This window comes from Palaemon carinicauda, chromosome 8 (genome assembly GCF_036898095.1).
Source record: "Palaemon carinicauda isolate YSFRI2023 chromosome 8, ASM3689809v2, whole genome shotgun sequence".
Taxonomy (NCBI): domain Eukaryota; kingdom Metazoa; phylum Arthropoda; class Malacostraca; order Decapoda; family Palaemonidae; genus Palaemon; species Palaemon carinicauda.
In genome coordinates, this window is record NC_090732.1 from 159,705,744 (window position 1) to 159,849,922 (window position 144,179).

The 144,179-nt window shown below is 42.4% G+C and overlaps 2 protein-coding genes across 3 annotated transcripts in view; both read left to right on the forward strand.

The window, feature by feature from the left end:
• LOC137646059 (lysophospholipid acyltransferase 6-like) overlaps nt 1–32,639 on the forward strand; it is a 99,575-nt gene extending 66,936 nt beyond the window's left edge. The window contains exons 6-10 of one of the 2 annotated variants that reach the window (XM_068379214.1): nt 9,874–10,054; nt 18,271–18,473; nt 22,381–22,578; nt 31,248–31,402; nt 31,622–32,634. In XM_068379214.1, the coding sequence (XP_068235315.1) occupies nt 9,874–10,054; nt 18,271–18,473; nt 22,381–22,578; nt 31,248–31,402; nt 31,622–31,814 (930 nt within the window). In that variant the 3' untranslated portion in view covers nt 31,815–32,634. Of the gene's footprint in view, nt 1–9,873; nt 10,055–18,270; nt 18,474–22,380; nt 22,579–31,247; nt 31,403–31,621 lie in introns of both variants that reach the window. The other variant, XM_068379215.1, reaches the window with a different exon arrangement.
• Nucleotides 32,640–49,086: 16,447 nt separating this feature from the next.
• On the forward strand, nt 49,087–118,869 carry LOC137646060 (nischarin-like). Its single transcript, XM_068379216.1, has 5 exons — nt 49,087–49,218; nt 78,350–78,628; nt 91,005–91,172; nt 109,913–110,052; nt 116,462–118,869. Exons 2-5 carry the CDS (start codon nt 78,350–78,352, stop codon nt 117,330–117,332), a joined length of 1,458 nt encoding a protein of 485 aa, XP_068235317.1. The 5' UTR covers nt 49,087–49,218; the 3' UTR covers nt 117,333–118,869.
• Nucleotides 118,870–144,179: the final 25,310 nt, after the last annotated feature.

The window sequence follows — 144,179 nt, forward strand, 5'->3', positions numbered from 1 at the left end:
ATTGGACAAGAGACCAAGGCCTAGAGACGTGGATTCCGATTCCTCCGGTAATCAGGAATCAGTTGAGTTGGTGGGACGAACACAACAAACTCCTAGAAGGCCTCAAACTTCAATAGAAGAACCCTGACCTAGTGTTGTATTCAGACGCATCAGACAATGGGGTGGGGTGCAACATTGGGGAAGTGTGAGATCTCGGGTCTGTGGAAAGAGTTTCAGAAGGAATGGCATATAAACATCAAGGAGCTAGTGGCCATTCATCTACACTAATGCACTTCCAGGAGGAAGTCCAGGGCAAGTTAGTTCAGGTCAACGCAGACAACACCACAGCGTTGGCCTACATCAGGAAACAGGGAGGCACTCGTTAGATTCCCTTTGCGAGGCAGCGAAAGATCTCCTACTGTGGGCGAAAGCGAAGAATATAACCCTTATAACACGCTTCATAGAGGGGGAGAAGAACGTCTGGGCAGAAGTTCTCACAACAGAGTGGACCCTACATCACGAGGTGTGCTCCAGCTTTTGGATGCTGTGGGGAGAACTCTCAGTAGACCTCTTTGCTACCCAGAAGACAAAGAGGTTACCAGTTTATTGCTCTCCAGTCCCAGACCAGGAAGCAGTGGCAGTGGACGCCTTTCTCGTGGAGTGGGAAGGACTAGACGTGTACGCTTTTCCACCGTCCAAGATCCTGGACAGAGTCTTGAAAAAGTTCAGGGAGCTAAACAACACCCACATGAACCTGATAGCTCCATTTTGGCCCATAAGACCTTGGATTGCAGAAGTGATGGAGTGGCTGGTAGATACCCCCAGAGCGTTACCAAGTCGGAAGGATCTACTCAGACAGCCTCACATAAAGAGGTACCATCAAAATCTCACCGCTCTCAATCTAACTGCCTTTTGACTATCGAAAAGCTGGCAAGAGCGAAGGGCTTTTCGAAGGAAGCTGCAAGAGCTGTCGCGAGAGCTAGGAGGACGTCCACAATTAAGGTATACCAATCTAAGTAGGACGTGTTTAGGGAATGGTACAGGATTAGCAACTTTTCCTCTTCCAGTACCTCTAACCCAAATAGCAGATTTTCTGTTCCATTTGTGAACGAAAGAAAAGTGGGCAGTATTGACCATCAAGGGATACCGCAGCATGCTAGCCTCCGTTTTCCGTCACAGACATATTGACGTGTCGGGAAACAAGGATCTCTCGAACCTCTTTAGATCTTTAGAGACCGCTAAGAGAAAGGACAACCCAACCCCCTCTTGGAACCTGGATGTAGTCCTGGCATTTTTAACCTCGAGCAGGTTTGAACCTCTCGACAAGGCTTCTTGGAAGGATCTAACTAAAAAGACTCTATTTCTGGTTGCGTTGGCTACAGCCAAGAGAGTATGAGAGTTGCAAGCCATCAGCAAGAAGGTAGGCTTCAATGGAGACGATGCAATTTGCTCCCTTCAGCTAGGTTTTCTCGCCAAGAACGAGAATCCTTCGCAACCTTGGCCCAGATCCTTTACCATTCCAGGGTTATCTCACTTAGTAGGATGGGAAAAGGAGAGAGGTCTTTGTCCAGTGAGAGCTCTAAAATTTTATCTTCAGGTGACCTAAAACCTGAGATGACAAGCAGATAACCTCTGTTGCTTGGTTAAAAATCCCTCTTTACCTGTATCAAAGAATGCTCTGGCATTTTTTATTAAAGATTTGATAAGGGAAGCTCACCAGAACTGTGAGGAGAGAAGCTTTCCAATCCTCAAAGTCAAACCACATGAGGTAAGAGCTGTGGCGACTTCTATGGCGTATAGACACAAAAAGTCGATGAAGTCAATTTTGGATGCGACATTCTGGCGAAGTAAGTCAATCTTCGCAGATTGCTACCTTAAAGAAGTACAGACCCAATATGAAGATTGTTGCTCTCTGGGTCCGTATGTTGCCTCCGGCGTCGTAGTTGGAGAAGGTACTACTGTCTCTACCCTATAACCTTTTGTTATATACCCTTGCCTTTTTCTTGAACTTGGTATCACAGGTTGTTTGTGAAGGCTGTTGCAGCCTTCCACAGTCTGGGATGCAAGTCAAGTTAGTTTTTATGGTGTGTGTGTTTTTAGTTTATTTTTGAGTTGGGTGGTCAGAATCATTGTCCATGGCTATGCCAGGATGGCAAGGGTGGAGGTCTAGCCATGTTAAGGTCGAGGACCGAGTGGCAGGCCCACAGAGACTTTTACAGCCCCCTGGGTGGATCGCTGAGTCTCTTAAGGAATGCAGGCAAATGAGGCAAATAACTATGAAGAAGCTTCCTTATCAGGTAAGAACCAGATTATTGGTACAGCTAATTTGTAGCTATTAATAATTATACGAATTTCCGACGGGGTTGAGGTTTTCTAACCTGCCACCAATGGTGTCAATTAGCTATATATATATGTAACTACCAGGGAAGTTACATATTTAAAAATGGTATTTTTATTTTAAAATAGAGTTTTAAATATACTTACCTGGTAGTTACATAAAAGGTTCCTCCATCCTCCCTTCTGAAAACGGGCATGGAATTTCTGAGGAATGTTGGGAACGGTTCCAGTTACTTAGTCAGAGGGCGCACAGGTATGACCACCTGCTCACCTGGCGGTGATTGCCACGAAATTTGAATTTTTGCCGTACGCGCGGCGAATCGGCGGGATTAAGCTATATACTGTATATGTAACTACCAAGTAAGTATATTTAAAAATTCATTTTAAAATAAAAATACCCTAATCAACATAAACATTCACATAATTAACATAAATCCTAGCGAACGAACTATGGAAACAGCTGTGACTGTTTTTATATTAGCAGTCTTTAAGAGCTTAACAGCGACGTTTTCTATGATAGTTCATCTATCTACCATTTGAAGCATTAACAGCACATAATATCATAATATTACACAATAAATAAGAATAAAAGTTTATAAAGTCATATGAAAATATATTTTTGTATACTATTTTCTTAACAAACAACAATTACTTATTTTGTTTATGATTATGATCAGCTGATCTCAAGACTATCGTGAATAACAAAGAATATTTTCTTTAGCTCATTCAATATAAATTACTAATGCAAATTACATCATCACCAATTTGTAATAGAATATCATAGTTTTCATACATTTTGTTTATAGCTCTTAATCATTATTATTAGTTATCATATGAATATCTCTCTCTCTCTCTCTCTCTCTCTCTCTCTCTCTCTCTCTCTCTCTCTCTCTCTCTCTCTCTCTCTCTCTCTCTTTCTCTCTCTCGTATACACATCAAACAGATTTAACATAAATCTTTGTTTTCTTAGAAAGTGTCAGGTAAATACTACACACAAACTTTCACTTTGCTTAAATTTATGTTCAATCGTAGACTGGGATTAAAACGTCTTTTGATTTCGTCAGCTGATCTGTAGCTTTAGCCGACTGCCTAATGTATATGTACTGAAAGATGTCTACAATAATCCTGGTTTTCGATGTTAACTGAATTTTGTATAATTTTTGTACATTTCTATTATCAATTAAAGATGTATTTCAACAACAGCAATTGCCAATTTTTTTTTTTTTTTTTGTATCAGCTGTTTTCAAGGTTACGACATTATCACGATTATGCTTATATAAAGTTAACAGAGTATTGTTAATATGATTTAACTCCCTATCTCGTAATCCTTGAAGAAAAGAGGAGCACAGTTCAACGAACTCTCGACCAGTTTATTGAAATGCATGCTGAACAACAACAACAGACGAATCAGCTGTTGGGGCTGATGATCCGCAGCCATCTACATACGCGATGTAAACAAAGATATTGTTAATAAATGTAACAACTAAGTTTATTTCATGCCATTGCAAAATAAGCATAACAATTTAATTTGCTATTTCACCTTACAAAATCTTTCTATTTTATACTATCTTAGACCAAACCACATTCACAAATAAACACCCTGCGATATACTGTAAACTTTTACATTTACTAGTATGGATGTACATTTATTTGTAAAATTAGATTAATTTTTTTATACTAAATTAAAAACTAAAATTTCTCTGTTTGTAAGCTTAAATAGATTCTTATTAACCATATATTATTGAAATTGCATTTATAAATAATTTTCAGAAGTGGGAAAAGTTATTTGTGGTTTAGCCCAGTGACAAGTATAGTAAATTCAGAGACAAGTAAATTCGACTTACATTGTTTTTCAACTTGTCGCCTCTCCTGGAACCAATTACCAATGTAAGGTGAGACATGCCTATACCTGGATTCAAAACCAAGACCCAAAATACATCTGTTTGTGACAATCAATTCCCTCTTATTTCATCACTCAAGACAGTGACTGATGATTTACAATAAGAGGAAGTTGCCCTACTGCATTAATATATCCAACCTGTTCGTCAATACTGGACCGGAAAAAACAAAACAGGAGTTATCAAGAACACGATCTCCTTTTTATAAAAGCTTATAAATCTTCAGTTGAAACGCTTCTCGGAGCCCCTCCTAGAGCTCAAGATATCCATGGTCCTTCTGCAACCATAGCCCTCTGCAAAACACTTGGTAACACAGATACTCAGCAGGAGTTTTAAAGAAACAAACTACCTTTATGGCTCACTATTTGAACGACTGTGCCTGCAGGTCCCCAGACACATTCTCTCTAGGCCCTCTTGTGGTAGGCCAACAGGTGATGTAGAAGCCATGACTCTGGCTTTTCTTGGAAGAGGGAGCCAGACTGTAAGACTTCCGCTCCTTTCTTATCACTCTCATAGTGATGAAAGCGTCAGCATGGATGACCAATCCAGCAGGTAAGCGCCCCACTGAAAATCATGTCAAAAGAAATTTTGTTTTCAACTGCCATGTTATATTACATATATATTGACTTCCAACACGGATGTCATTTTTTCTGCTAGGCAACATTGCTGTCTGTCGTATTTGTCACTTGAGAGCTTAGGTTTGCCCTTGCCTCTTATCAGAGTCTGGCTTTACTTTCTTTGGTCTAGGGTTAGACTTTGCGGACTTCTTCTACCTAAGGAAGACTCCCCTTTAAAATGACGAGGGTTTGTATTCCCATAGGAACAAACTAGAAATTTTAAAAAGTACTTCTCTTTTTTTTTCCCCCTAGGTATACAAACTGCGTAATTTTATTTATATGTCCTTACCAAATACAAGTGACTCTGTGATGCTCGCCTCTCCCTGTAGAGCCATAGGTGTGTGACACGTGCAACGTTACACTGTGCTGCACCCACTAGTTTTAATCTATTGGTCACAACAATGCGAGCCAATGGCTTATCCATTTGAAGTTACTCAAGTTTGTTTAGCTAGGAAAAATGAAGATTATTCTTAAAAATTGTGTTTAAAGATTAATTTGTCACATACTATAATCCGTTGTAGATATTGAAATACAGTATGTTGGATATGAAATATGTAAATGTAGGCATTAAATTAATAGTTTTTGGATCAAGTATGTATGTTCTGGACAGTGATTCTCCACTATCTCTGAAGTCCATCATCTGTATTGTGTCCCAGACTCTGTGAAATTCTGAAAGAAAGACCACAGTCCAGTCTTTGAGTTTGCCACACTTGTCTAACCTATGGCTATTAGATAACATGACAACTCAATACCAAATTGGCAAAAAAATTGTTACACTTAAACATGAATGTGATGGTCTATTTTTCATGCAACAGTGAACACCAGGTTATAGAGCAAGTCCGTGATAGAAACTCTTGGTCCAGCCCTTTGAAAGTAAAAAATGTTATCTTAGTAGTTTATTTAAACAGATGAGTATAAAAATCTCATCTATTATTATATATGGGTAACCACTTACAGTGTGCCTTGATCAGTATACTGCTGATGGTACTAAAAGCTCATTCTAACTTTAATTCAGTTTCAATTGTAATGCTTTACTTTTCATCTTGCTCTGTTATCTTTTACTACTAATGACCAACTTCAAGTTTACTATAATCTAATTTTTAACTTGTACATGCATACATATACCAAGGCACTTCCCCCAATTTTGGGGGGTAGCCGACATCAAACAAATGAAACAAAAAAGATGTCTCCTCTCTATGTTCCTCTCAGCCTGACAAGGGACTCCGAGTTCGGCTGGTACGGCTAGGGTGGGACAGCCCACCCTCCCACATTATCCACTACAGATGAAGCTTCATAATGCTGAATCTCCTATAGCTGCTACCTCTGTGGTCACCCAAGGCACCGGAGGAAGCAGCAGGGCCTACCGGAACTGCGTCACAATCGCTCGCCATTCATTCCTGTTTCTAGCACGCTCCCTTGCCTCTCTCACATCTATCCTCCTATCACCCAGAGCTTCCTTCACTCCATCCATCCACCCAGGATGGAGGAAGGCCAAGGTTTGGGTCCCAAACCTTGGCCTTCCTCTTGTACTTCTCCCATCAACTCTTGCATTCATCACCTTCTTTAACAGCCAGCCATTTTCCATTCTCTAGACATGGCCAAACCACTTCAACACATTCATATCCACTCTAGCTGCTAACTCATTTCTTACACCCGTTCTCACCCTTACTACTTCGTTCCTAACCCTATCTTCTCGAGACACTTCATCTCAAACACATTCAATTTCTGTCTCTCCGTCACTTTCATTCCCCACAACTCCGATCCATACATCACAGTTGGTACAATCACTTTCTCATACAGAACTCTCTTTACATTCATGCCTAACCCTCTATTTTGTACTACTCCCTTAACTGCCATCAACACTTTGCATCCTTCATTCACTCTCTGACGTACATCTGCTTCCACTCCACCATTTGCTGCAACAACAGACCCCAAGTACTTAAACTGATCCACTTCCTCAAGTAACTCTCCATTCAACATGACATTCAACCTCGCACCACCTTCCCTTCTCGTACATTTCATTACCTTACTCTTACCCACATTAACTCTCAACTTCCTTCCCTCACACCCTTCCCAATTCTGTCACTAATTGGCCAAGCTTCTCTTCCACGTCTGCAACCAGTACAGTATCATCCACAAACAACAACTGATTTACCTGCCATTCATGGTCATTCTCATCTACCAGTTTCAATCCTCTTCCAAGCACTTGAGCATTCACCTCTCTCACCACTCCATCAACATACAAGTTGAACAACCACGGTGACATCACACATCCCTGTCTCAGTCTCACTCTCACCGGAAACCAATCGCTCACTTCATTTCCTATCCTAACACATGCTTTACTACCTTTGTAGAAACTTTTCACTGCTTGCAACAACCTTCCACCGACTCCGTATAACCTCATCACATTCCACATTGCTTCCCTATCAACTCTATCATATGCTTTCTCCAGATCCATAAACGCAACATACACCTCCTTACCTTTTGCTAAATATTTCTCGCATATCTGCCTAACTGTAAAAATCTTATTCATACAACCCCTACCTCTTCTAAAACCACCCTGTACTTTTAAGATTGCATTCTCTGTTTTATCCTCAATCCTATTAATCAGTACTCTACCATTATTATTATTATTATTACTTACTAAGCTACAACCCTAGTTGGAAAAGCAGTATGCTATAAGCCCAGGGGCTCCAACAGGGAAAGTAGCTCAGTGCGGAAAGGAAAAAAGGAAAATAAAATATTCTAAGAAGAGTAACAACAATAAATATCTCCTATATAAACTATAAAAACTTTAACAAAACAAGAGGAAGAGAAAAAAGATAGGAGAGTGTGCTCGAGTGTACCCTCAAGCAAGAGAACTCTAACCCAAGACAGTGAAAGGCCATGGTACAGAGGCTATGGCACTACCCAAGACTAGAGAACAGTGGTTTGATTTTGGAGTGTCCTTCTCCTAGAAGAGCTGCTTACCATAGCTAAAGAGTCTCTCCTACCCTTACCAAGAGGAAAGTGGCACTGAACAATTACAGTGCAGTAACCCCTTGGGTGATGAAGAATTGATTGGTAATCTGTGTTGTCAGGTGTATGAGGATAGAGGAGAATATGTAAAGAATATGCCAGACTATTCAGTGTGTATGTAGGCAAAGGGAAAATGAACCGTAACCAGAGAGGAGGATCCAATGTAGTACACTTTTCCAACTGCACTCAACAAACTAATACCTCTTGAATTACAACACTCATGCACATCTCCCTTACCCTTGTATAGGGGTACAATACACGCACAAACCCAATCTACTGGTACCATTGACCACATAAAACACATATTAAACAATCTTGCCAACTATTCAAGTACAGTCACCCCCTCTTCCTTCAACATCTCAGCTCTCACACCATCCATACCAGATGCTTTTCCTACTCTCGTTTCATATAGTGCTCTCCTCACTTCCTCTCTTGTAATCTCTCTCTCATTCTCATCTCCCATCACCGGCACCTCAACACCTGTAACAGCAATTATATCTGCCTCCCTATTATCCTCAACATTTAGTAAATTTTCAAAATACTCCGCTCACCTTTTCCTTGCCTCCTCTCCTTTTAACAACCTTCCATTTCCATCTTTCACTGTCTCTTCAATTCTTGAACCAGCCTTCCTTACTCTCTTCACTTCTTTCCAAAACTTCTTATTCTTTTCATATGAATGACCCAATCCATGACCCCACCTCAGGTAAGCTGCCCTCTTTGCCTCACGTACCTTGCGCTTTACTTCCACATTTTTCTCTCTATATCTTTCATACTTCTCTACACTATTACTCTGCAGCCATTCTTCAAAAGCCCTCTTTTTTTTCTTCCACTTTTACCTTCACTCCTTCATTCCACCATTCACTGCCCTTCCTCATGCTGTCTCCAAGAAACTTCTTGCCACACACATCACTTGCAATCTCAATACAATTTTCTCTTACTAACTTCCACTCCTCCTCTAAATTACCAGTTTCTCTTACTTTCACTTCGTCATATGCCATTTTCAACTTTTCTTGATATTTACTTTTTACCCCCGGTTTTATTAGCTCTTCAATCCTCACTAGCTCCCTTTTACATCCACTTACTCTATTCCCCCACTCTTTTGCTATAACTAATTTTCCTTCCACCAAAAAATGATCAGACATACCGTTACCCATACCCTTAAACACGTACATGTCTTTCAATCTTCCAAACATTCTTTTAGTTATCAACACATAATCCATTAATGCCATATCTACCACTCTTCCATTTGCCACTCTTACCCATGTATACTTGTTTTTATCTTTCTTTTTGAAAAAGCTAGAACTTATCACCATCTCTTGCTCAAGACACATATCTACCAGTCTCTCACCACTCTCATTTTCACCTGGTACGCCATACTTCCCATTGACACCTTCTACCTCTCCAGCGCCCACTCTAGCATTCAAGTCACCCATGACAACTACATAATTCCTTCTACCCAGTCCTTCTACACATCTAGTTAATTCATTCCAGAACTCATTCAGCTCATCTTCACTTTTCTCACAACCTGGCCCATACGCACTGACAAAAACCTAACATTCCCTACCCAACCTAACCCTTACCCACATTAACCTAGATGATATCTCCTTCCATTCCACTACTTTACCTGTCATCTATTCACTCAGTAATAAAGCCACACCTTCTCTTGCTCTTCCCCTTTCAATCCCAGACACTCTACCAGACATTTCACCAAACATCACTTCACCTTTCCCTTTTATCTTTGTCTCACACAAAGCCAATATATCCATCCTTCTATTCCTAAACATACTTCCAATCTCACATACAGGATTATAATACAGGAGAGGGGGTTCCCAGCCCCCTTGTATTGAACTAAAAGTCTTTGGTTAGCTCCGAGAGGGCCGGAAAATTCAACTTTGCACTTGTTCTACTAATTCATGATAATTATTTATGATAAAATATTAAACTATGACATGCTTTATTGTACAAGGAGGTAAGTTGAATTTAGATACAATTTACTTTAAAAACTTTATAATTTTTTTTTTCAGGATTCTTTAGATAGCAACAGAAATGAAAATCTTGAAGATGTGAAGGTATCAAAGAAAATATTGAAGCCAGAAGAGGAACCCGATCCTACAAGTGTTTCTCTTTCAAAGGCTGGGTTCTCTTTTGTGTGTGCCTTTGTGACAGTAGCTATCTTGCCAAATTTCCCTATATCTCATTTAACAGGTAAGTTAGTCTGATGTTATTTATAAAAATTGTATAGAACAATTGCAACTAGTGCATAATAAAACAGTTACCTACTTACAAAGGGCTTCACTGTTAGGCTAGTGGTGTCAAGCCAAGCTAGATTTATATTTTAAAGACTAGGAATGCTGTCGTTTATGTTCCAGCTTTAGGAAAAAACCTGATGGTAGTCAGAGAACTTGAATATATTTATTTTGTCAAATCTTACCTTCGGATTACAGTGCATTTTTATGAATAGAACTTACCTGGCAGTTATATATACATAGCTAATAATCTCTTTCGGCAGAATTTTTCTGAACGCGGCAACCGCCTTGTGGTGGTTGGGTGGTTACACCCGTTAAAGGGTGGTACTAGGAATCATTCCCATTTTCTGTTCTTCAGTTCATCTCTGCCGGCCAGATCGACAACACATTGGTCCGTCATTAAGAGTTTTTCTTCGCTTTCCCTGTATCGCTGTACCAGTCTGCTATTTTGTGAAGTACTCTGATATGGGGATTTGGCAATCGTGTTTTTGTTTTTTCTTTGCTTTTTTTTTTGCTGTTTTCATTATGAGTGAAAAAAGTCATTACCGTGTCTGTGCGAATGAGGAATGTAAGGTGAGACTACCGAAAATGGCGGTAGACCCTCACACCGTGTGTTTGAATTGTAGGGGTTTTGAATGTGCCCTTAATAATAAGTGCGGGGAATGTAAAGTTTTTGATGAAAAGGATTGGTTGATTATGAAGCGCTATGTGCGTAAACTAGAGCTCGATAGAGTTAGGAGAGCTTCTAGGTCTAAGTCTAAGTCTGTTAGTGGTAAGGAAGACGAACTTAGTGTAGATTTATCTTTTGAACCTATAATTGATTCCTCTTTGGAAGTTGATCCTTCCCTTGAGTTAGTAACTCCTGCACCTCCTACAGGATCCGTATCTGCGGATGACCCTCGGTACGCTTGTTTGGCGGCCGAGTTGAAGGCCATTAAAGAACAACTGGAGGCCTTTAAAGGTAAGAATAGTGAAAGTGCTTGTGTTAGTGCAGTGTAGGTGGCGACTGACCGAACCTGTCATTACCCTAGGCCTAGACCTCTACCAAGCTCCTAGGACCAAGGGAGAAGGTACGTCGACAACCGAAAGGTGGTGAGAGGTACGTACCCTCGGTCAGCCGTCGCCTCAAACAGCCCTGTTGCCGATTCCCAGGCTGTTCTTGACCGTCACGGAAAAGACGTGTCGTATGTGTTAATTTCTAATCCGAATTTGTCCAGACGTAAATGGAAGTTTGAAGCGTCAAGACCTACTAAGAGGAGATGGAACCGCGACGAACTATCTCGTTCTTTCTCTCCCGGTTCTAGCAGTTATGAACCTTGTCCGTCGGAGGATGATTTCGACTCCGTGCCTGTGAAAAGGGCGAAGCCTAAGCCTGCAAGTTAGGATTTTACAGCCGAAGATCCTCCCCCTTCTACGAGTGTTATTCTTCAACCCTCCCCTTCGGGACCGCAAGACCCAGCTGATGTTGCTAAATCCTTTATGTCCGTCATGCAGGAACAACTTTTTACATTAGTGCAAGCATTTAGCCGCCCTCACACCCAGTCTGATAGATGTAAAGACGATTCGTTACCTATTAAGAAATCTACTTCTAAGAGAGAACGGAGTTCTTCTCTTAAGAAAACTTCTCCCTCTCTGCGCCAGGATGAGGAATGTGCGCTTTCACAAGGCGATACTTCTTCTCGATACCAGGACAATACGGTTTCTCGTTCGGGATACTGGGACGATACTATCTCGAACGATACTGCTTCTCGTTCTCGATTCCAGGACGATATGGCCTCTCGTTCTCGATGCCAGGACGATACCGCCTCCCGTTCACGATACCAGCACGATACCTCCTCTCGTTCACTTCGCCAGGACGATACCGCCTCTCGTTCACTTCGCCAGGACGATACCGCCTCTCGTTCACTTCGCCAGGACGATACCGCCTCTCGTTCACGACGCCAGGATGATACCGCCCCTCGTTCTCGACACCTGGACGATACCGCCTCTCGTTCACGACGCCATGATGATACCGCCTCTCGTTCACGACGCCAGGACGATACCGCCCCTCGTTCTCGACACCTGGACGATACCGCCTCTCGTTCACGACGCCATGACGATACCGCCTCTCGTTCACGACGCCAGGATGATACCGCCTCTCGTTCACGACGCCAGGATGATACCGCCTCTCGCTCACGGCACCAGAACGATACTGCCTCTCGTTCTCGGCGCCAGGACAATACCAGCCTGCCTCTTCGGGACGATACTGCCACTCGTTCCAAGGACTATTCTAGCGCTGGGATCCAGGATGCAACCCATCTTTTGCAGGACGATTCCTTTGATTTGCCATTGTCGGATTCTAAGGAGCCTTCTTCTCGTTCGAAGGATGTTGCAGTTGTGGATCAGGACCTCGAGGAGGTCTCTGATGACGATGATAAGCCTGCCGACGCTGCTAGGGATTACAAAGTTCTCTCTCGCTCCCTTCTTGAACTTTTTGGAGAGGAATTCCAACCTGCTAGATCCTGACTCTCTTTCACGACATGTTGAGCGTATGCAGCAGGCTGGATCCATACTGGACTCATGCTGGGACCATGCTGGAAGCATGTCATTAGTCCTTTTCCCCGTGTCAGGATCACGAACGCTTCATTTTAAACCATCAAGGTTTAGGTCTAGCTGCCTCCAGTATTTCGGAAAACCCCTAAGATCTAGAAGGTTGTTCGAAGGAGACAGCTGAGGCTATCGCTTGTACAAAGGACCTTTGCCTCAAGGTTTTGCAACCCAAATAGGGTGTTTTATGGAGTGGTGTAGAGCTAAAGCCGGCTCTTCAATTGGTAACTCTAAACACAAGTGGCCTATTTCTTCCTAGACCTTAGAAGAAAACACATTTTTTCCTCCTCGACCATCAAAGGGTACAGGAGTATGCGGGCAGCTGTCTTCAGACGCAGAAGATTGGATCTATCAAATAGAGACCTTATAGATCTTCTCGGATCATTTGAGATGACTTGGAAGCGTCAGCAAGATGTGCCAGCCTGAAATTTAGGGGTCATTTCTGGAATTTTGCGGTAGTGACAGATCCGAGCCTTTACACTTGGTTTCTTTTTTAAGGCCTAACTTTGGAGACTCTCTGAGTAAGTCTACCATAGTTGAGAGTCAGTGAAGTTCACCCTTTTAGCAAGAACAGGGACTTCACAATGGTTAAGCCATAGGCGCCTTGCATCCTGGATTCTTAGTCTTTAACAAACGTCCTTCTCATCCATGGCCTAAATCTTTCGGGTTCACTATCCTCTCGAATTTGGTTTGTGAAGGGCTGAGAAGACTTTTTTGCCCGGTTAAAACGAAGTTTTATCGGGACAAGACCAAAGAAGTTAAGAGTCTATTCATGACTCTTTGGTGCATGGTCAAGAAGCCTGCGCTATCTATGTCTAAAACACTCTATCATCTCGTATAGACTTTAATTACAAAGGTTCTTTCACACTGTTGTGTGACAGATCATAAGATGTCGAAAGAGTAAAGACTCATGAAGTTAGAGCTGAAGGAGTTTCTGTAACTTTTAAACTAAACTGTTCTCTGCAAAGCATCGCATATACAGCCTTGTGAAGGGGTAATCCTGTATTCCCCTTGCATTACTTATGCCGTATCCAGTCTCTTTATGAGGACGTCTTCGGTTTGGGATCACTCGTAACAACGAGTGCAGTAATAGGTGAAACATCCACCACTACATTTCCCTAAATTCCTAGTACCCCTGTTCTTCTCTTGGAACTGTTATATTTGTTTTTTTATGATTGTACATTAAGATTGGTTGGCAATCTTCTGCAATCTTTGATCTAGTCAGGTGGTCATTTTGCTCCTAGAGAGCGCCCGGAACAAGGGTATTAGATGAGGTCCTGTAATGTTATAGGTTATTGAACAGTTTGACAGCTCCTAGAGATCATCAGCCCCCTGGGTGGACCGCTGGATCTCCTAAGGATAGCAGACAAAATGAGGCAGAGCATTGCTGTCAGCTTCCTTATCAGGTGAGAACCGCTTAAGTTGTTTATGGAACTCTCAAGTGAATTTCCAAATATGCAGCTGTCTCTGACCCGCCACCAATGGCTGTCAATCAGCCATTATATAACCAGTGGGTAAGTTTTATATCTAAAAATTATATTTTCATAATAAAATAAATTTTTGAATATACTTACCCGCTGGTTATATAAGTTAAAAACCCACCCTCCTCCCCTCTAGAGACCATGGGTTAAGGAAAATCTGAATTGGTTAAGTATAGTTGTACCTGTAGTACCGCGAGGGCGCTAGGGTACACCTGGCATATCTTTGCTAAGCCGCGCAAGATTTTGAATTTCCTGCCGGAGGGTCCAGGGACTTTAGCCTTTATATAACCAGCGGTTAAGTATATTAAAAAATTTATTTCATTATGAAAATATCATTTTTCCTTGTTTCCTTTCCTCACTGGGCTATTTTTCCTGTTGGTTCCCCTAGGCTTGTAGCTTGCTTTTCCAGCTAGGGTTGTAGCTTAGCAATGGTGGTGATGATGATAATTATAATAATAATGATAATGATGATGATAATAATGATTAATAATTAATAATAATAATTAATAATTGATAATAATAATTAGCAGGGATCCTACAGACCTAAGAGTCTGAGAAGATCAGAGCAAAGAGATGCCCGCATTAGGAGGTAGAGATTACCAACTTCATCAGGGGGTAACTTACCTGTCCCAACACATGGCCTCTGAGCTATCTTCCAATACCTGTTAGCAATGTCTCACAAGTTTTCCTGGATTTGAGTGCAGTGTTGCTGGCTCTTAATCTCTTTCAATAACTGCCTTCTTGTCATACCTTAGTGTTTTTTTTTTTTTTTTATGGAAGCACGATGGTGGTAGATTACCCAGATTGTAAGTAGGTCAAGGACGGGGGCTCCTCAACATCTGGATCTCAGTATTGATAATTTACTTTAAATTTGTATGACTTTTAAAATTTTAGGTGTGATTCTCGACAGCAAATTTACTTTTGAGAAACACATTAGGTCTGTCTTCTTCAATTGCACAAAAAATTGGCTTATTGAGAAAGTTTTAGGATTTTCGGTGATCAATCTATTTGGAAGAAGTTTTTTAATTCTTTCATTCTACCTTGTTTTGAGTATTGTTCTCCTGTCTGGTGTTCAGCTGCTGATTCTCATCTTAATTTGTTGGACAGAACTTACGGTCTGTTAAATTTCTTAAATTTCTTGGTACCGTCGTTCAATTAGTTCATTATGCATGTTGCATAAGATTTTTCATAACTCTGACCATCCTTTACATTCAGATCTCCCTGGACAATACTATCCTGTTCGTAGTAGTACTAGGCAGGCAGTTAATTCTAATAGCCAGGCCTTCTCCATCATGAGGCTCAATACTACACAGTATTCTAGAAGTTTTATTCCAGCTGTTACCAAGTTGTGGAATGATCTTCCTAATCAGGTAGTTGAACCAGTAGAACTTCAAAAGTTCAAAGTTGGAGCAAATGTTTTTATGTTGACCAGGCTGACATAAGTCTTTTTATAGTTTATATATGCCACATCTGTTTTTGACGTTGTTAATAGTTTACATATGACATATCTATTTTGACGTTGTTACTGTTTTTAGAATGATTTATTGTTAATTTGTTCCCATCATATATTTATTTCCATATTTCCTTTTCTCACTGGGCTATTTTTCCCTAATGGAGCCCTTGGGCTTATAGGATCTTGCTTTTCCAACTAGGGTTGTAGCTTAGCTAGTAATAGTAATAATAATAATAACATGGGTATTCTTGGCACGGCGTAAAACACCTAGACAAAGATACTATTTGCACGACTACTCACCGTCTGTCCGTTAGAAGATGGAGTTGGACGTGAGACAACTCGGTTGCCCTCTGTAACCCTATTCAGTGCGGGCAAGGATACTTCCTAGCAGTCATTCTTACCAGGTGGACTTACAGGGAACTTTCTCTCATCTAGTTAGCCATATAAGTCTTGACCCTGGTGATAGTTGTGAATGAGATGTCAGTTCAAAACTTCTCATATCTAGAAGTTTCTAGGGTATTGTTAACCAGTATGGGAGTAACCAGGCACATCTGGGTGAGAGTTTTGAACGAGATGTCAGTTCAAAACGTCTCATGTCCAGAAGTTTCTAGGGTATTGTTAACCAGTATGGGAGTAACTAGGCGCATCTTTTAGTGGCCCTTCGACATCCGGGGAACACCCACGCTCCCCTCCCCCCATCTTGTCTAATGAGGACTCATTCTAGAATGCCATTGACAGATTGGTCAATGATCCTGATAGCTCTGCAGTGACAGCAAGCACAGTAGCACCTAAAGCCTCTGTTCCTGCTTGGAGAGATATTGAGAGAACTGTTTTCTCCTTTCCCGAGCTGCAACCTCATTCAGGGATTCACCATGATCAGTTTTGTCCCTACAGCCTTTACTTGCAGGGTATTCAAAATCTCCTCTCTCAAAGAGGCTTTTTGCAAGCAATGACAAAAAGGACAGCTGGATACCCTCATAGGTCGTTGTTCACCTCCCATTAGGCAAAGTGGTCTATATGCTAAGGTTGAGGTCGTGGAAGAGGCAGCCGCTCTATACCTTTCCCCCCAGGAGGGAAGACCCTGCACAGTCTTAACTATGACAGAATGAAACTGCTTTGAGCCTTGCTTTTCATTTGAACAGAGTCAACTTTTCCTCGACGGAACTGTTTCTCATTCAGTGTGTCGAGTTTACTGGCCCCCATTCAGAAGTTAGATCACCACCTCTTGAGTGTAGTTCTTGGACCACGCTCTTGGAAAGGAGTGCTTCATACTGCTAGTTCTTCCTTCTTGCCTTGGTCTCCGCTGTGAGTGTCATAGAAGGACATGGTCTCTTCTATGACATATCCAAGCCAGGGTTGTAGGTCTAGTAACACTAATTCATTTCCAAATCTGTTACCAAGACTCAGACTCCGGTTGTAGCAGACGGACCCAAGTTTGGGGTCCTTCCGAATAGAGAGTCTTCATACTTTATCCTTTGACTCAGATCGTTTGTTACTATGTTCTATAAGACCGCAGAGGTGTTATTTTGAACTATCTGCAGAAGCTCGCCCGGACGTAAAAAAAATTTTTTGAGCATGGGCATGGTCAATAGGAGGGTGCAAAGAATATGATCTCCTTGGATTTGCCAGGTCATAGATACGGCCTTGAATCCAGACTCTTCCACAAGATCTAGACCCAGAGCTCGGGATTTTAGGGGGCATAATTACATCCCTAGCCATTCAAAAATAACTACTGTGGTGCAGGTACTTCAAGTGGGTGTTTGGAAGCATCAGACAACCTTCACAGCCCACTATTTGCAAGATATAACCCACAGGAACATGAATGCCAATGTCCTGTGGTGGCTGCACAACATATGGTTTGAGATAAGTCTGGTCCCTCGCAGGACAAGTAGCAGTTAGTCGAGGGCAGACATTACCCGGGATTAGTCAGGGATGAATGGTAGTGAATGGCCTTTTCTTCCTTCATCTTCCCCTCTCTTGGGGCACAGCACCAGTGGAACTCTGCAAGCTGAGCTCTGTCAGCAGGTAAAACCATATCCTTTGTGTAACCTGAATTTGATATACAGTATATTTGTTACGTCCCCATCCTCCCAGCAAGGAGGATTGAGTGCCTAGAACGGCAACTCTCACTCATACGTGAGAGTTAACGAGGGGAAAGGGTACATCCATTAAGCATGTGCAAAGCAGTCACACCCCATCTCAATTTATCAGTTAATTGGTTAGGCCTTGGACTTCACTCACCTAAGGAAAGGTGTCATATAAAGAGCGCAAGGGTTTGTATTAGGTGTCAGAACAAATAACAAATTTGGAAAATAATTCCACCAAACATCTGTCATTGAAAGAATGAATTAAAGAAAAGAATTTAGAATACTATTTTAGATATATCCTTATTCATTAAATCTCATTATGTACTGAGAATTTAACTTATATGACTGGACCTCCCATTGAGAACTGTGGTTTAAGTATTTTTATATAAATTTGGAATAAATTTATCTGTATAAAATAGGTTTTCTGTTCTTTGAAAGTCTCTTAGTAAATTGGACCTATTTTGCTTGTTCTATATTATTTTTTGCACATATTTGATGATATTAACTTAGAAAAGCAAACACTTCTATTAGGCATGTATAAAGTAAGTGTATTTATTTTTTGTTACAGAGCCTTACTTTTTCAAGTCTTCCTTTTTGTACAAAACAATGTACATTGTAGCAGTCACTTCACTTACTCGCCATGTGTATTATACGGGTTGGATCCTTGCTGATAGCATCTGCAATATGTCAGGAATGGGATTCAATGGTTATGACAATCATGGTGCGGCTAAGTGGGATCTTGTTTCCAATGTTAATGTTCTAGGTATTGAGGTGAGTCCAGCAGAGTTTTGTTATTTCACTTATATAATTTTAAAGAATAAGAACATGTTTAAGAGCACTCATCGTAAAAAAACACTATTTTTTAAAAGAATACGTTCATAATTGGAGCTTTTATTTTTGCAAAGGTTGATTTCAACATGATCCCTTTTGGGGTTTCCTGGCCAATAATAATGGTATATGCTGCAGTAGAAGACAAAAATACTGAGGAGAATATAGCTCCCATACTTATGCCTAATAGAAATATAGCTCCTTAAATGTTAACACTTAGGAGCACATTTTATCTACCAGAACCGGCCAATTATTAGGAACCACAAGAAATCTCTGGCTATTACAAGAAATAACCTTTATTAGACCTTGGCTGGTAAAGGTGATTATTTGGAAAAGCTTTATTGATGGGGATTTTGTAAGGCGTAGAACAGTCGTAGATGATGGAGAGGGATTGGCCTGGATTGGTGATAGGAATTCAGCAGACCTAGAGTATGCTTATGATGCTGTCCTTGTTAGCAGAACATCACAGGATATGCAATGCTTGCTTACCAGAATGCATGAAATATCACATGAGGTTGGGTTGAAGATTAATAGAAGAAAGACAGAGGTGATGAGAATGCAATGGAAGATGAAATATTATTGGAAGGAGAAAGGATTAATGAGGTAGAATCATTTAAGTATGTAGGAACTGTGATCTCCTATACAGGGTCTTTAGAATTAGAGTTTAGTGAAAAATTGAAAAAAGCAAATCAGACAATGGCCTAGGTCAAGTAAAATTTTGAAATCAAATCGCCTGAAATTACATGAAAAAATCAGACTACAGTCGGACCTCGATAATTGCAGTTTCTTGCTTCGTGGTTTCGGTTTTTCATGGCCAAAAACAAAAATATTTCTTTGTGATGATTATTTACCCAAAATTAAGAATTTAATTTCTAATAGTTGGCAACTGCATTGGGATGGCCAAAAACAATGCAATACCTATTAAATAAAAATTCTTGTAAAAATTGTGATAGTCAAGCTGGGCAATGATTTCAAATAGCCTGCGCTCGTTTAGTCTGGGAGCACTTCATACCATTACCTATCTCTACACCCAGCTGGTCTTAGCTCTCTCTGTACAATGTATATCTATTTACTGTGGTAAAAATTACAGCTATATTTGAAATAACCGGATTTTGATTAAACTGGTGTTTTTAGTTTATAAAATAAGCTGTATTTCTGTTTTGCAAAAGTATAGCTGTTGAAAAGTAATCGAATGCACGTTTTTTGTTTATTTATTTAAAAGAAACTATTAATTTTGAGATATTTAAGTTTTTAGATTATAAAATAAGCTTTATTTCTGTTCACAAAAGTGTAGATAACATACTGTGCAAGAGACAACACATAAGAAGTTGCATCATGCTTCTAGAGTAGCGGCGTAGGCTACGAGTCTTAAACGTAAACACCAAACACTTATAGTGAGTACAGTTAAGCTGTACTGTAGTAGTATTACTGTACATATAATACAGTAATATACACTACAGTATCTAAGTATTAGGTTGCAGTGCAGTATTACTAGATAGGAACAACTTTTGTTGTACAGAACAGTAAGGAGATGATGATGACTTTACCTTAGCACAATACTATACTATAACCTTACTGTGTCCATAGTGTACATGTGTGCAAATGTACTGTACACTGCACATATGATTATAAATTGTTGTAGAAACCAAATTAAAATAATATTATGCAGTATTTACTGTGTTAATCATCAGTTTGGGCACCCGCTCGTGGCAAGGGGTAGTAACGTTTTAGTTTAGGAGTTAGCCTACCCTAGTGTAGTATTTATTCGCGAAAATTCGCTTATCGCGCCTGTGTCTGTAACTTGACTATCTTGACAGTCGCTCGGTCTCTATTGTGTTCATTGGTTGGGGATTTTCTGTACTGTAAATATAATACAGTAATATACACTACCGTGTCAACAAGTGTTATACATTATTAGATAGGAATGACAGTGTTTTGTTGTTATGAGTGTCCTGATGACTACTGTAATGTTAGGGCTGTGCTGTACTGTACCGTAGCCTTACCATCTCAGTACGTATTGTACATGTGTTTGCATGTACTGTGCACTTCCTGGTATCGTTAAAGAGTTATCCTATCCAGGGCAGTAAGTATTTGCAGATTCTCGTTTTTCATGCCTGTCTGTTACCTAACAGCCACAAAAAGCGAAGTCTGACTGTACTGCAAAGACCCTTTAATACAATTCATAATATTTTGGCCTTAAGATCTGGCTCTGGAATCACTAAGTCATACAGCATCATATCAGAATAGGGAGGTGAGAGAGATTGGGATAGTAGGAGCGTACAAAAATCTATAAAAGTTGGAAAACAATGCAGTTGCATTATGAAATTAAAGATAAAAAAGATTTGTGAAAAGAGGTAGATAAAAAGACAAGTAAGTGGGTGTCACTAGGGTCTGATTGTATCCGGCCAATACCTTTTAGTAATATGTACAATGCACCTCATAAAGTGAGCTTAGAGCATGAAACCCGTATGGTTAAAATCCCTCTTTACCTAATAACTATAGTGCACTACCCTTCTGTGAAGTATTGATATCTTTGAAAGTGCATCAAGTCTTGCAGCAAATTATTATTATTATTATTATTACTATCCAAGCTACAACCCTAGTTGGAAAAGCAAGATGCTATAAGCCCAGGGGCTCCAACAGGGAAAAATAGCCCAGTGAGGAAAGGAAATAAGGAAATAAATAAATGAAGAGAACAAATTAACAATAAATCATTCTAAAAACAGTAACAACGTCAAAACAGACATGTCATATATAAACTATTAACAACATCAAAAACAAATATGTCATAAATAAACTATAAAAGACTCATGTCCGCCTGGTCAACAAAAAAGCATTTGCTCCAACTTTGAACTTTTGAAGTTCTACTGATTCAACCACCTGATTAGGAAGATGAAATTAGTTTTGTATGATCTGAGGGAATGTGAGAACTAGTAACATCTTATGTGAAAAAGAAAGTTTTATTTGTAGCAGTGTCGATCTTTGCAAAACTGTTATACCTCATATAAACTTCCTATTGCACATTTTTATGTTTAGCTTCTATGGAGAAGAATTGAATGATGTTTAGGAATAATGTGAAACTAGATGACTGCTCAGGTGAAAACAGTTTTCAGTATAGTTCTCGGGTTAAAATTATTTTCAATATACAGTACAGTAGTTTTCTTTAATTATGAGGAACTTAACTAAGGTTTGTTAATATTTTTTATCATAAAAAGTTTTTTTTTTTTTTTTTTTTACTAATAATGGAGGTTTAAAATATATTGCCATATTCTATCTCATATCTCATTTGATCGAAGAAAGGAAATACATTATTCATTTATTAACTTCTACTTTGAAAGTTTTTGCTGGCATCCATTCTTTAGGTTTTCTGTCTATCTGGGTTGTTTGATATGACCTAAATTTGCATGAATAGAACTAGAAGCCTGTTTTAGATTTTTTAAATTAAAGAAAAAAATTGCCAAACATGAGAGAATTTTCAACCAAGTGCTTATCAGGGATTCAGGTACTCTTGCACTAACCTTCAGGACTAGGTGATGGTTGTTCTGTGTTGGATTTTAGTAGAGATGCACAAATAAAAAAGTGGGTTGTTGATGAATAGGGTTATAGATGAAGAAGAGCTTCCTTTCTAAATGAAAGTCATTCTTAAAACTAAGTGCCCATCTCTTGTCCTGAGGGTTTATGGTGCGTGTGGAAATTGCAGTAAGTCATTGCAAGTAATTTGCTGCTCTTCCAGCTGATCTCCCAGTTTTGCTGTAATTGTTATTTTATGATTCTGTCTTTCTTTCAAATGATTAATATCAAGAAAAGAAGTATAAAGATATGGATTCTATTTTATATTAATATTTTTCAGTTTGGATCAAACCTGCGAGAAAGTTTAGAAGCTTGGAACTCTGGAACAATGAAATGGCTTCGCTTCATGGTGTATGAAAGAGCGCCTGTTCAAAAGACCTTATTCACATACATGCTCTCTTCATTATGGCATGGTTTCTACCCAGGCTACTATCTCACATTCATTGGTGGGGCCTTCTTTACCGTTGTTGCCAGAACAGTAAGTATTTGAATATCCTTCCACAGTTGCTAATACTAATGACTATAGTCATGTATTTCTGCTTATTAAAATTGAGTTTTATATTTGTAGTGAAAATGGAAACGAAGCAGTTTTTCATCATATTTTTGTAAAACGATTGTTTCTGTAGCCATTATGAGCAAGGGTATTAGGGTTTTTAGTTTGTTGTATAAATATTTGGCAGCCTGGTACCTCTAGACTTTAGTCATTTGTTTTCTCTAATGCCAGGTTGCAAGACTATATTCTGAAGTTGCATAAAAGAAAATTTTATCTAAGGGAGATTGTTAGAATTAGTGGAAATGTAACCTTCGAATTTGAGTTTTTCTAATATTCAATTGATTAACAAGAACCAAAGCAAATGCAGTAAATGTTACATATAACTTTGTTTAGATGGCATTAATTGTAATCTAAGTACTGATCTTAGGATAAAGGTCAATCTCTTCCAAGTTTTAATTTACAATACAGTTTGTTGAAAATATTAAGTGCAGTAATTCCTCTTGATACGAAAGTTTCTATATACGAAGAGAGATACAAAGATTTTTTCGACACATGAAAAAAACCCCTTGATAAGAAACAAGATTCGCTTGGCCGCTCAAAAATAATTTTTAAGTTTGTGTGCTACAAACTGTAATCTCTCCACCATGATCCTGCACTCCAATTGGTTATCTCCCTACATTGCTGCTAGTTATCGCCGTAAGATCCTGCTCTCCCATTTTATATCAATAAGTACATTAAGTTAAAAAAAAGACATTGAACAGTACTGTATTGTGTGTATGTACATTATGTACGTATGCACAATTCTACTACGAATATCAAAACATTAACGATATATTTTTCCTTCATTTCGGTAAATAAAACTGATTTTGAAGCAAAGCGAAAAATCTATTTTTGGGGGAGATGGCCATGTCTTCCTGATGGAAGCTTCCTATAGACAGGTTTCTAAGGGATATTTGGCTACAGTGATACTCCCAGAGAATTGACCATAGGTCTCCCGAATTCTAACTCCTGGCGCGAGTATCCTTAAGATTTTCCTTAAGGATATCGCTTAATATCAGGGGACGTATATCTTGATACAACACGTAGCGATCTTCACCCCGAATAGCGTTATGGTTTCGAGGGGGAAGAGTGGCGAAATTGAAGGGGAGCCATTGTCAAGGTTACCCTTCCCCCCTACTATTACAGGGCCCAAAATGGTGGCTCATTCCTTGTAGCATTGAGCATGGTGCTACAGATATAGTAGTTTCGGGAGGGATTATTACATAATCCTTTTCCTTAGAAAAGGAGGGTGGGTCCATCAGGACGAGATGGCCATCTCACCCAAAAATAGATTTTTCGCTTTGCTTCAAAATGCGTTTTTTTGGCTCAAGTCATGTCGTCCTGATGGAAGTTTACCAGAGAATTACTTGAAAGTACTGTATCTGTGGATTTGTATAAGTGCCTCAACCTTGGGTCAGCTTCTATATGGTCATCCATATCTCTGAAATATATGACGATACCGTTATACGTTATTACCACTAATCATGGAACTATGTTAGGGCTTCCTGACCCCTGCAGGGAAATGTCTTACTTGAAGATAGAAGCACAAGGTTTGTATTCGTGTAGGAACAAATATAAGTATCAGTCGGATCTTTTTTTTTTCGTATGAATAAGTACCATAAGTATGAATTTTACTTAGGAAAATAAGTAAAAGGACTTTGGCTAAGTTTATTTTAGCCACATGTGGGGCGAAGTAAGACGCAATTACACGTTAACCATTTTATTAATTCGATAATCAAATGGAACAAAAGGTGTAATATGAATTGTAAAGGAATTATATATTCAACATATACAGACAAATATTTTCTACCTGAAAGGGAAGAAAGGATTAGAGGCCACTTATAATCAGTTGAAATATTAAGATAATTTTATTGTAAATGTTTTAACTATCATCACTGTGTACAAGTGTACACATGGCACTAGTGTCATTGGTATAATTCTGCACCTAAAAAAGAACAGTCCTTGTGTCACCGGGGTGACACTCGATAAAAGGATTTTGCACTGGAAGGTGTCGACACCTTTTCACCCAAATTGAAAAGCCCCAATCAATTCACTGTTTATCGCAGCACTAGACGACAGGTTTCACCACACTACCTGCCGCCACCACAAAATGTTTAAGTGCGTGCACTTGCTTCGCATAATGTTTTTAAAACACTCTGGAGGATTTCCAACCAGTGTATGAGCGAAGACGCTCAAAGTCCATATACTGAAAGAAGTTCAGTGAGGAAGCAATTTTTCTCGGATCATGACCTGCGGGTGTACTATCAGGATCCGCTCTGCGAATGAAGTAGGTGAGCTTCGCCCTCAGCTGTTTTAGGGATAAGGCAGAGGCCTTCTGGCAAATTGTAGTCTCAGTGATGGTGTCTCCTGAGATCTCTTTGTCTTTGATCCACACAAGAAGCAGCCTCTCCATCTCGTCATGCACGTGGGTTCTCTTGTTGGAGAAAATAGTGACGCCCTTAGAAGGTGCCGCTGCTTTGATGGCCGCCTTCTGCTTCAGGATGGTGCCGATCGTAAATGGATTCCGGCCATACTCCTTGGCGATCACACTTAAACGCATGCCAGACTCGTACTTTTTCACGATTTCGAGTTTCATCTCCATCGAGAGCATTGTCGTCTTCTTTCCTTCAGCAACATTCTTGGGACCCATGGCTACAGTATTAAGCTCAATACGTAATACACTACGTACGGTATATACAGTACTATGTATAGTAAACTCTAATACAGTACAGTGCACAGTAACGAATGTTTAATAACGATAACACGTGGCTTACGAATGTATTTAACACTACGTCAAACAAGCGAAAGCACACAATGTCTGTTAACGATACCGCAGTCGGAATGAAAAGAGAGAGAGAGAGATGAACGCCCGTGCGTAAGCAAGGTGGGATAGTTGCCGACCAATAGGAAAGCAGGATCTTATGGCGTTAGCTAGCATCTAAGTAGGGAGATAATCAATGGGTGAGCGGGAGGCTGTAAGTGAGTTTACCCAAGTTCAAAGTCTGGCGGCGCGCGCTTTTTAAAATTACTCTCGGCGACGAGTTGGGATCTCGTAAGCTTTTCGTATCCTGAAATTTTATTCGTATACTGGGGCATAAAAATCTTCGAATCGCTTTTCGTATCCTGAATTTTTCAGAAACTTTCGTATCCAGAGGTATCACTGTACTATAGTTTTCTGCCTGCAGTATGTACTATACTGCAGAAATACTGGCTACTGTATAAGCATATACTGTAGTTCAGCTGGCATATTTCCGGCTAGGCTAGTACCTGGTGGCACTGGTCCAGCCGGCATGCTGCCGGCTAGGTTAGTACCTGACGGCACTAGCCGACATAGAGAGAGAAAGCATAGAGCAAAGGGCTACCTTATTGATTTAGTTTAGTACAATAAATAACGGTGTAGATATCATTATTCCTACTGCCTTCCTCCAGAATGAGGGTTCAAATGGAAGGGGGTAATGAATCTTTCTACTTTCCATCCAGCCACAAGATCTGCTGGCTACTGCCGGTTTCAGGGATGTGGATGGCAGTCCAAGGAGGACTGAAGAACACTCAAAGACAAAGTGTCTCTCACTGGCAGCCGTCATGGCTGGCACAACCTCTCCCGGAGCCTTGCGTCCATAGGGAAAAGCCGGAGCAGCTATCAAGCCGCCTATGCAGGAGCCCGGCCAGCACCACATTCTAGCCGGCAAGCAGGGAAATTGTAGGACACCGGCCACAGACAAACGATGACTAGGCTATCGCTAAAGAACAGAAAGGGGCAGGGAAAGGGTCTTGTATGTTGTGTCGGGAGAAGGCGGCAGGATTGTCGGCCACTTCCAAACACAATTTGAAACTTCGTTTCAATATCGCCGCCATCCTGGGCGGCTGAAGAATGTCGATTCTTCAGCCCAGGGTCTGCCGAAACAAGACTTGTCTTCTAGACCGCAGGGGAGAAGGTGGCGGCATCGTACTACCACTTTGGATGTGGGCAAAGGAAGCTAGCTTCCTATGTCAACAACTGTAAGCCAGCAGGGGAGTGACTACTCACCTGGCAGCCAAGTTGTCGGCATAAAGACTGAATACTCCGAGTTACTGTCGTAAAACCAAGCCAAGATACTCGCTGGCAAGGGGGAAGACAAGTCAAGCCGGAGTATACTACTCTATGGCAAGACCAAAATAGGGTTGTCGCCTAATGGTGGCACTCAGGGAAGGAAGGGTTTACCCTTAAATCTCCGAAGGAGACGAGTATCGAGTATATAATTAATTCTAGGAGATATACTATCTCCTGTTGAATTTATAAAACGATACGCGAGGGTAAACGGGGATAATGTATGATAGTATACTAAAGCACGTAGGCTAGGTTAGCCAGCGCGGGGTGAGATCTCGACTACCTATATCACCTTGACTCTAACGTATACGATCGACACATTTAGGAAGAGGAAAATTATGTGCATCATCTTATCTTCACTAGTATAGTTTTGCCTAAATAGCTATACAGTAATTCATTAAAGCTAAATACCGGGAATGTCGTTCTGCTGACTAAATAAAGCATGCAAGACGAACGACTGCGTCCAAAATGGCGCCTCCGGTGATTGGCTATGCTCTGATAAACACATTAAAATTATGCTAATTTCACTGTGAGAAGGGAGCTAAAAATTATACACAGTAAAATTTAAATACTCAACTTTCCAGAGGAAGAAGATGCTGGAGAATGGATAATAATTCCTTGAAAATAGCGATCTAGAACACTAGATAAGCAGGGAATGAGCCACCATTTTGGGCCCTGTAATAGTAGGGGAGGAAGGGTAACCTTGATAACGGCTCCCCTTCAATTTCGCCACTCTTCCCCCGCAGAGCGAAAACTCTTTTCGGGGTGAAGATTGCCATGTGTTGTATCAAGATATACGTCCCCTGATATTATAGTCACAACAGGAGTTAGAATTCTGGAGACCTATGGTCAATTCTCTGGTAATATCACTGTAGCCAAATATCCCTTAGAAAGCTGTCTCTAGGAAGCTTCCATGAGGACGACATGGCTTGAGCCCAAAAATAAGATTGTAAAATTTTTTCATTTTAATGTCATGATCATTCATTTACAGTTAATTCTATATCAACAAGTACATTTTTAAATTTACAAAAAGAACAATGAACAGTAGTGTATTTTGTGTATATACAGTATGTACATACGCACAGTGCTACAACACACATCAAAACATTTGTGATATATTTTTCTTCCATTTCAGTAAATAAATAGGTTAACCTATTTACTGAACAATTAAATTTAATTCATTCTACAAAGCTAGTATACAAACAAATTAACATCTGTGAATCTTGATTGTATTACAATACAATAGCTTAAAAATATGTGTAAAAAAACAAGTAGGTTATTTATTGACATATCACCAATGAATATTAATTGTATAAATGGACAATAAATTAGCTATAGTTAAAAAAAATATGTGTGAGAGTTGAAGAAAACGTTTTGGTTATGTATGAAAGAAAACCTACCGCTATATAATAAGGTTAACATTAATGAAGTACAGTACATAGGGGACTGTATATTTCATATACAGTATGTACAGTATTGTACTGTACAAATTGCATTGTTTTCCATTTATTATTGCATTATGTTCTAATAACCACTTCATTTACAGGTATTAACAGTTACGGTAGGTATAATGAATGATTTAATTGTATTTGGTTGTATTTCACTGTGGTTATAGTTTTATTTTATAAAATTTAATGTGTTTTTGTAGGGCTTGAAATGAATTAGGGGATTTACATGTAAAAATTTCATTATATGAAAAACTCATGATACGAAAGCCACTTTGGAACGAATTACTTTCGCATCTTGAGGTATTACTGTAATTACTGTACTTTATTATAAACACTTGGTGTTGCTGTATTATTTCAGTGACACTTATTGTAATTCATGGGCTATTCATTCTTTAAATGAGAAGCCTTGGTTTGAATTTAAAATACAATGAAGTTGTTCATACACAAATTACAAACCTTACATTCTTTATATAGGAGAAGAAATCAGTGCAAGTTGGTGTACAGGTATAAAAATTTTCACCGAGGTGTAAACACTGCTCTCCTCAACTCGCTCATACCTTCTCCACATGGATCTCAGCTGTGGTTGAAGAAAATGTCTCCTTTCATGTTTACTGGCTTTGGAAAAATTAAAACTTAAACCTTTTCTCTTTTTAGGTGTAATTCAGTATGCGTGGGCTTGCAGGTGTATGACATGCGAGTTTACACAGGCAAGGTGGGGTCTGCAGCACTTTTATGTCAAAGAAGGACACGAATCCTGACTGTTTTTACTCTTTGTACAAAGTATACTCCTGTTCTGAGGCTTATCCTTGACCTGAGTGTTGGAAGTGGCCATCCTCCCAGTGGGAGTGGTATGGCAAAAGGAGGATGTCTAAAAGGGATTCTTCGCCTTCGGGGTCTTCCTTGAGGTCCAAGAAATCCAGACTTTCTCCTGGTACCATCCTCTCGGACTCTGCTCATTTGGTCTCCTCTCAAAGATTTTTTAAGTAAGAGTGATTGCTGTTTAACTCTCGGTCAACCTTTGGGTCAAGTTGCACTTTCCTCCTCCCTTTGTGAGTTGGAAAAAAGCCGCGACACAAGACTGGCTTATGGAGGTGTTGGCCAGGGGTGCACAGCAGGAGTGTGTTTCTGCTCTTGGCAGTGTTGATTTCAGCACCTCCCCCTCTATAGCCAACAGGAGGGAGTCCCTCCTGTGCTGTCTCATGCCCCCTGGACCTTCATCCTCCACAGATCCTAGCACATCAGAGGATCTATGGGGTGGTGCTTGCTACCCCAGCTCGCTCTCCCCTCGAGGTCAGCAAGCTCACCAAGTTTGCTCAGCGCAAGGACGATCTCGATCCTCCTCTCCTCTCTGAATATTCTGTTCCTCCGGGGCTTTTCATGAGACACCCTCGCAAACACGACAAGATGTCCTTACCTGGGAGTCCAAGAAGCACCAGTGCAATACTTCGCCATTGTGCTTTAGCTCTTCGAAGCTAATTTTTTGGAGCTCACAGGTAATCTCCCTGCAGTCTTGCATGCGCCTGATCACACTGCCTTGGCTGCACACGCACACACGCTTGCGCACACGAGAGAGAGTCGAATGTGTTTATTTATTTAAAGGAAACAATTATTATCGAGATATATAAGTTTTTAGTTTATAAAATAAGCTGAGAGAGAGAGAGAGAGAGAGAGAGAGAGAGAGAGAGAGAGAGAGAGAGAGAGAGAGAGAGAGAGAGAATCGAATGTGATTATTTATTTAAAAGAAAATTATTATCGAGCTATTTAAGTTTTTAATTTATAAAATAAGCTGTATTTCTGTTTAAGAAAGTATAGATAACATACTGTGCAAGAGACAACACATAAGAAGTTGCATCATGCTTCTAGAGTAGCGGCGTAGGCTACGAGTCTTGAACGAAAACACCAAACACTTGCTGTAAGTACAGTTAAGCTGTACTGTAGTAATATTACTGTACACTGTACATATATTACAGTAATATACTGTACTCTATAGTATCAGTGAGTATTACTAGATAGGAACAACTTTTGGTATAAAGAACAGTAAGGGGATGAAGATAACTTGGTAAACTTTACCTTAGCACAACTCTGTACTGTAACCTTACTGTGTCCAGTACGTAGTCTACTTGTGTGCAAATGTACTGTACACTATGCTTATAAACTGTTGTAGAAACCAATTCAAAACAATACTAGGCAGTATTTACTGTGTTAATCATCAGCTCGGGCACCCGCTCGTGGCAAGGAGCTGTGACTTTTCTGGTTAGGAGTTAGCCCACCCTAGTGCAGTATTTATTCGCGAAAATTAACTTTTCGCGCCTGTGTCTGTAACCTAATTATCGCAAAGAACGAGGCCTTACTGCATTCTGAAAGCTATTTAACTTTTAGAAGGACATAACGTTTTTTTATTTTAAATTTAATTTCCTTTTATTCTTTATTCAAAACAAAACGATATCGGCGTCAATTACCTTTGATGTCAAGATGCCAGTAAACTCAAAATCAGTCAATCCAAAGCTCTTAAGCCATAGCAATCAGTAGGAGAAACAGAATTCAACTACTCCCTATGGTGAACATTGACATCACCAATAAACTCAAAAGATACCTTGCTTATGTCCTTTTGTATTATAACCCATAGAGGTAAGACGACAATCAAAGATGAAATCTTCTAAGTCTGGATTCCGATAGGAAAACAAATAAAAGTTGATGTCTATCTATAGCAAATATGAGTTCTGTATGTACAGAACACAACTATAAACAGAAAATGTATAAATGTGAACCAAAGACAAAATGTTGGGGGAAATTGACCAATATGGCAGAGCCAAAATGTTGTATGGGAATTAATTTTAAGGTTTTACAAGAAAGTCCTTGAGGGGGCTTATAGCATCTCCTAAAAATAGATTTTTCCATTTCACCGAAACCTTTTTTCCCATTTTAACCGAGGCTTATATTTAAAGAATGAATAAAAAAATTCCATGAAAATAATTTTAGTTCAAAAGTTAGGTTATTGTACAATAGCATGGTTTTTGTTTGGGTATATTCTGAAAGAGCATGTGTGTCTCGTGAATAATCCTTTTTCATTTCTTCTACAGGTTCGTCGTTCTGTAAGGCCACGCGTTTTAAGCCGTGGTCCCAAAGCAAAGTTTGCTTATGACATTGTTACATCTGTTGCAACTCGTCTGAATTTAGCATATTTGACATTCCCTTTCATCCTGCTCAGGTTTTGGAGTACCATAGAAGTGCTCAAGTACGTTTCATTCTGGAATTTTCTATTTACTGAATGAATTTATATATTACTTTTATAATATTGAGAATATCAATTTCATGATAATTTGGAAAAGCACATACAGTAGTAAAGGACTTTTATAATATTTAATGAAGATAAGTTTACATAGCTTTTTATGTTTGCAGGTTTTTTCTATCTGAATGCATACACAGCTGTTTGATTTAAAATTTTTATTTTCAGGGCATTATTTTTCTATCAGACTGTGATAGGAATTCTTGTGATATTATTTTTGGGAAAGATTTTACCCCCTCCACCCAGCTGTGGTAAACTTAAGCCGTCCAAAGTGCCGTCTGAAGCTGCCCCTTCACAAGTGGAAGCAGAAAAAGTAGAAGATATAAAGTTATCAAAATTAGATCACATGAAAGTTCAATAAATGCTACCTGTGAAGTTTAATGCCTTTATTGTAATGCTTTTATATGCAAATAATAACTATTTCTGGCCTTGAAGATGCTTGCATATTATTTGTGATTGCTTTCTTAATAGTCAGGTATGCATAGCATTTTTCAAATGTGTTAAACAATAGGCATTTGAAATTCTAAGATATTTTAAGTGTTTATACGTAATGGTCAACCAGATAATTTCCAGGATGGTAATGCTAGCATAATAATATTTAAGACTACTGTGTTTAGTGCTATTTTATATAAGATGCAAAGATACATAATGTTTAGCACCAAATATCCTTCATGGGTTTCTTAATGAAAATGATTGGTGCAACACTGTTTTTTTCATTTTATATTTTTATAATCTAATTTATAAGTGCAATTATCATCCCAAATGTTTCTCTGAAGTTGCATTCATATCACAAATAACGTATGGCTCAAGAAACTTTTAATAACTTTTTATATGTATGAATTTGGGTTAGAGCAGCTCTGAAATTGTAACATTGTGTGTAACCTAGTCAAGTCATTTGTGAATGAGGAAGTTAAATTTTACAAAAAAAAAAAATTTGTAAATGAGGTACAAAAGCTATATTCTCATATTGTTCTCATTTGTGTGTTCATTGTTGGTAATACTGTATTGTGATTATCAATGCAATAATGATTTTAAATACCTTCAATTTTTTAAGTAGTAGTTTTTTGTACTGGAAATATTTTAAACCATATGTAAAACAATTATTTTTCATGTCCTTTTTACTGTATATCTATTACAAATTGAAATATTACAAGTGAAGGTGCAACCCTAGTTGGAAACACAGAATGCTTGGAAGCCTATCAGGAGAATTTCCCTTGCATGGGAAAGAAGTTGAAAAGTAAGAAAAATTAATGAGAAAATCGTAATTTTTAGGACAGTAATTTTAAATTTTAATAACTATATATAAACCTGAATCCATTAATAGGAATAAGAATAAAGTAATGCAGGATTGGCCATTAAAAGGAAAAAACAAATTACTTTAAAACTTGGTGGTTTGTTCCTATATGAATACAAAAAACACCATCCTTGGCATTTTGAAAAATTCAGATTATTGCTAGTTTGGCTTGGGGAACATCTAAATTTAATTTATCAAATATTATTGAAAAAAAATTATCACTAAAACATCCTTTTCATAACCCTTTTCTGACTAGAATATCTATTTATATACCTTCTCGTCATGAAGTTGAGGGAGAGGTATTTGTCAGCTTCCCATTAACAATTCTCTCTAACCCCTTATAGGATGCTCTGGATTATCTGTTTCTCGATTGTATCGTAAGTAAATGTTTGCTACATGTTATTGTAGGTTATGTTCAGGATATTTCTTTGGCTGCACATAAATTTCTATATACAAAGGCCCTTCCCCCAATTTTTGGGGGGTATCTGACATCAAGCAAATGAGAAAAAGGCGACCTTTCCTCTCTTCAGAGCGTAGAGAGGAAAGGTCCCCCAGACTGAAGAGGGACTCAACCGAGTTCGGCTGGTAGTGCTAGGGTGCCACAGCCCACGCTCCCCCGTTATCCACCACAGATGAAGCTTCATAATGCTGAATCCCCTACTGCTGCTACCTCCACGGTCATCCAAGGCGATCGGAGGAAACATATACATGCACAAACCCAATCTACTGGTACCATTGACAACAAAAAACACATATTAAACAATCTCACCAACCATTCAAGTACTGTGACACCCCCTTCCTATAACAATTATTAATTATTTTTTTATAGTAATGTTGAGAGATGCACAAAGTGTCAGAGACAACTAAATATGAATAAAGCGTAAAATTTGCACAGACAATACTAAGATGAATAAGATGAAAATATATACTAGTCATATCTTACTCATATGTGGGCATTTGTTACATATAACAAATAATTTTCTGGATTTAAGGGGCTTACTGTTGTTTTGTAAATAATCTAGAAAAGGGGTTTTGACAAAGGAAAAATCTATTTCTGGGCTCAACCTGTGTCGCTCCGTGAAATGCTCCTTATAGCACCATTTCTGAGGTATAAATACTGCTACTCACTGCTGTTTAGTAAATAATCTAGAAATAGGATGACTGTCATTATGATCCCCTGTGTTAAAGAAAATTACCTCCAAATAAAAGCACTTAATTATGCGTACTAAAGTATATTCAACCAAACTAACTTTTGTTATAAAATATGAAATTTCCAGGGAAAAATTGCTACTGCTATTTTCAATATAGGCAAATTTGTCATTCAAACATCAAGAAGTTTTATAGGCTACAATCTGAACATTCACTTTAAAATGACCAACCTATGAAAAAGTAACCTTTGCATGGGCCCGGCCAATATATGGGGGTACTGTATGACTAAAAACACAAAATCCTGAGAAAATTCAGTGAGCATTATATGGCAATGGAAAATCAGACATGGTCACCGGGACAACCATGAGTGGTACAGGAGCCAACTGCGCCAGGTTAACTCTAAGAAGGGTTTTCAATGCAGCCTCAGTTTTCCTCCCTGGAGGAGTTAGTTGGAGAAGCTCTAGATGATGTCGAGGACAGGTTATCACTTGCCAATCCTGAAAGAGTATTTGGAGGTGCAATGACCTTTCCAGGTTGAGGGATAACCTTGGAAATCAAGATTTCCGAGGCTGCCACCGGAATACTAGGAGCATGCATCTTAGCACTCGCACCCTCCTTCGATGTAGCTCCATCTTCTACATCGAAGGCTTCTTCTCAACAGTCCAAGAAGAAGCATTGGACTTACCCCCACTTCGGCTCTCTCGGCTACTGGTTGATCCAGAATAGGATGACGGGGTCGTAGTAGCAGTCTGGACAGAGATGGTCTCCCTCCCAGGGCTGCGGGGATTAGCCGTCTAATAGACAGGTGAACTGCGCTTAGGTTGCGCCAGTCGTCCATACTGTGCGACATGATGGTTGGCCGAACCAAAACGTAGGCACAGGTTGAGGCGTCTGCGACACTCGTCCACAAGGTGCCCTGATTTCTTGCACCAAGCGCAGTAACTCCTCTGGAATTGAGTAGACCTATCCGGGGTGCACGATGGTGGCAGGCACACTTCCACAGGTGCAGGTTTGGGGACTGGTCGAGGAGGAGTGCGTGGATATATTCTGTCAGATCCAGGTGAATGGCTGGGTGCATCCATGCCAACCCTGTCGGCATATGAGCCGTGCCATGCCTGTCCCACACGACTGATGGCCAAATCCTCTGCCTTCTGGTTTTGCTGATGGGGATGCCTCCTTGAGAAGACTCAACAGGTGTAAAACATCCCGCCAAGTGGCCTAACGGCCAGCAGAGACATTGATGGTGGCCTGAGACTGTTCCAGCCAACTCGCAGCTCTGCTCGGAACAGTTCTGAGTAGCTTTCACCTCAGCTCTCTCCAGTCCAAACTACGGCGAAGATAGGCCGACCTGTACAGGGAGAACAACCGCACGGCGTAAATCTTCAGCAGCTCAAACTCTCCACAGGTGGCACTGTTGAACTGGGCCTTCCAACCCACATCACGCCACTCTCGGGCTTCTCGGCACCAGTCGAGGAGGCTCCCCTTCGTGTTGGAGTATGAGATCCCGGGACCCCTATTTCCTTCCGAGAACGCCTCCTTGATTTCCCCCTTTAGGAAACTTCTTAGATCAACGGTTCACCTGCCAGAGCTTCCTGCGGTATATTTACTCGCGCAGTAGGTCTCAAAATCCCTCAGGAATCGGGCAAAACTCTGGCCAGTTTTTAGCTGGAAGATTCCAGGCTTGGGACTCTTCCTGGAGTCGAGTGCCTTGAGTAAATTAAACAGACTGCGTTCTGTCTGGTGGGACTGGACCTGGTCAGTGGAGACTGTCATTTGAGCTGACACTGGGACAGGAGCTGGAAGTGTCACCAGAAGTCCCGCTACCAGAATCTTCACTGGTTGACTCCTGGGACATGGTCAATGTGTCAGGTAATGTTGGTCTGGCCTTTTCCTTGGCCTAGCGTCTCTGCTTTCAGATGGCCCCTGTCTAGGCAAGAACTGCCTTAGCTGTAGTTGCTGGAGCCTTTTCTGGCCTACTGGCTTCAACTGGGTTGGCCAAGAATTGCTCCCCTAGTCCACTGACTGCAGTCTCTCGCGGACTAAAGGGGTTAGTTGCTGGAACATGTGAGGAAGCAAGAGGTCCACCCTGAGCAGGAGACTCTCAGAAGCCTGGTACAGGTGAGAGTAATGGTGAGAACCCTGGAAGGGGCTGGAGACCTGCAATCACTGGCTCTGCTCCAGTTACAGTGAATGCCCGACCATTGATATTCGGCCAAGACTAGGACGTAAAAGGAGCACTGGTGGTCACTGTGGTTGTGACCACAGTGGCACGTTGGTGACGGCTTAACGCTTTACAGTGCCGCCACTTGAAGTGTCAGGGACTTGACCCAAGTTGCCAGGTCACTGATAATCGTGACAAGACTCTCCACATCTCGACTCATGCTCTTCTTAGCCTTTCGACATTTAGTCATGACGATGGCGTGACTAAAGGTTGGTGTTCCCCAGGTCTAGGCACCAAAATTATGTAGTAGTTTGTGGACTGTGGCCAGAGGTAGCACCCAAACTTCCTAGTGTCCGAATACTATCCACACTCCAACGTTCACTACACAAAATGGTGGAATACCCGAAAATCTAAGTAACAGGTCAAGAAAACTTGGCACAGGGCACCACCTCTTGATTTTACACTGGGCAATGGGACCCAGTTATGACTGTAATTACTTAATATTATTCAGAGATAAGCCATTTTCAGGTTATTTAAGTACTAAATAAAAAAAGGAAAATACAATGATACAAAGGAAACAAAAAAGACAAAATTAGTGGCTGAGAAGGGGACATTTACTGGGGAAGGAAATGCTTCCAGTTTATAAGATAAAGGGAAAATAAGTTTATTTAATTCCTGAGAGAAGAAAATTACAATAAAAAACTTATCAGAAACATAAAATAAGAAAAAAAATAATTGGTTCTACAATAACATTTTTTGTCATTTTAATAAGCAATTAAAGAAAAAGTGGTATCCCTTCACACTCCAGACCTACAATAAAAAGATAGAAAAATTATTTGAATAACAAAATAAACAAGAACTATTCACATGTTGGACACTCATATGGGTTCCATATACTGTAGAAGTATAAACAAAGGCACACCAAACCTAGTATCTATTTGGGTTACATTAAAATGCAGTATAAGCAGCTTGCCTCAAGATCAAAGGTATTATAATACAAGGGTGCACATTGGGCCTGACTACATTCTCACTATATTGGAAAGACAAAATAACTTAAATTCCTCAGTGATACACGGTATGTCAAGGCTATTCTACACCCATGAAAATGGATAAGAGTTGAGACCACTTAAAATAGTTTTTTTGAGGACCCTCTTGATTGCAAAGTCACACACAAAAAAGAAGATATCACTAAGAGCCTTTTTTCAGGATAAAGCCATATGGTTTGTGATGCAAATTTTCTAATTGTTAATATCAAGACAGAGCCTTTTCGTTTAATGTGGATTTTATCCAGAGAAAGTTCCAGGCTTACTGTGGTTCATTATTTGCATGAACAGTCACCCGGGTTTGGACATTGACAACACTTAAAAGTTTGGCTGCCGCTGAAAATTTTCTATGCCACTATGTTCACTTGTTTCTGGGGACTAGTATATGAAACACTATCCATGGAAACAGTGTCAGTATATGAAAAAACAATTACACTATGATGGAACAACATTCATTTTCTCTTAATCTTAATTACATCACAATGTATTAGGGCATGTTTGAATCACTCATCAGTCTAGTTATAACGACTAAACAGGTTTTGAGTATCTTTTCTATTGACAAGTTCATCTTGCCTATAATCCCTGCTGGGTGCAGGGCACTGTCATTCTATAATAAAAAGAATTCTTTTAGAGAATGACTGGAGATCCAACAAACAATAAATACAATTAATGAAATATATAAAAAAAATATAAGAATAATTTGTACTTTTCTTAACTATTTCTCCACATCGCATCCGAGAGAAGGAAAGAGAACAATCTCCCTCCTCCTACGAGTGGATAAGTCCTCGTTCTTGACGAGATAGCTGATCGTGCCCAACCAATAATCCAGCCAGGAAGCTGATTGTAAGGCACATTTTGCAACCCACTCCACGTTAGCAGCGTCTGCAGCAGAAAACTGAACAGAGAGAGTTGTCAGTTTCTTCAAATGCATAGGGGTCACCGATACAATCGCTGGATCCAGCGGTAAGGGGGAAGGATCATCTCCCACTACCTCATAGTACTTCCTCTGTCTTACGTAAGGCGGAGGAAGTAACCGAGAGGAGTCCACCGAATGAAGAGAGCGGGAGGTGCCAGCTACTTGGGCGAAAGCTCTCTTCTTTGCTGCCTCAATTCCCTTTCCCCAAAGTAAGGCTACCTTGGGTCTGGAGGGTTTAGGAGCGCCAGACTTTTGGTCCAGGACCTTATCCTTACCCACAGTTGGGATGTCATCAGGCTCTTTCAGGTTGTTAACCTTCCTGATGCAAGCCAGAACTTTTAGAAAAATTTTATCCAAATCTTTCTGCTCCTAAGGTGCGACATTCGGGCTGGTGGAACCGTCATCAAAAGGTTCTTCCTCTCCCGAGCTAACACCCATAGTAGCCTGGGGAGGATGAGGGTCGTCAACAGAGGTCTTTTTGGAAGCAGTATGTGCTCTGGGGGGGAAGTCCGCTATGGCCCAAGTCTTATGTTAGCAGCTGAGACTGAAGGCTGTTCCCCTTGAGTCTGACATTCATCCATAAAACGCCAGTTCTAGGGTAGAGTCTTCATGTCTTTCCTCTCTCTTGGTTGAATCTCAAATTTATCTAAAAGAGAGGATTCCTCTCCCGTAATAGATTTCGTTGGTTTAGCACGCCTGGAACCAACTCGGAGAGGGGTATCCTTCAGTCGAGATGAAGGATCTTACCGGTCGTCAATCCTAACAGGTTTCCAGCTCTCTGAGTAAGAGACCGGGCAAAGGTTAGGGGATTCCGACCTTCGGGGGAGAAGCAAACTCTCCCTAACCGACCTCGCGGCTGTGACCTGAGTCACTGCTGCCCTCTCCCAGATTGTATCCATGATCATAAGATCCTTAGTCTTAAGGTAATCCTCATACCTTGAGACTCTGCGGGTGACAGGAGGTGGAGGCGGTAGTGGCACCTAGCTAGGCTAGATTGCCTAGGGTCAGAAAGATCACTAGATCCCTTTGGAGCTTCCAGGGGAGTAACAGGAACCTTTACCGCTGCAGCTGGAGGATCGGAAATTCTCATCACTTGTTTAAGCGGTTTCACCAGGTCTTGAAACCAAGGTCCATCCTTGGCTAACAAGTTACCTGATGGTTCAAGTCTCCCAGGCGTTTGGATGGTTCCAATCATACCAGCTGAGGGGGAAGAATGCCTCAACCTTCTCCCAGGTGAGCGTTTGCGGGGCGAACGACCTTGACGAGAAGTTGGCTGGCGAGGCGAGCCAGTGTGCTCGGTTACCCCCACCTTCTCCTCAACTGTACGATAGCGATCGCTAGAGTGTGTAGGAATCATGTTCACTTGACGAGAATCAGGTTTCCTCGCTTCCAGCTGATAAGCTCTCCCCTCCTCGCTAGAAAGAAAGATACGCGACGATACATGCCGCTTCTCCGCCCTCAGCGACGATACAAGATCCTGTCCGAAAGCATCAAGAGGAGCTCTCTTAGTCAACTGTTTTCCCGAAGGAGAAAGGCGCTGTGCTCCGATGGACTGGAGCGTGGTATGGACGAGTCCAATACCTTTCGGTGGTAACCTCGCGAAGCGGACCACTCGGGGGAAGATCTTTGCTGTCACAAGCATAAAAAACGATCCTCACCTCTCTCTCCTGATGGCGCATTGCCTCGCGGACAAGAGAGCTGCCGCTCAGGAGAGGGTCAGAGAAGATCTCTCCTCTAGCAAACGAGAAGATTGATCAACTCCTTCCAATGGTGCATCGTTTCGCAAACGAGGAAGCTGCCTCTCAGAAGGTTGTGTTGCTTTGTCTTTCCTTGGAAGGTCAGACTGCGCAACACTTAAAGGAGAACCTTCCGGCTTCCCAAGTTGCTCTCCCTTCCATTGGGCAAGCCCGGAAAGATCAACTCCCTGAACAACTTGAGACCTGAGGATCTCAGGACAAGTCACTCCGAGGAGTGCTTGTCCTCCTGCCGAAGTAGGGGGAACGTCGGGGAGAGGAGAAGGAGAGGACTCGGCGCTCGAGTGCACACACACACCCAAACAAAGGACCTCCTGTAGCTTCTCCTTCGACGGATGACCCGTCGTCCCAGTGTTAACCAGGGCGCCACTCGTACTCGACCGTTCCCCGGAGGAAGCTGGTCAGATAGAGTCAGGACGGAGAGATCGAGGTGGAGGAGAAAAAAGTCAGGTCTTCTTCCCTATCAAGGCTAACCTCGAAGAGGAAAAATCCCTCCTAGACTTCTTTTTCTTCCGCCTTCCAAACCTCACCTTCTGGAGGGGCGACCACTCCTGGCACACACTACTAGGAGACTCCTTCGTGCATGACTGACCTCAGCACGAAGGGGAGAGACCGTGAGGATCCGTCTCCTCCGAAGACATGGAGCTGCCACAACTGCGCCCTTCATGACCCGGACAAACTCGCATGGTTGGACCTCATGGGCAAGCACACCTGAAAAGAAAAAGAAATTAGTTTCAGCCAGTTTAAGTTAACGGGAGTGAGATGGGTCTACAGTACACTCTACCGAGCCAAAATAAAAAGTGACGCTTAGTCACCAGTGTTGCTGGGAGCAGTGGGTAAAGACAACCCCGCTAACTAGAATTGGGTAGTTAAACCCTGTTTAACCTTCAGTTTCGACTAGTTTTAAGCTCTGCCAAAATAACAATGCTATATTAAAGAGCAGAAGGTTTGTATCTTGCGCCGGGACAAAGAGGGTATTTGAAAAAAGGGTGCAGAGTAATAGTGTAAAGAAGTGTGAAAGATATAGAGAGAAAACTGTGGAAGTAAAATATAAGGTGGGTTAAGGGTTTGGGTCATTCATATAAAGAGAAGTTTTGGAAAAAAAGTGAATAGAGTAAGGAAAGGTGGATCAAGGAATGAAGAGACAATGAAAGATGAAATTGGAAGGTTGTTGAAAGATGAGGCCAGGAAAAGAGGTCTGAATATTTTGAAAGGTTAATGAATGTTGGGATAATAGAGAGGCAGATATAATTGCTGTTGCAGGTGTTGAGGTGCCAGTAATGGGAGATAGAATGAGAGAAAAATTACAAGAAGGGAAGTGAAGAGTGCAATATATGAAATGAGAGAGGGAAAAGTCCTTGGTATGGATGGTGCGAGGGCTGAGATGTTAAAGGAAATGGGTGTGACTGTACTACTGGAATGGTTAGCAAGATTGTTTAATATTCGTTTTATATTGTCAATGGTACTAGTGGACTGGGTTTGTGCATCCGTTATTCTGCTATATAAAGGTACAGGAGATGACCATCAGTGTTGTAATTCAAAGGGTATAGTTTGTTTAGTGTGGTTGGAAGAGTGTATGGTAGAGTTTTAATTAATATGGCCAAGGTTAAAATAGAGGATGCCTATCCTGGAAGTACAAGGGGATTTTAGAAGAGGTAGGGGATGTATGGATCAGATTTTTAGTTTAGGCAGATATGACAAATATTTAGCAAAAGGTATGGAGGTGTATGTTGCATTTATGGATCTGGAGAATGCTTATGATGGAGTTGATAGGGAAGCGATGTGTAATGTGATGAGGTTATATGGTACAGTATTGGTGGAAGGTTGTTGCAAGCACTGAAGAGTTTATACTTAGGCAGTTAAGTGTGTGTATGGATAGGAAATGAAGTTGAATGAGTGGTTTCAGTGAAAGTGGGACTGAAAAAGGGATGTGTGATGTCCCCAAAGTTGTTCAATTTGTTAGTTGGAGGAGTTGTGAGAGAGGTGAATGCTCCAGTGTTTGGTCAAGAATTAAAACTGATAGATGAGAGTGATCAAGAGTGGGAGGTGAATCAGTTGTTGTTTGCGGATGATACGGTATTGATTGCAGATTCAAAGGAGAAACTGGGTCAATTAGTGACAGAGTTTGGGAGCATGTGTGAGAAAAGGAAGTTAAGTGATAATGATTAAGGTTATGAGATTCACGAGAAGGGAGTGTGGTACTATGTTAAATGGAGAGTTACTTGAGGAAGTAGATCAGTTTAAGTACCTGGGGTCAGTTGTTGCTGCAAATGGTGGAGTGGAAGCTACAGTATGTCAGGGAGTGAATGAAGGACGTTAGGTGTTAAGGGCAGTATAGGGAGTGGTAAAGAATAGTGTTAGGAATGAATGTAAAGAGACTTCTGTATGAGAAAGTGATTGTACCAGCTGCGATGTATGAATCGTAGTTGTGAGGAATGAAAGTGAAAGAGAGACCTTAATTGAATGTGTTGGAGATGAACTTTCTGAGGAGTATGGCTGGTGTATCTTGATCAGACAGGGTTACGAATGAAGTAGTGAGGGTGAGAAAGGGTGTCAGAAATGAATTAGCCGCTAGAGTGGATATGAATGCATTGAGATGGTTTGGCCATGTAGAGAGAATGAAAAATGGCCATTTGCTGAAGGTGAGGAATGCAAGAGTTGATGGGAAAAGTAGGAAGGCCAATATTTGGGTGGATGGATGGCGTGAAGAAAGCCCTGAATGACAGGAAGATAGATGTGAGAGAGGCAAAAGAGAATGCTAAAAATATGGATGAATGGAGAGCGATTATGACACGGCTCCAATAGGCTCTGCTGCTACCTCAGATCACCTTTGTGGCTGTTGAGGTAGCACCATTAGAGAATTCAGTATATGAATCTTTATTTGTGGTGGAAAACAGCTGAGGGTGGGCTGTGACACCCTAGCAGTACCAACCAAACTTAACTGAGTCTCACCCGCAGGGAGGAACGATGAGAAGAAAAAGTTCCCTTATGTTTTTTTTTTTTTATGTCAGCTACTTTCAGGAGGCCTGCAACCTTTAAACATCCATAACCACCTGCAGTGCCATCTAAGAGTAAAACCTTGCCCAATAGGCAGCCACAATTGAGATAGAGGCACAGCAATGAAACTTTTCCATTCCATAGACTGTCTAACCAGGACCATCCCTTTTGCCAAAGAAACCAAACCAAATTGGGGTGTGGTCAATGGGGACCTCATTAGGGGTGGCGATCAATTAATGAGAGGTGCCTGTCAAGTCAGTGTATGAGGTGGCAGCTCCATGGGCCAGAGCCTTGGCCAGTAGATGGTGTTTGCATAGGATACTGCTTACTGTTCACCAATTCTCTTCCTCCTTTCACTCCAGTACTTATGAATCAGTCAATATATTCAAGAGGATCAACAGATGTTAGACTTGCAAGCAGTCAAAGAGGTCAAAGATAAGTTTCCAGGGTTCTACAGCAACCTCTTTTTAGTATAGAAGTTGTCAGGAGGCTGGAGACCATTATCAACCTGTCCCATCTAAAACAACTAAGTTCTACAAACAAAGTTCAAGATGGTGACCCACAACACGGTCCAACAAGCAATAAGATGCAATGATCGAGTACCTTCGATTTTATTCTGGGAACAAATAGGTTTCAGTTTTGAGTTCTCTGCTACGGACTTTCCACAGCATCTCGAGTGTTAATGAGGGTGTTCACGGTCATCTAAACCTGGTCTCATGTCTATCTATTTACCAAGACACTTCCCCCAAATTTGGGGGTTAGCCAACATAAAAAAAACAAAAAGGGACTTTTCTTCTCTTCGCTCCTCCCAACCTGACGAGGGATTCAGCCAAGTTTAGTTGGTACTGCTATGGTGGCACAGCTCACCCTCCCCCATTATCCACCACAAATTAAGCTTTGTATGCTGAATACCCTACTGCTGCTATCTCAGTGGCCACCAAGGCGACCGGAGGAAGCAGCCCCATTCAGTCATATTTCTAGCACGCTCTTTTACCTCTCTCGCATCTAACTTACCATCACCTAGAGCTTTCTTCACTCCATCCATCTACCCAAACACTAGTCTTCCTATTGTACTTCTCCCATCAACTCTTGCATTCATTACCTTATTCAGCAGACAGCCTTTTTCCGTTCTCTTTACATGGCCAAACCACCTCAACCCATTCATATCCACTTTAGCTGCTAACTCATTTGTTACACCTGTTCAGACCCTCACTACTTCATTTCTAATCCTATCTACTCAAGATACTCCAGCCATACTCTTCAGACACTTTATCTCAAACCCATTCAATTTCTGTCTCCGTCACTTTCATTACACACAACTCCAATCCATACATAACAGCTGGTAGAATCGGTTTCTCAAATAGAATTCACTTTATTTTTATTCCTAACCCTCTATTCTTTACCATTCCCTTCACTGCCCCCACTACCTAATGTCATTCACTCATTTGCCTCCACTACACCATTTACTCTGTTCTTTAAGCAGATGTTCTGAGCTTTTTTTTTATTTATCCAGAAGGCTTTTTAATATATTTCTGTTCATTAGATATCTTTCGATTTTTCAACACTTTCTGGCATAACTTTACTTTCATCTTGTATAACTAATTTTACATCTTTCTTTATGTTGGAACTGGGGTTACTACTGTCGTTAGTGAGTTTAGGCAAATTTTTCTTCAGAACCCATGAAAAAGGTTGCCCCGGCCTTACCTTTTTCAAGAAGTCTTTTCCAAGCTTCTTTAAAGGTAAATCTTTCCATGGTTCGAATGGCTTGAACTTCAATTCCAAAAATAAACGACAGATTTTTTGTTGCTGGGTGTGCTTCCCACAATGAATACATGAACTTTCTGTACATGCCCCATGAATATTTTTCCACAGTTTGTACAGACACCTGGCTTATAATATAATTTTTCTTTGCACTTTTGGTTTATATGGACATACTTTTGGGAATGGTGAAGGAACGTATGGTTTCACCTTCAAAGAGAACCAACCAGCTTTTAATAACATCAGGTAGTCTACAATGATCAAAAGTTATAACTAAAGGAGCGGGAGGAACATTAACTTCAACTCTCACTTTCTAACTAAATTACTTTTACTACATGACTTTTCAATTCCCTTCAACTTCTTTTTCCTCTATCTCTAGTGATTCTGGAGCATACATAACACTCATACTCTGGTTAAAAATGGAGTACAAAGAGTATTTAACACCATGACCATTCATTGTTGAAAGTGCTTTCAATCTTTCGCTTGGAATGGGGATAATGTGTCTATCAAGTGACTTCCATTTCCCTGTGGAAAAAAATTTCCTATTAGCTTTAAAATCTTTCACATGTTCCTATCTTTCATTTTCAATTTCCAAAATAGAATATTTATCATAATGTACTATTTCATAGTGACCAGTTAACATATCTGCTTTTATATATATTTTCTGTCTCGTCATCATTTCTTACTCTCTATTTCTTCTTCTTTAATTTTTTCTTATAATCATTCTTTAAAATTTTTAAATGACATGAGTAAGGTTCTAACATCACAATATTAGAACCTGAGTTTAAGTTGTCTATACCGAGATCCATGTTCATATTTTGCAGGTCGTCATAAAATGGATTAGTTGTCAAAGAAACAGCATGCCAAGTTAGCCACCTCTTAGCAGAGCAGAGGCTGTCAGTCCTCCTATTCCATGTAGCTCAACGTGAGAAGAGGTTTCAGCGACGACTAGTCCTCTATTAGAGAGGGGCTGCCTCTCTTTAGGTGGCCGTACACTGGTCAATGGGGTAGTTACCCCTCCCAACAACAACTCCAATACCTGGCATCGCCAATTACCTGTAAACATGAGACTTGGGAGACATAAACCAGATCACGGGAGCCCGACTCTTAACAGTCTGTGTCTGCACCAAATGAGGTCTGCCAGAGGGTTATGGCATCTATACTCTAAGCATATTCAAAACCTGGTCAATGTTCTTTCAATGGTCATTAACAAAATTTTTGATTGGTCTTATGAGCTGGATTACGGGAATATCATTGAGATCTTATAGGTAATTTCCTCAGATCAAGTCCTCAGAGAGGCAAACAACAAACACCTCCCGTGGGTTCAGCATTGGCACGATAAGATGTGATGTTGACTGCTTGAAAGATTGGAAAATGATGCAACAAGAAGGGCAAGCATAGTTAGGATTACAGTGGCGATAAGAGTATCACGACTGAGATGCTGTGGGCACGAATTGACGGAGAATGGCGGGAAGAGCTTTGGGAAGAACCTTAATTAGGGGTAGAAAATCGAGAGGGAGGCAGAAAATTTTGCCAAGATAAGGTGAAGGATAATATAGAGAGAAGAGGTTTGGTGGAAGAGGATGCCTCTGATAGAATTCATCGGGCAACCAACCCCTTAATGTAGGGATAATGGTGGGAAAGAAGAAAACTGCATAGCCAGTTGAAGAGGAGTGACACAGCAAGAGACATAAGAGCCAGAATTAATTTTTGTGTTAAATTTTTGGTATGAGATTTTGTAAAAAGTTCACCGTGCAAATTTTTACAGAATGGGAATGTGGAATTGGAAACATTTGCCTATCAAAAGGATTATTATCAATAGCTAATTATATGTGCACTTCACGGACTGAAATTTGAAAGATATGAGAAAGCTACATCCTAAGGAAATGCTACAATGTGTGATGACAAGGATGTTCAAAACCAGAAACGTGAAAGAAAGGTTACCTAATGACAAATTGACAATGAAAGATGTACCAGAAGTATATTGGAACGTCAGAGATAAATTTCTTATCATATCATTATACACAACTGTTGTCAACTTTAATACTGAGATGAGGATAGATATTCAAAGAAATATTATATACCTTTACTTTTCTGAGTTATATAGCACATAATAATCAATTACTTCAAATCTACGGAAATGAACTGAATGTGTAATGTCAAAAACTTACCCAGAGGACTTGAACACTAATTTCTCAGCTGAGATTCAGAAATTTTGCTCTATTTGTTCCAGTGCAGTGAATATGTTATAACAAGAATCGGTCATGGTCAACTTATAAAAGGATAGACAACATTGAGAAGTTACCTTAGTATATCTTTAGAAAGAATCGTAAAAAAGCAGAGAAGTTGAACATTAATTTTCAGGTAAAATGTAGGCCTATTATAAATCCGTTTAAAACAATGTAAATGAAAATTTATTTTCTCGATTAAAGTCTACTATAACTTCTATTAGAGCAACAATGTAAAAAGGTAAGTTGGATACCTAATTTTTATTATCTATAGAAACAGATGTGTTGCATATAAATAATTTTGGGATTTCATAAAAGACCTTGTAATCAAGAAGAGAAAACTTTTATAATATAAATGAAATGTTCCATGAACAAGATGAGTTCATGTTTTACTTTTTGAATAATGTCTAAGGGGCCATATAACTGTAAATGCACAGGGCCTCTCTGCAATGTGTTGTTTTGGTTGTAGATTGCAGGGCCCCTACTGCCATACACGGGTTCATGTAACTACCGTATATGCTTCATGCAGCCCTTAAAACTTTGTTGGTATAGCGCCACAATTATTCTCTGAATATTGATGTAGGCTTAATATTTGCATATAAAACACATACATTATTATTATTTTTTTTTGGTGGGGGTGGGTGGCTAAGCTACAACCCTAATTGGAAAAGTAGGATGCTATAAGGCCAGCGGCCCCAACATGGAAAATGGCCCAGTGAGGAAAGGAAACAAGGAAAAATGAAATATTTTAAGAACAGTAACATTAATATAAATATTTCTTATATAAACTATAAAAACTTTAACAAAACAAGAGAAAGAGAAATTAGATAAAATAATGTGCCCAAGTATATCCTCAAGCAAGAGAACTCTAACCAAAAACTGGAAGACCATGGTAGATTCTATGGGACTATCCCAGACTAGAGAAAAATTGTTTGATTTTGGAGTCTCATTCTCCTAGAAGAGCTACTTACCATAGCTAAAAAGTCTCTTCTACCCTTACCAAGAGTAAAGTAACCACTAAACAATTACAGTGCAATAGTTAACCCCTTGAGTGAAGAAGAATTGTTTGGATATCTCAGTGTTGTCAGGTGTATGAGGATAGAATAGAATATGTAAATAATATGCCAGACTATTCGGTGTATGTGTAGGAAAAGGGAAAGTGAACGTGACCAGAGAGAAGGATCCAATGTAGTACTGTCTGGCCTGTCTAAGGACCCCATAACTCTCTAGCTGTGGTGTCTCAACGGGTGGCTGGTGCCCTGGCCAACCTAATGCCTACACACACACACACACACACACACACACACATATATATATATATATATATATATATATATATATATATATATATATATATATATATATATATATATATATATATATATATATATAACACAGGGAAACGTGATTCTCAGATGAAAAAGAATCACAATGAAAATGAAAATAGGGAATATGAAAATAAGTCCTGACTAGTTTTCTGAAACTTCTTCAGAGGACTGTTTATTGAACAAGGTTTCTTTACATTTTATATGGTACAGTATTCATTTTCGTATCTTTACTACACCATATAAAATGTAAAGAAACCTTGTTTAAAAATTCAACCCTCTGAAGAATCATCAAGAAACTAGTTAAGTTTTAATCTTATATTTCCCATTTTCATTATCCCTGTTTTTTGCACACACACACACACACACACACACACACACACACACACACACACATATATATATATATATATATATATATATATATATATATATATATATATATATATATATATATATATATATATATATATATATATATATATATATATGAAGAATTATCACGAAACTAGTCAGGTCTTAATCTTATTTTTCCCATTTTCATTGTCCCTATTTCTTTGCACACACACACACACACACACACACACACACACACACACACACACACACACACACACACACACACACACACACACACACACATATATATATATATATATATATATATATATATATATATATATATATATATATATATATATATATATATATATATATATATATATATATATACATATATATATATATATATATATATATATATATATATATATATATATATATATATATATATATATATATATATGTGTGTGTGTGTGTGTGTGTATATATATATATATATATATATATATATATATATATATATATATATATATATATATATATATATATATATATAACCAAGGCTGCTATTATTTTAAATTAATTATGACACGTATTGAATTATTCACCAAGCTATGTTAGCCACGATTTTCCTACTTAAAAAAAAAAGAAGAAAAAAAAGTAGGAAAAAAGTTTGTTTACATTTGGGTGACAATTCCTAGATAGCGATAACGAGCCTAAAGATATTCAATCTACTCGCACAATACGCCCGTAATCATCCTACGAGTCCTAGGGGACAAGTTCAACGTAGTGCAACAGGTAACTCACTGTGAAAGGATCATAATTCACTATTAATTGGCACGTGAATGTATGTTACTTAACTTAGGACTTATACCGTAGGTTAGGTTAGGAAGTTGGGATATGGTTCCCTTTCGTAACTTGAACCTTTAGCTGCCTGTTGTTCTTGAAGTTGCAGATTAGATATTAATTATTCCATTTATTTGTTAGGAGTTAGTCTCTCTTAGATTATAAGTCTAGAAGTCTTAAACTAGTCTTATACCTGACCACACTTCGACAGTTTACTGTCTATGGTGACATTACAATGATGGTAATGTATGATAAACAAACAATTGCTTATCTTGGGGCTCAAGCTAAACTGATCAACTTGGTATTGAATAGTATATTGGGTAGTTCGTAGACACGCCCACAAGCTATCCCAAGTGACGTAACTGCTGGGCAGGAGGTTGCATTACCCCAGGATTGATGAGACAGCATTATTTATAACGTTAGGTGGAGCATCATATTTTAGGTCGTGTCTCCTTGATATAGAAAAGTATAATTGAACTATTCTTTTTATGTGCATGAAGTGACTTGTGTCTGCCAATCTAAAAACAATCTAGTACAATAAATAAGGTCAAATTAGATTCCTTGAATTAATACTATGCAGAGTTCCTATTTTCCAATATTTAGAACAATTCCGGGAGCCTTTGTATATCAGCGGCCAGTTCCTCCACCATGCATAAAAATTGGACATAAACTAACCTAAGCTTCCCCTCCAATCCTAGCCTACAAGACGTGTTCTAAACTACTTACCTAACGGGGGTGGGCTAACACTCCCCTGTGACCCCCTTTTACGCTGCCATTTTCATAGTCAACCGACATCATACATACTGGTGGCCGCTGTCATACATATTCCCCCAATTCTGACCTTCATGTGCGTCAGTAGTCTGTAGTTTTAGGAATTGAGACCACCATAAATTGAAGTAGGAGACTGGATCCTGACTGGAGGAACGGAGAAGCTAATCGGATACAATGGTGCATTCTAGCCTAAAGCAAGTTGAGAACTCTGGGGATCTAACTTGATTGAAATAGAGTGAAGCTTAACTATATCTAGGTTACCCAATTTGTCCTTAATTGGTATAAATTTACCCATGCTTATTGAAAGCCACTGCATTAATAAGTGAATAACATCACTTTGTCCAAGGTTAGGGTATAGGTGGGAATGGGAAATTTCTTTGTTTACTAGTAAGGGTTGAATATTTACCCTAAATCCTTGAATAAACAAGCAGTGTACTTGGGGAAAACCAGTTTCCTTAACTTTAATAAAAATCGGATATTTCAGGGATCAATTACTTCTGCTTCTAATACTCTCCTGTTGCTAAACTTTTAGAAGTAGTCTATATTGAAAGGTATTGCACAGTTTCCATTTTGGCTGCCTTAGAATTTGAGTGTACATTGACATCAAAATTCAACTAGTGATTGTAATTATACCAATGAGGATCCGAAAGTAGATTGAAGATGGTACTGACCTGATTAAGTACTAGAAGCATTGAAAACCACTGTTTGTTGGCAGAGTCCCCTATTTTCATAGATACAGGTAGCTGGTTAGAGAATTTTGTTACTGGTTTAGCTGGAGTTGATATCTCAGTAACGGTAAATTTTAAATATTTAACTTAGCCGGTGAATATATAATAGCTGCAACTCTGTTGCTCGACAGACACATACATAAAAAATTCGCATGCGATCGCTATGCAGGTTGCGGGTGTGCCCACCAGCGCCAACTGTCGGCCAGATACCACTCTCGATGTAAACAAAACCTTCAATTTCTTCTCTGTCGACGTGTCGACAAGACGTACTTTTACTCGCTGTAGAACCTGTAGTTTTCTCAACATATTTGGTGAAGTACTTCATTTTGGTTTGAGCTTTCGCAGTGCAGGTGTTTTATCTTCATCTTAAATCTTGAACTCGTTTTTGGATAGATTTAATTTTTGATGACAAAGAGAGTATGGACTTTCTTTGACTTTTAAATGGCCGACCCTTCCCTTAGACGGAAGTGTGTTTAGGCTTTTAGCAATTATCTTATCACGTTATAAATTAATTATAGATTTTCCTCTATATATTTTATATCTCACCGCCTTTATTAGGCATCTTCGATTAACTTTCCATTTATATAAACATAAAAATGAATTTTAATGATTTGTTTATATGCGACCTTTCCTGAGAGTAGGCGGTCCTAACTTGGAAACCGAAGTTAAACAACGTTGAGCCCTTTCAATCGTAAATAGCTTTTAAAGAGCTAATGATTTAAAACTTTTTAAATTAATATTTTTTATAGATATTTTATGAAAGATTTTCTTTGAATAGTCTTCGTACTGTTTCAAAGATGAACTAACGTTTAGTTTATTTATGCTACGCAGTTTGCGCTCTATCGTTACGATAGAGAGAGAGAGTATCACGGTTTCACTTTGCAGAAAGAGTAAATCGATTCTGACGTTTTGTTCATTCTTCTTTCAAAGCTTAAATGTTTTAAATTCTATTTTAAAGGAACTTTTTAATTGAAAAACCTTTCAGTTTTTTCCTTTGGTCAAATAACATGTTTTTTTGACGAAACGTAATTGGGCTCTTCTCTTAGGTGCGAAATCAAGAGAGAGAGAGAGAGAGAGAGAGATAGAGACGGAGGGAGAGAGAGGAGAGAAAACGTTCCGTTCAAGCGGGTAACGTTGTTCTCGAGTTACTCTCGTCCCTAGTCTCTGTACGGGGAGAAAGGATAAAACGTTTTTAGTTTTTTATTCTCGTCCCCAGGCAATGTACGGTGAGAGATTGAAAACGTAGTTTTGAATGAACTAGTGTTTAGTCTCTTCCCCAGCCACTGAATTTTTTATCTTAAAAGATGTTTACTGTTTTTTGCTGGTATTAATGTGCTTGCAATATACGACTGATTTCGCAATTACTACCTTTTGATGAGGGTAGAATTGCGTGCTTCAGGTAGAAATCAGTAAAAGTTTCGATTTCAGTGAAATAAGTGCAAAACAGAAAATCGTAGTGATAAAGTGATATTGCGCAAAGTGTTATCAGTGTTGCGACCGAGGGTTTGTCTGTTCGTGCCTGTCGTTCACCTAGTCCGGGACCTCTTGCAAGCTCCCAAGCCCAGGGGAGAAGTAATGTCGTACGACTTATGGGTTCGAGAGGCCTTGATCAGCGAACAGACGTTCCCTCTATGGTATCGGGTGTATCTTACCAAGATCTCCCCTACCATATGGCGAGAGAGACAATTTTCTCCTCGTCATCCGAAGGCTTTTCGCATAAGAAACGTGAAACAAGGTTTCGAGGCCCTTAAGCGAAAGTCAGTCCTTTCAGGACAGGTCCAGCGTCCTGGTTGTAGCCATTAGGACAGCTCTGACCCTATGCAGTCATCGGAAGACTGCTCGCCGCCTAACAAAAGCGTAACACAGACTCCGAATCTTTTTGTTGGCAAGGTTTTGCGGTCACAGACGTTACCCTCGTCTCTTACCGCAACCATTTCCGTTGATCCTTAATGGGTTGTACGGCAAGATATGCAGAATAAGCTTGCCTCCCTTATGGAAGACTATTCTGCCAATAAGTCCGTTGAGCCTAGCCGTTTATCTCATCGAGTTCCTGGCTTTCAGCCACCCTAACATTCCTTTGTGCGTCCTGTTGACGTTGGCGTAGCTTAGTCACGTCAGTCAGGTTGTTTAGAACCACACTCGATGCGGTCTCGTGTGGATTTTCAGCCACATTTGGACGTTAGGCCACTTGCTGATGCTCCTGTTGACGTTCAGGATGTTCGCTAACAATCGGAGTTGACTTGTTTTGACGCTGAGCGTCAACCTCCGCATTCTAGAGTTGTTTTGACTGCTCAGTCTAGGCGGTCAAAGCAGTCTCGAATGGACGCTGTGCGTCCTCACGCACCTGTTGTTGTTGACAGTTCACAGACTGTCAAGCAGTTACATGATGTTGCGTCCTGGTCTCTCGCACCTGTTGTTGTTGACAGTTCACAGACTGTCAAGCAGTTACATGACGTTGCGTCCTGGTCCGCTACTAATGCACCAGTGCGTGTGGACTCTGCTTGTTAAGCATTGCTACCACGGTAGGTCTCTCCCTTGCTTGAGACTCAGCTATTATCGGACAAGGTTCCTTCAGATGAGGAAGTTGCTGTTCCCCCTCCTACTGATATTCCCTTGAGGACTCTGTCAGACGGAGAGGAGCCTAAAGCTGCTTAGCCCTCTATGGACTTTAAATAAATCATGCTGATTTTTAAGGATCTTTGTCCGGATCTTTTTGTAACTGCTGCTCCTCGTTCGCCTAAACGTCAGAGCTTACACTAGGCCTAGCTACATCGAAGCCGTTGTTTTATAAGCTAGTGCTCTCTCGCTCTCCTAGAGAGCTTTATGTTTGCTAGGCGACTGGTTTATCACCAGGAGGAGTTTTGGGGATACAGTACAGCCTTTGCTTTCCCTTCTTTTAAACTGGCTTATAGAGCGAGAGTCTGATATGACACGAGAGAAGTTCTCGGCTTGGGAGTTCCTGCCTCTGCCCAGATAGACTTCTCAAACCTCATAGACTCTCCCTGGCGCCTGGCCATGAGACGCTCCAAGATTTTACAGGTCAACTTCACAGCTGTTTTCGAGCCTTTGAAGTTTTGCTGTACAATTATGTCATGCATAAACAAGGCTTTCAGGGATGGCTCCAATGATCTGACAGCCATGTTCTCTGCAGGAACAAGTCCCTCAGGGATGGCTCCATGATTTGGCAGCCATGTTCACTGCAGGAGTACGTAAGAGGCAAGTGCGCTCAATGTGTTCATTGTCAAGACAAACTTCACGATGAAGTCTACCAGGCTGTCTTGACAGCATTTATGGAAGGCGACTGGATGGTCTCTCTCGACCTTCAGGAGGCATACTTCCACATTCCTATACACCCGGATTCCCAACCGTTTCTGAGGTTTGTTTACAGGAATGTGGGGTACCAGTTTCGAGCTATCGGGGATCCGAACCTCCCTGTACTTGGACGACTGGCTTCTCAGAGCATCGTCCAGCCTTCGCTGTCTGCAGGATCTACATTGGACGTTGAGTCTGGCCAGGGAGTTGGGACTTGTGGTCAACCTAAAAGTCCCAACTGATCCCATCCCAGATTATTCTATTTTTGGGGATGGAGATTCGCAGTCAAGCCCTGCTCGAAGTCCAACTAATGCTGAAAAGAAAACGTTTATTCAGTCAGAAGTTGGAACAGTCTCGTAGGGACTCTCTCATCCCTGGAGCAGTTTGTCTCACTAGGGAGACTACCCCTTCTGCCTCTCCGGTTCCATCTAGCCTCTCACTGGAACTAGGACAAGACATTAGAGACGGTATCATTCCCAGTCTCCGAACCAATAAAGGCATGCCTGAAATGGTGGGACAGCAATATCAGTCTGAGAGAGGGACTATCCCTAGCAGTCAAGAGCCCAAACCACGTGTTGTCCTCAGACGCGTCGGGTTTGGGTTGGGTGCGACCCTGGACGGTCGGGAATGCGCGGGTCTGTGGACCTCAAGTCAGAAGAGCATGCACATCAACGGCAAGGAGCTATTAGCAGTCCACTTGGCCTTGATGATATTAGGAAGCGTCTTCGACTCTAAGTGGTAGAGGTCAACTCAGACAACACCACAACTTTGGCGTACATCTCCAAGCAAGGAGGCACACACTCCTTCACGCTGCTCGAGATCGCAAGGGACCTTCTCTTATGGTCTAGAATTCGAGGCATCTCCCTGTTGACGAGATTCTTCCAGGGGGACTTGAACGTCTTGGCAGACTGTCTCAGTCGGAGGGATCAGGTGATACCCACGGAATGGACCCTCCACAAGGACGTGGGCAAGAGTCTTTGGGCTTCTTGGGGTCAACCAACCATAGACCTCTTTGCCTCCTCGTTGACCAAAAGGTTACCAATCTTTTGCTCTCCAGTCCTAGATACAGAAGCAATTTACATAGACGCGTTTCTACTGGATTGGTCTTTTATGGACTTATATGCATTCCCACCATTCAAGATAGTCAACAAGGTACTGCAGAAGTTCGCCTCTCACGGAGGGACAAGGTTGATGTTGGTTGCTACCCTCTGGCCCGCGAGAGAGTGGTTCACCGAGGTACTTCAATGGCTGGTAGACTTTCCAAGAAGTCTTCCTCTAAGGGTAGATCTATTACGTCAGCCCCACGTAAAGAATGTCCATCAAAGCCTCCCCGCTCTTCGTCTGACTTCCTTCACACTATCGAAAGACTCTCAAGAGCTAGAGGTTTTTCGAAGGAGGCAGTCAGTGCGATTGCAAGAGCTAGGAGAGCTTCTACCATTAGAGTATACCAGTCGAAGTGGGAAGTCTTTCGAGACTGGTGCAAGTCAGCATCTGTGTCCTCGTCCAGTACCTCTGTAGCCCAAATCGCAGATTTTCTTTTACATCTGAGAAAGGTCCGCTCCCTTTCAGCTCCCACGATTAAGGGCTACAGGAGCATGTTGGCTTCGGTCTTTCGACATAGAGGCTTAGATCTTTCCAACAATAAAGATCTCCAAGATCTCCTTAAGTCTGTCGAGACCTCTAAGGAACGTCGTTTGGCAACTCCTGGATGGAACTTAGACGTGGTCCTAAGGTTCCTCATGTCAGACAGGTTTGAGCCATTACATTCAGCCTCCCTGAAGGATCTCACCCTCAAGACACTTTTCCTAGTGTGCTTGGCTTCGGCTAAAAGGGTCAGTGAACTTCATGCCTTCAGTAAGAACATCGGCTTTTCTACAGAAAAAAGCCACTTGTTCACTTCAACTTGGTTTCCTGGCCAAAAATGAACTGCCTTCTCGTCCTTGGCCTAAATCTTTTGATATTCCTTGCTTATCAGAGATCGTAGGCAACGAACTGGAAAGAGTATTATGTCCTGTTAGAGCTCTTAAGTTCGATTTAACTCGTACTAAGTCATTACGAGGGAAATCTGAGGCATTATGGTGCTCAGTTAAGAGACCTTCTTTGCCTATGTCAAAGAATTCTTTGTCATATTTTATCAGATTTTTTTAATACGAGAAGCTCATTCTCACTTGAATGAGAAAGACCGATGTTTGCTTAAGGTTAAGACGCACGAAGTTAGAGATATAGCAACCTCCGTGGCCTTCAAGCAAAATAAATCTCTGCAAAGTATTATGGACGCGACTTCTTGGAGAAACAAGTCAGTGTTCGCGTCATTTTACTTAAAAGATGTCCAGACTCTTTACGAGGACTGCTACACACTGGGTCCATTCGTTGCAGCGAGTGCAGTAGTGGGTGAGGGTTCTACCACTACACTTCCCTAATTCCAATATCCTTTTAATCTGTCTCTTGAAATGTTTTTAATATTTTTTTTATGGGTTGTTTGGAAGGCTAAGAAGCCTTTCGCATCCTGATTGATTTGGCGGGTGGTCAAAGTCATTTCTTGAGAGCGCCCAGATTAGGGGTTTGATGAGGTCCTGTTGTATGGGTTGCAGCCCTTGATACTTCAGCTCCTTGGAGTCTGTCAGCATCCTAAGAGGATCGCTGGGCTCCGTGAGGAAGACAGACTTACAAGGCAGAGTAATCGTCTAAGTCAACTTCCTCACCAGGTACCTATTTATTTTGGTTTTGTTATATTGATAACTGCCAAAATGAAAAAACTCTTAGCTTATACGCTGTAAGCATAATTAACTCTGGTCTCTACCCACCTCCTTGTGTGTGAATCAGCTATTATATATTCACCGGCTAAGTTGAATATTTAAAAATGATATTTTCAATATTAAACTTACCCGATAATCATGTAGCTGTCAACTCCGTTGCCCGACAGAAATCTAAGGAGGGATACGCCAGCTATCACAATACTAGAAGGGGGTGTACTTACCAGCGCCACCTGTGGCCAGGTACTATAGTACTTCTTGTTGACACCTCCTCAATTATTCCTCTGTCGTGCCTCCGGCTAGACGTTCTGGGATACGCTTATGGTCTTCGAGTTTATTCACGCATATTTGGTGAAGTATTCTCTTTGATTAACGGCTGTCGCATTACTGGAAACCTTCTGATATTAGCTAGATAGCTTTTATTTAGTTCAGTTAACGAATTTTTGCTTGTTTTTTGGATCTCCCTTTGACTACTCTTGAAAACAAAATGTCTGACATTTCGCAAGCCCCCTCCCATAGACGATGTAGGTCTTGCAATAGACGTATTCCGAAGGCCTCGGTAGATCCTCACACCGCTTGTTCTGACTGTAGGGACAGACCCTGTCAGTTAGAAAATCGATGTGAGGAATGCGCCGGACTTTCGGAATTGGATTTTGTCCGTCTTTTAAAGTATTCTACTAAGTTAGAGAGAGTTAGAGCTAGGAGGAGTTCTTCTCACTCTTCTTTATTTTCCTCATCTCATGATCCCCTTCCTGTTCCTACCCCTGTAGTGGCTACCCCCGATCCTACTGTGTGCCCTCCGCCTGATATGTCAGTGGTTTTACGTGCTATTCAGGCTTTAGGCGATAAGGTAGAGTCAGTGGTAAGTGACCATAAGTCTCTGATGGCCGAAGTGAAAGAGCTGAAGGTCAAGAGTGCAGTGGGTGAAGTTAGTGCCAGTGCTGTGACGAGTGCTAGTGTCGGTGCAGTGCCTTGTGCTAGTGTTAGTGCCAGTGTGGTGCGTGAGGATTTTTCTGTGCGAGCCAGTCGTCCTCCCAGTCCGGGACCTCTTGCAAGCTCCCAAGCCCAGGGGAGAAGCAATGTCGAAGGGCATAAGGGTTCGGCAGGCCTTGTTAGGCGCACAGAATTATCCTCAGTGGTTGCGGGCGTGTCTTCCACAGACCGTCACTCCCACTTGCAGACGATTGAGCCCGTCTTCCGCTCGTCCGCTGATCTTCTTTCTGGGAAGAAACGTTGGTCTCAGGTCTCGAGACCGCTTAAACGCAGAGTCCAGCCCGCGAGTGCTCAGCCAGGTTGCAGTCATTGGCTCAGCTCCGACTCGCCTCAGTCATCTGTCGACTGTACTCCGCCCAAGAGGAGTAAGGTTCTGCCACAACAGAGCTCGACTGTTAAGGCTTTACCTCAGTCTGCTGCCGTCTCTGCTGATCCCAAGTGGTCTATGCTTCAGTCCATGCAAGCTCAGCTTTCGGACCTAATGCGTGAGTGTCGTGCTGAGAGTGTTGCACCTCCGCCTCCACCTGCACTCCTTCCGCCTGCACCCGCTCAGCCTGTGCTCAACCCGCCTGCGCTCGCTCCACCTAGTCGCAGCACCATCTGCCAGGCGTACGATGTTGAGCCACATTCTGTGTTCGCTGTTCCCAGTGTTGTTCAGCCTCAGCCTTCTTTAAGGCAACCTTCTGTTTGGGATCAGGAGGATTACTCCACTCTTCCTCCGCCTCCCCTGGCTGCTCCACCGGTGGTGCAACTCTCGGTGGAGGTACAACAACCTCTTCCACCCATGAGTCAGTCTCCTCAGCTGCTGCACCGAGCTCAACCCGTGCACCCTGATCCTGCGCCTCAGACACCTCTGCTTGCGAGAAATTTACCTTGTTCTGCGCAGCCTCGGTCTCTTCACGCTCCACTCATTCCACAGGAACAGGAACTTACTAATCCTCCTCCGTCCACCACGGTTATTGTTCCTGCTCGTTCTGACTCTGCGGTTCAGCATTCGTATCCGATCTCTTCGCCTCATTCTGGGGATGAGGTTTCGGATGATGAGGAGGCACACCTTGATCCCTCATCAGACGTGGACGAATCCAAGCTTTCTCCACAGTCTCTTGATTTTCGCAAGGTCTTGGCTCTTCTCAGGGAGGTTTATCCAGACCATTTTGTCTCTGCTATTCCCCGCTCTCCACCATCTGAGTTTTCGCTGGGCGTGCAACAAGCTAAGTCTTGCTATACCAAGCTTGTCCTAGCTAGATCCTCCAAGAGGGCTTTTAGGATCTTAGGGGAGTGGCTGCAGTCTAAACAACATCTTGGCAAGACTTCCTTCATGTTCCCTCCAACGAAGCTCACTTCGAAAGCGAGCGTTTGGTATGCCACAGGGGAAGCACCAGGCTTGGGAGTACCTGCCTCTGCCCAGGCTGACTTCTCAAGTCTGGTAGACTCGCCTCGAAGGACTGCTATGAGGCGCTCGAAGGTGTGTTGGACCTTCTCAGACCTGGATCACTTGCTGAAAGGGATCTTTAGAGCGTTTGAAATGTTCAATTTTCTCGACTGGTGCCTGGGGGCCCTCAGCAAGAAAACCTCTCCTGCGGACAAAGATTCTGCCATGCTGTTAATGTCCTGCATGGATAAGGCCATCAGAGATGGATCGGGCGAGCTAGCGTCCTTGTTTGTATCAGGGGTGTTGAAGAAAAGGGAACAGCTGTGTTCCTTCCTTTCCGCCAGCATTACACCTTGCCAACGTTCTCAACTTCTTTTTGCTCCGCTCTCGAAGTTCCTTTTTCCCGAAGAGCTCATTAAGGACTTGTCTGCTGCCCTGATACAGAAGGATACGCACGATCTTGTAGCTTCTTCGGCTCGTAAGTCTTAAGTTGCCTCCTCAGTTCCTAAGACTTACCGCTCCCCAGTGGCTGATACCCCTGCCTCTAGGTTCATACCGCCCTTTCGTGGTAGAGCCCCCAGCCGAGGAAGCTCCCGTCCAGACTCGTACAAAGGCAAGTCCAGGAAAGGATCCAGGTCATCCAAAGGAAAGAACTGACTCTCCGCTTCTCCAGACAACAGTAGGAGCCAGACTCAAGACCTTCTGGCGAGCTTGGGAGAAGAGAGGTGCAGACGCACAGTCTGTCAGTTGGCTGAGGTTCGGTTACAGGATTCCATTCTGCCTTCAACCACCTCTGACCACTTCGCCCATCAACCTCTCTCCCAACTACAAAGAGGAGGACAAGAGGCTAGCTTTGCACCAGGAGGTGTCGCTTCTTGTGCAGAAGAAGGCAGTGGTTATAGTCCGGGACCATCAATCCCCGGGCTTCTACAACCGTCTCTTTCTTGTGGCCAAGAAGACAGGAGGTTGGAGACCGGTGCTGGACGTCAGCGCTCTCAACGAGTATGTCACCAAGCTGACGTTCACGATGGAGACGACCAAGTCGGTCTTAGCAGCGGTCAGACAGGAGGACTGGATGGTCTCTTTGGACTTGAAAGACGCATACTTTCACGTTCCGATTCATCCAGACTCCCAACCTTTCCTGAGATTCGTTTTCGGAAAGGTCGTCTATCAATTCCAAGCCCTGTGTTTTGGCCTAAGCACAGCTCCTATGGTCTTTACCCTTCTGATGAGGAATGTAGCCAAATTCCTTCACTTGTCAAGCATCAGAGCCTCCCTCTACCTAGACGACTGGCTGTTGAGAGCCTCCTCGAGTCGTCGTTGTCTGGAGAATCTTCATTGGACTTTAGACTTAATCAGAGACCTAGGTCTATTAGTCAATTTGGAAAAATCTCAACTCATTCCCTCACAATCCATCGTGTATCTGGGAATGGAGATTCAGAGTCAGAGTTTTCGGGCTTTTCCATCGGCCCCCAGGATAAGCCAAGCCCTAGAGTGCATCATGAGCATGCTGAAGAGGAGCAGTTGCTCAGTGAGACAGTGGATGAGTCTCACAGGGACTCTCTCGTCACTGGCCCTGTTTGTCGAGCTAGGGAGACTCCACCTCCGCCCTCTTCAATTCCACCTGGCAGCTCATTGGGACAAGAGTTCGACTCTAGAAGCAGTCTCTATCCCTATCAACCAAGAGATGAAGACCACTCTCCTGTGGTGGAAGCACAACCTCCTTCTCAAAGAGGGTCTATCCTTGGCCATTCAGACCCCCAATCTTCATCTCTTCTCAGATGCATCGGACTCGGGCTGGGGTGCAACCTTGGACGGACGGGAATGCTCGGGAATGTGGAACGAGGAACAACGATCTCTCCACATCAACTGCAAGGAGCTGCTGGCAGTTCATCTAGCCCTATTGAACTTCAAGTCCCTCCTGCTAGGCAAAGTGGTGGAGGTGAACTCGGACAACACCACAGCCTTGGCTTACATCTCCAAGCAAGGAGGGACCCATTCGAGGAGCCTTTACAAGATCGCAAGGGACCTCCTCATTTGGTCAAGAAGTCTAAACCTCACTCTAGTCACGAGGTTCATCCAGGGCGATATGAACGTGTCAGCAGATCGCCTAAGCAGAAGGAATCAGGTCATTCCCACGGAATGGACCCTCCACAAGAGTGTGTGCAACAGACTTTGGACCTTGTGGGGTCAACCTACCATAGATCTGTTTGCCACCTCCATAACCAAGAGACTTCCTCTGTATTGTTCTCCTGTTCCAGACCCTGCAGCTGTTCATGTGGATGCCTTTCTACTGAACTGGTCCCATCTCGACCTGTACGCATTCCCTCCGTTCAAGATAATAAACAAGGTTCTGCAGAAATTCGTCTCGCACGAAGGGACACGGCTGACGCTGGTTGCTCCCCTTTGGCCTGCAAGAGAATGGTTCACAGAGGTACTACAATGGCTAGTAGACTTCCCCAGGACTCTACCTCTAAGAGTGGACCTTCTACGTCAACCTCACGTAGACAGGTTGCACCCAAACCTCCACGCTCTTCGGCTGACTGCCTTCAGACTGTCGAAAGATTCGCTAGAGCTCGAGGCTTTTCGAAGGAGGCAGCCAGTGTGATTGCCAGAGCAAGAAGGGTTTCCACTCGTAGAGTCTACCAGTCTAAGTGGGAGGTCTTCCGAAGCTGGTGTAGAGCCAATTCGATATCCTCTACCAATACCTCTGTGACCCAAATAGCTGACTTCCTTCTTCATCTTAGGAATGAGAGATCCCTTTCAGCTCCTACGATTAAAGGATATAGGAGTATGTTGGCCTCAGTTCTCCGCCACAGAGGTTTGGACCTGTCTTCCAACAAGGACCTTCAAGACATTCTTAAGTCTTTTGAGACGTCTAAAGATCGTCGTCTTTCCACTCCAGGCTGGAATCTAGACGTAGTCTTAAGGTTCCTTATGACATCTAGGTTCGAACCTCTCCAGTCAGCTTCATTCAAGGACCTTACCCTCAAGACTCTTTTTCTCGTTTGCCTTGCAACAGCTAAGAGAGTCAGTGAGGTTCATGCCTTCAGCAAGAACATTGGTTTCACAACCGAATCGGCTACATGTTCTTTTCAGCTTGGATTCCTAGCAAAGAACGAGCTTCCTTCACGTCCTTGGCCTAAATCGTTCGAGATACCTAGCCTCTCCAACATGGTAGGTAACGAACTAGAGAGAGTTCTTTGCCCTGTCAGAGCTCTCAAATATTATCTCAAGAGGTCTAAACCTCTCCGAGGACAGTCAGAAGCCTTATGGTGTGCTATCAGGAAACCCTCGAGACCCATGTCCAAGAATGGGCTTTCGTATTATATAAGGCTTCTGATCAGAGAAGCACATTCTCACTTAAAGGAGGAAGACCTTGCATTGCTGAAGGTAAGGACCCACGAAGTAAGAGCCGTAGCTACTTCGATGGCCTTTAATAAAAACCGTTCTCTGCAGAGCATAATGGATGCAACCTATTGGAGGAGCAAGTCAGTGTTTGCATCATTTTATCTGAAAGATGTCCAGTCTCTTTACGAGAACTGCTACACCCTGGGACCATTCGTAGCAGCGAGTGCAGTAGTAGGTGAGGGCTCAGCCACTACATTCCCTTAATCCCATAACCTTTTTTAACCTTTCTCTTGAATGCTTTTATTGTTGTTTTTATGGTTGTTACGGTAGGCTAAGAAGCCTTCCGCATCCTTTTGATTTGGCGGGTGGTCAATTCATTCTTGAGAAGCGCCTGGGTTAGAGGTTGTGTAGAGGTCCTTTAGTAGGGGTTGCAACCCTATATACTTTAGCACCTTTGGGTTGATTCAGCCTCCAAGAGGAACGCTGCGCTCAGTAAGGAAGACGAACTTAAAAAAGAGGCAGAGTAACGGTTCAATTCGACTTCCTTACCAGGTACTTATTATTTCATTGTTATTTGAGATAACTGTTATATGAAATTTGGGATACTTAGCTATCCTTTAATCTTGTACACTGGTTTTCACCCACCCCCCTGGGTGTGAATCAGCTACATGATTATCGGGTAAGTTTAATATTGAAAAATGTTATTTTCATTAGTAAAATAAATTTTTGAATATACTTACCCGATAATCATGATTTAATTGACCCTCCCTTCCTCCCCATAGAGAACCAGTGGGACCGAGGAATAATTGAGGAGGTGTCAACAAGAAGTACTATAGTACCTGGCCACAGGTGGCGCTGGTAAGTACACCCCCTTCTAGTATTGTGATAGCTGGCGTATCCCTCCTTAGATTTCTGTCGGGCAACGGAGTTGACAGCTACATGATTATCGGGTAAGTATATTCAAAAATTTATTTTACTAATGAAAATAACATTTTTAATTATAAAATAAATTTTTGAATATACTTACCCGGTGAATATATAAATTAAACGACCCTCCCTTCCTCCCCAATAGAGACGCAGTGGGATGAGAAGAAATTGAAGGTTTTGTGTACATCGAGAGTGGTATCTGGCCGACAGTTGGCGCTGGTGGGCACACCCGCAACCTGCATAGCGATCGCTCGCGAGTTTTTTATGTATGTGTCTGTCGAGCAACAGAATTGCAGCTATTATATATTCACCGGGTAAGTATATTCAAAAATTTATTTTATAATTAAAATATCATTTTCTGAGGGTTTTGAATGTAATTTTCTAGTCAAGGATATCATGAGGTCTTTAATGGAAAAATTTGAAAATACCTCCAGTATCATGATATGACCAAAACCAAAATACAGTAATAAAGTTCTCATACATGGAAGTATATACAGGTATTCATTCTAGCCTAATTTAAAACACCTAACTAGTTTAATAAACTTAACTATGCATTGTATACTACTGCTAGGCAACATTTATCTCGCCTAAGTTATAATTTGTATTTGAATCCCCACAGTGTTTTTAGAATAGAAATGAAGGTCAAAATCACTTGAAACATTAATTATGCCGATGTCTCTCCATTTTTTTTTTTTTTTTTTTATAAAATTTATATTGATTAAATGTTCAGGAAAAATTATAAAAACACATTTCGTTAAAAGTTAAAGTTGATTATTGCCAAGAAATAGTGCAAATGAAATACATCACACCTGAACTGTTGCATCTATAATGGGAAATGAGACTAATTTTACTGAACAGTGTATGATTTCATAGCTCTAAGGTTTCTACTGCACAAGGAATGTGACTGGTTAAATTGAAAATGAAATGGCCAATAATGATAATGAGAGTATTGAGCTTATACTGTATATTACTTTTTGTAATTTCACATGGAAGGTTCAATGCAACACCAAATAAAGATAAATCTGATTGGGAATATTTTTTTGGCTGGGGCATCACATTTTCATCTCAAAAAACATTAAGAAAAATCTTGGAGGCTGTCATATATTATATGTCAATAAATATCTTGATAATGGTGAATTTTTTTAACCATTTAAATGTGATTGTACCTGTACATAATACAAACTGGCAATTTGTTCCGTAACTGAAATACAAACCACGCTATTTAACATGGGTAATTACTTTCGGCGTAGCTGAAATGACGAGCCATTAGAATGTTAACGAGGGTTTACTACCCCATGGCTAGTTAGCAGGGGGTAGGGAGGGTAGCTTGCTATCCCCCCCCCCCCCCTCACACACACCTGTGCTGAATTCACTTTGCTCTCGGCTCGGGTGCTAGATGGACGTGTCCGCTGTCACCCTCGCCTTATCTGACAGCCATTTAACTGATCTTTTATTTGCTTTTTCTTCGACAGAGTGTTTGTGAAGTTGGCCTCTGCGATGCAGAAGTGTCCCGGTTTACCTGACCGCCCTTGTGGAAATTATATGTCGGCGGTCGAGACGGACCCACACACCTTGTGTCCTTTCTGTAGGGGCCAACGGTGTGATAAAAGTAATGTATGTGGTGAGTGGTCTACCTCCCAGTGAGAGAGGTTTTCCCGGTGCCAGAAGAAGTCCAAGCGGGATATTTTTCCTTCGAAGAGTTCTTTGAAAGGAGAAAATCCCAAGGGCTCTTCTTCCGTGCCCCAAACCTCCTCCGAAGCTCCCACTCGATCGGTTTCTTCCGAGAAACTGTCGAGTGGTAGCGTAGGCCGCAGTTCTGTTGACCGATCTCGGGGTTTGGGAGAGGGAGTTGCCTCCCATAGCGAGGCAGCTCCTCCTTCCCCGGGAGAGGATATTGATTCTCATGTTAATGTGTCTAACCATGATTTGTTGCAGCTTTGGGCTTCCTTGGGGCTTGAGGGTTCGCCCTCCAAGGAAGCCTTGTTTGACATGATCAAATTGGGAGCAGCTGTCAAACAATCGCCGACTTTAGCGGAGGTCGATCCTCTGTCTATCCTCGACGTTGTTGTGGCAGAAGCTTCTCACGAGTTGGGTCAAACCTCTGCTCCTGATGTTGCCGATGTAGCTGAAGGCTTAGTTCCCCCCTCCGAACATCCTTCGAGGGAGGAACTAAGTCCAACGGTCTCTCCTGCCGGTGATTCTCCCCCTCGGGGGAGTTCACTGACAGAGACTCCTCTTCGGAGGACTGCTGGTCAGCCTGCTGACCCCACGGCCCCCAGAGGGCGTATAAGGCGCAAAGCCCGCCTTCCTCTTCGCCATAGAGGACTTCCTTTGCCTCACAAGGGTGTGAGGACGTGCCTCTTCGGCTCGTCATCCCCGCAGTCCGCCGCAGAGGAACCTCGTCGTCGATCACCGACCCTGCCAGATACATCCCTGGAGCTCTCTGCAGATCGTTCGCGATCTCCTTTGGTGGAAGGTCATCCTTACAAAGGACTCGCCGACCTTCCACCCACCAGACCTGCTGACCTGCCATCGCCTTTCCTGGCCGCTGATGCGCTGTGGGCGCCCACATATCCTGTCTTCAAGCGGGCATCGGTCCCTTCGGGGCACAAGGGACTTTCTCTCCCTTACACGCCAGGTATCCCCTGCGCACCATCGATCTCCTACGCGCCAGCGCGCAATTGCGCGCAAGCGCTCACCTTTTCCAGAGCCTGTTAGAGTGCGCCAGCGCTCACCTGCGCGTCAGCGCTCACCTGCGAGTCAGCGCTCACCTGTGCGCCAACGCTTTCCTGCCCGCCAGCGCGCCACTGCGCGCCCTCATCTTGATGCGCGCCATGGGCGCCCACGATCTCCTGCTCGCCTGCGCGCCAGCATTCTCCTACGCGCCAGCACTCGCCTGTGCGCCAACGTTCTCCTGCGCGCCCATGATCTTCGGATCTGGGCGCAAAGGGGAAGATAATCACCTTCCCTGCTCGCCGGCGCTCGCCAGCGCTCGCCAGCACACCTCCCTTCACCTACGCGCCAAAGCGCGCAGTGATCCTGTGCGCCCGCGCGCGCACAAACAATCGTCCTCGCGCGCGCGACTTTTGTGCGCGCGCGACTGCTTATTCAGCTTGCTGTGCACCCGCCGCTGTCACCAGAAAGCGCCCCTGCGCACCATCGTTCGCCAACGCGCGCCATCGCTCACCCATGCGCCCACGCGCGCCCTCGCCTACGCCCCAGCACTCGCCCGCGCGCCATCGCTCGCTCGCGTGCCCGCACACACGCGCAGGCAATCGCTCGAGCGCAATTTAGGCAGAATTCCATCGCGCGACCACCAGCGCAACCTCCAACGCGATTCCACGCGCGAAGCTGCAGGACGATGCGCGGCTAGGTCATTGTTATCGCTTCTCCCCCCCCCCACCGCAAGCGCAGAACAGCGCTCTCGCTGGAGGTAGGGGGAACTCCAGATAGGTCCAGGAACTTGCCTTCTTCTTTTCAGGCCGACCCTGCTTTGGTAACTCCTCCTAGGGATCAAACGATCCCCTTCCCTCCAGAGTTTTGATTGAGACAGGAGGACAGTATTGCCTTCCATCCTTAAATGCAATAACCCTCTGCTCTCTCAAAGTACTCAAATCGCTGTGTGGGCTGTTAATAATTCTCGCAAGGACCACGACCTAGGTAAGTTCTGGCTTTCTTTAGTTATTGATAGTGCCCGTCACCTGTGTATCTTCTCGAGATACTGGCTACAGCTAAGACCCAGAAGACTTACCCTAGTTGCCCCTTCACCAGACTTCAATAGTTACCTCCTCACCAGACTTCCCTAGTCGACCCGTCACCTTCAGCTGTACCACTTGCAGAGCAGAAGCAGGGGGTGGGGGTGGGGGGGAGGGGGCACCCCATGTCGTGTCCTTGCCGGCTCAGCAGAAGAGCCTTCTTTGTTTGCTGCAGAAAGATTCTGACCATTCCGGAAATCCTTGACTACGGTGTAGATGGAGCAGAAGCACACTTGTTCATCATCCCCCTCCCCTGTCACCTCATAGATTGTTGTCGCCTTCATACTCGCTTGCTGACTTTCTGAAGGGGATGCCTGCCACCCCGAGGAAGAAGAATAGGTCATTGAAGCTCTGGATGACTGGTCAATTGGAGTATATTGAGACTGGTTCCTCTGCATGGTTTCATGGAAGGAACAGAGCTGTACCAAAATCTGACCCTTGGAAAGTGTAAAGGTATGAGGTACAGGGACTCGTGCCCCTGCAACCAGTGCTCAGTCTCAGAGAACTGTTGGTCAGGACACTTCGTGTTGCTCTCGTTTGTCTTTTGTCCTGGGATGTTCCCATAATGCTAAAATAACACCATACTTAAGAAGTATGTGACATCAGACTTAACAAGTGTGACATTGGAAGCTGCTCCGAAGAGATCTGCTAGAGATGCAGAGACTTGTAATTGCTCATTTTGCTCCCTGAACTATGAGAGCCTTCCTCACACACATACACACTTGAAAAAGAGTTGCTCCCACGTGGCATACAAACGTTTGTCCTTGAATTAGGTAAATTGTTTTGGCGCAAGCTGGAATTGGTCATTAAAGTTGGATAATGAGCATTTATCCAACTGGCGACGGTATGGGTGAAGAGCCGCGTCCCCTTTCCAGTCAAAGACTCCTCAATTTTGTTTCGACCGCTGACGAGTATGAATGTACAAACATCTGACAAAACTGTTATTTTCTTTCTCTTCACAGGTTGTGAATGGTAGGTAGGATGGAATGGAAGCAAGAAGTTTTTGTTTGGTGGGGGAAGGGAGGACACTGCAACCACTTCTTGGCTAAACTTACTGTGGAGCCGCACTTCCTATGTGCCTCTGATGGGGCACTTCTGTTCGCAGGCATTTCCATGTTTTGAGTGGCGATCGTGGTCTCCGTTGCAGGGGTAGCTGTACTTCCTGAAAGGTAAGAAGCGAGTAAGACGCTCATTATAGTTGGACTAAGTAACAGCAAAGAAGATACCAGCTGTCTCTTAAAAGGGTGTGACTGCTACCGCCACCCTTGTGCATACGTTCCTGGATCGGTCCCTGTGGAGTACGCTGCAGGAGCCAGGAGATTTTGGATCAACATCAGCCGGCTTTTCAGGTTTCGTTGGTGCCTGAGGAACCCCCTATATTTGCCACTGCCCTCCGGAGGCTGAAGGTCCTTTGCTGACTGGTGACAATGAGTTGGACCTCAGGAAGTCTTGGGCTTCCTTGGGTCTTTCAGGTTGGCCCTCCATGGCTTTATCCCAAGGTGACACCTTTGGTGAAGGATGTGGTGGTTCCCCCAGTGGCAGGGACCCCTGTAGATTCCCTAGTGTCAAGGAGCCTGGTGATTTCCCCCCTATTAAACTAGGAAAGGATGTTGAGTGTGGTATGGTATCCCTTGGCCAGGCAGGTAAGAGGCTGGAGCTAGGAGCTGTTGCTTTAGAGGCCAGTAAGCTAAAAGGTAAGAGTAAGGAGGAAAAAGTGTTGCTCCTGTCCTCAGTGTAACCCTGATCCTTGACCTGGTGAATATGATTCCCACCCCTTCCCATGTGTCTGTTGTTCTGACCCTTCTGTCAAGGGGTACGGAGCCTGCTTCTACTCCTTCAGTGTCAGCGGTTGTGTCCCTATCCCCTTTTGGGTGTGTCTTCCCCTTCCCCTGTGACAGTGTGCCGCAAGGTTGTGGCTCTTGTTGGACCCTCGTGGTTTCTTCCCTTGGGGGAGCATCGTCATCAATAGTCAGACCTTGACTGCTCTGCTTGTAGAACTCTCTTCCTTGTGGAAATTATTGGTTTTAATTCATAGCTTTGAACAGGCCTACCCGCCTTGGGAAATCAGATTCTTAGCATGATTGTGACCAGAGTGCTAAGGTTACTCAGGAAAGCACCGTATGAACGGTTGAGGCGGGCCTCTGACAGAGACCTCACTCTTAAAATGGCTTTCTTGGTAGCTTTGGCATTGGCCAAACATGTGGGGGAACTACACAATCTGTCATACTTTGTATCACATTCTGAGCGGTGGAGGCAGATCTCATTTTGTTTGAATTGTTTACTCAAGGCGTAATTTTTTTTCATTTTCATTGCTGAAGGTCGTAATCAATAATTCTGACACTCTGCTTTTGTCCTGTGAGGGCAGTGAAGCTCTACCTAAAATATACACAATCATGTACTGTAGGCCCCAGTTACAGAACCTCTTCGTGAGTACGTGGATGATGAAGAATATCTCTAAGAATACCTATAGCTTTTCCTTTTGGCTCTGTAAAACCATGAGCAGAGCTTATAGGAAGCCACAGAACTCCCCATTTACCTCAGCTCCTCCTCAAGCTCTTGAAGTCATAGTCATTGGTACCACTGACCTTCAAAGAGGCCCTCTTAGTTGTCCAGGTGTTGAAGGCAGGCATCTGGAAGAGATAGACCACCTTCATTGCACACTATCTTCAAGATTGTGCCCAAAGGTCATTGGACATGTTTTCCATATGGTCTGTGGTAGCTGCCCAGCAAGTGGTGTAGTAAACCTCACTCTTGAACAGAATAAGAAGCATTATGCCTGGGATAGTAGTTGTGACATAAGTCTAAAGTGTGAGAGAGAGAATGTCTGGCATTCTTTTCTTTTCCGTTTTATTATTCTTAGCTATACAAACCTGAGTCCTTTAGTTTTCACTTCCCGCCACATCCACCCCGCAAGTCCTCTGCAAAATCAAAAAGAACTCTAAGCAAGCTGACTGAGGGCTGGGGCTGACTATCGGTAGCTGCCAACACCTCGTTAATTTCTTCAATGGCCGTTTCCAGCTTTCGTCGAAATCATACCCCTACTAAAGGACTCAGGTTTATATGGCTAGAAAAAATTTAACTTACCTTTAAAATTTGTGATTTTTCAATATTTAACTTAGCCGGTGATTATAATAGCTGCAAGTCTGTTGCTCGACAGAAAAACTCTACGGAAAAAATTCGCCAGCGATCGCTACACAGGTAGGGGGTGTACTCAACAGCGCCATCTGTCGTTCAGATACCCAGTACTCATTGTAAACAAAGAACTCAATTTTCTCTCTGTCGAGCTATCGACAAGACGCTCTTATTCGCCGTTGCTAAACTGGAGTTTTTTCACAACTAATTGGTGAAGTACTTTATTCTAGTTTTGAGCTTTCTTTATGCAGGTGTTTTATCTTCATCTTAAATCTTGAACTCATTTTGGATAGATTTAATTATGGTGACAAAGAGAGTATGGACTTTCTTTCACTTTTAAATGGCCGACCCTTCCCTTAGACGGAAGTGTGTTTAGGCCTTTAGTAATTCTTATCACGTTATAGATTTTCCTCTATATATTTTATATCTCTCCGCCTTTATTAGGCCTCTTCGATTAACTTTCCATTTATTATAAACATATAAAAATAAATTTTAATGTTTTGTTTATATAGACCTTTCCTGAGAGTAGGCGGTCCTAACTTGGAAACCGAAGTTAATCAACGTTGAGCCCTTTATATCGTAATTAGCTTTTAAAGAGCTAAGGATTTAAAACTTTTTAAATGTAATATTTTATGAAAGAATTTCTTTGATAGTCTTCGTACTGTTTTCAAAGATGAACTAACGTTTAGTTTTTTTATGCTACGCAGTTGTTGACGTTCAGGACGTTCAACATGCGCTCTATCGTTACGATAGAGAGAGAGTGTATCACGGTTTCACTTTGCAGTAAGAGTAAATCGATTCTGACGTTTTGTTCCTTCTTTCTTAGCTTAAATGTTTTAAATTCTATTTTAAAGGAACTTTTTATTTGAAAAACCTTTCAGTTTTTTCCTTTAGTCAAATAACATGTTTTTTTTGACGTAATATAATTGGGCTCTTCTCTTAGGTGCGAAATCAAGAGAGAAAGAGAGAGAGAGATAGAGACGGAGGGAGAGAGAGGAGAGAAAACGTTCCGTTCAAGCGGGTAACGTTGTTCTCGTGTTACTCGCGTCCCTAGTCGCTGTACGGGGAGGAAGGATAAAACGTTTTTAGGTTTTTATTCTCGTCCCCAGGCTATGTGCAGTGAGAGATTGAAAACGTAGTTATATGAACTAGTGTTTAGTCTCTTTCCCAACCACTGATTTTTTTACCTTAATATATGTTTTCTGTTTTTTGCTGGTATTAATGAGCTTGCATTATACGACTGATTTCGCAATTACTACCTTTTAATGTAGGGTAGAATTGCGTGTTTCAGGTAGAAATAAGTGCAAAACAGAAAATCGAAGTGATAAAGTGATATGCGCAAAGTGTTACAGTGTTGCGTCTGAGGCGCAAAGTGTTACAGTGTTGCGTCCAAGGGTTCGTCTGTTCGTGCCTGTCGTTCACCTAGTCCGGGACCTCTTACATGCTCCCAAGCCCAGGGGAGAAGTAATGTCAAACGACTTATGGGTTCGAGAGGCCTTGACCAACGAACAGACGTTTTTCCCTCTATGGTATCGGGTGTATCTTACCAAGATCTCCCCTACCATAAGACGAGAGAGACGTTGTTTCTCCTCGTCATCCGTAGGCTTTTCGCATAAGAAACCGGTCACAAGGTTTCGAAGCCCTTAAGCGAAAGTCAGTCCTTTCAGGACAGGTCCAGCGTCCTGGTTGCAACCATTAGGACAGCTCTGACCCTATGCAGTCATCGGATAACTGCTCGCCGCCTAACAAAAGCGTAACACAGACTCCGAGAGTCTTTTTTTGTTGGCAAAGTGTTGCGGTCACAGACGTTACCCTCGTCTCTTACCACAACCATTTCCGTTGATCCTTAATGGGTTGTATGGCAAGACATGCAGAATATGCTTGCCTCCCTTATGGAAGACTATTCTACCGATTAGTCCGTTGAGTCTAGCCGTTTATCTCATCGATATCCTGGCTTTCAGCCAACCTAACGTTCCTTTGTGCTTACTGTTGACGTTGGTGTAGCTTAGTCACGTCAGTCAGGTTGTTTAGAACCACACTCGATGCGGTCTCGTGTGGTTTTTCAGCCGCATTTGGACGTTAGGCCACTTGCTGATGCTCCTGTGGACGTTCAAGACGTTCACTAACAATCGGAGTTGACTTGTTTTGACGCTGTGCGTCAACCTCCGCATTCTAGAGTCGTTTTGACTGCTCAGTCTAGGCAGTCAAAGCAGTCTCGAGTGGACGCTGTGCGTCCTCACGCACCTGTTGTGGTTGACAGTTCAGTTGTTGACAGTTCACAGACTGTCAAGCAGTTACATGACGTTGCGTTCTGGTCCGCTACTAATGCACCAGTGAGAGACTCAGCTTTTATCGGACAAGGTTCCTGTAGATGAGGAAGTTGCTGTTCTCCCTCCTACTGATATTCCCTTGAGGACTCTGTCAAATGGAGAGGAGCCTAAAGCTGCTTAGCCTCCTATGGACTTTAATTAAATCATGATGATTTTTTTTAAGGATCTTCGTCCGGATCTTTTTGTAACTGCTGCTCCTCGTTCGCCTAAACGTCAGAGCTTACACTAGGCCTAGCTACTTCGAAGCCGTTGTTTTTAAGCTAGTGCTCTCTCGCTCTCCTAGAGAGCGTTACGTTGGCTAGGCGACTGGTTTTTCACCAGGAGGAGTTTGGGGGATACAGCCTTTGCTTTCCCTTCTTTTAAACTGGTTTATAGAGCGAGAGTCTGATATGACACGAGAGAAGTTCTCGGCTTGGGAGTTCCTGCCTCTGCCCAGATAGACTTCTCAATTCTGGTAGACTCTCCCTGGCGCCTAGCCAGGAGACGCTCCAAGTTGTTTACAGGTCAACTTCACAGCTGTTGTCGAGCCTTTGAAGTTTTGCTGTACTATTATGTCACACATAACAAGGCTTTCAGGGATGGTAAACGGTTCCGCCTCAGTCGCTAACCCCGTCTGTTGCCACACCTGCTCCCGTAGACCCTAAATGGGCTTTGCTGCAAGACATGCAGTCCAAGCTTGCGTCCTTGATAGAGGACTTAAATGCGGAGAAGGTTGCTACCGAACCTTCTGGCCAACAACCTTCCAACCGGTCGGTTGTGCGCCCTGTTGACGCTGAGGTAACCTACTCGCGTCTGCCAGTTGAGGTGGTTCCTCCACCGATGCGACCCAGTGTGGGTTGCCAGCCGCACGTTGACGTTAAGCGACGCTCGGAGGTGGTTGTTGACGTTCAGGACGTTCAACAACCAGCAGAGGTGACTTGTTTTGACGCAGTGCGTCAACCTCAGCAATCCGGTAGGGTGTTGACTGCACAACCCAGACGGTCTAGACAGTCTCGGGTTGACGCTGTGCTTCCTCGCGCACCCATGGTTGTTGACAGTTCACAGACTGTGCAACAGTTCCATGATATTGCGTCCGGCTCCGTCACGCATCCACCAGTGCGACCGGATTCAGCGAGCCAGACGTTGCCCACTCCGTTGCCGTTTCCTCATCAGTTTCGGATGAGGAACCCTCTGATGAGGACGTTGCTGAACAACAAGACGATCAGCCCCCAGCCCTGCTATCCATCCAGAAGATGCTGAAGAAGGAACGCTGCTCAGTCAGGCTGTGGATGAGTCTGGTAGGGACGCTGTCATCCGTGGAACAATTTGTGTCACTAGGAAGACTACACCTCCGTCCTCTTCAATACCATCTAGCTTTTCTCTGGAAAAAGGACAAGACGCTAGAAGCGGTCTCGATCCCGGTTTCCGAAAAGATAAAGTCTTGTCTGACTTGGTGAAAGGACAATATCAACCTAAGAGAGGGTCTTCCCCTGGCTGTTCAGACTCCCAACCACGTTCTCTTCTCGGACGCATCGGACGTAGGCTGGGGTGCGACATTAGACGGTCGGGAATGCTCGGGAATATGGAACTCGAGTCAAAGGACAATGCATTTCAACTGCAAGGAGCTACTGGCAGTACGTCTGGCCTGGAAAAGCTTCAGGTCTCTCCTTCAAGGCAAAGTGGTGGAGGTGAACTCGGACAACACCACGGCTTTGGCGTACATCTCCAAGCAAGGAGGGACCTACTCTCTGACGTTGTACGAGATAGCAAGGGACCTCCTCACCTGGTCAAAAGGTCTAAACATATCACTAGTAACGAGGTTCATCCAAGGCAACTTGAATGTCATGGCAGATTGTCTCAGTCGGAAGGGACAAATAATTCCAACAGAATGGACCCTCCACAAGGATGTATGCAAGAGACTTTGGGCCACCTGGGGCCAGCCAACCATAGATCTCTTCGCAACCTCGATGACCAAGAGGCTCCCAATAATTTGCTCACCAATCCCGGACCCAGCAGCAGTTCATATAGATGCCTTTCTCCTAGATTGGTCACATCTAGATCTGTATGCATTCCCTCCGTTCAAGATTGTCAACAAGGTACTGCAGAAGTTCGCCTCTCACGAAGGGACAAGGTTGACGCTAGTTGCTCCCCTCTGGCCCGTGAGAGAATGGTTCACCGAGGTACTTCGATGGCTAGTAGACGTTCCCAGAACACTTCCCCTAAGGGTGGACCTTCTACGTCAGCCACACGTAAAGAAGGTACACCAAGGCCTCCACGCTCTTCGTCTGACTGCCTTCAGACTATCGAAAGACTCTCGAGAGCTAGAGGCTTTTCGAAGGAGGCAGCCAGAGCGATTGCTAGAGCAAGGAGAACATCCACCCTTAGAGTCTACCAATCGAAGTGGGAAATCTTCCGAAACTGGTGCAAGTCAGTATCCGTATCCTCGACCAGTACCTCTGTAACTCAAATAGCTGACTTCCTCTTATATCTGAGGAAAGAACGATCTCTTTCAGCTCCCACTATCAAGGGTTACAGAAGCATGTTGGCATCAGTCTTCCGTCACAGAGGCTTAGATCTTTCCAACAATAAAGATCTACAGGACCTCCTTAAGTCTTTTGAGACCACGAAGGAGCGTCGTTTGGTTACACCTGGTTGGAATTTAGACGTGGTACTAAGATTCCTTATGTCAGACAGGTTCGAGCCGCTACAATCAGCCTCCCTGAAAGATCTCACCTTAAAGACTCTTTTCCTGGTATGCTTAGCCACAGCTAAAAGAGTCAGTGAGATTCATGCCTTCAGCAAGAACATCGGATTCTCATCTGAAACGGCTACATGTTCTCTACAACTTGGTTTTCTAGCCAAAAACGAGCTGCCTTCTCGACCTTGGCCAAAATCGTTCGATATTCCAAACTTATCGTATGGTTGGAAATGAACTAGAAAGAGTCTTATGCCCTGTAAGAGCTCTTAAGTTCTATTTAAAACGAACTAAACCTTTACGAGGCCCATCTGAAGCTTTATGGTGTTCAGTTAAGAAACCATCTTTGCCTTTGTCAAAGAATGCTTTATCCTATTTTATCAGACTGTTAATACGAGAAGCTCATTCCCATCTGAATGAGGAAGACCAAGTTTTGCTGAAGGTAAGGACACACGAAGTTAGAGCTGTCGCAACTTCCGTGGCCTTTAAACAAAATAGATCTCTGCGAAGTATAATCGACGCAACCTAATGGAGAAGCAAGTCAGTGTTCGCGTCTTTTTATCTTAAGGATGTCCAGTCTCTTTACGAGAACTGCTACACTCTGGGACCATTCGTAGCAGCGAGTGCAGTAGTGGGTGAGGGCTCAACCACTACAATTCCCTAATTCCATAACCTTTTTAATCTTTCTCTTGAAATGTTTTTATTGTTGTTTTTGGGTTGTCCGGAAGGCTAAGAAGCCTTTCGCATCCTAGTTGATTTGGCGGGTGGTCAAAGTCATTTCTTGAGAAGCGCCTAGATTAGAGGTTTTGATGAGGTCCTGTTGTATGGGTTGCAACCCTTGATACTTCAGATCCTAGGGGTCGCTCAGCATCCTAAGAGGATCGCGAGGCTCCGTAAGGAAGACGTACTTAAAAAGGCAGAGTAATTGTTCAAGTCGACTTCCTTACCAGGTACCTATTTATTTTGTTTTAGTTATTTTGATAACTTCTAAAATGAAATAAAAATTCTTAGCTCATATGATGTAAACATATTTTGCTGGTCTCTACCCACCCCCCTGGGTGTGAATCAGCTATTATAATCACCGGCTAAGTTAAATATTGAAAAATGTTATTTTGATAATAAAATAAATTTTTGAATATACTTACCCGGTGATTATAAATTAAAGGACCCTCCCTTCCTCCCCAATAGAGACGCAGTGGACCGAGGAGAAAATTGAGTTCTTTGTTTACAATGAGTACTGGGTATCTGAACGACAGATGGCGCTGTTGAGTACACCCCCTACCTGTGTAGCGATCGCTGGCGAATTTTTTCCGTAGAGTTTTTCTGTCGAGCAACAGAGTTGCAGCTATTATAATCACCGGGTAAGTATATTCAAAAATTTATTTTATTATCAAAATAACATTTTACAATGAAATGTAAGTAAATGAAATGAATTATTTCTCTACTAACCCCTAAAGATCAGTACAGAACTATATTACAGTGTCTCTCCATGTTTAGAAAAGGATGACTCCTAGATTACTCACGAGCTTCAGTCTCTGAATTTCTACAGACGTTCCACGTGACATTTGGTATGTCATGGGATATCCTCAATGGCGGAAGGCCTTTTCCTTTGTTCCAGAGTTTGTGTCCAAGAGCCACTTTCTAGCCTGGCACAACTCGAATCTCATGTGCTTCTCCATCTCTTCTTTACAATTGAGATGCAGGATGACTACCTCCTCTTTTCTGTGAGAACACCAAAGACTTTCCCGCACCAAAAGGGTATAGATGAAGACATCCAAGAACATTACTTCTTTTGACTCATGCACCTTCAGTCGTGCTGATCCAACGAAATTCCGGAATTTTATTGTTTATATGTGAAAGATCTGTTTTTATTATTACTATTCTTAGGATTCCCTGTATTTTTTTTTAATTGTTCATTACTTCTCTTATAGTTTGTTTATTTCTTTATTTCCTTTCCTCACAGCTATTTTTTTCTGTTGGAGCCCTAGGTAGCTTAGGTAGTAATAATAATAATAATAGTAATAACAAGAAGCATCCCGTGTAAAATAGTGGTTGCGATATAAGTCTATGAGATGTAGAGTGTTTGGCCATTTTTTCCTCTTATTTTTTACCCCTTTTTGGGGTGAAGCAGTTGCTCCATTATGTGCTTGATAGAATGCTAGATGCAGGCAAACTTCATGACTGAGTAACTTTACAGACAGTTTTCCATTGAAGTATCTCAGCCATCCTTCCAGATGAAGGGGAGGATGGGTGAAATGTATGTAACCCATTTCTCATAATGGCCATACATTCAGAAACCGGGGACCTAATCTAACACCTGCAATATCTTTATGTTCAGGTTATTAAGGGGTAGACAGGAGCCATCACTTTCACTCTTCTTAAAAAGTGCATTGATGTTTCCCAGGTTAGTAAACCAGCCAGATTGGTTTTAGGGACTTCCTCTATCCTCAGGATGTGTGTCTTATTATAGGTTGAAGGTTTGTGTTATGTGTATGAACAAATTTCACATTTTAAAAGTAATTTGTAGTTTTTCTAACCATGCAAACCTGATACAGTACCCTTAAGTTAAACTTGCTGCCTCAAACACCCTACAAATCATAGTGAAGGTTATACTACCTGGTGGGATGGTTGGGCTTACACACTACCTGCCATCTACTACTACTACTTTGTTAAGTTTAAACAGCCGTTTCAGTTTCACTGAAGTCATACTCATATTAAAGGTCTAAGTATTGTCTAAATAGAAAAAATACAAATGATGTGTAGGCTAAAATTTGATTTCTGATAATCATGGATACCATATATCAAGGTAAATAACCTTCATTTAGATCACTTTAAACTAATTAATCTCTAACTAAAGATTCAATATTGTTGTTGCATATCTTTATTTAATATGCTTTAGTTTTTAGGGTGAATTTAAAGTTTTTTGGGAGCAGAGAGTTTTCAGCTTCTTGTTTAGATGTCATGCAAATGTTTCTTTGCTTGCAGATGGCTTCATTATCACCTGAAACCCCAGGAAATCATATAGAGGCTACCATTCCTAGCACTGAACAATTTGATGGAGTTACTTTGTACAATATAAATATAACAGTTGGGCCTGTTCAATGGTCAGTCAAACAAAGGTATAATGCCTTCGCTGAGCTGCACGATAAGTTAGTGTCGAATCATGGAGTAGCAAGAGACCTTCTGCCACCAAAAAAGATTATTGGAAACAAGGATCCAGCTTTTGTGGAAAAAAGGAGAGGGGATCTTCAGCTTTATTTGCAGGTATGCATTTATTATGTTTGTGTTTGTTTGTATGTTCATATAGGTCAGCCAACATGTGTAATAAGTATTGGGATCAACACACACTTAGTCAAGACATAGCTTACCTCAGTTCTAAAAAGACTACTTAGGCCACTTTCTTCATTACTGCAATATAGATTAATAAGATTACTACGGTCTCATTTATCAAAGGCTTTGATGAAAAGAGTTGCACAAAAATGAGTTAAAAAGGGGATTACAGCCAATTCAGAGGCATTTAGGACTGGATAAATGGTAATTCTTAAGGTATAGCCTCAGAATATGGTCAACCATTAAGAAAGAATAGCTGGACACCTTAAAGATACCCTGAATGTCCTAATTTACTGAATGCTCTGTGTTTGTTTCATTCCAAACTCATCATTCATATCTTGGCCACATTTTAAATTTCCCCGACTCAATAGTGTTTGGTTAATGAAAAAAAAATTTGTTGTACCATTGCTCATAAGATTTTGTAACCTTTGTTACTCAAAAGTAAATTGTAGCAATTCTTGCCTGTTTGTCATGCTAGTAATGGCTAGTTGTAATTTTCCTACAAAATTAATCAGTAACAAATTTAAACATAAAATGGAAAGACCATAATATTAAATCAGCCAAAATTGTGTAGGCACATAAGTCTGGGAAACTACGACTTTCTGTTACTAGCATGACAAACAGGCAAGAATTGTGTAATATTGAACCATATGAAGGAGAAAGCATGACTACAGCATTGGAGTTAACTACATACCTAGTATTATGAGGAGGATGATACTACCTGGGAAGATCTGAATGCAAAGGATGGTCAGAGTTATGAAAAATCTTGTGGAATAAATATAAAGAATAACAGAATGTCGGTGCAAGAGATTAATATAAAGACCAGGAATAAAAGACGTAATAGACCACAAGTTCTTGTCCAACTAATTAAGATGGGATTCAGCAGCTGAAGACCATACATGAGAAAAATTAATACTAAAAATTAGTCAGAATAAAATAATTCAAACATTTCTTGAGAATGAATTGATTATCGAAAATCTTAAAAGACTTCCTCAATAATCTAGGTTTTTGTCCAGTTAAAGAAGAAAAAGACTAAATGTGCTTCTCAAAAGTAATTTACAATCAAGAATCACACCTAAAACTTTCAAGGAGTTTTATAGAGGTTTAGAACATTATCAGTGCAGAGATCTGGATGTTGAAGAGCCACTGTCATCGACCTACTTACAATCTTACTTTGAGTTTTGTTTCGGTTCTACTTTGCTCCCCATAATTTGTACCTTCTACTAATTTTAGTTATGTCTCTATTAAGGGATTCAGCAATCCCAGATCTGCATTCAGAAGATGAAATTGAGGAAAAGAGAGTAGCATCATCTGCATATGTAATGAACTTGTTTTCTAGGCCAAACCATATAACTGTATCGTGTATATACGGTAGTATGAAAAGTAACGGGTAAAGATCACTACCCTAAGGAACACCAGCTATCACATTCCTATATTCACTGTGGTGCCCATCAACAACAACTCAGCAATCTAAATTTATTACTAAAAAATTAAATGACGCTAAGGAAAGACCCACCTACTCCCAACTGCTTGAGTTTGAAAACAAAGGCCTCATGATTAACACAATCAAAGGCAGGAATAAAATCAAGAACAATCATATGAAGTTTCTGACCACAATCAAGGGATTTCTTTACGGCATTTTTATTGATAAAAGGGCATTATATGTTCCAAGGTTTTTGTAAAAGCCAACTTGCAAACTAGGGAACAGATGCTTACCTTCAGCATACATGATTAGACATTTTGACAAAAGACATTAAGAAACTTTAGATAATATGGGAGTTATGGAAATTGGGAGGTAATCAGCTGGGTTAGAGCTACTACAAACATATTTACCTAATGGAGTAACATTACCCATTCTCCAACAAGTATTAAAAGAACCTCTTCTTGGTGCAGAAAATAACAGACAACTTAGAAGCTAAGAAATCAGGGTCTTGTTAAAAAGCCAAAAACAAATATCATGTGGGTCTACAGTACACCTCCATAAGCATCAAGGTCCATCAAGAGGACCGAAAAGCTAAACTAGTTAATTTAGCATCAGAAAATCAGGAATAAGGAAGAACAAGTTTCTCATTACTCTGCTTCTTACACTGTACTGTCAAACACTTCAGCCAGAAATGTTGTTGCCTTTTCCTTTGGACAGTGAGTTACAAAACCATTTGGTTTAACTAAAGGAGGAACTGATAAGTTCATACCAAAGAGTGTAACTTTAAAGGCACCACATCACTTATGTTCCTGGACTGTACCAGACAGAGTTCTTTTGTGGTTAGGTTGTATTCCTTTTCAATTGAAGCATAAAAACACTCTGAGCGAAAGTTCTAAACTGAGTATAATTATTCCAAGTCAAATCTGACATGTTACCCTTCCAAAGATGATAGGCCTCCTGCTTCTCCAAATAAGTGTCTACAATCATCATGGAACCAGGGTTTGTTTTAACACAGGAAAAGGGATACGTCTATCAATTATGTTGACCAAATTCTCATTCAAGAGAAAAACAGGCTCAACACTTATACAATTGTGGCCAATTCAAATTCAAAAGATCCCTCAAAATACCCTTCCAGTCTGCTTGAGATTTTATATATTTACATGAGTATGAAACATCAGGACAGGCTGCTCATTCTTAATTACCTCTGCCAAAAAAGTTGGAAGGTGGTTATTTTTTTGTCACCGTTTGTGTGTTTGTTTGTGAACAGCTCACCGTTTGTGTGTTTGTTTGTGAACAGCTTCCTGGCCACAATTTTAATGTAGAGTGATGAAACATGCAAGGATTAACTGTTATATAAAAAGCTGGAAATAATTGAATTTTGGAAGGTCAAGGTCACGGTCAAGCAAAATGTCCAATTCATGTAATCAGTCATAAGTTTGGACATCATTGTCAAAGAAACTTCAAACTTGGTTCATATGTGAGTGAATGAAAATCAATGTCAATTAATACATGTTGAGGTCAAAGGTCAAGGTCAATGTCGAGCAAAAGGTCGAGAAAAAAGCTGGCACATCAGAGGTCTGTGCTCTGCTGAGTGCTCCTCTAGTTACAAATGAAATTAAGGCATGTTCAGACATCTTAAATGGGGAAACAACCTTACTTCTTATAACATCAGGGAACTCGTTGTACAGTATACTAGGTCCAAAAAGTTACCAGACCTGTGATTAACTTCACTTATTACTTGCTCACTGCCTGATTCAGAAGCTAAGTCCATTGCTCTTAAGCCATAGCAATCAGTAGGAGAAACAGAATTTAAACACTTCCTATGTTGAGCATTAAAATCATCAACAAGAACAAAAGAAGCCTTTCTTACATCTTGTATCTTAGCCAGAATGGTAAGAAGACAATCGAAGTTCGAATCATCCAGGTCTGGATTCCGATAGATAAAACTCAAATGAAAATTGTTATGCCTGCCACAAACTTTTATTACCTGAATCTCGTGACATCTACATTCATAGCAGGACTTATTAAAAGCAGGGTACTCACTCCTAATATACACTGGCATTCCCCCTGCCCTAGTAATAGCAACCCATTTCAAAATTATTGGTTTCTTAAAACTTGTAATAAGGAGCTCAGATCAGTGCCCCAATAGAAAACTAAAGTTTCTGAGCATAATAGAAAGGGGTGTAGTCCACTGTGACCCCTTCAGAGCAAATTCAGAGCTAATGAGAACATTGAGATCCCTGCTGAGTAAATAATCAACAGATCTCATGATCTTAGCAAATTCTTTCACCCAGCTAAAATATATAAATTAATCTAAATCTATTAATCAGTTTTACACTGGGAGGGGAAGACCAATAAGGCCTAACCCTGTTTACAAGAGGCTAACAATGCTGACCTAATCGGTTTACAACTTCAATATCTGCATAACAAACACAATTACTCAACTGCTGGTGCATATAACAAAAAATCTCACTTATAATATAATGTAAATGTAATGAAAAGACAAAAAACCTGATTACTGTTACTTACTGTTTTGGCTTCTTGTTATACTTGAACAATAATGGCGTTGTTCAGTCCTTATCAGTGAATATAAAGATGGCGGTTGAATGCAAATTGATGTGTTTGTAGCATTGTCTCCAAATGGGATGATGGTTCCTTTCTGTGAGGTGGTGAAAATAGTAATGACGTCACTCATAGCAGACAAATTTCAGCATTGGAGGTGCTCTGTTCGAGTTACAGCGAGCCTGAACTCGAAGGTCCCCCTTATACACACTACAGTAAATCTATTCTTTGCCCATTGATACACTGGCCCCAGAGCAAGGGAGACAATATTTCTTTATTATTTATGTTATTCGGATCCCTATTCTAGCATTTCATGGGAAATTCCTTGGAGATCACGCAGCACTTTAACCCTAAAAATAACATTTGTTCCGTAACTGACATACAAATCACGCTATTTGATAGGGGTATTACTTTCGGCGTAGCTGAAATGACGAGCCATTAAAATTTAACGAGGGTTTACTACCCACACCGCTAGTTAGCGGGGGTAGGGGAGGGTAGCTTGCTAATCCCCCCCCCCCACACACACACACACACCTGTGCTTGAGCTCACTTTGCTCTTGGCTCGGATGGTAGACGGACGTGTCCTCTTTCATCCTCGCCGCTCTTTGGCAGCCATTAATGCTTTTTTGCTTTCTCTTTGACAGGTTTGTGTGTGAAGTTGGCCTCTGCGATTATGCGCACCTGTCCTGGATTACCCGACCGCCCCTGCAGAACATTCATGTCGGCGGTCGAGACAGACCCTCACACCCTTTGCCCTTACTGAAGAGGCCAACGGTGTGATAGTAATAACAAGTGTGGTGAGTGTAGGGAGTGGTCTACCTCCCTGTGGGAGAGGTTTTCTCGGCGACGTAACAAGGAATCCAGGCGGAATCTTTCTCCTTCGAAGGTTTCTTTGAAAGGATAAAAACCCAAGGACTCTTCTTCCGTTGCCCAAACCTCCTCCAAAGCTCCCACTAGATCGGTCTCTTTCGAGAGACTGTCGAGTGGTAGCGTAGACCATGGTACTGTTTTCCAAGCTCGGGGTTCGAGAGATGGCGTTGCCTCCCCTAGCGAGGCAGCTCCACCTCTCCCCCCGGGGGAGGATGTGTCATTAACCCATCTATTTCAGCTTTGGTCTTTCTTGGGGCTCGAGGGTTCGCCCTCCAAGGAAGCATTACTTGACTACATCCGATTGTGTTCCGCTGTCAAGTAATCGCCGACTTTGGCAGAAGTTGATTCTCTGTCGATTGTCGACGTTGTGGTGTCAGAAGTATCCAATGCTGTATCTCCTAATACCTCTGCCTCTTCAAATCCCGCAGTAGCTGAAGGCTTAGTTTCTCCCGTTCCTGCTCAACCAACGAGGGAGAAACTAAGTCCAACAGTCTCTCCTGCTGGTGTTACTTCCCCTTGGGGGAGTTCACTTACAGAGACTCCTCTTTGGAGGACTGCAGAAGGTCAGCTTGCTGATCCAACGGCCCCCAGAGGGCGTATTCGTCGCAAGGCTCCCCTTCCTTTTCGCCAGAGAGGCCTTCCTTCACCTGCGGTGAGGAGGTGCCTCTTTGGTTCACCATCTCCGTTGCAGTCCGCCACAGAGGAGCCTCGTCAGCGTTCACCGACTGTTCCTGCTATGGTCCTGGACCTCTCAGCGGATCGTTCGCGATCCCCTTCGGTGGAAGGTCGTCTTTTCAAAGGACACGTCGACCTTCCACCCGACAGACCTGCTGACCTGCTGTCGCCGTTCCTGAGAGCTAATGCTCGCTACGCGCCTACGAAACCTGACTTGCATGCTCGTCAGGCATCGAACCCTATTACGGGGCATCAAGGGCGTATGCGCCATCGCGCCCATACGTCCCTTACTCGCCATGCTAATGATGAGCATGCGCGCCAACGTTCTCCTGCGCGCCAGGCTTTGCCTTAGGTAGCGCGCCAGCGATCACCTGCACGTCACCGCGCCACTGCTTGCCATCAACCTCCTGTGCGCCAGCAACCTCTTGCGCGCCAGCGCTCTCCTACGCGTCAGCGCTCTCCAACTCGTCAGCGCTCTCCTGCGCGCCAGTGCCCATGCACAGCGATCTCTCCTGCGCGCCCACGATCTTCGAATCTGGGCGCTGTTAGGAAGTCAAAGAAGACTTCTCCTACGCGCCAGCTCTCGTCAACGTGCCCACTGCTGTCTCCAGCGCGTCAGTGCTCCCCATCGCGTGGTCACGCGCAGTCACCCTCTCGCTCTCACGAGGATGTGCGCCCTGCGCGCCCACGCCCATCTTCTACTGCAGTAGCGCCGCCATACTGACGCGCGCCCACGCGCACAAGCTCCAACTGCGCGCCTGCACGCCAGGGGTATCTCTCCTGCGCGCGTGCGCCCTACGACATCTACTGGGGCGCGCGAATTCTCGCCCCCACGCCCGCGTGTCCAACGACCTGATCCTGCGCGCCCACGCGCGCGCGAACACTCGCCCCCGCGCGCTCCTACACGCTATCAGTCTCCCGCGCGCTCCTACGCGCCATCAGTCTCCTGCGCCCCCTCGCAATCGCCCGTGCGCGTACGCACGCGCATCAAGAGTCTCCTGCACGCGCGTCAGCAGTCTCCCGTGCGCGGCCCCTGGTATTCTCCATCGCGCGAGCACCATTACGCGCCCCCGCGCGAACGTCAATACTGTACCCTACCGCGCGCGAGGATGCTGGACAACGCACGGCAAGGTCGCCATCGCTGCGTTCCCCTCCTCGCAAGCGCATAACACATGCATTGTGGCGGAAGGGAAACACCCAGAAAGGTCCAGGATCCCTTTTTTTTTTTTTTTTTCGGGCGAACCCCCCTATGGAAACTCCTCCCAGGGATCCGTCGATCCCTGTCCCTCCAGAGGGAGTGTCTGACAGCGTGTCTGTCAGTCAACAACCATGGTTCGGTGCACTAATCAGAGCAGTTACCCAGCCTATCAAGCCTGTTCTCTCTGAGTTAGGTCACAGATCCTTGACTATTTCTACCACTCTGAAGAGAAAAAGAGTTCCGGACGCGGTGACTTCTCTGAGAGTCAAGTTGACTCCTTGCAAGTCTTCAAGCCAGGTTCCTTCACCCCCCCAGACTTTTTCTCCCTCCCTGTCGGAGGGACGTCCGTGAATCTCCCCAAGAAGAGCCTTTGGGGACAGGAGACTTCGCTGCAAGTCCAACATCCAGAGGAGAACTATAAGAGTCAGAGCATGCATTTTGGCAGGTTCTGACTCTTATGAGGGCTCTCAATGGGTTTGCCGACACAGAGATCCCTCCTCGAGAGGGCAAAGACATGGTCTTGGACCGCGTATTTGGCACTCAAAAACCTTCTAAGACCAGTGCGGCCCTGCCCTGGTCTCAGGAGGTTAAGAGTACCAGGGCTAAGATCGCTGTTCAGCTCTCTTGAGTTGTCCTCCTCCAACCGTTCCAGTGCCAGCAACAAGCTTCTCCCACCTCCTCGCGTACAGCAAAGGAGGAACTTCGAGATCTTGGAGGAGCCTTGTTTAGCTCTTCCTCTCCACCATTAGCTGGGAGAGCTTAGCAGGGGAGTCCCTCTTGAGAGACTCTCCAACCGGCAGGTCTCGTTCTCGGCAACCGAGATCCTTAACCAGGAGAAGGTTGCGAAGTGTGCTATGCAGGCCACTTCGTGGCTTGATGTCTGCTTAGGGACCTTAGGTATCCTGATATGCTCTGAGGACTTGTCCAAAGAACGTACCAGGAAAGCTATGGAGACGTTCCTCCTCTCAGGTATTCGCACGATCGAGTTTCTGGCCCACCAAGTCTCAAACTTGTGGGCAAACACCATCCTGAAACGTCGGGATGCGGTGGCTAAGAGGTTCCATCAAAGGTCCTTAGCACCGAGGTAAATAGGCTCAGGCATTCTTCCTTAGAAGGAACGAAATTTTTTGAGCCTAAGGATGTGGAACAGGCTGCTGAGAGGTGGAGGAAGTCCCACCAAGACTCCTTCCTTCATTGGGCTTTGACATCTAAGCCCTATAAGCCTCCAGCAACCCAGCAGTCCCGTCCGACCAAGACCACAAAACCGACGGCAGCAGCGAAGATAGTGGTGTCTAAGCCCTTCCTGTCCTCCAGAGGAGATGAGTATCCTAGAGGGAGCAGCCGAGGCCACAAATGCTAGGATTGGCAGTCCCCCTGCATGTCCACCAGTAGGGGGATGCCTACAAAGTTGCGCGGACAGGTGGCAGCAACTCGGGGCCGATTCCTGGACGATTTCCGTAATCAGTCAGGGATATTGCGTCCCGTTCACAACATCTCTACCTCCCCTGACGACGAATCCAGTGTCATTGAGCTCCTTTACGATGGGATCAGCAAGGGGGCAAGCCCTTCGGGCATAAGTACAGACTCTGTTGAAGAAGGGCGCTCTCCAAGAGGTCCTCGACGGGTCCCCAGGTTTCTTCAGTCGACTCTTTCTTGTAAAGAAGGCGTCTGGAGGCTGGAGACCAGTCATTGACCTCTCGGCTCTGAACAAGTTTGTCAAACAAACTCCGTTCAGCATCGAGACTGCAGACACGGTCAGATTAGCAGTGAGACCGCAAGACTTCATGTGTACACTGGATCTGAAGGACGCGTACTTCCAGATCCAAGTCCATTCGTCTTCAAAGAAGTACTTAAGATTCAGCCGAGACAACAAGATCTACCAGTTCAAGGTGCTGTGTTTCGATCTCTCCACAGCACCTCAGGTATTCACCAGAGTGTTCACCCTAATATCTTCGTGGGCACACAGGATCGGCATCCGTCTCCTCCGTTATCTGGACGACTGGCTGATCCTAGCAGACTCGGTGTCATCGCTTCTTCAACACCGGGACAAACTTCTGGGACTTTGCCAGGATCTGGGGATCATGGTTAATCTCGAGAAGTCCTCTCTGCTTCCCACTCAAAGACTGGTATATCTAGGCATGGTTATAGACACATATCTCCACAAAGCCTTCCCATCAGACGACAGGATAGCAAGGCTGAGGAAGGTCGCAAGCCCTTTTCTCAGACGAGAAGAACTTCCAGCCCAATCGTGATTAAATCTCCTCGGTCACCTTTCATCATTGGCTCGTCTAGTTCCCAACGGTCGCCTCAGGATGAGATCCCTCCAGTGGCAACTCAAAAGTCCCGGTGGAATCAAGGTTACGATTCCCTGGACGTCCTGATCCCTATGGAACCTGCGGAACGGATGGACCTCCAGTGGTGGGTGACAGACGATAACCAACGAAGAGGAATGGATCTTCTCATCCTCCCCCTGGATTAGATGCTGTTTTCGGACGCCTCAAAGAAAGGGTGGGGGGCCCACGTACTGCACCACAGGACCTCAGGCCTGTGGTCAGAATAAGAAAAGTGCCTCCATATAAATCTTCTTGAGATGAAGGCCGTCTTTCTGGCCCTTCAACAGTTCCAACAATATCTGGCTGGTCACTCTGTGGTGGTGATGAGCAACAACACCACAGTAGTGGCTTACATCATCAAGCAGGGAGGTACCTTTTCGAAGCAACTATCCCATCTTGCAGTAGAGATACTGAGATAGGCCGAAGTCCACTAGATTGTGCTATCGGCACGTTTCATTCCAGGCAAAAGGAATGTGCTCGCCGACAATCTGAGCAGAGCGTCTCAGATAGTGAGTACCGAGTGGTCTTTGGATCATCTAGTAGCCAACAAAGTCCTGACTTTGTGGGGTTCTCCGACTGTGGATCTGTTCGCAACAGCTCTGAACTTCAAGCTTCTGCTGTACTGCTCCCCAGTCCCAGACCCCAAGGCTCTCTGGCAAGATGCCTTCCAATAACGGTGGGACAACATCGACGTTTACGCCTTTCCCCCGTTCTGTCTGATGAGGATGGTGCTCAACAAGACCAGGACATCGGTCAATCTTTCGATGACCCTCATAGCTCCGCTATGGCATCACGCGGAATGGTTTCCGGACCTTCTGCAACTCTTAACGGAGCTACTGAGAGAGCTCCCTCCACGGCACAATCTACTCAGACGACCTCATGCCAACATCTTCCACAAAGCCGTAGCTTCGCTACGACTTCACGCCTGGAGACTATCCAGCATCTCCTCGCTGAGAGAGGATTTTCGCAACAAGCTGCTGTTAGGATGTCTGGACATCTGCGAAAGTCATCCGCAGCTGTCTACCAGGCAAAGGGGAAAGTCTTCTGTGGTTGGTGTCGTGGAAGGGGTATCTCTCCACTCGATGCCACTATTGCAACAATAGCGGAGTCCCTCGTGTATTTGCGGGAAGAAATGCGCCTTTCAGTCTCGGCAGTGAAAGGCTATCGCTCAGCCTTAAGTCTAGGTTTCAGTCTGAAGGGAATGGACATTTCTTCTTTGTTGGAACTTTCCCTACTCATACGAAGTTATGAACTTACCTGCAGGCTGAAGGGAATGGACATTTCTTCTTTGTTGGAACTTTCCCTACTCATACGAAGTTATGAACTTACCTGCCCTTAGTCGGAAGTGAGACCTCCTCCATGGAACGTGGTTCGAGTTCTCAGGTCTCTTAAGAGACTTCCCTATGAACCATTACGCCAGTCTTCAGATCGCCACCTAACCTGGAAGACGGTGTTCCTACTAGCTTTGGCTTCAGAGAAACCGTGTTAGCGAACTTCATGGTCTCTCGTATGACATCGCCCATTCAAGGGGATGGGGGGAGGTAACGTTCAGATTGGTCCCTGAGTTTATTGCTAAGACTCAGAATCCAGGAGTAGCAGATCCTCGGTTCGACTCCTTCCGGATTTCTAGTCTCCGTTCTGTAACAGATGACCCAGACCATCTCCCACTATGCCCAGTAAGGAGTCTGAGGCTATATCTTAAAAGAATAGCTGCAATTCGTCCTCATGAGCCAGCTTTATTCGTTAGCACAGGGAGGACTAAGAGGAGGGTAACTAAGAACACCATCTCTGCATGGATTCGTAGGGTATTTCATCTGGCCCTCAATCCAGATCCTCCTCCGTCACGTCGCCCTGGAGCACATGATGTCAGGGGCGTAGCTACGTCCCTGGCCTTCAACAAGAATTTTTCAGTGACGCAGGTCCTTCAAGCTGGGGTGTGGAGGCGTCAGACAACCTTCACAGCCCACTACCTGCAAGACGTGACCCACAGGAGGCTCGATACATTCTCTATCGGCCCTTTGGTGGCTGCACAACAGCTGGTTTAAAACCTCAAGCTCCTTATTGGACAAGTAGCAGAAGGTTGAGGGCATTGTTACCCAGATTTAGTCTGCATGAATGAAAAGGTTTGACTGGCCCTTATTCTTTTCTTCATCATCCCCTCTCTTGGGGAAAGCAGGATTGTGGGTTCTCTGCAAAGGTGACCTCAAACCACTGCAGGTAAACCATGTTTCCTTGTTTTCCTAGTATTAAGTTAATATTGTCACGTTCCCATACCCTGACGAGGTGGTATTGGGAAAGTCATAGTCTACAAGTTTCCATCTAAAGGACTTCAAATCAACTTCCTAGGATGAGTCACACTTCTTTATGCCTTCACACACAGCTTGCGTAAGCCGCAGTCCTTGCGTAGCAAGGTTCTAGCGAAGTCCAGGGACTCCTTATTTCTTGGGTGCTGACACACTCAAATAACGAGTGTCCGGGCAAAGCCTAAAAGACAGTACTGGCTGGGACGTCCACCCTTCCTAATGGGTGAGTCACCCCTATTAAATATCGGGGTTTGTATGTCAGTTACGGAACAAATGACAAATTCGTAGATAATTTGTATTTTTCCTAACTATACAAACCTTAGCTATTTAATCAAACATGCCCGCCAGCCCTATCACCCTTGAAGTTCTACCTCTAAGCAAAGTGAGCTCAAGCACAGGTGTATGTGAGGGGGGGGGGAGCAAGCTACCCTCCCCTACCCCCGCTAACTAGTGGTGTGGGTAGTAAACCCTCGTTAAATTTTAATGGCTCGTCATTTCAGCTACGCCAAAAGTAATACCCCTATTAAATACCTAAGGTTTGTATAGTTAGGAAAAGTACAAATTATCTACAAATTTGTCATTTTATTATTAAAATTTAATTTTATTGATCATTTAGATTCCTTTCCTCCTCACTTATAGTGAATTTTTGTACCATATATTTCAAAATATGATGAAATCTATAAGGAGGATAAGGGGGAATGAAGCAGTGTCCCCTCAGTTTTCTCCGACTTGTTATTCACCCGGTCTCTGGCGGTAGACATAGTAGGGAATTTGCTTATAGGGTAAAAAGGGTAGACTTTTTTATTCTTTATTAGTATATTTGTATATTTTTCTACAAAGCTATTCTTCCAAATAGGTAAGAACTATGAATTGTGAGAAAGTATTCAACTCATTTTGTTTTATCTTTACTTTGCAAAGATTTTAATCTGATTTACTTTTTTTACAGACTATTATCAACTTTATGCATCATGCCTTACCTCGTGAATTGGCTGAATTTCTGGACTTTCATGAGTATGAGCTTACCCATCTCCTACAGTCATTAGCCAGAAGATTTTTTCATGAAGGAGATCAGTTGCTGGAGAATAGCCAACCTGTAACTTTCACACCGTTACAGGTACATAAGTTTGAATAGCTTCCATGATTACATTTCTGTGTCTTTTTCATTGTAAAGTACTGTACAGAGAGCCATAGTTTGTTTCTACGTGCCATACAAACCCTCGTCCTTTAATTACAGAGATTACTTCGGTGCGAGCTGGAATCGGTCAATGAAATGTATAATGAGCAGTTATTAGACTAGAGAGGTGTGGCCAAGAAGGCCCACCCCCCTTCCAGTTGGCTTGTCACTCACTTTTGCTTCGACCGCTGTGGCATACAAATGTACTTAGAGCATTTATCAAAACTGTGGATCCTTTCTCTTACAATGTATGATTGTTGTGAATAATGGAATGGATACAAGAACTTTGTTATCTGGGGGAAGAGTGAATGTTGCAACCACTTCATGGCAAAGCCGGCTATAGATCTGCACTCTCTCTGTTCTTTGTGTTGAGGGCATTTCTGTTTGCAGCCTTCCCTTTGTGCCGAGTGTTGATCATGGTCTCTGGTGCAGTGACAGGTGTATGCCCTGAAGGGTAAGAAACACGCGAGACGTTCGTCGGAGTTGGATTGGGCTTGCCAAAGAAAACACCGGTGAAGTCTTTTCGCCACCACTGTTTCCACAGTGAGTCTGCTGCTGCCGCCCCTGCGCTTACGCCCTTAGATCAATACTTACTGTGCAGGTATGTGATCTACAGGAACCAGTGTTGGATCCTCCTGTGTCAGGGACTTTAGTTGTTGATGAGTCAGGTTTGGTTGCTCCCGGTCCCAGTAAGAAAGGTAAGGGCAAGGGCAAAGGTAAAGGTAAGGTCAAGTGTGTTCAACCCTGTCCATGATGTAACCTTGATCTCTAACCCAGTGCCAGCACCCCCCCTACCCCTTCCCCTGTATCCGTTGCTTGACCCTTGTGCCAGGGGGTCTGGCATCTGTTCTTCCCGTCTTGTTCAGGGGTCGCAGGACCTTGCGAGAGTGCCATCTCCTTTCCCTTGTGACAGTGTGCCTCAGTGTTGGGCTCCTGGGGGAGCAACCCATGTGGTTTCTCCCTCAGGTGGAGTATCGTCGTTGGTTCTCACTCAGACCTAAAGGAAGAAGCGTCTGTGTTTTTCTTCCTCATCCTCTTTCTCCTCCTCTTTGTTGTCCTTCAACTCTGATTCCTACTCTATGGATGTGTTTTTCTCTCTGGTATGAGGTACCCTAGCATGGAAGGTGGATGCTCTCCCAAGTCTGGCCCAGTATGCGTTGTTTCTGTGTTCAATGATCTGGTCGCTGATAAACAAGTTCAGGGTATCTTCAACCCTGGTGGCTCTCTTTTAGCTGCTGAGAGAGTGGTTTACAGATCAGTGGGCTCTGTTGTCAGAATATGTGAGGAGATTACCTTATAGGACCAATATTATCAGACAACCAATTTCAACATCAATTCACTCAAACCTACATGTGGTTCATCTAACTGCATGGAGATAGTCAACTGTACAGTATACAGGTATGCAAAAAAGAAGGATTTTTTGTGTCCTCTAGATTGTCTATTTCAGGTTCCAAAAGGCAATCTATTAATGCAGTAATTTGTATGAGACAGTGGAATGTGCATTTTGATTAGTGTAAGTTCATAAAGTTTCATTTATAAGAACTTTGGATTATTCTGTATTGTTGAGTTTTGCTTTTTGTGTCTTTTAAAAGGAAATTGTCTTTTTAAGCTATCAATGGTTATAGATCCATGCTCAATACTGTCCTCAAGCATCTTAGATTTTATTTATCCTCTTCAGGTATTATTGCAGATGTTTTTGGCCTTTTGCAATTGCAAAACTTTCAGCTGTCTTTTACATACATATACCAAGGCACTTCCCCCAATTTTGGGGGTTAGCCAACATCAAACAAATGAAACAAAAAGGGGACCTCTCCTCTCTACGTTCCTCTCAGCCTGAAAAGGGACTCAACCGAGTTCGGCTGGTACTACTAGGGTGCTACAGCCCACCCTCCCCCGTTATCTTTTATGTGCTATAAAACGGATTTTGAAGCAAAGCGAAAAATCTATTTTTGGGTGAGATAGCCATGTTGTCCTGATGGAAGGTTCCTATAGGTAGCTTTCTAAGGGATATTTGGCTGCAGTGATATTCCCAGAGAATTAACCTTTAGGTCTCCAGAATTTTAACTCCTGACGCGAATATCCTTAAATTTCACTTAAGGATATCGCATAATATCAGGGGACATATATTGTAGCGTTTTCGTTTTGAGGGGGAAGAGTGGCGATAATTGAAAGGGAGCCGTTATCAAGGTTACCCTTCCTCCCGTACTATTACGAGTATCCAAGATGGCGCTCATTCCGTGTAGCATTGAGCATGGTGCTATTGATATAGTAGTTTTCGGGAGGGATCTTGCCTATGCCTTTTCTATGGGTGGGTGGGTCCATCAGGACAACATGGCTATCTCACCCAAAAATAGATTTTTCGCTTCGCTTCAAAATCGGTATTTTGAGCTCAACCCATGTTGTCCTGATGGAAGCTTACCAGAGAATTACTAGAAAGTACTGTATCTGTGGATTTTCATAGGTGCCTTAACCTTGGGACAAATTTTCTATGGTCATCCTGACCATTGAGATATATGGCGTTACCTTTATACGTCATTACCACTAATCATGGACAATGTTAGGGCTTCCTGCCCCCTGCAGGGAAGAGTCATACTAGACAGTAGAAAAGGGGTCTCAATTGTTTGCATATATTGTATGAACAAACAAAAGTATCAACTAGTGTTACAAAGGTCTCACGGTTTGTATATGTTGTCAGAACAACCAAGTACAACTATATCCATAGTTTGTAAGCATACAACAATATGAGGTTTACTTAGTTAAATAAGTAAGAGAACTCTGGCCATATTTATTGTGTTAATTGCAGGGTGAAATAAGATGCAATTACACTCTAATAGACATTTATTTTGAATAAATGTCCAAATGGAATAACGAGTGTAACGTGTTACAGGAATTATACGTACAACGTATACAGAAAACCTTTTTCTTCCTGAGAGGGAAGAAATGATCAGTGCCATTCTGAAATTTGAAAATTTTGGTAAAATTTTCTAATATATTTTTCTGTAAATGTTGTATACAGTACTATCAACACTGTGTACTATGTACACAAGGCACAAGTGTTATCTGTATAATTCCACACCTGAGATTTTGAACAGTCTTAGTGTCACGATGGTGACACCCACTTAAAAGGTATCGCACTGGAAGTGTCAACACCTTTTCACCCTAATTGATAGTCCCAATCAATTCACTGTTCATCGCAGCACTAGACGACAGGTTTTAATACACTACCTGCCGCCACCACGTAATGCTTCAGCTCGTGCACTTGCTTTGCTTAGTGTTTGTAGAACACCCTGGATGACTTCCATCCAATATATGAGCGAAGACGCTCGAAGTCCATATACTGAAAAAAGTTCAGTGATGAAGCAATTTTTCTCGGATCATGACTGCGGGTGTACTGTCAGGATCCGCTCTGCGAATGAAATAGGTGAGCTTTGCCCTCAGTTGTTTTAGGGATAAGTTTGATCCTGAAGTTTCTCCTTTGAAGAGCTGTCCTCCCCTGAAGTCTGAAGTTCTTCGAAGATAGACCTTTAGAGACACTACTGGACAAAGAGAGACATCTTCCTTTAGAGGGCAGATTCTCCTGGGACCCCATCTCTTAGTGGGTAGCTCGTTCTTGGCGAGAAAGGTTGGATCAGGAAAGAGATTCAGTTCTCCCACTTCTGTGAACTGAATGTGGCCCTCATTTCTTGATAGGGCTAATATTTCACTAACTCTAGCCCCTGAGGCTATAGCAAACAGGAAAATAGCCTTTTGGGTTAGATCCTTGAGAGAACAATCTTCATTGTTCACAGATGAAGCATAATGTAGGACCTTGTCCAAGGACCATGAAATGGGCTTCGGAGGATCTGCAGGCCTAAGTCTAGCGCATGCCTTTGGGATCTTGTTAAAGATTTCGTTCGTCAAGTTTTTGGGTTCTCTGTGATGAAGCGAAGACAGTCGACTTTTGAACCCGTTGAGATAGTGCTGGGTTCGGTAGAGGGGCCGGCCTCAGCTTCAGTTCCATCACTAGAGGGAACCAGTTGCTCTTGGGCAACTTGGGGGCCATTAGAGCTGCCATTCCCTGGAAGGATTTCAGCTCGTTGAGGACCTTCACCAGGAGGTTGGATGGAAGGAACAGGAAAATCCGGGTCCATTCATTCCAACCGAGGGACATGGCTTCCATTGTCTCCGCTAGAGGGTCCTCGTATGGGGCTACATATCGAGGTAGTTTCTTGTTGTCGCTCGTCGCGAAGAGGTCGATCTGCAGTTCCGGGACTTGTTCCAAGATGGAGGAGAATGAGTCTGCCTCTAGGGACCATTCTGACTCTATGGGCTGGAGCCTGGATAGAGCGTCCGCTGTCACATTGCGGAACCCTTGTAGGTGAACTGCTGATAAGTGCCATCTCTCTGGACAAAGGATGGCTAATATCCCATGGTTGATATGGGACGATCTCGAGCCTTGTTGGTTCAGACATCTCATTATCACTTCGCTGTCCAAGATCAGTCTGATATAGACTGATCTGCGAGGGGAGAGTTTTCCAAACTTCAAGAGGACTGCCATGGCCTCCAAAATATTGATGTGAAAGGCTTTGAACAGAGATAACTAAGTCCCTTGAACTTTCCTTAGATGGGAGAGAACTCCCCATCCTTCCGTCAAGGCATCCGTGTTGATGGTCACCGATGGCAGAGGTGGTTGTAAGGGCTCGGTCCTCGTTAGGCTCTTGGCCTTCGATCACGGCTTGAGAAGTGGTCGTAGTAAGGCCGGTATTGGTCATTTTAGATCTCTTCGAGCGTTTGATGCGTATCTTCTCCAGACTCCTGACCCATCTTTCAGCTGTGCTCTTAGCACTGGGTCTGTTACTGGTGCGAACTGGAGAGAGCCCAGTACTCTTTCCTGTTGGCGTCTTGAGATCCTGTTGGATTTCAGTAGTCTCTTGACAGACCCTGCGATCTCCCTTCTCATCCCTGAGGGAATGGAGAGGCGGTGTGACCTCAGGTTCCAATGGATTCCCAGCCATTGAAACCCTTGAGCTGGAGAAAGTCGAGACTTTTTGAAGTTGATCTTGCATCCCGGATGTCCCAGGAAATGGATCACTTCTTTGGAAGCTTGCAGAAGAGCCGTTTTGGATGCTGCCCACACCAGCTAGTCGTCCTGGTACGCTGCTACCTGAACGCCTTCTAGGCGTATTTGTTGCACGACTGCGTCTGCAAGTTTCATGAAGATCCTTGGGGCTATTTTTAGTCCGAAGGGTATGGCTCTGAGAACATACTTTATCTTCTGTAACTTGAATCCTAGGTAGGAGGAGAGGGGGCGACTGACTAGAATGTGCCAATAGGCATATGCCAGGTCTATCGAGACTGTGAATGCCCCTTTGGGTAATAGGGTCCTTATGTGTTGAAGGATTAACATCCTGAACTTGCTGTTTTCTATGAACTTGTTGAGTGGCGACAAGTCCAGAATGACCCTGAGTTTGTCTGAGTCCTTCTTTGGAACACAAAACAGCCTTCCCTGGAATTCGATGGACTTTGCTTTCCTTATAACCCGTTTGCTCAAGAGCTCTAGGGTATATTCTTCTAATGAGGGTGTGGACTGTTTGAAGAATTGAGGAAATGGTGGTGGAGACTTGTTCTGTTTCCATCCTAGTCCAATCTTGATTAGGCCGTGGACCCAAGGATCGAAGGTCCAACGATCCTGAAAATGTTGGAACCTCCCTCCTACCGGAAGCATCTCCTTGCTTCGATTGTCTGGAGGGTTTACCTCCTCGACCGCATCCTCCCCTACCTCTTGAGGGATGTCTAGAGGAGCCCCGTCTGGATTCTTTACCTTTCGGCCAAAAGGTAGTGGTTTGCCTCTCAAACCCGGGGTTGAATGCTGGTGACTGGGCAACCAGCTGTTGAGGCACCACTTGGAAAGTGGTCTGTGTTTGGGCCACCACTTGGGGCACCGCAGTCATGGTGACTGTGGGATGTTGTTGAGCAGGCCGAGAGGGAAATCTAGGCCTCTTCGTCTTCCTTTTAGGTTGGGGACCCGCATTCGGGGAAGACTTCCTCTTTGAGGAGATGCCCCACTTCTGGAGAAGGTTCCTATTCTCCGTGGCAGCTTTCTCAACTACCTCTTTGACTACTTCGTTCGGGAAGAGGTCTTTACCCCAGATGTTTGAAGACACAGTATCAGCTTCTTAGGTTCGTGTTTCACTGTTGCACCAGCGAACACGAACTCTCTACAGGCTCTCTCAGCCTTCATGAAAGCATATAGGTCCTTTACTATGGTGGCCATATGCATTTTGGCCACGACCATGAGCATGTCTGGGGTACTTCTTTGGCCTGCACACATTTCTTTGCAGTTTTGTAGGGATAAGGATGCAGCAAGTCTCTCTTTCGGCTCTTGTTCCTTGCGCAAGAGATAGTCTGAAAGTTTAAGGAGATTTTCGCTAAACTCTCGTCCAGCAATGTCTGCGTCCAGTTTCCCTACTGAGAAGGTTAGGTGGACTTCCTTCTTTTCCATGGGCAAGGCTAACGACAGAGGCCTGCACTCCTCTATTGCAGGGCATGGTTCGCCTGCCTCCACTGCCTTGGCGACAGTTTTAAATGCCTTCAACGTAAAGGGGAAGGCTATTGAAGCAGGAGCAAGAAAGGTAGGGTGTTTCTTGCTCAAGGTGGACAATTTCGAATTTGAATAGCCCGTCTTTTTTAGGCTACTCGACAAGAGAGCCTGTGCCTTATCGTGGTCGAAATCCATGACTTCCTTTGGTTCCGTCTCCTCTCTTGGCGTTAGTTCATGCTTCAGTCGTATGAAGCAATCAAGGTAAGCGTTAAAACTTGGCCAAAACTGGATATCGTCTAAGCCGACGGCTCCCATCTTCTTCGAGATGTAGAGTTTACCGTTAGTAATCAGCATAAACTCCGCATACCTCCAGGGATTGGTTTTGAAGCAGGTTGGGAGGTCTTGGACTCTGGGTCGCCTGTATGACCCTTGGGAGGCGGTAAGTGGAGCTTCACGGAGCTCTTTCTCGAGTCTCGCTTCCCTTGCTTCGCCTTGCTTGCAAATGTTCTGCATTAAGGCCGTAAGATGGGCCAGTGCATGGCTCATGTTGTCCAATGGAGGGGTAGAAGCTGAAGATGTCGAGGGTAACGGCTCCGGTGCCGGCACAGACGGAAGGAACTCCGACTCGACATCATCCTCTTCTTCCGGCAGTATAGTAGACTCCTCCTCGGGATCATCCTTTAGTAGATCCTTTTCAGTGTCCGTAGACACTTCCGACATCCTTACCTCCTGATGGATGTCCATGCTTTGCAACACCTCGCTGACATCCGTCTCGATGGCAATCTGGACGCCGGGAGGTCCGGGTCGTGCTTGTGGCACGACAATTTCACTAACCGCTTTCAGGAACAACAAGCTACGCATCCAATCGTTAGGTAGGTATGGTCCCGGAGAGTTCTTCTGGAACCTTCGTACCCACTTGCGCAGCTTTTCACGTGCCGCATCCCTCGACTCCGTTGACTTGGGGTCGTCGAAACCTTCGGTCACCAAGGTCCGGCAAATATTGCAGACTTGGGGGTCCCAGTACTGCAGGGTTTCGGTAATGTTGGTGCATGGGGCATGAGACCTGCACGCTTTGTGACCGAAGAAGTTCCTACTCCTATGGTTGCAGAAGATTGCATCGCATTTCATCTGGGGTTCCTCCTGTTAAGAAGGAAAATTAAATAAGTATGTGGTTGTTTATCACACTTGATAAACAGAGTATGCAAAATATTGATATTAATATTTCTGGGCTCGAACCTGTGCCGCCCAGTGAATAAGCTCCATTTAGCACTTATTCTTAGGTAATTTACTGCTAAATATACCAGAGAAAAAATGTAAAGGAGTGCTAGGTTAACTAGCTCGCTCACCTATTGGTGTCGGTATAAAATTGGGCGTATAATCCAGAGGTCCCGCACTATTTAGATTCATCCACGACAGAAACCCCAATAGAGGAGAGCCGTTCAACCTCACTCGGTACTACTAACACTGCATCCGCTCAGAACCCAACTCCTTTTAGCACGTCTTGTGTTGTAACCCGCTTTTTTGTTGTGCTCTCGTTTTTCCACTTATTTTCATTGGATTATGGCTTCTTCGTCGGTTTCCCAGGAGACACCGTCTAAGTTAAGTACCAAGCTTGGTTTTGCTGTGTTTTGAGCAACCTAGATCGTTTAATATTTGAATTATAGGAGTTTATTCTCTTCGTTCATATCGATCTTGCTTGATTCCACTTACAGTTGGTACTCCTGTTTTGAGAGCTTTTAGTTTCACTCACGGTGTTACTATATGTATTATTTTTATTATTTTTATTATTAAATTTTATTTGTTATTGTGGATATTCATTATTTAGCGTTTAGAACCCTCGTGGTTCACTTTTTGGGCCGATATCATTTACGTATCGTTATGGCTGCCGACCTTCGTTGCTAGGCGGCAATGTTATTTTTTAAGCCATCAGGTGTGTCTTTTGTGATTTAATTATTATGTTGCATGCCTTGCCCAAAAAATTTTTCATGTGTTTATTTTATATTATCAACGCTATCACTATTATAATGAATATTGTGCTATTACTCCGTTTGATCTGTCTGGTTGGGGATCGTCAGTTGGTAGCCCTGCTGCTCCGTATCACGTGATCCTCCCCCATGCTCCCCCTCTCGCTAGGTGGGCGGCTAGGCTTCTCTCCCCCCCTCCCCTAGGGGACTGTTGCCTTCCCTCCTTTTAGAGGGGGTAGTTCAGTGTTTATGGACTTTGTCCTCCGGGTGTCCCGGCGGGTTCGTCTCTGTCTAGTCTGGTTGGCCACCGGTCAACAGAGTTGGATCCCGGTGCACCCTATTTTATATTCACTTATCACACTGGTTTATGTTATATGAAACCCTCTGGGTTCGGTTGGCGGTTCTTATCTACAGTTCCGCCCCCCTATTAATTTATAACAGTTCCTATGATTATATATAATGATTATATGACAGATCACTATCCCGGAGTTCCTATACGAATTGGTTTTGGATACTTTTATTTCCCGGCCCGGGGCTTAGCCTCGCCCCGGGAAATCAGACACCATGTGTCTTAATTTCTTGTTGTTGCATCCTTTTTTATGCTCCCGGCTCGACCGGAATGGATGGCTATACTTTAGTCTTAAGCTAGACTTATGTTTAGGCCCGGGTCCTCCGGACCCGCCCCTACTTAAGAATATTACAGTTAAGCTCTAATCTTGTGTTAGGCTTATGTTAGGCCCGGGTCCTCCGGACCCGCCCCTACTTAAGAGAATTACAGTTTCTCATATACTATTCTTTTTATAGATGGTGCATTGTCAGACGACGGCCTGTGCAGCTGTTCTACATCAGCCCTGCGGCCATACCGTCTGTCGGTCTCACGCCCTCTGCGGAGTGCAGCTGGAGGATGTCGTGGTATGGCACCCGGATAACTGTGTGGTCTGTTTTGACCTCGTTACCACCCTTGGATCTGACTCGGTGAGTCCCGTTGGCTATGTTGCCTTCTTATTTATCTTACCTTTTTTGGCATACATACACTATTTAGTAAGATATCTATGGTCTTGAAGGACCACTGGGAGTCTTCCCTTTTTAATTCCCACTATTATTTCAGGCATCCCCGGAGCAAAAGTCTGCGGCTCGGGCCACACTGAAAGTGTGGGTTGGTGGTTTTGCCCGGAACGTGAAGTCCAAGCGGCCGTACGTCCTCTCCGAGGACTACTGTTCCTTGATTTACCCCAACGCCAAGTCTTCAGCCGCTGTGGCTAGGCATGTTGCAGCTCCCATCATTGCCCACATTGATGCCACCATAGCGGGGTTCATTGATCCAGAGCAGGATCCGTCGGACGCCCCCGGAGATCTAGAAGACAATGTTGCCTCCATGAACCTTGACGTGGAACCCATGTTATTGGATGATCCAGATACAGGTAGGGTGGTAAGTGAGGCAGGTGTTTCCGGCGCTGAGATTCCTATCCTCAGCCCCTCTCTTTCTTCTTCATCTGATCGCTCTTCCTTTCATGGTTTTTCTGGGGACCGTGATTCGTCCCAACGATCACACTCGGTTCCCCCCAAGAATAAGTCTAGAACCTTACCTAAAGCTCGTAAGCCTCATAAGGCTTCTCATGGTTCTAAGCAGAATACAAACCTGTCATCTAAGGCTTCTGGCTCCTCCTCTAAGTCTCGCGACCCGGGAGTTCATTCCGCCACTCCTGCTGCTAGCCCGGGCCTTTCCGAATCAGCCATGCTTCACATCGTGTCGGAGATGCAGGCTAAGTTGGTATCAGAGATGCAGTCTAAGATGGACACGATGTTCTCTAACATCGGTCAGAGACTTGGGGCATTAGAGCAAGGTGCTCCGGAGCGAGTCCAAAGCTCTCTCATCCCGGATGCCTCTAAGCTCCCGCCGTTTGCCAAGAATAACCCTTGGCGTATGGCTCTTCATTCCCCGTTCTCAGACGGAATGTTAACTTTGGAGGGTCTTGGCACTCGTCCCCTAGAGGACTTTGAATTCTTTCCTCCTGGTCTGGCATTTCCATTTCATGGTTATGCCAGGCTTACCGAGGAAGCTTTGGTTCGGTTAGACAAGGTCCCCAAAGAGACAGTCATCTTCCCTAAAGAGCAAGCCCAATCTGTGTGGGCCAGATTCCTGAATGACATCGGCTGCACCAACACCATGTTGACGCCTTATAAGAGCTCCTTCACAATGTTCTTAATGGACAAAAACACCGTGACTCCATGTGTCAATAAGGTAGCAGAGCTTGCCTTCCAATATGCTCTGGAGGAGAAGCCCTTGCCTCCCATCCGAGAGGTGGATCCAATCTCCCTTTTTCTTCCTTCAGGCATTGAGTGTTGGGACAACGTCCATACCACCTTTACCTCTGGCAAGCTAGCAGCAGACTGTGCTTCAGTAATGTTTAGTGAGCGGCTTCCCCGTCTCCCGGAATCCCTCATTAAACAGGAGTATGATTCCCGCCTACGCGTTGGCCGTACTCTGAACTTGGCCACTTCCACGGAGTCGATAGCCTTGACTTACGATACTGAGAGTATTTTTAAGTCTCTCAACAAGGCTACGTTGCAGTCATTATACTATGACCTGTATGACTTCGCTACTGCTAAACGCAGGTGTCGCAAACATGTCCTGGCAGAGGCGACTATTAGGCATGAACCTAATAAGCTTATCCGGTCCTCCTGTTGGGGTCCAAATCTCTTCCCTGAGGTTCTTGTAGAGGAAGTCTTGGCGGAGGCCACTAGAGTCAACCAGAGCCTTAAAGCCCGTTGGGGTTTGACTCCTAAACGTAAATATGACCCTGCAAATTACCAAGCCCGGGGTAGGAAGAAGCTCCGTCCATATACCTCCACCCAGTTCAGGCAACAGCAGAGTGGTTCGTCCAATTTCCGGCTGCCTCTTCCCCCATCTCCTGTTGCCCCTGCACAGCCTTCCACCTCTCAGGCTCCTTCGGACGACTATGTCACCGTTCTGCTCCCTAAGAGCCAGCTTTCCGGTGCCTCCGCCACTTCTCCTGCCTTTAACCAGTCTTATGAGGCTCATAGCTTTTCCCAGAGTTATGGTAGAGGTAGAGGCTACCACCGTGGTTCTAACCAGAACAAAGGCAGGGGAAGAGCCTTTCGCAGGGGAAAGAACTTCCGAGGCGGACGTGGAGGCAACTCCTCAAACCAATACTGAGGTGCAGCAGGTAGGGGGGAGGCTCTATGCCTTCCGCAACAAATGGAGGTTCAGTCCCTGGGCTTTCAGTATCATCTCCAAGGGACTGGGGTGGAGTTGGATTCAAGGACCTCCTCCTCCGAACAAATTTCATCAACATTCCACTCCGGACCTGGTCGAATTTGTCCAGGATCTTTTACAAAAGAACGCCATACAAGAAACGAAACACCTGAAGTTTCAAGGTCGGCTGTTCAGTGTCCCGAAGAAGGATTCAGACAAGAGAAGAGTGATTCTAGACCTATCCCTTCTCAACTTGTCCATTCAATGCGACAAGTTTCGAATGCTTACCGTCTTGCAGGTGCGGACCTTACTTCCCCGTGGGGCCGTCACCACCTCTATCGATCTTACAGACGCCTATTATCACGTCCCGATAGCGAGACACTTCCGTCCGTATCTAGGCTTTCGCTTAGGGGACAAAAGTTACTCCTTCAAGGTGATGCCTTTCGGGCTCAACATCGCCCCAAGGATCTTCACAAAGTTAGCAGAAGTCGCTGTTCAGGAACTCAGGAATCAAGGGATTCAAGTAGTAGCCTATCTGGACGACTGGCTCATTTGGTCAGACACCTCCCAAAATTGCCTAAAAGCCACTCACAAAGTCATCCATTATCTTCAATCTCTAGGCTTCCAGATCAACTTCAAGAAGTCCCGTCTTCTTCCAAAATCGAAGTTCCAATGGCTCGGCCTGCAATGGGATCTTATATCTCATACTCTGTGTCTTCCCAAACCCAAGAGGTTAGAGATTGCAAGGAACACCAAACGCTTTCTCAAAGACAAAGTAAGTTCCAGACGTCTCCAAGAGAGGATTCTGGGGTCCCTTCAGTTTGCCTCAGTGACGGATCTTCTTCTGAAGGCAAAATTGAAAGATATCAATCGTGTCTGGCGTTCGAGGGCGAACTGGAAGCTCCGGGACAGGAAAGTCCGCCTTCCTCCCATTCTACGGGAAAGACTTCTTCCTTGGACAAGAGCAAACAGTCTGTCAAAGTCAGTTCCCCTTCGATTTCCGCCTCCGAAGTTAATCATTCACACGGACGCATCCTTATCAGGTTGGGGCGGCTATTCTCAGCTCAGGAAAGTTCAAGGTCTTTGGTCCCCCTTGTTCCGCCAATTTCACATCAATGTGCTGGAGGCCATGGCAGTTCTTCTAACCCTGAAACGTCTCGCTCTTCCCAAGAGACAACACCTTCGTCTGGTCCTCGACAGCGAAGTGGTGGTCCGCTGCCTCAACAGAGGCGGGTCAAAGTCAGGGCCTCTGAACCATGTTCTAGTAGCCATATTCTCCCTAGCAGCCTTGAACCGTTGGCATCTTTCAGCTGTCCACCTGGCGGGAGTCCGGAATGTAGTGGCAGACGCCCTGTCCCGGACCTCCCCTCTAGAATCGGAATGGTCACTCGATCTAAAGTCATTTCGGTGGATTCTCTCTCAGGTTCCCGGTCTCCAAGTGGACCTCTTCGCCACGGAGTCCAACCACAAATTGAGAGTATATGTGGCTCCCAATCTAGACCCTCAGGCTTACGCCACAGACGCCATGTTTCAGAATTGGGACATCTGGGAAAAGATTTATCTCTTTCCCCCGGTGAATCTTTTGATGAAAGTTCTAGACAAGCTGAGATCCTTCAAGGGACAAGTAGCCTTGATCGCACCCAACTGGCCCAAGAGCAACTGGTATCCTCTCCTGCGAGAGTTGAGACTATACCCTCACCCGATACCCAATCCGGTTCTGTCTCAGATAGTACAAACACGCGTTGTGTACGCTTTCTCAAACATTCAGAGCGCCCTAACTTTATGGACTTTATGAAGTTTGCGGCCATGCATGGTGCCAATATTGATCCTCAAAACACCCTGTTCCTAGAATCGGATAAACGGGATTCCACCATCCGCCAGTATGACTCTGCAGTTAAAAAGTTGGCAAAATTTTTGATAGACTCAGACGTGAACTGTATGAACTTGAACCTTACAGTCACTTTCTTTAGATCTTTATTAGAATCAGGTCTGGCAGCCAATACTATCACCACTATTAAATCTGCTTTGAAAAAGATCTTCCTAGTGGGTTTTAACATAGACTTAACCGACTCTTTGTTAGCTTCAATTCCGAAAGCCTGTGCCAGACTGAAACCGGTTACTCGTCCTACCCCAGTGACCTGGTTCCTTAATGATATACTCAAATTGGCTTCTGATACCCTTAACAGTTCTTGTGAGTACATTCCCCTTCTCAGGAAAACACTTTTCCTGGTGAGCTTGGCTTCCGGGGCAAGAATTTCTGAACTGGCAGCTTTGTCGAGAGACCCGGGTCATATTGAGTTCCTGCCTTCGGGAGAGGTCCTTCTTTCACCTAACAAATTCTTTTTGGCTAAGAACGAAGACCCTCAGAACAGATGGTCCTCCTGGAAAATTGTTCCCCTCACGCAAGACCCGTCTCTGTGCCCTGTTACTACTCTTAGGTCTTATTTATCCCGGACCTCCTCTAACTCCTCGGGGCCTCTATTCGTTAGAGAACAAGGCGGTACCATTACTATTAAAGGGATCAGGCAACAAATTTTGTATTTTATTAAACAAGCTAGCCCTGACTCTTTTCCTCTTGCACATGATATCAGAGCGGTTGCTACTTCGGTGAACTTTTTTCACCACATGAATTTTATGGACCTTTCCAGGTATACAGGGTGGAAATCGCCGTCAGTGTTCAAGAAACACTACCTTAAACATTTGGAAGCCCTAAAATTTTCTACAGTAGCTGCAGGGAGCGTAGTTACTCCCAGGTAACTCACAGGTTAATGCCTTGTCTCTTTATCTCTCCCTCTTACCTGCCTCATTTATACCCTATTGTATTCGTTGGTCTCGCACCTGAATACTGTTATTATATTTGTAAATTTTTAAAACTCCTGAGTATCTGTATATATTATCACTCACGGCATTATTATACCTACCTTATTTGTCAATTGTCTACCAAGTGGATTTATGTTCATATTTAAGATACCCTTATAATTGTTTTTTGGTACTCATCTCTGATTAAAGCATCCTGTATTTCCCTTACGCTTATGTTTTTTCCTTTATTTTGCAAGTTTGGTGACATTTCTCTTGTATAGATTCACTGGGCGGCACAGGTTCGAGCCCAGAAAAGGGATTTTGACGTAGGAAAAATCTATTTCTGGGCGAGGGACCTGTGCCGCCCAGTGAACCCTCCCAGCTCCTCTCCCTTGGAGTCCCCAAACTTTGGGTGCTAAGGAGTTGGGTTCTGAGCGGATGCAGTGTTAGTAGTACCGAGTGAGGTTGAACGGCTCTCCTCTATTGGGGTGTCTGTCGTGGATGAATCTAAATAGTGCGGGACCTCTGGATTATACGCCCAATTTTATACCGACACCAATAGGTGAGCGAGCTAGTTAACCTAGCACTCCTTTACATTTTTTCTCTGGTATATTTAGCAGTAAATTACCTAAGAATAAGTGCTAAATGGAGCTTATTCACTGGGCGGCACAGGTCCCTCGCCCAGAAATAGATTTTTCCTACGTCAAAATCCCTTTTTAAGCATTATAGCTTAGGATAGTAAGCTAGAAAGAAATTAGGAAAGACACATACTTGTGTATCCTTTCCAGCCAATTGCTATGACCTCCCCTCAATATTAAGGTTATAGAGTTTCCTTGATCAGAGCAAACTCAAAAGAGAAGAGTTCTAACCTCTAGGGATAGAAAAAGTGTATACTACCACTGACCCTTCTTGAATTATTTAATATTGTGGGGTAAGTTATTACCTGATTTCTAATCAGAGTATTGAAAGAATTCTATTCTTTCAATATAGGATTGGTCTCAGCAATAGACTGTGCAAGGATACACTAGGTATATTGTAAAATAACTACTGTATAATATATACTATAGTTTTCTGTCTGCAGTATATACTATACTGCAAATATACTGGCTACTGTATAATCATATACTGTAGTTCAGCCGTCATATTGCCAGCAGGGCTAGCACCTGACGGCACAGTCTGGCCGGCACCTGACGGTACTGGTCCAGCCGGCATGCCGTCGACTGAGTAAGTACCTGACGGCACCGGTCCAGCCGACATGCTACCGGCTGGGTTAGTACCTGGCGGCATTAGCTGACAGAGAGAAAGCATGGAGTGAAGGGCTGCCTTATTAAAATGTATGTTTACAATAAATAAGGGTGTAAGTATATACTAACCTTACCGCTTTCCTCTAAAATGAAGGTTCAAATGGAAGGAGAGAATGCATCATTCAAACTTCCGTCCAGCCACAAGATCCGTTGCCGGCATTGCCGGTTTCAGGAATGTGGATGGCAGTCCAAGAGAGGACTGAAGAACACTCAGCAGCGGAGGGGTCTCCCACCGGCAGCCGTCACAGCTGGCACAGCCTTTCCCTGAGCCTTGCGTCCATAAGGGAAGGACTGATTGACTACACAGCTGCTTATGTAGGAGCCCGGCTGGCATCACGATCTACCCGCCAAGTGGTTAGATTGTAGGATGACGGCCACAGGATTGCGATAGCTAGGCCATCGCTAAAGGACAGAGAGGGGCAGGGAAAGGGTCCTGTATCCAGTGTGGAAGAAGGTGGTAGGGTTGCCGCCACTTCCACACAAGAGTGAAACTTTGTTTCAGTATCGGCGCCATCCTAGGCGGCAGAAGAATATCTATTCTTCAGCCTAGGGTCTGCGGGGGAAGGTGGCGGCATCATACTACCACTTCAAGTGCGGTCTAGGGAGGCTTAGCCTCTTATGCCAGCAGCACTAAGCCGGCAGGGGAGTGACTACTCACCCTGCCGCTCGGCCACCGACAGAAAGACTGAATACTCTAAGGTTCTGTAAAAAACCCAATCCGGCATACTCGCCGGCAAGGGTGGGAGACAGAAAACATTAGCCCAGTCAAGCCTGAGTGAACTACTCTATGGCAAGACTAAGATAGGGTTGTCGCCTATGGCGGCACTCATAGGGAAGAAGGGATTACACTTAAATATCCACAGGAGATGAGTATCGAGTTATATAATTAATTCTAGGAAATGTACTATCTCCTGTTGAATTGATAAAACAATTCACGAGGGTAACCGGGGATAATGAAAGTATACAAAAGCTCATAGGCTAGGTAGCCTAGCACAGGGCGAGATTCGGTTACCTAAATCGCCGAAATTCTAACGTATACGATCGACATAAGGAAGGGGAAATTTATATGCATAAATATATCTTTACTAGTATAATTGTTCCTAAATAGCTTTCATAATTTATTAATGCTATTACAAATGGGAATGTCTTCTGCTAACTAAATAACACATGCGTCATGAACGATGGCGCCCATGGCGCCTCCGGTGATCGGCCAAGCTCCGAACACATTAAATTACACTTATTTCTCTGTGAAGCAGGAGCTAAAAATTATACATCGTAAAGAATAAATACTCAACTTTCCAGAGGTAGAAGAAGCTGGAGAATACATTATAAATCCTCAAAATAACGATCACCACCGTTAGATCAAAAGGGAACACCACCGTGAGAAATCGCTACAAAAATAGGAATTAGCGCCATCTTGGATACTTGTAATAGTACGGGAGGAACGGTAACCTTGATAACGGCTCCCCTTCTATTTTTGCCAATCTTCTCCCTCGAAACGAAAACGCTATTCGGGGTGAAGATTGCTATGTGTCGTATCAAGATATACGTCCCCTGATATTATGCGATATCCTTAAGTGAAATTTAAGGATGCTTGTGCCAGGAGTTAGAATTTTGGAGACCTAAAGGTCAATTCTCTGGGAATATCACTGTAACCAAATATCCCTTAGAAAGTACCAGGACAACATGGCTTGAGCCCCAAAATCTAGATGTAGTGTTACAGTATGTAAAGTCCTCGTTTTGACCCTTTGGGAGGTCTCTATTAAAAACCCTATTGTCAAGACCATTTTACTGTTAGCTTGGGTGAGCTGCAGACCCTTTCTAATAGATTTTGGTGTTGAGAGAATGATTTTACGTGTCTTACCTACTTTTCTGGTTAAGTATTATTTTAAATAAGAAATCTTCCTCAATTTTTCCACATTCCTTCATTTAAGAAAGTTAGTTTCCTTTGTCTGATTACAGCAGTTAACATTAGATGGAAAAGGTACCTTATTTGCTTTGTGTGGTGAAGATTCCAGGATGCTCTCTCTCCTAGAATACTGTCTTTTCTCATTAACAATTTGGTGACAGACTCTCACAGAGAAGTGTATTAAGGTCAGATGCAGAATGATATGTAATTCATTTTGATTTATAGATCAGATTAGTTTTAGATTAAAACTTTAAAAAGAGTTTCTATGATAGATTTAAGTTTTTTTGCGTATTGTTATACAGTAAATATATAGTTCTATGGTTCAATATGGAAAAGATTATTGGAAAAGAATTCATAGTTTTTAAATTCTTTCAAATAGGCATTAGTTTTTAAACCTCTTGGGTATTTATTTTTTGCATTTATCTATTTTGATTCATGAGTTATTGAGTGATTTGAAGTAATGTTTGCTTCACGAAGGTGAGTCTCAGACAAATAGGCATAATTATTTAGGCTAGTGTTTAATTTGATTGGTTCTTTCTTTCACTATCCCACCTCCATCCAAGTGTGGGATTCAACCATATGAAGCTTATTTGAGTTTCATAGAAATAAAAGGAATTTTGATTATAGAATTTATTATTTCTATACCCACCTAAGCTTCATGTCATCCCCCCCCCCCTTCTCCTCCTGGCTATCTAGTAATGTCAGGATGATTTGGGGTACGTTTTGACTTCTAAAGTTTGTTGGTTATTGAGGCATTTCCAAGTTATTATTTTCATACGCCACAATCTAATTTGAATACTTACAGTGAAAGAAAAGGGAGAACATTAGAATTTTAGGATGTTGACATTTAAGAAGGAAGCCGTATGTAGCTGAGGTGAGTATAGAAATAATAAATTTTATTGAAATTCCAATTTTTTATTGCAAATGAGGAATAAAGTATCCTAAAAGTGTTCTGAAATTTCAACAGTTGCATGCAATCTCACATCGTCTCAAAAACCCCCTACCAACAAATGTGGCTTCAGAGCAAGAGACTGACTTCAGCCATGTAGCTGACTTTGCATCACAAGTGAGATATCTTGTTGTGGAAGGGAGCAATGCATTTCACAGGTACTGTTTTACACATAATTTAATCAGTTGATTAGTGTGTAGTTAATGATGTGATTAATTGAATGAGATGATAAATTATTTCTTAATCATTTGATTCATTTATAGGGGTTTATTTATCAACAAAATTTGCATGAGTTATTGATTTATCAGTTGATAATTTTTAGATAATTTTCTCTTTAGTTCACGATTTTATTGATTTATATTTGCTAGTACCTCATTGTTATTGATTGTAAAGGTCCTAAGGTCTTGGAGCTAGAAAATATTAGATTTTCCTGCTTACTCGGTTATTATTTCCATGAATATTACCTCTGAACAGAATAAGCTTTGACATGGAAATGCCAGCTTGACAACCTCTAGATTAAAAAAGATCCCCTTTGGTGTCGTACCCTCCATCACTTGAATTAGCCGTCAATACATATCTGCTGGGAAGAGACATGGCCATGGCATGTTCAAGGGTTAGCATGGGAAGAGAAGCATAGAATTTCAAATTTAAGTGATCATTGTCACTAGAACACATCTAGTTTTTTACCTTGTCGTTTTATTGATTTATTTAGGAGTCTTGACGTCTCTGAGTGATATTTCTTTAGTTTGGCTGTGCTATGCTATTCAGGTACTGTATGTCCATATCTAGTCCGTCTCTAAGGTATTGCAATCTGTATACATCAAATAATTTTTTTGCTTATACTCAGTTTGTCCTTTCTCTCTTTGTGTTTACACTCCAAATGCCCTCTATCCCAACATTGCCCTCTTTATGGATTTCACGATGACAAAAATATTTGGAGATGTAAAGATGTAGGCATATTCTAAATTGACATGATTAGAGTAAATGAAAGAAGTTGTGGGGATTAAGTCAATCATATGAATCTGAACACAGTGTTTTGTTCAGACATAGAATGATTATTTTTTGTTCAGACATAGAATGATTATTTAGTTATGAATCATAAAGCTCTAATTTCTAATCAGTTATTATATTTAGTTATTGATGGGTGACCTATTTTGGTGCCTCATTGTGGTAATTGTTAACCTAACTGATTTTATGTGCCAGGTTGTGCTAGTGTCTTATTGTGTGTGTGTGTTTTTTTTTTTTTTTTTTTTTTTTTTTTTATCTACGAAGAAAGCTTTGTGAATACATTACGATCACTTTGCATTGAAGACGTCATCTTGTGACTGTCACCTACTTGGTAGCATTTGAAAATGTTAGTCCTGTTCTTATTTTGATTCATGCAAGAGCAAGAACTTTTTTTTTTTTTAGTAATCTTAGCCATCATTATTATTTCTATTTGTTCCTATGCAAACACAAACCATCGTCCTTTAGGTAGGGAGTATGTTTTTAGCGCGAAGCTGAACAGCCGTTGAATTGGATAACGAACAGTTAAGCAACAGGTTGAAGCAGGGTTGAGGAACTCTGCCCCCTTGCCTGTCAAATTCTCTTCACTTATGTTTTCGGACATATCAAGTACAGACATAATAATGCGTCCTTAAGCTAAATTTTAATTTTCTTTTTCTTTCTGGAGGTTATTGCTGGCTGTAGATTTTTAATGTGAAGCAAGATACACAATTGTGGGTGGATGGACATTTCATCCATTTTTTTTAAACCAGCTGTAAATCCAAACACTCTCTGTGCTCTTGCAAGGGGCATGATTGTTTGCAATCATTCCCGTGTGCAGAGTGTAGGCTGTGACCTCCTCTGCAGTGTCAGACGTATGCTTTGATGGGAAGGAAAAGAGCTTTGCTTATTCTTTCCACTCATAGGGTGCATCTGCTATTGCCATCCCTGGCTCATTCCTGGGGGGAGTAAATGCTGGAGCAAGGAGTCCTTGGATGGGATAGGTTCTTTGGCTTCCATATCAGCCCCCCGCCCGAGCCAATGCATGGGGCTGGAGCAGGGGCCCCATGTCAGAGCCCCATGACTCAGGCCCCAGAGCCATGGTGTCAATGCCATGTCTTTGCCCTCTAGGGTTAGATTGATCCCTGCATCTGGGCCTAATAGCATAATGGAGAGGCTTCTGGTGGGAGGGTCCTCTGGGGATCGACATGTTCGCCATATGGCTAGATACGAAGTGCCCCGGGTTTTTTCCTCCCAATCCAACCCCATGGTCTGTGTTTGAAGTTGCTTTCCAACACCAATGTGATCACATGGATGGATCACATAGATGCTCTGCCTCTGGTCAACCATGGTCCGTCGGTTAATCTACTTTGTCGGATTGCGCCTGGACTTAGTTTGATTCGGGTGGCTCCTAGATAGCCTCATGCCGAAGGATATCCTGTTTTGCCTTGTCGAGATCCCAGAGGAACTCCCTTGGCCCTCACTCTCTCAGGGAAAGTGGGCTATTCTCTATGATGGATATCAGAGAAGGGATTCTTCTTGAATTGCATTACCTCTAGATCAGATCACGCAGTTCCACTTCTTCCTGACTAGGAGAAGTTCCTCTCAATAAAGGCCGTCAAGGCTACTCTTCAGACTTTAGCTTTATATTTCAATGGAAGGGGGTAGACCTCTCCTTCTCTATACTCGGGAGTTGCTTTAAGAGCCTTGCTGTTATTGGTACCTTATCTGAGCCATTGTGAAGGCCTCAATGAGGAACGATTTTCTCCCTGAGTTCGTTGATATGATCATCTGAGGGAAAGACTCACTACTGCTGTGTCTCTCAGCATACCCAGTTACTCTGTCCTCGTCCTCTGCTTGGGTGGGTACTTTGCTTCTCGCAATTGATTTAGCCTCAGGTTATGGCAAAAGGAAATCAGTCTGTCTCTATGCAGGAGTAATTGGTTCCTTGAGGACTGCACGATCAGCCAATCGTTGAATTACCTCAGAAGACAAATCCGTTCAAGTAAGTCCAAGACATGGTGAGTGTAAACACCAGCGTGAACATCTTTGTGGCAGTAGACAGCTAAAGCACAGGGCTTTGAACTGATATACAACACCACCACCACCACCACCACCACCACCACCACCACCACCACCACCACCACCACCACCACACACACACACACACACACACACACACACACACACACACACACACACACACACACACACCCCGTGGGTGAAGCAGAGGAACTTTCTGCTGGAACCATCTCAGATGACTTTGAGAGTGTTCTAATCTATCATCGCTTTCACTTCTGCCACAAGCGCCAGAGCTATCTGTGATTCCGGAAGGTAAGACAAGAACATAATTAGTGTGAAAGTGATGGGGCTGAGAGCTGATAAAAGGAAGGCAGCACCTGTCCTGGAGGACTTTCACCATCCAACTTTCTGCTTCTTATTGCTGCCATGTTGCCTAATAGCTTGACAGGCATCCCCCTACTTGCAGCATCTGGAGTAGAGGTATGCCCACTTCTGCATCCCTTCCTAACTTCCTTCCTCTACCAGTCTTCCTGGCTCAGCTAGGTTGGTAGCAAAAGGAAGCGACATTATCCTCACCTTTCTTAAAGGTGGAAGTGGCTGGAAGATCAGATCAAGATCAGGAGGCTGCCATAGGCTTCTTCATTGCTAACTTCTAAGGTTGTGATGTAGAAGCTCTCTGTGTGGTTATCTATGAAGAGCCTGGGACAGTAAAGGTAACAGCTTGATGAATCAGTGAGTTTTTGTAGTGGTTTGCGGACTGCTGTCAGACGTAGCATCCAGACTGCCTAGTGTCTGAATGCTGACCACACCCCAGCTTTTCACTACACAATAAAATACGGTGGAATGCCCAGAGATCAGGGCAAAAAGCAACCTATCAAGAATGAACTCGGCACTGGACACTACCCCTTGATTTCATACTGGGCAAGGGTACGCAGCCAGAACTGCTGAACTTTTCATCATCTTTTCTTGCCCTAAGTTTGCTAAATAAACAGGTAGTATGACCTTTGATTTAATCCTAGGGAAAATTAATAATATACATAATAAATAGCTTGAATCTCAGGTAAGATTTTAGAAAGGGAGCAAATAACTCATTTAAATGAAGATTGGTGGCTGAGGAGACAGGTTATGCAGGTAAAAGAAACTCTTATTACTGTTTACAAAAATAAAAATAAAATATTTATTTTGAGAAAGAAAAAAATGATGCAATGGTGAGAAAATGCAGGTCCTCAATATTGAATGAACTTGACCAGCAATAACTAGACTAGAAAATTTGATTAAAAAAACAAAGCTACCTACACTTTGGGCACACCCATATTAATTACACACTGTACTCACAATTGAGGATAATTTAAAGATGATAATCTATATGCAAATGCAAATGCATATAGCAGTCAGAGGGCCTTACAATTTTTCTGTAAAGACGGATGGTTCTGAAGGAAGTGCACCTCTGCAATTTAATGAAATACAGTATTATACACTCAAAACCCAACACAAGCACTGGAACTCTAATAGTGGTATATATCCAGTAAAATGTTTTAATAAATCCAAGAGTTACATTAAGAAGTAATTACACTATGATGAGAAAACATGTTTGTGATAAGCAGCATTGAATAATAAAATACTAATTAAGGGTAAATGGTTTCCAGCTTTAAGCATAACTTCACCACAAGTTTCACTTACTGTCTGTAATGTACATGGAATAAAGAAAAAAACTTTTCTACTAGGGGAAGGCAAAAATAACCTTATCCATCCAACAATCCACGTGCCTCACTGGTTGAGGATATGCACAAATTAGGAACTGTTAAACTGCGTGACTGTAATTCTCGCCACTAAAGCCTGATCCCTGCTGGGTGCAGGGCGCCATTACTTTGTAAAAACAAAGAAAGGAATTTTTTTACATAGAGAAGATGGACAAGAGCACAACCAATCAACACATCAAAAAATAAAAAGAATAATGAACATTTTAAAATAACTATATTGAAATAATTTTTATTTTCCCTAGCCTTTCTTATTTTGCTTTTACATTGTGACTCACCTTCCTTCATTTCTCCATTGTAGCCTTGATGTCCCTCTGTGGGAAGAAGGCCGCAGACTCCAGCACTAGGGCATCCCTTTGGGTTAGTGCTTTTTCTTGCCCCACTTGACTAGTGAAGCAGGAAACAACAGCAGCCCTCCTCTTCAGTACCCAATCAACCCACTGTTATGCTGGCTAATGCACCAAATATGTCAACCCTTTCACACTGAAAAGGACTTAGTTAGTGTATTTCATCTCCACCTCTGGATTCGCCAAATCCTAATCTTAAGGATAATATGCAACTGCCCACGTCAAGTGGTTGATTCAGCAACGGGTGAGATAAGAAGGGTAGGTGACCACGTATGCTTCATTTCATGCTGACAACGCTTCACAGTCATTGAGGATATCCAGGCTGGCAGTGACACAACTGTAACAGGTGAAGACACAGGTTCCTCCCCAGCAGCAGGTGAGGATTCGTCAAGGGTCATCACGTCATGTCACTCCTTTGCACATGAAACAGCCAAATAGAAAGATGCAACTAGGAAAATATTCTGGGTTGTAGCGACCTATGACACTTGAAGAAGTTTTTCCACTGACAGGGTGCTGTTGAACCCTAAAGAAAGATACCGCTTCCATAGGTTCAGGTCCTTGTGAAGGTCATTGTCAGGCACCACAGCAATGAGCATACTTTGAGAGAGAGGCAGGGTGTATTATTTTTTGCTAGGGTAAGGTGATAATTATGCCTCCTTCAAAGCATGCTCCATGAGCAAAGGGGGTCTCCTCCCTCTTTACAAACTCCTCTGGAGAACCTAGCCCCAGAGGAACCCAAAGAAGAGGCAGCAGGCTTCAATCTTGTCACAAAGAAGAAGCTACAGTATGGAACTTCTTCAGCATCAGCTTAGGCGATGCTAAGACTTCTTTGCGAACTTCACTCACTGCAGAGGATCCCACGCTCTACAATCATTACAGGGGGATGACTGTGAATAGTTATGCCCCTGCAGAAGATAAAAATGTTGATGGGGATCCACTTCAGGTTGATCATGAACTGTCCATAATTGTGACCAGATTTCCTAGGCATAGCTGTATGTCTGCTCGTGAGTATCCATGAGCAGTCAAAACAGCAATCACTCTAATGAGAGAAAGTAAATGAAATATGAAGCAGCAAAGTTAAAGATACTAGAGCATGTCCATACTGAACTGCAGCCAAGATCAAAGTGAGGGTTGTTCTACCTAGCAAGTCAGAGGGTCCTACTCTCTACCCCTCAGCAATTATAAATACCTCTTTAGATGTTTAAACGGCTGTTCCAGCTTTTCTGAAGTCATACTCATATTATAGGAACAATTTAGTTTCATGATTTTAAAAATCTTTGAAAAGATTTTTCAGATTTTTTGGCCAAATGTTATTGCAGTATTTTTAAGGTAATAGTTTGTCTGTCAGAGAGTGATAATATTTTTACTGGAGTTAAGGTTCTATAGAAATTGTTTTCTATGTATAAGTGATGAAATTCTTGATAATTCTGAATTGATTGGTTGTTATCTTTTCACAGGACCAGCAATATTGTCCAAAACAAGCTATCATATTCTCTGAATACATTTCAAAGTGTTGAGAACCTTGCTATTAAAAAGGCCAGGGTAAGTAATATTGGGCACCTTGGTGCTGTGAGAAGGACCACAAAATCATTGGTGGTGAATGAGAGCGAGATGAAAACAATGTCTGATGTCCTCATGTGTGGTGCAGTGTACAAAGAAACTGTTGAAGGAAGCGAACCTCATATATGGGCACTTTTGACTGATGTTGATGTCAGTTGTAATGAAATTAATAAGATTGATGATTCTGTTACTCTGGCTCCAAACATAGAGAGGTTAAACTTGAGTAGTAATAAGTTGTCATCCATTGATAGTCTGACAAGTTTACCACATTTGGTTTCGCTAAATTTATCAAATAACCTCTTTTCAGAATTAGGTGATATGCACACAAAACTTGGCAATGTTGTGGAGTTGAACTTGTCTCAGAACAATATAAAATCTTTGAAAGGTCTTGGTAAATTGTATTCTCTCACATCACTGAATGTTTCCACAAATAATATCCTTGAAATAACAGAGGTCAGTCATATATCTCGTCTCCCTTGTTTGGAAACGCTTATTATCACAGGCAATCCTGTAGCAACAGTTGTTGACTATCGAACTAAAGTTTTGGAGCTCTTTGCTCAAAGAGCTTCAGAGATCTGTTTAGATAACGAAAGACCCACTCAAAGAGAGTTGGACACTGTTGCCGTCTTGCAGGCCATAAGAGCATCAAGGGAGGGTCGTCTGCCCACTCTCAGTTTTTCCAGTCCAGTGCCTATTTCAACAACCACACTTGCCTTTGTAACACCAGATATAGCGACTGCCGTTAGTGAATCCTCTAATGAAAATTGATTGATGCCCTTATTTGATACAAAAATTATTAGAATAGATGGATATTATCATCATGACTTTGAAGGTTGTTGGTAATTAATCCTCTCCCTGTGAATACTCTGGTTTTCATTCCATTTTATAGAGGAAAAAATTTTAATATATTGTGTTTTAGTTTTTGTATTTTATAAGCTCATTACTAACATGACCTTTATGTATGCATGACATTTCAGGAACGTCAACGCTTTTAACAAGATGTAGCTTTTATGTTGATTGGTGTCCTTGCTACAAAAATCCCTTTGTCATTTATTACCATGCATCATGAACTACGGTACTATATATCTTGATTAATCCTTTTATCAAAGAACAAACAATCTACTTTATATATGCTTTTACTGTACTGTTAATTTAGTATTATTAATATTAATATTTATTTATTGTATATTACGAATGATTAATATTTATCCAATTTTTCACATAATAGCCTTCCCATTTTAAAGCAATTCTAAAGAATTGGAAAGAAAATAATATTAAAAATGCTTAAAAACAAATCCATTGCTTATGATGCCCATTCTATTAGCCATAAGATTTTCCTGGACAAAAATTCTTCAGCCTATAGTGCTGTACTGTACTGTGGCTGTAAATACTATGTACGTATACCGGTACTGTATGTAGGTAGATATTTAGATATTTACCTGTCAGACCAGGTCATTAATTTTTTTGCCAGTGCTTGAAACCTATCATTCTTAATTCTCGAGGTTAATGCTTTTTGCTTTTGTCCTCTCATTTATCAATTAATTTTGTCCGTATTGTATTTTAACAATTGATTACTAGCAATTTATTTAAAGTAATTAGGTGAAAGAATTCCCGTGGAAAAGTTGTCATCTTGTGGCCGGTAGCACTAAAAAATTATAAGTACAGCACAAGTTTTCCTTTTATGCTTAGAGTATTTTGATTGGTCTGATATCAGTTTTTTTAGTTTTTTTAGGTTAGTTTGGTCACTGTTAGCAATAATTACCATATGTTTGGCCCTTTATTCAGTGTATGTTTGCGCTTAGGTTACTGTAGAATCATTTATTTTCTTGGATAAAAATTTTCATGGATTAATGAAAAAGCACATTTCGTGGGAGACTTAAATTCATGGATTGTGTATTCCAAAATTCAGGAAGATAATCTTGACATTTGTGAATTTGTAATGAACAATACTGAACCTGAAGAAATATTTCTTCTTTGCTTTTGGTAACATTTTGTTGACTTAATATTTCAAAAATGTTTTTGTTTATTGGGTATCATTGCACAAGATTTAATTTGTAAATTTTGATTGTGTTATCAGTTTATGATGAGTTATAATCTATATACAGGTATACCTCAACCTACATCAGTAATTGGTTCCAGGAGAGGCGACATAAGTCGAATTACTGGTCTACATTTACTTGTCATTAGGCTAAACCACAAATAACCTTTCCCATTTTGTATTTTATTTATAAATGCAATTTGAATAATATATGGTTATTAACAATATATTTTAAGTTTACAAACAAGTAAATTTTAGTTTTTAATGTAGTACAGAAAAAATTAATGTATATATATATATATATATATATATATATATATATATATATATACAGTATATACACACACACACACATATCAGTACATATACGTACAGTACACTACACACATATATAAATATATATATAATATATATATATATATATATATATATATATATATATATATATATATATATATATATATATATATATATATATATATATATATATATATATATATGTGTGTGTGTGTGTGTGTGTGTGTGTGTGTGTGTAGTGTACTGTATGTATATGCACTGATATATATATATATATATATATATATATATATATATATATATATATATATATATATATATATATATATATATATATATATATATATATATATATCAGTACATATACATACAGTACACACACACACACACACACACACATATATATATATATATATATATATATATATATATATATATATATATATATATATAGATATATATATCTCAGTAAAGGTAGCAACAGCTAGTAATATATGTAAATTTTACAATATAGATAGGGAAAGCAGTTGCTCCTAAAATCTTTTTATTCCCAATATTTTTGATTTTCATAATAACATTTTCCTGGGCTACAAATAGGAAGCATATACATAACAAGAGTAGAGTGAAAATTAAACAAATTCCTTTAAGACGGTAAAAATTTGTGAAAAACAATGAAATTAAAGAGAAAATTCAGTATATTATATACATAAGACAGAAAAGTGGAACCAACCTCGCAGAAGCATAATGAATTATTGAATGCCATCAACAGGAACAAAACAAAATAAAGAAGGCTATTACAAATATAATTGAATGGAGGAAGCTTAGGTGCTTAACATTGAAACTAGTCGTTTAATCATCGTTGATTCAACAGTAGGCAAGTAATGGTTATTTGGTACTTGACCTATAATGGTAAAATCCTTGTACAGTAGTCAATATTTAGTTTGCATATTTTAGCATGATTGTGAATCTTTGAGTGTTCAGGGCTGGATTTTCTGCAACCTGTTCGAAAGCTTACACTTTTATGGGAATCAATTCTGACCTTCAACAATCTCTTGCTAGATCCTACATAGGTCCCAGAGTAAACTTTGGGCAAATATATCTTCAAAATACTTGATCTGATCTTTAAAATGAAAATGCAAGCCAATTCTGAGAGGATTCTTAGGGATAAGTTTTACTTCAACAGCTGAAAAGTGTTGTTGGATGATTTTCGTGATTTTTTTTTTTCATTTTAAGGTAATCATCATGGGGAAAAGGAAAACACATAAAATTTTAGTTTAGGAACTGTAGGTATTTTTGGAGACTGAGCCATCTTATCATTTAGTTTAATAAGATATTAGAAAATTATTTTGGTGAGAAAGCAGTTTTCCTTAAAATATGCACTTTTGCTAATATTTTTATGCTCTCCTTGGAAGAGACCATGCATGAAAATTTCCCTTTGAGATATCATCTCCATCTTATGTTAGATATATTGATGATACTTTTGCTCTATTTAGAGGTGAATTTGAAGCTGACTCCTTCCTGGATTTTGCTCACTCTCCGCATAAAAATACAATGTTCATCTTAGAAAAGGAGAAAGGGAATAAACTATAATTTTCAGATGCATTGGTCTCTAGAGAGAGGCAAGGTTTTTATCCTTTTATTGCTCTTTTTTCTATAATTTTAAATCAAACTATTTTTACTCTTCTCCACTCATTACACCAAAGAAATTTTTTTTTAATTGCAAGATAGATTCATTTGTATTGTATTTGTCTGTGAAAAATGCCCATACTGAGCAAAAATTTTGCTCTAAAATTGATGTAATGCTTGTAATGCAATTTGAATTTGTATGCTTACTTCCTGATATGCTCATATTTAAAGTTAGTCAAACTGAAGTATTACTGTAATTTCATGTCTTTAGTGTTTTATTTATTCTGTATTTATTAATGTTATTTAGACAGTTTTTTTTTGTCAGTAATCTTATTTTTTATTAGTTACATGCCTGAATATCAAGAATATTTAATGTTCTAAATTTATATCTTAGAGATTAATTTGCAATTGATGCTAAACAATCACCTGAAGCATTCAGTCAGCATTGGTATTCATTCATCTATTTTTCTTTTTTTCATTGTAAGAGATTGCATTTCCCTTACCCTTCTCTCTTCTCTTTTGCTCAGTGCTTAACTAAATGTATTTCTCTTGAATTTTTGGGATACATTTCTTTTAAAATTCTTCATATGTATTTTATGCATAGGTAAAAACCCATTGATACTTTCAGATAAAGAAGTTTAAAGTTTTCCAGAACTTGAGGTGTTTTAAGAAAATATATATATTGCATTTTTTATCCATTTTTACATAGTTTGTAATCATTTCATATTTCATCCTGTACAAGTAATCTCACATACTTACAAAGATCAATATTAAATGTACATTTAGCATTTTGTCTTTCTTGCTTCAAGGGTAGATAATGATAATAGTTGGTAATTTTTATATCGGTTGTTCAAGTTTTCAATTGTGCAACATTAGGTACTCCTTCATATGTGCTGATGAAGTTAATCTAATTTGGCCATTCATGTTTAGGTTTATTTGAAGAAGGGTAATCACTATGTTAATACAGTAATGTCAAAAGGCCTCAGTTTAGTAAGCATCATTAAGAAAATATTGTATTTACCTACACGAAAGAAACAATCCCATTTCAAAAGTACCTTTTGTCCTATACTAGGCATACTATATGTATTGAATTTCAAATACTTACTGAAAGTTGTAATATAAAGATTTTGTATAGAAAAGTCACAAATAATATTGAAGTTGCTATAAAAAATTGTATGGACAGTATTTTAATCAAACATATGACATGCTAAATGTAAGTTATTACCAATTTTTTCCTCTTTTTATTTTGATTGTAAACCTGGGCTGAGTAGTTACTTCAAAGTTATGTAAAATTTGAACTTGGCAGTAAAAGTTATTTGTGTGATACACTACCATTAAATATTTGTAAATGGTACTGTATGTAAAAACATGAAAAATAAGATGAATATATCAAACAGAATACTAAGTACAGTAAAGGATAAAACTGTTGATGCAACTTTGCCTACTTTATGCAGTACAGTGCTTTGATTCAGTGTTTAGACTCACAAATTGAATTAGCAGCAAATTATTTTTTTTTTTCACCTTTGATTTGGACATAGACAAAATGAGTTGCCTATTACCTTTCTTTGTGACTTTGATTTTGTAATAGTGTATAAAGAACTGTATTAGCTGGGTCATAGTATTTTGCTCTGGTATTACATTAGACGAGGGGGCTGAACCCCCTCTCCTGTATTTACAATCCTGTGAGACATCATCAAAGAGATGGAGCTGGGGGGAGAGTGACTACTCCCCTGACTCTAGTTTTGGGGTGTTTGAATGTGCGTGGATGTAGTACGATAGAGAGTAAAAGATGTGAGATTGGAAGTATGTATAGGAATAGAAGGATGGATGTGTTGGCCTTGTGTGAGCCTTACCTTATTCCTTATTCTTATTGCCTCATTCTATGTTTGGGTTCCCCCAGGTCCCTCAGTGTGAGGCACCTCGTATATCCACCAGAGAGTTGCTAATGCATCTTCCGGTGTATTTTGCATCCTCCAGTCTTGGATGGTCTGGGATACATCTTGGGTATTTATCGAACTTATTCTTAAACACATCTACGCTCACTCCTGATATGTTTCTTAGATGAGCTGGCAGCGCATTAAATAGTTGCTGCATTATCGAGGCTGGTGCGTAGTGGATTAATGTCCTGTGCACTTTCCTTAGTTTTCTTGGTATATTTTTTTGCACTATTAATCTACTTCGGCTTGCTCTTTCTGATATTTTTAGCTTCATGATGTTTCCAGTAATTCCTTCTATTTGTTTCCATGCTTGTATTATCATGTTGCGTTCTCTTCTCCTTGCTAGACTGTATAGTTTTAAAAATTGCAGTCTTTTCCAGTAGTCAAGGTCCTTAACTTCTTCTATTCTAGCAGTTTAGGACCTTTGTACACTCTCTATTTGCGCAATATCCTTTTGGTAGTGTGGGTACCATATCACATTGCAGTACTCGAGTGTACTACGTACATAAGTTTTGTAAAGCATAATCATATGTTCAACTTTTCTTTTTTAAATATTTAACTTAGCCGGTGAATATATAATAGCTGAGCCTCTGGTGGCTCGACAGAAAAACACACAAAAACTCGCGAGCGATCGCTATGAAGGTTGCGGGTGTGCCCTATAGCGCCAACTATCGGCCAGATACCGCATATACATGTAAACAGACCCAATTTTTCTCTGTCGGCCTTAACGACAAGACGTATCAATACTCACTGTATAACCTGGAGTTTTCTCAACATATTTGGTGAAGTACTTCCTTTTGGTTTGAGCTTTCGCAGTGCAGGTGTTTTATCTTCAACTTAAATCTTGAACTCGTTTTTGGATAGATTTAATTTTTGATGACTTTGGATTGTTTTTTGGACTTTCTTTGACTTTTAAATGGCCGACCCTTCCCTTAGTACGGAAGTGTGTTTTAGGCTTTTAGCTATTATCTTATCACGTTATAAATTAATTATAGATTTTAAATATTTAACTTAGCCGGTGAATATATAGCTGCAACTCTGTTGCTCGACAGACAAACTCCACGGAAAAACTCGCCAGCGATCGCTACACAGGTTGCGGGTGTGCCCAACAGCGCCATCTGTCGACCAGATACCCAGCTCTTATGTAAACAAAGACTCAATTTTCTCTCTGTCGACGTGTCGACAAGACGTACTTTACTCGCTGTTGCTAAACTGGAGTTTTTCACATCTTTTTGGTGAGGTACTATATTCTAGTTTTGAGCTTTCGCAATGCAGGTGTTTTATCTTCATCTTAAATCTTGAACTCGTTTTGGATAGATTTAATTATGGTGACAAAGAGAGTATGGACTTTCTTTGACTTTTAAATGGCCGACCCTTCCCTTAGACGGAAGTGTGTTTAGGCTTTTAGTAATTATCTTATCACGTTATAAATTATTTATAGATTTTCCTCTATATATTTTATATCTCTCCGCCTTTATTAGGCCTCTTCGATTAACTTTCCATTTATTATAAACATATAAAAATAGATTTTAATGTTTTGTTTATATGCGACCTTTCCTGAGAGTAGGCGGTCCTAACTTGGAAACCGAAGTTAATCAACGTTGAGCCCTTTATATCGTAATTAGCTTTTAAAGAGCTAAGGATTTAAAACTTTTTAAATGTAATATTTTATGAAAGAATTTCTTTGATAGTCTTCGTACTGTTTTCAAAGATGAACTAACGTTTAGTTTATTTATGCTACGCAGTTGTTGACGTTCAGGACGTTCAACATGCGCTCTATCGTTATGATAGAGAGAGAGTGTATCACGGTTTCACTTTGCAGTAAGAGTAAATCGATTCTGACGTTTTGTTCATTCTTTCTTAGCTTAAATGTTTTAAATTCTATTTTAAAGGAACTTTTTATTTGAAAAACCTTTCAGTTTTTTCCTTTAGTCAAATAACATGTTTTTTTGACGAAATATAATTGGGCTCTTCTCTTAGGTGCGAAATCAAGAGAGAAAGAGAGAGAGAGATAGAGACGGAGGGAGAGAGAGGAGAGAAAACGTTCCGTTCAAGCGGGTAACGTTGTTCTCGAGTTACTCTCGTCCCTAGTCTCTGTACGGGGAGGAAGGATAAAACGTTTTTAGTTTTTTATTCTCGTCCCCAGGCTATGTGCAGTGAGAGATTGAAAACGTAGTTTATATGAACTAGTGTTTAGTCTCTTTCCCAGCCACTGATTTTTTTATCTTAAAATATGTTTTCTGTTTTTTGCTGGTATTAATGAGCTTGCATTATACGACTGATTTCGCAATTACTACCTTTTAATGAAGGGTAGAATTGCGTGTTTCAGGTAGAAATCAGTAAAAGTTTCGATTTCAGTGAAATAAGTGCAAAACAGAAAATCGAAGTGATAAAGTGATATGCGCAAAGTGTTACAGTGTTGCGTCCGAGGGTTCGTCTGTTCGTGCCTGTCGTTCACCTAGTCCGGGACCTCTTGCATGCTCCCAAGCCCAGGGGAGAAGTAATGTCAAACGACTTATGGGTTCGAGAGGCCTTGATCAACGAACAGACGTTTTCCCTCTATGGTATCGGGTGTATCTTACCAAGATCTCCCCTACCATAAGGCGAGAGAGACGTTGTTTCTCCTCGTCATCCGAAGGCTTTTCGCATAAGAAACCTGTCACAAGGTTTTGAAGCCCTTAAGCGAAAGTCAGTCCTTTCAGGACAGGTCCAGCGTCCTGGTTACAGCCATTAGGACAGCTCTGACCCTATGCAGTCATCGGATAACTGCTCGCCGCCTAACAAAAGCGTAACACAGACTCCGAGTGTCTTTTTTGTTGGCAAAGTGTTGCGGTCACAGACGTTACCCTCGTCTCTTACCACAACCATTTCCGTTGATCCTTAATGGGTTGTATGGCAAGACATGCAGTATATGCTTGCCTCCCTTATGGAAGACTATTCTGCCGATTAGTCCGTTGAGTCTAGCCGTTTATCTCATCAATATCCTGGCTTTCAGCCAACCTAACGTTCCTTTGTGCTTACTGTTGACGTTGGCGTAGCTAAGTCACGTCAGTCAGGTTGTTTAGAACCACACTCGATGCGGTCTCGTGTGGTTTTTCAGCCGCATTTGGACGTTAGGCCACTTGCTGATGCTCCTGTTGACGTTCAAGACGTTCACTAACAATCGGAGTTGACTTGTTTTGACGCTGTGCGTCAACCTCCGCATTCTAGAGTTGTTTTGACTGCTCAGTCTAGGCAGTCAAAGCAGTCTCGAGTGGACGCTGTGCGTCCTCACGCACCTGTTGTGGTTGACAGTTCAGTTGTTGACAGTTCACAGACTGTCAAGCAGTTACATGACGTTGCGTTCTGGTCCGCTACTAATGCACCAGTGAGTGTGGACTCTGCTTGTAAAGCATTGCCACCACGGTAGGTCTCTCCCTTGCTTGAGACTCAGCTTTTATCGGACAAGGTTCCTGTAGATGAGGAAGTTGCTGTTCCCCCTTCTACTGATATTCCCTTGAGGACTCTGTCAGATGGAGAGGAGCCTAAAGCTGCTTAGCCCCCTATGGACTTTAATTAAATCATGATGATTTTTTTAAGGATCTTTGTCCGGATCTTTTTGTAACTGCTGCTCCTCGTTCGCCTAAACGTCAGAGCTTACACTAGGCCTAGCTACTTCGAAGCCGTTGTTTTTAAGCTAGTGCTCTCTCGCTCTCCTAGAGAGCTTTACGTTGGCTAGGCGACTGGTTTTTCACCAGGAGGAGTTTGGGGGATACAGCCTTTGCTTTCCCTTCTTTTAAACTGGCTTATAGAGCGAGAGTCTGATATGACACGAGAGAAGTTCTCGGCTTGGGAGTTCATGCCTCTGCCCAGATAGACTTCTCAAATCTCGTAGACTCTCCCTGGCGCCTGGCCAGGAGACGCTCCAAGTTTTTTACAGGTCAACTTCACAGCTGTTTTCGAGCCTTTGAAGTTTTGCTGTACAATTATGTCATGCATAAACAAGGCTTTCAGGGATGGAAAGCGGTACCGCCTCAGTCGCTAACCCCGTCTGTGGCCGCACCTGCTCCCGTAGACCCTAAATGGGCTTTGCTGCAAGACATGCAGTCCAAGCTTGCGTTCTTGATAGAGGACTTTAATACGGAGAAGGTTGCTACCGAACCTTCTGGCCAACAACCTTCCAACCGGTCGGTTGTGCGCCCTGTTGACGCTGAGGTAACCTACTCGCGTCTGCCAGTTGAGGTGGTTCCTCCACCGATGCGACCCAGTGTGGGTTGCCAGCCGCACGTTGTCGTTAAGCGACGCTCGGAGGTGGTTGTTGACGTTCAGGACGTTCAACAACCAGCAGAGGTGACTTGTTTTGACGCAGTGCGTCAACCTCAGCAACCCGGTAGGGTGTTGACTGCACAACCCAGACGGTCTAGACAGTCTCGGGTTGACGCTGTGCTTCCTCGCGCACCCATGGTTGTTGACAGTTTACAGACTTTGCAGCAGTTCCATGATGTTGCGTCCGGCTCCGTCACGCATGCACCAGTGCGACCAGACTCAGCGAGCCAGACGTTGCCCACTCCGTTGCCGTTTCCTCATCAGTTTTCGGATGAGGAACCCTCTGATGAGGACGTTGCTGAACAACAAGACGATCAGCCCCCAGAATAGATCAAGCCCTGCTATCCATCCAGAAGATGCTGAAGAAGGAACGCTGCTCAGTCAGGCTGTGGATGAGTCTGGTAGGGACGCTGTCATCCGTGAAACAATTTGTGTCACTAGGAAGACTACACCTCCGTCCTCTTCATACCATCTAGCTTTTCACTGGAAAAAGGACAAGACGCTAGAAGCGGTCTCGATCCCGGTTTCCGAAAAGATAAAGTCTTGTCTGACTTGGTGGAAGGACAATATCAACTTAAGAGAGGGTCTTCCCCTGGCTGTTCAGACTCCCAACCACGTTCTCTTCTCGGACGCATCGGACGTGGGCTGGGGCGCGACACTAGACGGTCGGGAATGCTCAGGACTGTGGAACTCGAGTCAGAGGAGCATGCATATCAACTGCAAGGAGCTGTTGGCAGTACATCTGGCCTTGAAAAGCTTCAAGTCTCTCCTTCGAGACAAAGTGGTGGAAGTTAACTCGGACAACACCACGGCCTTGGCGTACATTTCCAAACAAGGAGGTACCCACTCACTGACGTTGTACGAGATCGCAAGGGACCTGCTCATCTGGTCAAAAGGTCAAGACATCTCCCTAGTAACGAGGTTCATCCAAGGCGACTTGAACGTCATAGCAGATTGTCTCAGTCGGAAAGGGCAAGTAATTCCAACCGAATGGACCCTCCACAAGGATGTGTGCAAGAGACTTTGGGCCACTTAGGGTAAACCATCCATAGATCTCTTTGCAACCTCGCTGACCAAGAGGCTTCCAATCTATTGCTCTCCAGTCCCGGACCCAGCAGCAATACATATAGATGCTTTCCTCCTAGATTGGTCACATCTGGATCTCTACGCATTCCCACCGTTCAAGATTGTCAACAAGGTACTGCAGAAGTTCGCCTCTCACGAAGGGACAAGGTTGACGTTAGTTGCTTCCCTCTGGCCCGCGAGAGAATGGTTCACCGAGATACTTCGATGGTTAGTAGACGTTCCCAGTAGTCTTCCTCTAAGGGTAGACCTTCTACGTCAGCCACACGTAAACAAGGTACTCCAAAGCCTCCACGCTCTTCGTCTGACTGCCTTCAGACTATCGAAAGACTCTCGAGAGCTAGAGGCTTTTCGAAGGAAGCAGCCAGTGTGATTGCTAGAGCAAGGAGAGCGTCTTCCATTAGTGTCTACCAATCGAAGTGGGAAGTCTTCCGAGACTGGTGCAAGTCAGTTTCTGTATCCTCGACCAGTACCTCTGTAGCTCAAATAGCTGTTTTTCTCTGATACCTGAGAAAAGGACGATCCCTTTCAGCTCCCACTATCAAGGGCTACAGAAGCATGTTGGCATCGGTCTTCCGGCATAGAGGCTTAGATCTTTCCAAACATAAAGATCTGCAAGACCTCCTTAAGTCTTTTGAGACCACCAAGGAGCGTCGTTTGGCTACCCCTGGATTGAATTTAGACGTGGTACTAAGATTCTTCATGTCAGACAGGTTGGAGCCGTTACAATCAGCCTCCCTGAAAGATCTCACTCTTAAGACTCTTTTCCTGGTATGCTTAGCCTCGGCTAAAAGAGTCAGTGAGATTCATGCCTTCAGCAAGAACATCGGATTTTCGTCAGAAAAAGCCACTTGTTCGCTGCAACTTGGTTTTCTAGCCAAAAATGAGCTGCCTTCTCGGCCTTGACCTAAATCTTTCGATATCCCCAGCTTATCGGAGATCGTAGGCAATGAACTAGAAAGAGTCTTATGCCCTGTTAGAGCTCTTAAGTTCTATTTAAAGCGTACTAAACCTTTACGAGGCCAATCTGAAGCTTTATGGTGTTCAGTTAAGAAACCATCCTTGCCTATGTCAAAGAATGCTTGGTCAGACTTTATCAGATTGTTAATACGAGAAGCTCATTCACATCTGAGTGAGGAAGACCGAACTTTGCTTAAGGTGAAGACGCACGAAGTTAGAGCTGTAACAACTTCCGTGGCCTTTAAGCAAAATATATCTCTGCAAAGTATAATGGACGCAACCTATTGTAGAAGCAAGTCAGTGTTCGCGTCATTTTACTTGAAAGATGTCCAGTCTCTTTACAAGAACTGCTACACACTGGGACCATTCGTAGCAGCGAGTGCAGTAGTGGGTGAGGGCTCAACCACTACAATTCCCTAATTCCTTATCCTTTTAATCTTTCTCTTGAAGTGTTGTTTTTTTATGGGTTGTCCGGAAGGCTAAGAAGCCTTTCGCATCCTGGTTGATTTGGCGGGTGGTCAAAGTCATTTCTTGAGAGTGCCTAGATTAGGGGTTTGATGAGGTCCTGTTGTATGGGTTGCAACCCTTGATACTTCAGCTCCTAGGGGTCGATCAGCATCCTAAGAGGATCGCGAGGCTCCGTAAGGAAGACGTACTTAAAAGGCAGAGTAATTGTTCAAGTCGACTTCCTTACCAGGTACCTATTTATTTTGTTTTTGTTATTTTGATAACTTCTAAAATGAAATAAAAAACTCTTAGCTCATAAAATGTAAACATAGCCTATATTACTGGTCTCTACCCACCATCCTGGGTGTGAATCAGCTATATATTCACCGGGTAAGTTAAATATTTAAAAATGATATTTTGATTATAAAATAAATTTTTGAATATACTTACCCGGTGAATATAAATTAAATGACCCTCCCTTCCTCCCCAATAGAGACGCGGTGGGACGAGGAGAAAATTGAGTCTTTGTTTACATAAGAGCTGGGTATCTGGTCGACAGATGGCGCTGTTGGGCACACCCGCAACCTGTGTAGCGATCGCTGGCGAGTTTTTCCGTAGAGTTTGTCTGTCGAGCAACAGAGTTGCAGCTATATATTCACCGGGTAAGTATATTCAAAAATTTATTTTATAATCAAAATATCATTTTTCCTCTATATATTTTATATCTCAACCGCCTTTATTAGGCCTCTTCGATTAGCTTTCCATTTATAATAAACATCAAGATAAATTTTAATGATTTGTTTATATGCGACCTTTCATATTCCTCGTCTAATCCGAGAGTAGGCGGTCCTAACTTGGAATCCGAAGTTAAACAACGTTGAGCCCTTTCAATCGTAAATAACTTTTACAGAGCAAATGATTTAAAACTTATTAAATGAATATTTTTTAGTAGATATTTTATGAAAGATTTTCTTTGAATAGTCTTCGTACTGTTTCAAAGATGAACTAACGTTTAGTTTAGTTTATGCTACGCAGTTTGCGCTCTATCGTTACGATAGAGAGAGAGAGAATCACGGTTTCACTTTGCAGAAAGAGTAAATCGATTCTGACGTTTTGTTCATTCTTCTTTCAAAGCTTAAATGTTTTAAATACTATTTTAAAGGAACTTGTTAATTGAAAAACCTTTCAGTTTTTTCCTTTGGTCAAATAACCTGTTTATTGACGAAAGGTAAGTGGGCTCTTCTCTTCGGTGCGAAATCAAGAGAGAGAGGGAGACGGAGAGAGAGAGAGGAAGAGAGAACGTTCCGATCTTTATTCTCGTCCCAAGCGAGTAACGTTGTTCTCGAGTCAGTTTTTTTTTTTTTTTTTTTTTACTCTCGTCCCTAGTCTCTGTACGGGGAGAAAGGATAAAACGTTTTTAGTTTTTATTCTCGTCCCAAGGCACTGTACGGTGAGAGATTGAAAACGTAGTTTTGAATGAACTAGTGTTTAGTCTCCTTTCCAGCCACTGATCTTTTTATCTTAATATATGTTTACTGTTTTTTGCTTGTATTAATGTGCTTACATTATACGACTGATTTCGCAATTATAACCTTTTGATGAGGGTAGAATTGCGTGCTTCAGGTAGAAATCAGTTTTATTCATACCTAATGTGAATTGTTGAAAAATTCGATTTCAGTGAAGTAAGTGCAAAACAGAAAATCGTAGTGATAAAGTGATAATTGCGCAAAGTGTTATCAGTGTTGCGACCGAGGGTTCGTCTGTTCGTGCCTGTCGTTCGCCTAGTCCGAGACCTCTTGCAAGCTCCCAAGCCCAGGGGAGAAGTAATGTCGTACGACTTATGGGTTCGCGAGGACTTGATCAGCGAACAGACGTTCCCTCTATGGTTTCAGGCGTGTCTCATCAACACCGCCCCTACCATAAGACGAGCGAGACGATTTTCTCCTCGTCATCCGAAGGCTTTTCGCATAAGAAACCGTGGAACAAGGTTTCGAGGCCCTTTAAGCGAAAGTCAGTCCTTTCAGGATAGGTCCAGCGTCCTGGTTTTAACCATTAGGACAGCTCTGACCCTATGCAGTCATCGGAAGACTGCTCGCCGCCTAAACAAAAGCGTAACACAGGCTCCGAGAGTCTTTTTGTAGGCAAGGTTTTGCAGTCACAGACGTTACCCTCGTCTCTTACCGCAACCATTCCCGTTGATCCTAAATGGGTTGTACGGCAAGACATGCAGAATAAGCTTGCCTCTCTTATGGAGGACTATTTTGTTGAGCAGGTTCACGATGATCCTCGCCGCTTAGCTGATCGAGATCTTGGCCGTCAGCCGCCCAAACGAGCCTTTGCTCGTCCTGTTGACATTGACGTTACAAAGTCACGTCAATCGTGTTTTGTAGAGCCTCACTCGATGCAGTCCCGTGTTGACTCTCAGCCGCTTGTGGACGTTCAGCCGCTGCCGCTTGCTCTTGTTGACGTTCAGGACGTTCACCAACCAGCATAGTTGACTTGTTTTGACGTTGAGCGTCAAGCACCGCAGTCAAGAGTTGTTTTGACTGCTCAGTCTAAGCAGTCAAGGCAGTCTCGAGTTGACGTCGAACGTCCTCCCGCACCTGTTGTTGTTACTGGTCAGTCCTTTAAGCAGTTACATGACATAGCGTCCTTGACTGCTACTGTTGCTCCTTTGCGTGTGGACTCTGCTTGTCAAGCATTGCCACCACGGCAGGTCTCTCCCTTGCTTGAGACTCGGCTATTGTCGGACAAGGTTCCTTCAGATGAGGAAGTTGCTGTTCCCCCTCCTACTGATATTCCCTTGAGGACTCTGTCAGACGGAGAGGAGCCTAAAGCTGCTCAGCCCTCTATGGACTTTAAATAAATCATGCTGATTTTTAAGGATCTTTGTCCGGATCTTTTTGTAACTGCTGCTCCTCGTTCGCCTAAACGTCAGAGTTTACACTAGGCCTAGCTACTTCGAAGCCGTTGTTTTATAAGCTAGTGCTCTCTCGCTCTTCTAAGAGAGCTTTACGTTTGCTAGGTGACTGGATAATCACCAGGAGGAGTTTGGGGGAGACAGCCTTTGCTTTCCCTACTTTTAAGCTGGCTTATAGAGCGAGAGTCTGATATGACAAGGGAGAAGTTCTCGGCTTGGGAGTTCCTGCCTCTGCCCAGATAGACTTCTCAAACCTCATAGACTCTCCCTGGCGCCTGGCCATGAGACGCTCCAAGTTTTTATGGTCGACTTCAGAGCTAGACCATCTCCTGTTAGGAGTTTTTTCGAGCGTTTGAAGTTTTGCTGTACAATTATGTCATGCATAAACAAGGCTTTCAGGGATGGCTCCAATGATCTGACAGCCACGTTCTCTGCAGGAACAAGTCCCTCAGGGATGGCTCCAATGATCTGGCAGCCATGTTCACTGCAGGAGTACGTAAGAGGCAAGTACGCTCAATGTGTTCTTTGTCAAGACAAACTTCACGATGAAGTCTACCAGGCTGTCTTGACAGCATTAATGGAAGGCGACTGGATGGTCTCTCTCGACCTTCAGGAGGCATACTTCCACATTCCTATACACCCGGATTCCCAACCGTTTCTGAGGTTTGTTTACAGGAATGTGGGGTACCAGTTTCGAGCCCTGTGCTTTGGCCTCAGTCCTGCTCCTCTCGTGTTTACGAGGCTCATGAGGAATGTGGCAAAATCCCTCCATCTATCGGGGATCCGAGCCTCCCTGTACTTGGACGACTGGCTTCTCAGAGCATCGTCCAGTCTTCGCTGTCTGCAGGATATACATTGGACGTTGAGTCTGGCCAGGGAGTTGGGACTTTTGGTCAACCTAAAAGTCCCAACTGATCCCATCCCAGATTATTCTATATTTGGGGATGGAGATTCGCAGTCCAGTTTTTTTGGGCTTTTCCGTCTGCCACCTGAATAGAACAAGCCCTGCTCGAAGTCCAACTAATGCTGAAAAGAGAACGTTTGTTCAGTCAGGAGTTGGAACAGTCTCGTAGGGACTCTCTCATCCCTGGAGCAGTTTGTCTCACTAGGGAGACTACACCTTCTGCCTCTCCGGTTCCATCTAGCCTCTCACTGGAACTAGGACAAGACGTTAGAGACGGTATCATTCCCAGTCTCTGAACCAGTAAAGGCATGCCTGAAATGGTGGGACAGCAATATCAGTCTGAGAGAGGGACTATCCCTAGCAGTCAAGAACCCAAACCACGTGTTGTTCTCAGACGCGTCGGATTTGGGTTGGGGTGCGACCCTGGACGGTCGGGAATGCTCGGGTCTGTGGACCTCAAGTCAGAAGAGCATGCACATCAACGGCAAGGAGCTATTAGCAGTCCACTTGGCCTTGATGATATTCGAAAACTTCTTCGAAACTAAGTGGTAGAGGTCAACTCAGACAACACCACAGCTTTAGTGTACATCTCCAAGCAAGGAGGCACACACTCCTTCACGCTGCTCGAGATCGCAAGGGACCTTCTCTTATGGTCAAGAAATCGAGGCATCTCCCTGTTGACGAGATTCATCCAGGGGGACTTGAACGTCTTGGCAGACTGTCTCAGTCGGAGGGGTCAGGTGATACCCACGGAATGGACCCTCCACAAGGACGTGGGCAAGAGTCTTTGGGCTACTTGGGGTCAACCCACCCACCATAGACCTCTTTGCCTCCTCGTTGACCAAAAGGTTACCAATCTATTGCTCTCCAGTCCTAGATACAGAAGCAATCCACATAGACGCGTTTCTACTGGATTGGTCTCTTCTGGACTTATATGCATTCCCACCATTCAAGATAGTCAACAAGGTACTGCAGAAGTTCGCCTCTCACGAAGGGACAAGGTTGACGTTGGTTGCTACCCTCTGGCCCGCGAGAGAGTGGTTCACCGAGGTACTTCAATGGCTGGTAGACTTTCCAAGAAGTCTTCCTCTAAGGGTAGATCTGTTACGTCAGCCCCACGTAAAGAATGTCCATCAAAGCCTCCCCGCTCTTCGTCTGACTTCCTTCGGACTATCGAAAGACTCTCAAGAGCTCGAGGCTTTTCGAAGGAGGCAGCCAGTGCGATTGCAAGAGCGAGGAGAGCTTCTACCATTAGAGTATACCAGTCAAAGTGGGAAGTCTTTCGAGACTGGTGCAAGTCAGCATCTGTGTCCTCGTCCAGTACCTCTGTAGCCCAAATCGCAGATTTTCTTTTACATCTGAGAAAGGTTCGCTCCCTTTCAGCTCCCACGATTAAGGGCTACAGGAGCATGTTGGCTTAGGTCTTTCGACATAGAGGCTTAGATCTTTCCAACAATAAAGATCTCCAAGATCTCCTTAAGTCTTTCGAGACCTCTAAGGAACGTCGTTTGGCAACTCCTGGATGGAACTTAGACGTGGTCCTAAGGTTCCTCATGTCAGACAGGTTTGAGCCATTACATTCAGCCTCCCTGAAGGATCTCACCCTCAAGACACTTTTCCTAGTGTGCTTGGCTTCGGCTAAAAGGGTCAGTGAACTTCATGCCTTCAGTAAGAACATTGGCTTTTCTACAGAAAAAGCCACTTGTTCACTTCAACTTGGTTTCCTGGCCAAAAATGAACTGCCTTCTCGTCCTTGGCCTAAATCTTTTGATATTCCTTGCTTATCAGAGATCGTAGGCAACGAACTGGAAAGAGTATTATGTCCTGTTAGAGCTCTTAAGTTCTATTTAGCTCGTACTAAGTCATTACGAGGTAAATCTGAGGCATTATGGTGCTCAGTTAAGAAACCATCATTGCCTATGTCAAAGAATGCTTTGTCATATTTTATCAGATTTTTAATACGAGAAGCTCATTCTCACTTGAATGAGAAAGACCGATGTTTGCTTAAGGTTAAGACGCACGAAGTTAGAGCTATAGCAACCTCCGTGGCCTTCAAGCAAAATAAATCTCTGCAAAGTATTATGGACGCGACTTTTTGGAGAAGCAAGTCAGTGTTTGCGTCATTTTTACTTAAAAGATGTCCAGACTCTTTACGAGGACTGCTACACACTGGGTCCATTCGTTGCAGCGAGTGCAGTAGTGGGTGAGGGTTCTACCACTACATTACCCTAATTCCAATATCCTTTTTAATCTGTCTCTTGAAATGTTTTTAATATTGTTTTTTGGGTTGTACGGAAGGATAAGAAGCCTTTCGCATCCTGATTGATTTGGCGGGTGGTCAAAGTCATTTCTTGAGAGCGCCCAGATTAGGGGTTTGATGAGGTCCTGTTGTATGGGTTGCAGCCCTTAATACTTCAGCTTCTGGGAGTCTTTCAGCATCCTAAGAGGATCGCTGGGCTTCGTGAGGAAGACAGACTAATAAGGCAGAGTAATCGTCTAAGTCGACTTCCTTACCAGGTACCTTTATATATTTGGGTTTTGTTATGATATAACTGTCAAAAACTCTAAGCATATACGCTGTAAACTTAATTAACTCTGGTCTCTACCCACCACCATGGGTGTGAATCAGCTATTATATATTCACCGGCTAAGTTAAATATTTAAAAATGATATTTTAATTATAAAATAAATTTTTGAATATACTTACCCGGTGAATATATAAATTAAAGGCCCCCCCTTCCTCCCCGATAGAGACCCAGCGGGATGAGAAAAATTGGGTCTGTTTACATGTATATGCGGTATCTGGCCGATAGTTGGCGCTAGTGGACACACCCGCAACCTTCATAGCGATCGCTCGCGAGTTTTTGTGTGTTTTTCTGTCGAGCCGCCAGAGGCTCAGCTATTATATATTCACCGGGTAAGTATATTCAAAAATTTATTTTATAATTAAAATATCATGTTTTAAAGTGTCTGAATAACATTCCCATTTTTGCTTTACATTTAGCCAACAGTGTTGCTATTTGGTCGTTGCATAACATATTCCTATTTAACATTACACCAAGGTCTTTAATTGCTTCCTTGTTTGTGATTGTCTCGTTATTAGGTCCCTTGTATGCATATACTATTCCTTCTCTGTTTCCATAATTTATTGATTCAAATTTATCGGAGTTAGATACCATCCTATTTATCTGCCCATTCATATATTTTGTTTAAATCTCTTTGTAGTGAGCTCCTATCTTCATCACAAGTAATTTCTCTACTTATTATTGTGTCATCGGCGAAACTTCTCACTACAGAGTTGTTAACATCACAGTCTATGTCTGAGATCATAATAACAAACAACAGTGCAGCTAATACCATACCTTGTGGCACGCCAGATATTACCTGAGTTTCATCTGATTTCTCGTCATTTGCAACCACTATCTGTTTTCTGTTTTGCAGGAATTTTTTTACCCATTTTCCTTTCCCACAATATTATGCTTTCTCATTTTTTCTCTAATATATTATGGTCTACCTTGTCAAAGGCTTTTGCAAAATCTAGATAGATCACATCTGTGTCTTTTTCATTCATCATATTTTTGTGTATGTTTTCATAGTGTGCTATCAGTTGGGTTTGTGTACTTTTTCCGGGCACAAAACGGTGTTGACTTATATTAAACAAATTATTTTTAACCAAATGATTCATTATTTTCTTTTTTATTACCCTCTCATACACTTTCATATGTGATGTTAGACTAAAGCTTTCCGCACACTGAGCCCGAACGGACGCGCCGGAACAGAACCGAAACGTCCGATAGAAATCGAAAGCATGCATTCTTACCTGACTGCGCACACTGGGCCAGAACAGAACGGAACCGACGAGCCAGAAAAGAACGGAACCGACGCAGTATTCTTTGAAAGATATTTTTTCTGAAGCGTCGGTGACGTCTGACAGGCTGCGCATGCGCAGAATGACTGCATCGGTTAGGAGGTTAGTGTGGTAGCAACCAATATTTTTCTGATGTCAGAAATTTGACGAATGTATTTCAATAACAATGATGTAAACATATGATTTAATACAAAGATTTTAGGAGTGATTATTATTTATTATTGTTTAGTTTTATTATTATTATCATTATTTTTTTTTTTCTTTTTTGCTGATGTCAGAAATTTGACGAATGTACTTAATAACAATGATGTGAACATATGATTTATTACAAAGAATTTTGGAGTGATTATTAATTATTATTATTATTTTTTTTTTCTTTTTTTAAAACATAAACATCTGGCCTACGGATTCGATAAAAGATTGATATACAGAATATCTAATCATTGTAACATCAATTAAATAAGAACTCAGTTATGATTAAGGAAAACTTCCTTTGTTTATATAAAATTCTGTGTCGGTTCCGTTCTGTGGTTTCTGGCTCAGTGTGCGCGCTGGACGTCGTTTCTGTTCTGTTCCGAGGCTTTGGTGGCTTCGGCGGCAGTTCTGTTCCGGCTCAGTGTGCGGCAAGCTTAACAGGTCTATAATTGCTTGCCTCTAATCTTGATCCTCTTTTGAAAATAATGGTTATATAAGCTAATTTATGTTTAACATATATCTCGCTCATATCTACACTTTGTCTTAGCAGTATTGCAAGTGGCTTCGCGATAGTGTGTGCAGTTTTTTTAACAAAATCGCTGGAACTCCATCTGGTCTGGCTGCCGATCAATTTTTAATTTCGCTTATAGCCTTGACAATATCTGCTTCATTAATATCTATATCCGTTAGATATTCAACATTTTCTTCTCTCATTTCTGTTTCATTATTCTCATTCGCAATTCTTGGCATGAACTCGCTCTTATATTTTTCTGCTAATATGTTGCATATTTCCTTTTTTTCATTCGTTAACCGTACTTCAATTCTTAGAGGGCCTATTTCTAATCTCCCTTTATTCATCTTTTTTGCATAGGAGTAAAGTACTTTGGGTTTTTTTTTTTATATTTTGAAGTGTCCTTTCTTCTAAGTCGCTTTTTTCATTTTCTTTCGATTGTATAATCTTTTGTTTTGCATTTTCTATCTTACATTTTATTTCCATCATTTTCCACAAATTTTTTTCCTTTGCAAGATTTTTCTTCTACTTTCTAATTTTCTGAAATAAGATCCTTCTGTCTCTTGGTATGCATGTCTTTTGTTTATTGTTTTTTTTTTTGGTACATATTTTTCTACAATTTTCTCCAGTATTTTGTATAGTATGTCCGTAGGGTGAAGTGATGTCTGGTGAAATGTCTGGTAGAGTGTCTGGGATTGAAAGGGGAAGAACAAGAGAGGGTGTGGCTTTATTGCTAAGTGAATGGATGACAGGTAAATAAGTGGAATGGAAGGAGATATCATCTAGGTTAATGAGGGTAAGGGTTAGGTTGGGTAGGGAATGTTGGGCTTTTGTCAGTGCTTATGGGCCGGGTTGTGAGAAAAGTGAAGAAGATCGGAATGAGTTCTGGAATGAATTAACTAGGTGTGTAGAAGGACTGGGTAGAAGGAATTATGTAGTTGTCATGGGTGACTTAAATGTTAGAATGGGCGCTGGAGAGGTAGAAGGTGTCATTGGGAAGTATGATTTACCAGGTGAAAATGAGAGTGGTGAGAGACTGGTAGATATGTGTTCAGCAAGAGATAGTGATAAGTTCTAGCTTTTCCAAAAAGAAAGATAAAAACAAGTACTGTACTGTATACATGGGTAAGAGTGGCAAGTGGAAGAGTGGTAGAAAGGGCATTAATGGATTATCTGTTGATAACTAAAATAATGTTTGGAGGATTGAAAGATGTGCACGTGTTTAGGGGTATGGCTAACGGTGTGTCTGATCATTTTTTGGTGGAAGGAAAATTAGTTGTAGAAAAAAAGAGTGGGGGAATAGAGTAGGTGGATGTAAAAGGGAGCTAGTTTGGGTTGAAGAGCTAATAAAACCCAGGGTGAAAAGTAAATATCAAGAAAGGTTGAGAATGGCATATGACGAAGTGAAAGTAAGAGAAACTGGTAATTTAGAGGAGGAGTGGAAGTTAGTAAAAGAAAATTTTGTCGGGATTGCAAGTGATGTGTGTGGCAAGAAGTTTGTTGGAGGCAGCATGAGGAAGGGCAGTGAATGGTGGAATGAAGGAGTGAAGGTAAAAGTGGATGAGAAAAAGAGGGCTTTTGAAGAATGGCTGCAGAGTAATAGTGTAGAGAAGTATGAAAAATATAGAGAGAAAAAAGTGGAAGTAAAGTGCAAGGTAAGTGAGGCAAAGAGGGCAACTGACCTGAGGGGGGGTCAGGGATTAGGTCATTCATATGAAGAGAATAAGAAGAAGTTTTGGAAAGAAGTGAAGAGAGTAAGGAAGGCTGGCTCAAGAATTGAAGAAACAGTGAAAGATGGAAATGGAAGGTTGTTAAAAGGAGAGGAGGCAAGGAAAAGGTGGGCGGAATATTTTGAAAGTTTACTGAATGTTGAGGATAATAGGGAGGCAGATATAATTGCTGTTGCAGGTGTTGAGGTGCCGGTGATGGGAGGTGAGAATGAGTGAGAGATTACAAGAGAGGAAGTGAGGAGAGCACTAGATGAAACGATAGTAGGAAAAGCATCTGGTATGGATGGTGTAAGAGCTGAGATGTTGAAGGAAGGGGGTGTGACTGTACTTGAATGGTTGGTGAGATTGTTTAATATGTGTTTTGTGTTGTCAATGGCACCAGTAGATTGGGTTTGCGCATGTATTGTACCACTATATAAGGGTAAGGGAGATGTGCATGAATGTTATAATTCAAGGGGTATTAGTTTGTTGAGTGTAGTTGGAAAAGTGTATGGTAGAGTACTGATTAATAGGATTAAGGACAAAACAGAGAATGCAATCTTAGAAGTACAGGGTGGTTTTAGAAGAGGTAGGGGTTGTATGAATCAGATTTTTACAGTTGGGCAGATATGCGAGAAATATTTAGCTAAAGGTAAGAAGGCGTATGTTGCGTTTATGGATCTGGAGAAAGCGTATGATAGAGTTGATAGGGAAGCAATGTGGAATGTGATGAGGTTATATGGGGTTGGTGGAAGGTTGTTGCAAGCAGTGAAAAGTTTCTACAAAGGTAGTAAAGCATGTGTTAGGATAGGAAATGAAGTGAGCGATTGGTTTCCTGTGAGAGTTGGGCTGACACAGGGATGTGTGATGTCGCCGTGGTTGTTTAACTTGTATGCTGATGGAGTGGTGAGAGAGGTGAATGTTCGAGTGCTTGGACGAGGATTGAAACTGGTAGACGAGAATGACCATGAATGGCAGGTAAATCAATTGTTGTTTGCGGATGATACTGTACTGGTTGCAGACGCGGAAGAGAAGCTTGGCCGATTAGTGACAGAATTTGGAAGGGTATGTGAGAGAAGGAAGTTGAGAGTTAATGTGGGTAAGAGTAAGGTTATGAGATGTACGAGAAGGGAAGGTGGTGCAAGGTTGAATGTCATGTTGAATGGAGAGTTACTTGAGGAGGTGGATCAGTTTAAGTACTTGGGGTCTGTTGTTGCAGCAAATGGTGGAGTGGAAGCAGATGTACGTCAGAGAGTGAATGAAGGATGCAAAGTGTTGGGGGCAGTTAAGGGAGTAGTAAAAACTAGAGGGTTGGGCATGAATGTAAAGAGTTCTGTATGAGAAAGAGATTGTACCAACTGTGATGTATGGATCAGAGTTGTGGGGAATGAAAGTGACGGAGAGACAGAAACTGAATGTGTTTGAGATGAAGTGTCTAAGGAGTATGGCTGGTGTATCTTGAATAGATAGAGTTAGGAACGAAGTGGTGAGGGTGATAACGGGTTTAAGAAATGAGTTAGCAGCCAGAGTGGATATGAATGTGTTGATGTGGTTTGGCCATGTTGAGAGAATGGGAAATGGCTGTCTGCTAAAGAAGGTGATGAATGCAAGAGTTGATGGGAGAAGTACAAGAGGAAGGCCAAGGTTTGGGTGGATGGATGGAGAGAAAAAAGCTCTGGGTGATAGCAGGATAGATGTGAGAGAGGCAAGAGTGCGTGCTAGAAATAGAAATGAATGGCGAGCGATTGGGACGCAGTTCCTGTAGGCTCTGCTGCTTCCTCTGGTGCCTTAGAAGAGCGCGGAGGTAGTAGCAGTAGGGGATTCAGCATTATGAAGCTTCATCTGTCGTGGATAATGAGGGAGGGTGGGCTGTGGCACCCTAGCAGTACCAGCCGAACTCAGTTGAGTCCCTTGTCAGGCTGGGAGGAACGTAGAAAGGAGAGGTCCCCCTTTATATATATATATATATATATATATATATATATATATATATATATATATATATATATATATATATATATATATATATATACATATATATATATATATATATATATATATATATATATATATACATATATATATATATATATATATATATATATATATATATATATATTTTTTTTTCTTTTTTTTTAATGTCGGCTACCCCCCAAAACTGGGGGAAGTGGCTCAGTATATGTATGTATGCATTACATTAGACTGATCAAAACAAGATCAATCATATATTAGACTTTACCAAACATTAAGGGATCCATAGCTTGAAACATGGAAATAATGTCAAAGCAACTTTAACATTTTACTCTACCATTTGCCAAAATATATGGTGGAGGGAGCCATTGATATCCTTAAGTTAATCAAACATTTAGTTCATAAAAGAAACTTTGGAAGGCCAGTCCGATTTCATTGATGTTCTAAAAGCATGTAAACTATCGTATAACCATCTTCATTGGATCCTAAACTAGTCAAGCGAAAAACCTTTTTTTTTTTTTTTTTTTTTGTCATGATCAATGTGACTTTTTTAAAGAAAGATGGTAATGGATGAGTGAATAACCAATAAATTTTATTATCCTGTTATGGACTAGTATTTTCAAGTACAAGGAATTGTGCATGAATATACATACAAACATACAGTATTTGGAGTGGAGATGTTCTCTCCCCTCCTTTAGGGTTGAAGAGAGAGGGGGATGAACTAGCATGTAGAATATGCCCCCCCAGCTAACCCCAAAAGAGGTTATCTTGATGCTGTACAAGTCTGTCCTAACAAGTTTGACAGATGCAGTCTCAGAGGTGTGGGGTTTTCTTCTTGACAGTTTGTTCAATACTTCAGTGGTTGGAATATGTGTTAGGCCAAAAATTGCCTTTCGTAGCCAAGGTGGCATCATAATAGAGTGATCCCTGACCTGTCTCACTCAAATAACCTCTTCAGATGCAACACATTCAAAATGGCGATCATCTGGCATGTCTTCTAATTATTACACCAAGGGACTTGGACCTGTAAAATAGATCTAAAAAAAGCTTATTGCTATGTCCCTATTGCCCCCTCCTTCTGACTTTATGGAGGGTTTTGGTTCAGGAGGTGTTTATGCAGGTTCAAAATAATGCATTTCAGCTTCAATATCACCCCAGTAGTGTTGAAAACTAGTGAAGTTAGTGATTAAAATCTTATGGCTGCAGGCAGTTCAATTCATCACCTATTTGGACGACTGAGTGAATTGGGCGGAGACAAAAAGATTATCCCTCAGTTATCCAAAACAAGTCTCAGGATTTTCAGGATCCAGGTTTCCTGACCAACTTCACAAAGTCAAGACTAGTTCAGAAAAGGATATTTCTGTGACTAGGTCTTCATCAGGATATGTCAAAAACCTCTCTAAGCATGCCAAAAACATCTCGGCAAAGAATTCTAAGCATGGCCAAATTATTTATTTCAAGCCTCTTCTCTTCTAGATGTTAACTGATAAAGGTATTAGGCCTTCTCCAGTTTGGCTCTATAATGTACTGTAGTTGACAATGTGTTAAAGACCAGGGTGAAAGACCAAAATTGGTCGTGGAGAATGAGTGGCTTGGAAAGGATTTAAAGACCTTTAGATAGTTGCTGCAGACCATGGACCACAACAAAGTCCTTTTTTATGTTGGTCCCATTAGTCCATCCCCCAATTTTCATGATCCTTCAAACAGACTCATTTCAGTCGGGTCGAGAAGATCATTCAGAGAAGACCTATGTGTTCGGGAAATGGTCCCCTCAGTTTAAAGCATTTCACATAAATGTGTTTGAACTTAATGGAGTTTTCCTAACGTTGAAGAAACTCAGTCTAAGAAAGAACTCTTATATCAAAATGTCCATATACAACAAGGCAGGAGTCTGTTGCTTCTGGAGGGGAGAATCCTACTTGAGAATTCTCAATGCAATGACTTAAGAAGTTCCTTCGGGAGATGAATTTTTTCTTTCCCCATTCCAAATGTTAGCTCTCTCAATGTAGTAGCAGATGCTTTGTCTAGACAGGCAGTCCTGGACACAGAATGGACCTTGGATCAATGTTCTTTCCAAGAGGTCCTAGAGTCAGTTCTTTATTTCCAAGTAGTTATGTTGTAATGAAAGAGGACCACAAGCATCCACTATACATAGCCCCAAATATAGATTCTCTGGCAGTAGCAAGCAATGCCTTGAATCTGAACTTGAACAGATGGTTGTTGATATATCTGTCTCCTCCAAAGAGTTTTATTTCAAAGGCTTTGAATATCCTTTGTGAGTTTTCAGGAACAGCTGTGTGAGTAGCTCCACATTGGCCAAACATGTGTTTTCCCTTGCTCCAACATATGAGACCAAGGTTACAATCTGTACAGTCAGCACAGCTGTATCAGAAAGTAGAGAGTCGGATTATCTAAGCTTCCTCCTTTCTAACCCAGAGCCTTCATGCTTTGATGTTCTATCCTGTATATACAGTAGGAAATTCTCAGCATACAACATGACATATTTGATGAGCTCTAAGAGGTCTTCTTTCACTAGACTGCCAGTCAGTCTGGAAAGCATGGATGGCCTTCTTAATAGATAGGTTTCTTTGCCAGATAACACTGGACTTCTTGGCTTCTTTTCTGGTTCACTTCTCTGAAGATATGAACCTTATACCATTAGTAATATTGTTATACAAATCTGCTGTAACAGAACCTCTCAAGTGGGCTTTTGGAGTTGATTTAGACTAAGACATGTTTCACAAGATTACCAAGTCTTTAATACTACAGTGACTATCTCCAAAGTCCCTTCAGTATCTTGGTCTCTGTATAGAGAGCTCAAGTTTTTGGCAAATTTGATTAATT

Bases quoted from the DNA above. Each gene is read 5' to 3' on its own strand.
- LOC137646060 (XM_068379216.1), top strand. From the start codon at position 78,350: ATGGCTTCATTATCACCTGAAACCCCAGGAAATCATATAGAGGCTACC. The intron at 78,629-91,004 runs GTATGCATTTAT...CTTTTTTTACAG, and splicing joins ATCTTCAGCTTTATTTGCAG to ACTATTATCAACTTTATGCA. The intron at 91,173-109,912 runs GTACATAAGTTT...AAATTTCAACAG, and splicing joins TAACTTTCACACCGTTACAG to TTGCATGCAATCTCACATCG.